We start from the raw sequence: 103,938 nt of genomic DNA on the forward strand, positions 1-103,938 counted from the left end.
TGTTATTGGGGCATCTGTGGCAGCCTGCACTGTTATTGGGGCATCTGTGGCGGCCTGTACTGTTATTGGAAGGTCTGTGTCCGGCCTGTACTGTTATTAGGACGTCTGTGGCGGCCGGTACTGTTATTGGGACGTCTGTGGCGGCCTGTACTGTTATTGGGACGTCTGTGGCAGCCTGTACTGTTATTGGGGCATCTGTGGCGGCCTGTAGTGTTATTGGGATGTCTGTGGCGGCCTGTACTGTTATTGGGGCATCTGTGGCGGCCTGTACTGTTATTGGGGCATCTGTGGCGGCCTGTACTGTTATTGGAAGGTCTGTGTCCAGCCTGTACTGTTATTGGGACGTCTGTGGCGGCCTGTACTGTTATTGGGACGTCTGTGGCGGCCTGTACTGTTATTGGGACGTCTGTGGCAGCCTGTACTGTTATTGGGGCATCTGTGGCGGCCTGTAGTGTTATTGGGATGTCTGTGGCGGCCTGTAGTGTTATTGGGATGACTGTGGCGGCCTGTATTGTTATTGGGACGACTATGGCGGCCTGTAGTGTTATTGGGATGTCTGTGGGGCCTGTAGTGTTATTGGGATGTCTGTGGCGGCCTGTAGTGTTATTGGGACATCTGTGGCGGCCTGTACTGTTATTGGGATGACTGTGGTGGCCTGTACTGTTATTAGGAATCTCGGCGGCCTGTAGTGTTATTGGGACGTCTGTGGTGGCCTGTACTGTTATTGGGGCATCTGTGGCGGCCTGTAGTGTTATTGTGATGTCTGTGGTGGCCTGTAGTGTTATTGGGATGACTGTGGTGGCCTGTATTGTTATTGGGACTATGGCAGCCTGTAGTGTTATTGGGATGTCTGTGGCGGCCTGTACTGTTATTGGGACGACTGTGGTGGCCTGTACTGTTATTGGGGCATCTGTGGCGACCTGTAGTGTTATTGGGGCATCTGTGGCGGCCTGTAGTGTTATCGGGACACAAGCGTCGCAGATGTGTTTATTCCGTATCCAACAGCATATAAAGTTTCCAAATGAAGCAACTATGAATAAGCAGACAACTTCAGGGTATCTCATTTTATTGTCAGTGTTGTTCACATTGAGCAGTAGACGCAGCGTCGCTGTGTATTTGTCAGCTCTTCAGGCGTTCGGCAGCAGTGCATACTTACGAATGAGTCTGCAGCAAGTCAACTGATGGGATCAACAAGGTGTGCAGAGACAAGTCCACTGACCGCTCGCTGGCACTCAGGGCCAAAGTCTTGCTATGGACTGCGTGTAGGTTTCCAAGTACATGTGATTTTGTATAGAAGTCATATTGAACCCTGGGGCTCCATATTCCAGAGCTCTGCATAGACTGCCACCTGCAGGTTACAGATAAGTCCCACGCCAACATGGAGGAGTCAAGGAAGGATACCCACCAATACCAGAACAGATCTGGAATCTGGAGCTGCCAGGAGAGCCACCTCACCCTTGGTATGGAGGATAAGAATCTCTGGTAATGACAGAAAATCCAGGCTCGCTACCTGTATGAATATATTGCAGATCACTTGCCGGCATGGTATGACCAGTCCTTAGTATGAGTGACCTGAGGGTGAAGGTGACCTGAGCAGCTATATCTAGGATGACATTACAAGCAGGGGGTCCGTGCCCCAGTAACAGATGCCTGAGTGCTGCACTAAACTCTGCTCCTCCAGACGGATGCTGCTTGGAATGAACCTCATGGACCTGTCACTGACAACCTAACATGAGAAACCAAATCTTCTGTGGCAAGAGACACATCTTTTTGGCACTTTTTCTTGGCCTGGGGTGGGGGATGTGACTATAGCTTTATAGTGAGGATAATTATCAACCGCACTGAACCTCCATTTTATTGGCGTGGTGTCACGTGGCCCTCAGGACCACTGGCAGGAACAGTCTGTTGGCTCCTGAATGGAATAATTGACCCAGGTAGAATTTCCGCTGCAATATAACTGCACGACTCGCCTCTGCAGCCCCAGCTCGCGGCAGCACTTACAGAACCGCGCATACGTGTTGATGTTGTAGTTGTAGATACTTGCAGATGGACACTTCCCGTCACAGGACACTATGTTCACCTGCAGCGATAGGGAGGATATTTGGTCACCGTTTTATCAATGGGTTCGGATAAATAAACAAATCTGCTCCCTATTGTCAAAAACCTCCTATTTATAGTCACCTTAAGGTGACCAGCAAATAAACTCTGCTTTGGTCTGTAAGGTTGTCAGAACTTAAAGGTGCAGACCCAACCAAAGAAGAACAGGCGGGTATTTGAGCCTTGCTGGAGCTCCGTCTTGTGCCTGTGATTGTCTGGAGCACTTGGGCTCCTTCTCTGCTGAGAGAAGACTTGTTTCCTACTGATCTCCTGGTTCTGACTCCTGGCTTATTCTTCTGCTTTACTCCCTTGGCTTCTGACTTGGATTTGGCTTTTACTCCTTGGATTCAACTTTGGCTTGGACTTTGACTCTCTGCTGATACTCATGACTCTCCTGCTACTCCCTTTGTCCTCCTATTGGTAACTGGTTTTGTTATTCTTCCTTCTAGAGCACCTGTTGTCTTATACTCCTTGGCTTCATGACCTGGATCCTGAGATGTCAAGTCTACCCTGCCTTGCAGCGGGCTCTAGTAAAACCATTGGGGGAGGGGGTCTTAGATTCCACACTACAAAATAGTGTTGGGTAATAGGTAGTTGTTTACTTGCAAAATAGTAACCTAATCTGTTTTTGGGACATTTCAGGGAATACTTCTTCCTGGGAGTTGTAAACTTGCAACTCCTAACATGTTGGATATTTCCTGTAGCAAGGGTCACACTCATATCTTGGAAATTCTGCCGAAATTTATGTAAAACCTTCACATCTAAATTGTGTAACAAACATTGTAGGAAGGCTGAAAACTGTGGCTGCTAAATGGTGGATGGTTACAGATTGTAGAGCACCACTAACATGAGTGCAACTACACAGAGCACCAATAACATGAGTGCAACTACACAGAGTAGAGCCACTTACCGGAGTGTTACTTCTGCAGTCATTCTTCCTGATTGTCATCCGCACGGTGACTCTCTTACAAAACTTTCCATCTTCCTTGCCTAGAAACAATAAAAGTAAATCTTTGGGGTTTTTTCTGGTTTTGTGCTGTGGACCGGTCATTGCAATGTCGGTACGTTATATTAGACATCATCTTGGCTCCACTATGATGAAAGCACCGCTCTCATCCTTAAGATCCTTACAGCTCTAAAGAGGTCCTGGATGCAGGACCATGGCGGCACTGTGTGTACTCGGGAGACTTATTATATTCTATACTTGTGGTCTCCTACCTTTAGCTTTCCCAGCAAGATCAGTCAGAGACCACCGCTGTATGCAAAGACGGCACAGATGAGACAATGTCTGAAGAAGGTGGTCACAACTACTGTGCCCGGATCAGACTGTAAGAGCCGTCAAATATTCTGTACTTACATGTTTTACAGCATCCGTCTAAGAACGACACAACATATCCTCCCATCTGGAAGAAATGGAGGCAAATTAGAAGAGGTGAAAAGGCCCTGAGACTAGAGACTACATCATCTACAGCAGCGGGGTGCGCCTTCTTATCTGACCAGTGACATAAATGTCAAGTTGAAGTTTGCTACATGTGTAGATGGTTAAAGCAGGAAAATGCAACACATGAGCCATACAATGAGCCGCAAGTCATTAAAAGGAAACTATCATTAATATTAGCAAGCAACTGATACTAAACTCTGGGGGGAGGGCATGTTAATAGTGGATGACCCCCCCATCCCCTTTATATTCACCGCGATGATCCTGCCACAAAGTAAATGATCATAAGACCAGAGGGAAATGATCACAGCCCACCCTCGGCACAGTGACCCAAAATGGGTGAGGAAAGGCCGCTGTACACTAAACCACATAATGAGCGAGCATGGAGAATCGATGCACGCATCTGAAATCCAGTCACTCTTCTAAGGTTCACATTACTTACGATAGTTTCCATTTAATGTGCCACTGGGGGGGCAGAGCAGAAAAACATGATCTTCTCTACTGCAGCTGTGCGGTCAGGGGAGAGCTGGCAGCTGGGCTTAATACTCCAGGACTCGGGTACAGAGCCTTGGCCTCCTTCATGGTGCAGCCCCTGGTCCTTATCCTATGGAGGTCTGGCCGAAGTTCAGTAAGTGCCTACGGTCTTATATTTGTAGTACAGATCCAGTCCAGGTTCAGTTCCGTGGTCAAAAGCCACCGCCTCTACCCTGATTTTACTTCCATGTTATTGCATGGGAATCCTTCTTACTTAAAGCAGAAATGCACCCAACCCACTCCAAGCAGAATAGCAGAGGCGAGACTGCACCACCTACTAAAGGTTCAGGCTGTCTTGTCTCCAGCAGCAGTGCTACAGGCGTTAGTATAAGAGGCCACTAGATCTACAGCAAGCAGCACATTAGGGAGCAGACACTGACCTTGATGCACTCTGTCTCATTAAATGGGGGGCAGCTGATGGCGGATGTGACTAACACTGGTCCTACGGGTGTGTCTGTACAGTCATATCTGACACACTTAGAAATCCAGGTAGAACCGGGCTATAGTGGAAAAAACAGGATGCACAAAATGTAAACAAGAAAGAAGACAACAAGAAAGACAACCACCAGTTCCTTACCAAACTCTTACAGAAGTTCTTATCTCTGAGAGCACGGCAGGGTGCGACAGAAATACTGGGCCGAGGATACAATGTGCTCAATGGTTACTAGTCATAGGTGAAAGAACAGCCATAGTTCTTCTAGGGATCCACTAGATTTAGAGCATTGAAAAAGAAAACCGAAGGAGTCGAGAGAGAAGACCAGAGAGGCATCAAGAGATGAGCTAGTGGAGTCAAGAAGCATTGAGATAGGAGACCATGGAGGCAAGAAACATCAAGAGAGAAGACCATAGAGACATCAAGAGATGAGCCTGTGCAGTCAAGAAGCATCGAGATAGGAGACCATGGAGGCAAGAAACATCAAGAGAGAATACTATACAGGCATCAAGAGATGAACTAGTGGAGTCAAGGAGCATTGAGATAGGAGACCTTGGAGGCAAGAAACATCAAGAGAGAAGACCATGGAGGCATCAAGAGATGAGCCAGTGGAGTCAAGAAGCATCGAGATAGGAGACCATGGAGGCAAGAAACATCAAGAGAGAAGACCATGGAGGCAAGAGACATCACATGAAGAGAGAAGACCATACAGGTAAAAGACATTAAGAGAGAAGACCACAGAGGCAAGAAGCAACAAGAGATTAAACACAGAAGAAAGAGAATTCAAACAAGAAGAAAACAGATGCAAGAGACATCAAAGGAGAAGAACATGGAGGCAAGAGACATCACGAGAAAAGACCACAAAGGTAAGATAAATCAAAAGAGAACACAATAGAGGCAAGAAACACCAATAGAGAAGTCCCCAGAAACAAGAGACATTAAAAGGGAAGGACACAGAGTCAAGATAAATTAAGAGGAGAGGGACATCAACAAAGAAGAAAACAGGAACACGAGATGGTGAGAATATCATATGGATCAGAAAAATCAGGAGAGGACCAGAGATGAAAAATTAATTGAAAGAAAACACCAGATGCCAGAGACATCAAGAAAGAAGAACCCAGAAAGAGGAGACATCAGGAGGAAAGAAAATAGGGAGGAGATAAATCAGGAGAGAATACAAGAGAGGAAAGACACCAAGAGACACAAGAGTGATGACCCAACCATAGCCCTAATGGATGTCCGAGGGGAAACTACAACTAGAATTCTAGATAGATAGAATAATGAATGCTAGTGGAAGAGGACACACAATGAGATGGGGCCGAGTTCTTGGAGTTCTAGAGGGAGAAGACACAGAAATAAGAATGATACAAATTTCCGACCAGACTTTGGCATATATGTGTAAAATGTAAACTCTTAAGGAGATCTTGGCTAATCTTGGTACAATGTGGAGCGTCTGTGGCACATCTTCTCCAAGATTAAATTATTCCGACTAGCTAGACATGTAGGTGTGGCCTCTCAGGGAGGTGGGCGTGGTTTAAACGCATCAAGATGTGGCAAAAAAAGAAAACAATTGTCATAATACTCTGGCTTAAAGTCAAACAACTAAAAGGTGGTGTAAACGTAGACTAGACAGTGTAATGATGCTCCAGATCTGGCAGATAAATCTGGTCTAGATTCACACTCTCTAACAATTGGTACATCTCGGCCACTGTGTTATGTGTTGTTAGTTGAGTCACAAGCAAACAAGTTCTAAAAGTAGCAGACATGTAAGAACACAAGTTGTAGAAGAAGGGGAAAATACCTCAAAACACGTTCGAGAAGCAGCAGACATACAAGAGAACAAAATCTAGAGGCAGCAGAAATACAAGAGGACACATTCTAGACGTGGCAGACATAAAAAAGAACAAATCCTACAAGCAGTAGCCATCCTAGAGGACAAGATCTACAGACAGAAGACATACAAGTTCTAGAAGCAGGGGAAAACAAGAAAACAGGTTCGAAAGGCAGAGGACATCTAAGAGAACAAATTCTAGAGGTAGAGGACATACACGATAAATTGTAGAGGAAGAGAAAATATGAGAGAGCAAGTTCCAGAGGCGTAGAAAATCCAAGAGATCAAGTTCTAGAAGTGGGGAAAACACAAGAGAACAAGTTCTAGAAGCGGGGAAAAATATATATATATGAGAACAAGTTCTAGAAGCGGAGAAAATACAAAAGAACAAGTTCTGGAAGCGGAGAAAATACAGGAGAACAAGTTCTAGAAGCAGAGAAAATACAAGAGAACAAGTTCTAGAAGCGGAGAAAATACAGGAGAACAAGTTGTAGAAGAGGAGAAAATACAAGAGAACAAGTTCTAGAAGCAGAGAAAATACAAGAGATCAAGTTCTAAAGACAACAAGGAGTTTAACTTTGTAATATCTTCAAACTTCAAGTTATATGTGGTGTTCTCTACCTCTCTCTTGCTTTAGGGTGGTTGTGAACAAGACTGTGGGGTCCACTATGGATGTTCACTCCCATTGTGGTTGTGCCTACAGTTCATTGACTTCCATGCTTAGAATATCTAACACCTTTATATAAGAGACATGTAGAGCCTGACCCAGGGGGCCGTAGGATGACCAAAGAAGACTGCAAGGGAGTCGAGTGTCTATTAAGTTTCCACACTTCCCCTTGGCCTCTGCTTATTATGCTCTGGGGTCTGAAAAGACTAAAACGTATAATTGCGATTATTGGGGTGTGAACCTCAAAAGTATCAGGTTCAGTTGAACCCAAAAACTTTTGGAAAATTCATAGTAAATCTGGCTCACTCATCTCCAAAGAAGACACATTTAGTAGCACCCACTGCTCATATCTCACTGATCTCATCTCACAGCCATGACATTCGACCTACAAATGACAAGACTACAATTCTAGAGTGTTCTGGACAGATGAGACTCCGGGTGTCATTTCTAACTCAGTACAGAATTGGATGCCTTGTAGCCTTCCTCGTCTTCTCATTGGCACTCTGGACTCTCCCTAGACTCTTCGTGGCCCTGTATTACATTGACAAATTTTATTTTTGGCTCCTGGGTTGGGTCAGATGTACTCATATGACTTATGATGTCACAAACATTTCCGTATAGTGGGATGAGTTACATAGAGACCAGACTATGGATCAAGGACGATGGGTGTTGGTATTGTAACTTTGTAGCTGATCCTGTTACATAGCGTCACCTCCTATTAGTTCTGAACCTGAAGTATAACCTATGCAGTGGTATCACCCTACCACAGGGGGGCGCTCTCTTCTGTTGTAATGATTAGTAGAAGACCAAGAAGTGCCTGGGATCTCAGAGGAGGAAGTTAGGCCGCTGTGATCTAACTAGTCAGAGCTACAAGTCACCATTGGGTCAGTAGACCAATAGGGTACCCGGCCAACGCTATGAAAGTGTTATGGTGCTGTAGAAGAAATACAGAAGACATGGACCCAGATGCAGGATGAGTAATATCAGGGTAATTGACTTTATGTATACTTGCAAGAGGATTGAAGGGTTTACACATCAGCTGAAGGACCAACTAAATGGTCTAACAAAGATCTACCTTGATCAGCCGTAACATCAAACCCCTCCTGTCCGATTTTGTGTAGCTTCCCTTATCGACCCCTCCAGGTCTGGACCCCACTAGACTTCAGCAAGCTGTGATGTCCTGTGTGTACAGACACCTTTCTATCCAATGGTATCACAGTCGCACTTCTAAGCCTTGGGGTCCATGATCGGTCACTTGTTGGAACACATTTGGTAGTTGCTGACCAGTACATACTGGGATTGGCCACTCTGGAATTGCTGTACCACATACTGCCTGATCCTCTCTGTATACTAGTGCACATATCAGGGAAGGTGCAGGGTATATCCGCTCTTCTTTCAAGGTCCCAGAAGAGAAAAGAGTAACACAGCCTAACCCCTGCACATGGGTTGGTATGGTCCACACTGTACTCACCACATGAGTGAGAACTGTACCATTCAGCAAGGTCTGGACACATGACACATTCCTACAGCGCCCGCAGCATCGTGTTACATCTTGTGGCGGCTCATACAGCTGATTCTGAGATAGAAACAGACAAGAATGATCTTCCATTACTGACTCTCAGACCCTGGCATCCCACGCCCGTCATATCCCCCAGGTTGTATTACACAACCACATAACAGCCCCCAGGCCTTGCCAACCACATAACAGCCCCCAGGCCTTGCTGACGACTAGTCAGAAAGTCATGTTCAGATTACAGCTTGGGAACCAGGAACTATGTTATAGCTTCTGTCTATATGTAGTATATACGCCATATGCTCCAGCGTATCAGCGTACAGCCTATATGCACCACTGTCTGTGTACAGTCTATGCGCTGCATGCTTCACTGTTTATATACAGTATATATACTATTTTAGTGCAGTACATACACTATATGTTCCACTGTCTGTGTACAGTGCATACTCTGTGTACTCCGCTGTCTATGTACAGTACATATTCTGTATGCTCCACTGTCTATAAACAGTCTATATGTTCCACTGTCTGTGTACAGTATATACACTATATGCTCTACTGTCTGTGTACAGTACATATTCTGTATGTTCCACTATCTGTGTACAGTACATATTCTGTAAGTTCAACTATCTGTGTACAGTACATATTCTGTATGCTCCACTGTCTGTGTACAGTATATACACTGTATGCTCCACTGTCTGTGTACAGTACATACTCTGTATGTTCCACTGTCTTGATACAGTGTATACGCTGTGTGCTCCACTGGCTATGTACAGTAAATACACTGTAGGCTCCACTGTCTATATACAGTATATACGCTGTATGCTCCACTGTCTATGTACATCATATACACTGTTTGCTCCACTTACAGCTTCACACTTGGCAGCGCAGTTGAGGGAGGAGACGTTAATCTGGTGATATTTAGTGATGGGGTCAATGGCGGACGTACAGTGTGAAGAGTGACAAATCCCCTCAGATGTGTGTTGTACCACGGTCTGCCCCGGGCGCAGGACGCCATAATCTTTACTCACACACACCATGTCTTTCACTGCAAGATGAACAGATAAGAGGTTAGGACGGCAACCCTGCTGCATCGGTTCTGGTGCTTTACCAAAGGATTGACCCCACCCGTCTGACTTCCATCCTCCTTACCGTGATCTGCCCCCCTGTAAGGTGGTGGAACCAACCTTACAATGTGCATTCCCCTTTAATTGCTAAGTCAGATGGTTTTGTGAGCAATTTGGTTGGGAAGGCTCCTACTCCCTCTGAGACATTATTACAGCGGTGTAATGTATCTGCAGTATGACCTGGCATTGGTCTTGTTACGTTGTGGAGGAGCAGCCATGAGACTACGGAGATACTATTTGTATTAGAAATAATATTTACTTAGTCTTTAGTTGAGAACATTAGAGTTAGATACAACATAGTTTAGTAGATGATCTGCTCCACAAAAAACCCTGTTGTCGGTGGTAAACCTGCAGAGAGGGAGACTCCTTCTCCTCCACCCAGTAATTTCTTGGGGTGGCCTTGACAGGTCGCACAGGAAGTGTCAACGAGAAGCAAACTCTATACATCTACACTTTAACAGTCAACAACATGTATGGCGGATTTACAGTCTCTGGTCTAGTAAAACTAATCCAACTGCTCTATTGCCACAAGGAAGAATACATTCACAAGTGCAATGTCCAGAGACGGCTCCATACTGGGGGGACCTGGCGCAGACCTCATATATAATCCCAATATGTGACATATAACGAGGCTTCCTGCTCGCCGCCTTAATCTTACCACATTTATACAGCGTGCAGTTACATGGGTTAGCTACAGGGTTCACAAATTCTTCATCAACTTCTAATTTTTCTCCCTGAGAGAAGATTAAAAAAAAAAGACAAATGTCAGAAAAAACAGCGGCTCCTATACAAGGACACCACTACTTACCAAAAACTAACAGGAGGAGAAGAAAAACAAGCAAAACTCACCACCTTACACTCCGGCTTCTGAACCTTCTCACAGGAACATTCTGCAGGGATGAAGAGGAAAGATTACAGTACTAGTTATGGCCACAAGAGGCAGTATTATAGTAGTTACAGTCATGTAGATAGGAGTAGTATTATAGTAGTTATAGTCATGTAGATAGGAGGCAGTATTATAGTAGCTATAGTTTTGTACATAGGAGTATTATTATAGTAGTTATATTCTTGTACATAGGAGGTAGTATTACAGTAGTTATATTCTTGTACATAGGAGCAGTATTATAGTAGTTATATTCTTGTACATAGGAGTAGTATTATAGTAGTTATATTCTTGTACATAGGAGCAGTATTATAGTAGTTATATTCTTCTATATATGAGTATTATAGTAGTTATATTCTTGTACATAGGAGCAGTATTATAGTAGTTACATTATTGTACATAGGAGGTTGTATTATAGTAGTTATATTCTTGTACATAGGAGCAGTATTATAGTAGTTATATTCTTGTACATAGGAGGTTGTATTATAGTAGTTATATTCTTGTACATAGGAGCAGTATTATAGTAGTTATATTCTTGTACATAGGAGTAGTATTATAGTAGTTATATTCTTGAACATAGGAGCAGTATTATAGTAGTTATATTCTTGTACATAGGAGCAGTATTATAGTAGTTATATTCTTGTATATAGGAGTATTATAGTAGTTATATTCTTGTACATAGGAGCAGTATTATAGTAGTTACATTCTTGTACATAGGAGGTTGTATTATAGTAGTTATATTCTTGTACATAGGAGCAGTATTATAGTAGTTATATTCTTGTACATAGGAGGTTGTATTATAGTAGTTATATTCTTGTACATAGGAGCAGTATTATAGTAGTTATATTCTTGTACATAGGAGTAGTATTATAGTAGTTATATTCTTGTACATAGGAGCAGTATTATAGTAGTTATATTCTTGTACATAGGAGGTAGTATTATAGTAGTTATAGTAGTTATATTCATGTACATAGGAGTAGTATTATAGTAGTTATATTCTTGTACATAGGAGTAGTATTATAGTAGTTATATTCTTGTACATAGGAGTATTATAGTAGTTATATTCTTGTACATAGGAGTAGTATTATAGTAGTTATATTCTTGTACATAGGAGTAGTATTATAGTAGTTATATTCTTGTACATAGGAGTAGTATTATAGTAGTTATATTCTTGTACATAGGAGGTTGTATTATAGTAGTTATATTCTCGTACGTAGGAGTAGTATTATAGTAGTTATATTCTTGTACATAGGAGGTTGTATTATAGTAGTTATATTCTTGTACATAGGAGCAGTATTATAGTAGTTATATTCTTGTACATAGGAGTAGTATTATAGTAGTTATATTCTTGTACATAGGAGCAGTATTATAGTAGTTATATTCTTGTATATAGGAGTATTATAGTAGTTATATTCTTGTACATAGGAGCAGTATTATAGTAGTTACATTATTGTACATAGGAGGTTGTATTATAGTAGTTATATTCTTGTACATAGGAGCAGTATTATAGTAGTTATATTCTTGTACATAGGAGTAGTATTATAGTAGTTATATTCTTGAACATAGGAGCAGTATTATAGTAGTTATATTCTTGTACATAGGAGCAGTATTATAGTAGTTATATTCTTGTACATAGGAGTAGTATTATAGTAGTTATATTCTTGTACATAGGAGCAGTATTATAGTAGTTATATTCTTGTATATAGGAGTATTATAGTAGTTATATTCTTGTACATAGGAGCAGTATTATAGTAGTTACATTCTTGTACATAGGAGGTTGTATTATAGTAGTTATATTCTTGTACATAGGAGCAGTATTATAGTAGTTATATTCTTGTACATAGGAGGTTGTATTATAGTAGTTATATTCTTGTACATAGGAGCAGTATTATAGTAGTTATATTCTTGTACATAGGAGTAGTATTATAGTAGTTATATTCTTGTACATAGGAGTAGTATTATAGTAGTTATATTCTTGTACATAGGAGTAGTATTATAGTAGTTATATTCTTGTACATAGGAGTAGTATTATAGTAGTTATATTCTTGTACATAGGAGGTTGTATTATAGTAGTTATATTCTCGTACGTAGGAGTAGTATTATAGTAGTTATATTCTTGTACATAGGAGGTTGTATTATAGTAGTTATATTCTTGTACATTGGAGTAGTATTATAGTAGTTATATTCTTGTACATAGGAGCAGTATTATAGTAGTTATATTCTTGTACATAGGAGTAGTATTATAGTAGTTATATTCTTGTACATAGGAGGTAGTATTATAGTAGTTATATTCTTGTACATAGGAGGTTGTATTATAGTAGTTATATTCTTGTACATTGGAGTAGTATTATAGTAGTTATATTCTTGTACATAGGAGCAGTATTATAGTAGTTATATTCTTGTACATAGGAGGTTGTATTATAGTAGTTATATTCTTGTACATAGGAGTAGTATTATAGTAGTTATATTCTTGTACATAGGAGCAGTATTATAGTAGTTATATTCTTGTACATAGGAGGTTGTATTATAGTAGTTATATTCTCGTACGTAGGAGTAGTATTATAGTAGTTATATTCTTGTACATAGGAGGTTGTATTATAGTAGTTATATTCTTGTACATTGGAGTAGTATTATAGTAGTTATATTCTTGTACATAGGAGCAGTATTATAGTAGTTATATTCTTGTACATAGGAGGTAGTATTATAGTAGTTATATTCTTGTACATAGGGGGCAGTATTATAGTAGTTATATCCTTGTACATAGGAGTAATATTATAGTAGTTATATTCTTGTACATAGGAGCAGTATTATAGTAGTTATATTCTTGTACATAGGAGGTAGTATTATAGTAGTTATATTCTTGTACATAGGGGGCAGTATTATAGTAGTTATATCCTTGTACATAGGAGTAATATTATAGTAGTTATATTCTTGTACATAGGAGGTAGTATTATAGTAGTTATATTCTTGTACATAGGAGGTAGTATTATAGTAATTCTATTCTTGTACATAGGAGTAGTATTATAGTAATTCTATTCTTGTACATAGGAGTAGTATTATAGTAGTTATATTCTTGTACATAGGAGGTAGTATTATAGTAGTTATAGTAGTTATATTCTTGTACATAGGAGTAGTATTATAGTAGTTATATTCTTGTACATAGGAGCAGTATTATAGTAGTTATATTCTTGTACATAGGAGCAGTAGTATAGTAGTTATATTCTTGTACATAGGAGCAGTATTATAGTAGTTATATTCTTGTACATAGGAGTAGTATTATAGTAGTTATATTCTTGTACATAGGAGCAGTATTATAGTAGTTATATTCTTGTACATAGGAGCAGTATTATAGTAGTTATAGTCTTGTACATAGGAGTAGTATTATAGTAGTTATATTCTTGTACATAGGAGTAGTATTATAGTAGTTATATCCTTGTGCATAGGAGTAGTATTATAGTAGTTATATTCTTGTACATAGGAGGTAGTATTATAGTAGTTATATTCTTGTACATAGGGGGCAGTATTATAGTAGTTATATTCTTGTACATAGGAGCAGTATTATAGTAGTTATATCCTTGTACATAGGAGTAGTATTATAGTAGTTATATTCTTGTACATAGGAGGTAGTATTATAGTAGTTATATTCTTGTACATAGGAGCAGTATTATAGTAGTTATATTCTTGTACATAGGAGGTAGTATAATAGTACATATATTCTATTATGTAGGTGAATTATTATTTATATTTATTTATAAGACAAATATCATGTCTTCACTCTGAGTTTTTACTAGCAGATTTCTACAACAATTCAGGTGTCCTTACCACACGTTCTGTATGGGCAGCAGCTATTAGGGGTCCAAATCTCGACTGCAGACATTCCCAGGTCACATGTAATATCAGGGCATCGAGTCGGATCACAGACTAAGGATAAGATCAAAATAATACCAGAATCAATTTCATGATATTACCATATGGAAGGATTGTAGAGAGTAATCCTGAAGATGTAAGGATGACATTCTTCAGAGCTTGTCTAATATGTGGATTAACAATGGATTCAATAGATTTTATTTTCAGCTGTTTATCAGGTAATTGTAAGGTAATGGTTTGGTTGGTTCGTTGACTTTTATGAAGGAGATGTGAAAGCCTCAGGGCCCTGGTGTGTATATCGGAATGACATATCCCAGAAGGCTTTGCCCAGAAAGTGTTACTCTCACACACACTGGTACTGATTTCATTGGAAGCCATGTTACCTATCACGAGTAGAACTTAAAAACTCCTTGCAAATGCGGCCCCTGGTTGGTTTTATCCCCAAGACCTTATAAAGACTGGCACAGCGTTGAGGGACGTACCACATTGGTAAGTGGGGCAGCATCTCTCAGTAATGTTGCTGCTGACCGTGAGCATTTCTCCCAGTTGACATGTCGGAACGGGTTCGGAACAAGCGTCACATCCTGCAGAGGTAAAGAGGACAGAGCTGAGCTGCAGGCAGTGCCAGATTGACCCACCAAAGTACAAGGGGAGTCCCATGGTGGGCCCATGTTCTATTACAATAAGATACTATGCTCTCTTTTTCTATGGGTTGATGTAGGTTGGGTCCCAAAAATCATGGTGGGCCCAAGGAACCTAAGTCCAGGATTTATAGACCGCATGATTGTGCGAGTTCAGAGCTTACCACAGAAATATCTGACACAGCACGAGTCATTGGTGTGAGTAGCAAACAGCATCTGGTCCTCTCGACACTGGGGTGGCCCGTCCATCTGGTCGCACTTCTCAGGGTCACAGTCTGCAAAAACACAAATAACTAAGAATAACAGCAATGCCTAGGACAAACGCCAATCCTTACACAATCGAGATCAATTCTGTACAACCAAAGACTTTCCCAACGACATAGTTAGTGGGTCACTAAAAATCTTGGTCCATCAAGTTCGCTTACCATATACCCAAGAGATGGCCAAAACCTCTTTGTTAATGGCTGGGACACAATGTAGCATAAAAAGGAAACCTATGGGGTGAATACGATTACACCTGAACCCTTCTTCAGGAGGGAGATCTTTGCTCTTCTCTGAACCCTCTCCACCTCTCTGGTGTCTTTTTATGAACCGGTGCCCCAAACTGGACGAACTACCTAAGGTCACACCAGTGTTTTATAGGGAGTCGAAATACAATTTTCTCCTCTAGAACTAAGCCTTTGCTAACGATGACGATAATGTGTTGGCTTTGGATGCAGCAGACTGGCATTGAGTGATAAAATTTAGTTTATTATCAACAGTTACTCCAAAATCCTTCTGCATTGTATTCTACAGAGTTGTAACTAATATAAGAAGAACATATCCAAGTATTGACCATTGGACGCACTAACATTAGTCCAGTTGAGTGTGACCCATTTATACCTACTCATCCTATAGTATTTTAGATATTTTTCAATCCATTTACAAATGTTATGGACCTTAACGTGTGCAGAGATTACATGCAACATACAGAGCAGCAGGGGATCTTACCACACGTGTATCGGGGGCAGCAGGAGTCATCCTGATGATATGCAGTCAGCTTCTCGTGATTGCGACACTCCGGGACCAGACCGTCACACAGCGTCTCATTGCACACTAAAAACATCAACAGTGGCAATGAAATCCTCAACATTCAATATTCTTCTGAACTAGGATGTACTGTAAAGAACTCGAAGTCATCTGGATCTATACTGATTGCCATCCATATAACGTCTCCCAAACATTCACCAATTTATTGGTTGTGTCCGGAACGGGACATGATACTAAAGGTGTGATGGCTTTATGGGCATTCTCTGCCCCGGGCCAGAGAGTAGTCCGGAACATCAGACCCATCACTCACAACCTCGGGGTAGATAGGTTTACCATAAGCAGCTTGAAGACACGAAACCACCTCTGCATAAGGACACACTCCTGATAAGTTCCCTTTAAGAATGAATGGTTCTAGTTGGAGAATGGGCAGGAGATTTCTAAGATCAAGGACCTTCTCCAATATATGTAGAACTTTCTGCACCTACCGCAGAGTTTCTGAGGACAGCAATCCTGGTCATTGGAGATGGACACGAGGACCTCTCCATGTCTCTGGCACAGAGGCTCATAGGTATTAGAACAGTTGTGCTGAACCGGGATTATAGTATCGTTGTCAGCACATTGATAGGTGCAGCATCCCTCTTCTGACGTTGACCAGACTTCTCCTATCTCACGTGGGGTCCCAGTACTGTCTGTACAAGCTGCAAACACAAACAAACAGAACTACCTTCAGAAAATACAATAGTGCACTGCATATGTCACTCACCAGAAAGCTGGGGGTCTATTCAGATAACCGACCACTGCAATATCACGGATGGGGGTCCTTACCGCATTTTCTCTCTGAAATGCACACAGTGGAGTATGGACGGTGTAAGACTTCTCCTTCCGCGCAGACGCAGCCCTCAGTCAGTGCGGTACACGACTCGCTGTCGTACAGGTCAATCTCATTGTTCTGACAGGTCGGGGGGATGTCGCAGACTGGCAGGCACGCTCGGTAGATTAATGATGGGGGGCAGGAAAATGCTGCAAGATAAGCAGAGAAGCTGGAGAATAGGACAAGACAACCACTGGATATGATACAGCCTGCAAAGTAAATGCAAAGAGTCCGGCACACATCGTGGTAGAAGCGACTGCCGTAGTAGACAAGGACCTACCCTCAACCAGTCTTAACTAATAGACCCCAATGAGAGCCAGAGTATCTACACAATCCAATTCTTCACTCATTATAGGCTCCAGAACAGTCTCCATCATCCAAATCAATCCTCCACCACTATGTGCTCCAGAACAATCACCATCAGATATACATCACCCACCGCTCACAGGATCCAGAACAGTCATCATCCAATCCAATCCTCCACCACTCACAGGTTCCAGAACAATAACCATCAGATCCACATCGTCCACCCCTCACAGATTCCAGAACAATCTCCCAGACCTTACAGACTCCAGAACAATCACCCTCATCAGATCTTTATTTCCCCACCCTTCACAAGCTCAACAATCACCATCATCAGATTTGTCTCTGTACATCATTTATCAGATTTTACCAATCATTATAGATGGAATTGTTTCCACTTACGACAGAAGTCCGATGTCCTCCATTCAATGCAAACGTTAAATTTGTGGCACATGGCGGTGTACGCCGTCACGGCCTTACACGGATCCTGAGCATATTCTGAATCCTTTACCCATAGGTCACAAAACGACTCCGGAGACACCTGCAGGACATCATAGACTATAAGAAACATGGCCTAGTCTTGTAGACACGTTCACTGCCTCTCTCCTGTGTGCACAGTGCCCTCAGACACATGGGTAATGGGTTCGGCCATATTGTGTACATACGTATGGATGACAGCTGGTGAACGTCTGGTTTACGATCAGTCTGAAGCACTCAGAGCAGTCCATGACTGTGCAGTTCAGATCCCGGTGTCTCTCCTTTCCAGTATACTTTAATGTGTAGGGAACTTGCCAGCTGTCCACAAACTCCTCAGAATCGTCGCTCTTGGACAAGACCCGGCCAGTGGGCAAAATTAGGTCGTTCGTGGCATTTCCATCACAGTACCCTAAAAAGCGGAATACAGCACAAGCATTGACCCCTCCCTGTCTATTAGGTGAAAAACTTGTGATAGGGTGGCCACAATATGCTCCACATACTTACAGCCAGCGGTGGCGGCCATGTTCACCAAGTCATCTGACAATTCTAAGGTGACATTATACCTGCGGCCAATGACTTCTCTCAATTCATGTGAAGCATAAATCATATGTGACGGCCATAATTTGTCTTTACACTGACCCAATGGAGGAGCAGGCAGTAGAACATGACTACTGAGATGGTGGAAGATCCTAACTGCTGGAAGATGCAAGAATGGAGGAGGCCAAGAGGAAAGAAGTCGCAGAAGAGAAAGCAGGAAGAAGATGTCTTCACAGCCGAGTGAAGTCAGAGATATGTGCCGGTGTATGGCTCTTCAGAAGGAAGTCCTCAGTTGAGCCCCAATCCTAACCCGGCCAGTAAGGGACGATCCCTCCTGTAAGGTCCGGTGTTGGCAGAATCCAGCTTCGGGATGGCTAGTCCCTGGAAGGGTTGTGAAGATAGAGAGTAGAGCAAAGAAGACAATAGAGGGAATTCCTGGAAGAAAACTCACTGCAGAGAACTGGGACTGAGAGAGAAGAATAAGCCCACAAAGTCAACGTCCCATGGGATCAGCAACGTGATGTGAATGTCTGCCCCAATACAGCGGATAGAGAAGGTCTGCACTGAATCCTGGCTCGTTGGGCTGAACAGTCCCAGCATTTCTTGTACATTCTCTGATCTGTTGTCATATGAAGCTGCCCGGGTAGACATGGGGAATCAATGCACTTTCTAGGCACTGCGTATTTTGGATGTACCCTGTGCTGTACTCACCACACAGTCCCATAGACGTGGGCTTACTGGTGGAGTTGGATTCTATGATCATCAGACCAGTGCTGTGAAACCATTGAATCTTGACATCCGATGGAGTATCGATGAGATACATATTTCCAGTATCAACAATCTTGTATCCATATTTCCTGACCATTGGCCAGGCGTTCCTCGAATTCACCACCACCTGTGACCAAGAAAGAAAGAAATGTCCATCAAGTTTATGCCGATGTTAAGCCCCAAACAGATTAAAGGCGGTAGACCTAGACAGATTTCACTAGGATCCATCAGCTAGCTACTGTGTACAGGGGCCCCGAATTTCCCAGAGATGAATGGCTGCCAGAAATTTCTGAAAGGAACTCTGAAAGGAATCGTCTGGAAAGGAGACAGATGTCTGGCAGCTGCTTGTCCCATCAAAATAAACATTTGCCCAACAGATATATAATGTCACGTACTTTCCGATTTAAGCGATCAATGATGATCTGGTTAGAAAGATAGGTCAGCTCCAGTATAGATAAACATAAGGTGACGTCACTCTCCGAGACCTGTGTGGAAAGAGAAGAACGTCAGTCTAAAAAATCCCTGTCCACAACCCTAAAGGGAGCCAGAGCCAGATCTGATAACATGAACATCCTCACAGTTACACCAATGTCAGGTTACACGGTGATCTGTCCTTCTCTACCATACATGAGAGGTGGTCTCTTCTTACAACCATGACTCTACTTACCCACATTAGATCATCACAGGGACCCCTATGTAATAACCCTCAATAAACCCCGCTACAATCTTAGCAAGGCTTCACACCCCACAAGGGTGACGGAAGAGCGGAGAGAGTGGTGGACATCCCCCTGGAGGATTACAATGACATCTACTCTGATGGATATAGATATGACTTCCTCGGTGATCCTGATCGATGATCGCTGATCTGCCTCCTGCTCCTTCTCACCCGCAGCTATCCCCTCTGTCCTACATGGTATATCCCGTTGTTCCTCACCTGCCCGCACCGTGAAACCTGCACTGTAATGGACTCGTCCTCGGTCAGCGTCACGATGTAGGAAGCTTCTTTATACAACGCAAGGTAACTTCCATCAAATGTCACGAAGCTCAAGTCTGAGAAGATGGAGCATCGACCTGGAAGAAGCAGAAGTAACCGGAGAAAATAACCAGAAAGGGAAGACAGAGGCCAAGTTGGGGGCCCTGTGCTCTGTGTCAGCATTCACAGTATGTATCTGATAACCTAACCACACCATATCATCATTATCATATCATTATATTGGCCTGGTAGATACCTATACTTACAGGCGCACTCCCATTTAGGGCAACATCGATCTCCGTTGATCTGGACGGCGAATCCTAGGAGTCCACAGCTGGGCTGTGTTACGTTGTAAGGACAATGCTGTGATTTATTCACCTGGATTAATTGTCCATCCACACATATATGTTTAATGCATTCGTTCTCTGTGTATGGCTGCAAGACAAGACAAGAGTATCAGTATCGGCCGGGATCCTCCTCAAGTCACCAGAATGGCTACAGAAAGGGGCCTTAAGACATCTATGTAGAGATGAGCGAACACTGTTCGGATCAGCTGATCTGAACAGTACGCTCCCATAGAAATGAATGGTAGCACCTGGCACGCAGACTTTGCCGGCGGCCGGCCGCTTAACCCCCCGCGTGCCTGCCGCTTCCATTCATTTTTATGGGAACGTGCTGTGAGCATGCTGTTCCGAGCAGTGTTCGCTCATCTCTACATCTAGGATACAGGTGGTGCTTGTAGGGGTCCAACTTCTACATACAAGTGTCTCTGACCACAGGAGAGAAGCAGCCGATCCTGGTATAATGGTATAGCCCTCCGCCCCCATTACATACCGTGCATGTCTGGCTTGTGGCAGCTTCTCTTGAGGACAACATGGATGTCACAGTGATTCCTGCAGAGACGCCTTGAGTGCTGCTCTGGAGGCTTGGGTAAGACGTCTCTGTCTCATTAAAAGTTCTGGATGATGTAATGACTGGAAGCGGAGGCGAGGTTACATCTGTTGAAGATGGCAGCTTGTATTGCAGCTGGTTGGTAACACTTGGCGTCGCTGTCTGGTTGTCTGTAACCTTCACATGTATGTCATGTGTCACGAACACGGGAGTCACGGGAACATAGGTGACATTTCCAGGGGACGGTGTAGGAGAAAGAGGCTGAAGATCTGTGTGTGAAGTTTCTGCGAATGTAGAATATTTGGGTTTTTCCTGTGAGGTTGATGGGGGTGTTGTCCCTACACTTGTACTCATTTCAACAGTGACCGCAGTCTCTTCAGTGATGGGTACGCGGGATGTGAGGCGTCCGGACGACGCTGTTAACGAGTCCGTGATAATTGATGGACGGTACGTTGTAGATGACAGAGTGGCCGTCCCTGGAGCAGCTGTTACAGCTGAGGTTTGTTTCTCCTCAGTTGTGGACCCAGGAGACGTCCAGGCCTCGGTTGATGGCCGATGAGTGGCTAATGTTTCAGATACGACCAGTGATTGAGAAGCCGTAGTGACGTGACCTGTGGTTTTATAGGCCTCTGCTGGTGACAGATCTCTCCGTTCGGTTGTGCTCGCTTCTGATGTAAACGCAGTTTCAGATTTTTCTGTAAGTGGCTTGAATTCAGTGATGCTAGATATCGAGGTGTGATGGGCGGACAGCAATGGCGTCGAGCTGGTGCTTAGTATCAGCCCAGGAGCTATGCTAGTCATGGTCACTGTCTCAGTCAAGGGCTTCTCCTCTGTGCTTGCCTGGGTGGTTACTGATGGTTCAGAGTAAGAAACAGCAGGAGACAGAGAGGTCGGGGCTTTTCCATATGTTGTTTGAGGACTAGTGGACTCTGTTGTTCTGGAGGTGTGGAACAAGGAGTGGTCAGAAGCTCGTGTAGATAGAGTCATATCGGTTTTGGCCGTGGTGGACATCTGTGTTACTGACAGATCTGGCACCATTGTGCTGGGTAACCCCGTTCCTGTGATCCCTGATTGAGACGTTGGCTGGGAAACATCTGTGGTGGGGTAAATAGGGGGCAGTTTGGTGTCATATCCAGAATGATCAGTAGGTAACACGGTTCTTCCTGTCGTTATGGTGGATTTTATTGTACCTGTTATGTTCTTTAGGATGAAGGTAGTGGACTCGGTTGTGGCCTTGGGTTCTATGCTGGTCTGTGCAGTCCCTTGAGAGGTTCCTGTGCTATGGGATGATACCTCTGGAGTTGTGTACTCCTCGGCTGCTGAAGTTGTCGAAGCTATTATTGTGGTAACAGTCATACTGGCTGTCTCTGGGGTCGACTTGACTGTGACGGCTTCTGATCGTTGTAACTTGGGTCCTTTGGTGACGGCACGACTTTCAAGGTCACCAAGAGTGGCTTGAGTCGTTCTATAATGTATAGGTAGAGATGAGGCACTCAGGGTTGGGGCTAATCTGGTTCTTTCAGTCACAGGTTTGTAAGTCAGCAGAGTCGTCTCAGATGTTAATGGTGTTTCCTTGGAGGTAAATGTTCCAACTGTTTTCACTGTAGACGATCGTGTTGATAGTGTGATCGTGCTCAATGTTGTCTCAGTGAAATAAACAGTATGTGCAGGGAAGGTGACACTGGAAGTGCTGGTAGTCCCCAGGGTCGTGGAGCTGCTCAGAGGGTAACCAGACATAGATTCGTTCCGTCTTGTAACCAGAAGACTTGTGGTAAGAGGTAGGACAGTGTAGACTTCAGATGTTTCTGTGGTGGCTTTTGTGATGTTCTCAGATATGACACCTGATGGTTGCGTTATTCCTTCCGTAGACTCAGTTGGATATTTTGCTTGAGAGGTCTTTGCGCCGAGTGTTGTAATTCTACCAGTCTCATCTGTCACCAGTTGAGTGGACGTCAGGAATGTTTGCATGGTGGACGGCCTAGTATCCATGGTTAACTTGGTGGTCTCCACAGCTTTACTTGTTGAACTTGTAGTTGCAGGTTGTAAGACTGATGTTGTTCCTTCCAGTGGCTGAGAGACCAAAGTATAGTGTGTAGTTGTAGTGGTCATCGATGGTGATGTTGGGATTGATGTTGTCAGGTCTGGTTCGGAGACCATGTGCTCAGTACTCCCGGTTGTAGATGTGTATGACTCAGTGAGCGATGGTGTGGGACTTGTGCTTGGCATATACTTTGCTGTAAGTGAAGTAAGTTGACTTCGCGTTACAGCTTCACTAGACTGAAATCTTGAGTCTGGTGACGTAAACGCTGTCGTAGTTACATTTGGCAAAGGTGGTAAAGTCGTAGGAACTTCTCCAGTGGTTGGAAGGACTGTTGATATAGAAGAAGACGTGGCCTCGGTGAAGATTGTGCCCGGAGCTGGTGCCGTGGAGGGGATGGGTACGTGTGAGAGTTGTGTAGCTGGAACTGATGTGGTCCAAGTCCTCGCACTAGTAGCAGTTATTGCAACTGTAGTCCTTAGGGTGCCGGCCTCTGTCGAGGAGCGCACACCATCAGTCTCAGGTTTAAGGCTTTTAGTAGATTCCATTGTAGCGTGCAATGTTGAGGCCGATTTGGCGCTGTATACTTCAGGACTGACTGTGGTGGAGATAGGACTGGTAACAACTTCAGTCACAGTACTGCCTACTGTCACCGGCACTGCAGACGACGTGGTCGCATTCATCATGGTGGTCAGTCTGGGGAGTTTTGTTGTATAGTATAAAGTTGTCAGATTGACTGCAGGTTCAATACCTGTCAATACAATGTGAAACATCTGAAATCATCATTGTTCATCACATGCGACTCCACGGCGCCCCCCATGTGGCCACACAGTCTATACCGCAGTCAAGCAAGGAGATTTTGAAATCTTACAGAGCCTGCCGACCAAAAGCCTCCTATACATCTTCTATATCCTCTATGCCGTATACATCCTCTGCATTCTATACATCCTCTATATCTTACAGATGCTCTATATTCTCTACTCCGCTATATCCTCTATATCCCATACATCTCCTATTCCCTCTACATCCTCTATATATTATACATCCTACACATGTTCTACATTCTCTATTTCCCATTCCTCCTTTATATCCTATACATCTTCTATATCCTCTTATTTATCCTATGCATCAGCTATATCCTATACCTGCTCTATCTCCTATTCATCCTTTACATCCTACACATGCGGTACTTACAGTCGGGGAAGTAGACACACTTTTTGGTAACTTCATCCAGGACCATGTCCGTCGGGCACAATGGGAAGCAGCCTTCAACCCTACAATAGATATGTTGGACATAAGAGTGGTCAGTCCTGGGGTCCCAACTACTGCAGCCCCGGGGCCCTGAAATGATTCTCTGCGCCTTGTTTTAATAAGTTTTCCATGTACTATGGTGGAGCCGGGTGATGATCTGTCCCATTCAGCACATAGGAGGGTCATGTGCTGTACACATATAGAATTAGTAGTGGAGCGTTACAGCGCCCTCTGTGGCTAGTTAATAAATTGCTACCAATAGCAATACCATTAATTCGTATGAGCGAATTCGTACTGGACACCACCATGACCTCACAAGGAGTTGTGTTTTTCTTGCACCGTCTCCCACCATCTAGGCAGATAAACTAATAAGAGTCTTCTGCGACATGTGGGTGGGGTTTGTTGGGAAGTAGGTGTGGTTTAATATGCTAAACTGCGAGCCAGAAATTGCATCAACATTTTGGACGTTGCGCCAAAATTTCAGCTACTGCATCAAATTTTTGCACAAAATCTCTGTCATAACCTAAGCAGACTAGTAAGTGGTGTAAAGTCAAACTAGACAGTCTAAAGGTACGCCAGATATGCAAAGAGCATTAGACACTTTAGGAAATCTGGTGCAGGTTAAAGCTGTCTAACTTTCCACTGTCTAAATGGACCCCGAGTACGACTTACCTCGGGACACTGTGACATCGTTCACCGACTGGGTCTCTGCATGTCCTGTAACAAGCACTAGTGCAAGCATCATAGCGCCACTCGCAGGTAGATCGTGGAAACTCACGTAACGTAGAATCTGCAAAATAGCATATGTTTCAGATCATTGGTTTACAGGTCCTCAAACATAAGCCCCAAGATTGAACCACACCCTTCATGTAGTACCAGGTATAGGCCTGACCTTGTGCTTTGTCCCTCATGTAGTCCCAGGTATAGGCCTGACCTTGTGCTGTGTCCCTCATGTAGTTCCAGTGTAGACCTGAGGTTGTGCTGTGTCCCTCATGTAGTCCCAGGTGTAGACCTGAGGTTGTGCTGGGCCCCTCATGTAGTCCCAGGTGTAGACCTGAGGTTGTGCTGGGCCCCTCATGTAGTCCCAGGTGTAGACCTGACCATTTGCTGTGTCCCTCATGTAGTCCCAGGTATAGACCTGACCATGTGCTGGGCCCCTCATGTAGTCCCAGGTGTAGGCCTGAGGTTGTGCTGGGCCCCTCATGTAGTCCCAGGTGTAGACCTGACCATTTGCTGTGTCCCTCATGTAGTCCCAGGTATAGACCTGACCATGTGCTGGGCCCCTCATGTAGTCCCAGGTGTAGACCTGACCATTTGCTGTGTCCCTCATGTAGTCCCAGGTGTAGACCTGACCATGTGCTGGGCCCCTCATGTAGTCCCAGGTGTAGGCCTGAGCTTGCGCTGAGCCCCTTGTGAAGACCCAGGTGTAGGCCTGAGCTTCTGCTCATGTAGCCCCCAGAGGTAGACCTGAGCTGGGCCCCTCATGTTATCCCAGGTGTAGGCCTGAGGTTGTGCTTGGCCCCTCATGTAGTCCCAGGTGTAGGTCTGAGTGTGTATTTGACCCCTCATGTAGCCCCCAGCGGTATGCCTGAGGTAGGGGTAGGCCCCTGATGTATTCCCAGCAGTAGGCCTGAGTTTGTGCTGGGTCCCTCATATTGTCCCAGGTGTAGGTCTGAGCTTCTACTGCGCCCCTCATGTAGCACCAGGTGTAGGCCTGAGTTTGTGCTGCAGCCCTCATAGATTCCCCCGTACTCTTCCATCACTATCTAGGTGTCAGGAGGGTAACAGGTTTTACACTGATCTCCAATTACACTTCTTCAGACCCCATGACCCCACATTTGCATCTGCTCCATACCACTCAGCACCAGTATGGCTCCTGTCAGCCGCTGGTTGCCTTTATTGGTCACCTGTTGCCAGGTCACCGGCCTCCCATCCCTTTCATCTCTCAGAACATTTAATATATCACCTTAAACTGCTAGAGAAGGGGGATCCTAAACAAAGCGAAAACCTTGGGAGGGGGGGGGGGGGGGTGACTAGAGGGAGGATGGCAGGGCAGAGGACATATAGATCTGGAGTTGTCGAATTTATGTATAGAGCATATACAAGGAGAGATGAAGGTGACAATCTCAGAGCTGTCCCCTGAGCCCACAGTCATGATGGAGAGACCAAAATCGCAGTTTATAGGTGTGGCGCAGAACCATTTCACAGTCTATGGAAGGCGCTGTTCCATCTACTATAGAAGAAACCTGCCATAGAGTGAAAGAGAAACAGTGCCTCCTATAGGCAAAGACAGTGAACTATATCAGCCAGGGAGCTGGGGTAGAGGTATGTGCTACTGCTGCTGCGTTCAGCTCAGAGAAGATAGTCTGCATCGGGGCTTCTGAAACTATAGTGCCCCCCTGTGGTTGACAATCAGTTCTGACACTGTATGTGGATCATGCTGCACAAGTCTGCCCACCACTGCAGAAATCTGTTTTTAGCTTTTCAGCTTCTTTTGATGTTATATTAGAAGAGATAGAAAAATAATAGGTGACTGGTGATGCCGAGAGTGATTGTGCCCTGACTGGTGAGACCAGGACTAACCGTGCCCAGACTGGTGAGGACCAGGAATAATTGTGCTCTGACTAATGGGGCCAGGACTAACCCTGACGGGCAAGGACAAGGAGTGATTGTGCTGTGACTGGTGAGGGCAGGACTGACCATGCCCTGATTGACGAAGATCAGGAGGACGGACCGTGCCCTGACTGGTGAGGTCAGGGGTTATTGTGCTCTGACTGGTGAAGCCGGGAGAAAATGCCTCAAAAACCACGGTATACACTGACACAGTGCAAAATACTGATAAATAGATAAGAAATAGAGAATTAAATAGATAATGTTTCTGCCACTGATAAATATACAAACTGTATATGAAGGTGTTACAGATGAGAAATGATCTACATAGAGCCCTGACCCCTACACTGAGCTCACACACCAGCCTATACCCTACAGAGAGTGCACACATAATCCTGTACCCTGCACAGAGCTCACAAATCACCCTGTACCCTGCACAGAGTTCATACATAATCCTGTACCCTGCACAGACTATACACATCACCCTGTACACTGCATGGACTATAAACATTACCCTGTACCCTGCACAGACTATACACATCACCCTGTACCCTGCACAGACTATACACATCACCCGGTACACTGCATGGACTATACACATCACCCTGTACTCTGCACAGACTATACACATCACCCTGTACCCTGCACGGACTATACACATCACCCTGTAACCTACATGCAGCACCCTGTACAGCAGATTCCATGTTGGCTTCCTCATGTGCGTCACAGTTGCTGACATTCAGAGGCCTCAGTGTTCTCAAGCATTTCCATAGTCAGCAGGAAACCTGATGCAAATCCCTAGCAGCCCTCCCCACCGGCCTGGGTCACTTTACCAATGCCGCGATATTTTTAGAGTCATGAACTATATGCGTCAGCTGATCGGACAAGATCTGATTCCTGAAGGCGACAGTGTCAGTGTCAGAGGCACGAGGGTTGCATTCATGGTCCTACTAATGTCAGTAAACATCCACTGCTACTCCAGTGATGACATCACATGGACAACATCATACGGATGCACAGAACAACAATCCTAAAATATGTCCTGTGCATCATGGGGTGTGCGTAGATCAGACATAACTGAGGCATGAGGTCCGATGAAGCAAGACTTTTAGGGTATTAGAAGAGGCATGTGACATATGAGTTGTTGGCGGGGTAGATGAGGCACCATTCTTGTATGAAGAGATTAGATGAGGAACAGGCCTAGTATGTGGAGATTATATGAGGCAAGAGTCTAGCACGGGGAGATTACATGAGGCATGGGTCTAGTATGTGGAGATTAGATGAGGAACAGGCTTAGTATATGGAGATTGGATGGGGCAAGAGTCTAGCAGGGGGAGATTAGATGAGGCATGGGTCTAGTATGTGGAGATTAGATGAGGAACAGGCTTAGTATATGGAGATTGGATGGGGCAAGAGTCTAGCGGAGGAGATTAGATGAGGCATGGGTCTAGTATGTGGAGATTAGATGAGGAACAGGCTTAGTATATGGAGATTGGATCGGGCAAGAGTCTCGCACGGGGAAATTAGATGAGGCATAGGTCTAGTATGTGGAGATTGGATGCACGCGGAGATTGGATGCACGCGGAGATTAGATGGGGCATGGGTCTAGTATGTGGAGATTAGATGAGGCACGGGTCTAGTATGTAGAGATTAGATGAGGCAGGGGTCTAGTATGTAGAGATTAGATGAGGCACGGGTCTAGTATGTGGAGATTAGATGAGGCAGGGGTCTAGTATGTAGAGATTAGATGAGGCACGGGTCTAGTATGTAGAGATTAGATGAGGCATGGGTTTTGTATGGAGAGATTAGATGAGGCACAGCTCTTGTACGGGAAGATTAAATGAGGCTCAGCTCTCATACAGAGAGATTAGATGGGACACAGTTATTGTACCCCCTGTACAATAACTGTGTCCCATCTAATCTCTAGATTAGATGAGGCACAGCTCTTGTACGGGAGATTAGATGAGACACAGCTCTTTTACAGGGAGATTAGATGAGACACAGCTCTTGTACGGGGTGATTAGATAAAGCAAGACTCCTGTATGTGATAGTAAGATGGGACATTTTTTGGCCTAACGTCCAACTGCATATGCTCTCATGTCTTTCAGCCTCCATGTTCACACCCTGAGGCTACCCTACAGCAGATAGTGGGGTCACACATTACTGATATTGGGATCTTGCTGACATTCTAGCCAATGAGGAATATTTTTAGGGTTGTGAATGTGTTGGATATTCCCACCTGATAACCTGAAGAGGGTGGAGAGTCTGAACGCAGCCGAGTGATGATATTTTGTCAGGTAGATGAAGGAGGATGAGATTCTCACAAAGTGTCCTGGTTTGGCAAGGCTCTCGAAGGCGTTGTACCCAGCCGTCCAGCGGTTCTTGTGGATTATGAAGGTGGCGCGCCGCTGGAACTCAACACTTCTTTGCCATTTGGTCACATGTAAGGTTCCGTTACCTCCCAAATGTAAGAAGAAGTTTGGCCTCTCGGCGAGCTCCAAGGAGACCAGATTTCTGTCTGTGGAACATAAATTGAGGTCAAGTCCAGCAACCTGATGATGTCCAACATGGGGCAACCAACACCCCCAACAAATTACACCCGCAATTTCTGAAACCATCAGGTAACTATCCACCGCCTATCACCCCATCTACTCCCTACATCCCCGTGGCAGTACATCTGTGCCCAGATGGGCATCTCACCATGTGCTCGGGGACTGAATAGTCCAGGGGTCAACATGAAGTCTGTGCTGTATCCCGGCACCTGACGCTCTTCTTTCACTGGCACCACGGTGGCATCGGTCATCCGTACCGCCAACAGCAGATCTCTGTCCACGTGACTGTGGAGCCTGTATGGACCTTTACCTAGAACTGAAGACATCAGTGCACATCATATACATATAATCATCATGTTCTTAGTATGGACTCTGCTCAACTGGTCCTGAATGCAAGTGATGGCAGCCTATACTGCTTGACCTGATCACGGCTCATCTGAATTGAGCCCAGAGCATCATGTCTGTACGAGACAGCAAATCCAGAAATCTTCCCTATATCCCAGTGAGCGCTCTATGTGCCCCGACCTCCATGAAGGGTTAATGCACTCACCTTTATTGTAGAATTCACAGTCATAAGCTGGAAGGAAAAAGACAAAGGATTAGATGAGAAGGCAAAGTCTGTAATACCCAGATATCATCCATTAATGTCATCACTCATAGGCAAGAAGATCTGCCCCGTCCGGACACCCAGCTCAATTAAAAGGGAAAATCTCACGTGTATAAGAAATATGTGACCTGTGCAAACTTCTGGGCCCCGGGGCCACTGGACACAGGGGGATAATTCCCTCTACCAGTTTCAGTTGTGCAGTTTGAACAAGAGAAATTGCAACTTACTTATTACTAATTAGAGGTGTAGACGACAAAAGGTGAGCAAAGGGCAAGTGCAGGGGGCAAGTCCTGAGAGCAGGAGCAGAGGGCAAATACAGGGGGCAAGACCTGAGAACAGGAGCAGAGGGCAAGTACAGGGGGCAAGACCTGAGAACAGGGACAGAGGGCAAATACAGAGAGCAAGACGTGAGAACAGGAGCAGAGGGCAAGTACAGGGGGCAAGACCTCAGAACAGGACAGAGGGCAAATACAGAGGGCAGAACCTGAGAACAGGGCAGAGGGCAAATACAGAGGGCAAGACCTGAGAACAGGGGCAGACAGCAAGTACAGAGGGCAGGACTCAAGCACAGAATCGGTGCTGGGGCCGAGCAGAGGGCAAGTACCAAGAACAGGAACAGATTGCAGTATCCAAGCACAGGAGGAGGGAACAAGACCTTTACAGAAGAAAGAGCTAAAGCACAGGGGCAGGATGCAGGAGTTGAGCAGAGGGGAAATATAAGGAGCAGAAACTGAGCAGATGGCAGGACCCAATCACAGAATCAGGGTGCAGGAGCTGAACAGAGAGTGGTTCCAAGAGCAGGAGCAGAGAGCAGGGTGTAGTTGGTCAGCAGAAGGCAAATACAGGAGGCAGAAGTGGAGGACGGTACCCAAGCACAAGAACAGAGGGCATGAGCTGAATAGAGGGCAAATACATGGCGCAGGAGCAGAGAGCAGCACCCGAGCACTGGAGCAGGTCGCAAGAGTTGAGCAGAGGCCACGTCCAAAGTACAGGAGCATAAAGAAGGAGCCAAGAGCAAATGAAGCGGGCAGGAGCTGAGAAGAAAGCAGAAGTCAAGCACAGGAGCAGTGGGCAGAGCAACCCTGTGAACAGTGAATAGCACATTGAGCACGGCAACCTTGGATAATATTAGGATAGCTTATTGACACCACACTTACGGCACACTCGGGGAGACCTCCAGTCCACAATGACTCCCTGCTGACAGCATTGATGGGCATATGCTGAGACGCTGGTACAGAAACACTCACAGTCTCCACCACGATTACAACCACATGTGTCTGACAGGCAATTGGAATAAAACCAGGTCACATCCACCTGATGGATAGCACAGAAGTACGCACGTGACCATCCAAACACACATGAATATTCTGTATAACTTGGTTATCACAATACACATAAATATTTGTAACACATGACTATTCTGACACACATATACATTCTGTAACATGTGACTATCCTGACACACCTGAATATATATATATATATTTTTTGTAGATCGTGAGCCCCATATAGAGATCACAATGTACATTTTTTCCTATCAGTATGTCTTTGTAGAATGGAGGAAATCCATGCAAACACGGGGAGAACATACAAACTGCTTGCACATGTTGTTCCTGGAGGGATTCGAACTCAGGACTCCAGCGCTGCAAGGCTGCAGTGCTAACCACTGAGTCACAGTGTTGCCCCATTGACACACATGAATATTTGTAAAATGTCACTACCCTGACACATGTTATTCTGTAACGTTTAATGTACGTATATATTCAGTATCATGTGACTATCCTGACCCACACTACTATCACGGCACTCAGGAATACCTCACTACAGATGAATACACTAATGATTATCACAATATAAAAGGTCCATCAACCAGAAGGATCCAGAGTCAGCTTTAGTGGTACAAACACATGTGTGTCCTGTGTGATACTGTGTGACCTATTACTTGTATTCTCCCAGAGGACACATGCAGTTCTGGCACTCACCACTGGGTGGCAGGCTTCAAACACTTCACTCAGTAAAATCCCACATTCCTTCTTGGCGAAAGGCTCCCGCAGCGGGTTCAGATGGCAGAGATTCCGGGGGTCGGAGCTGTCAAGACACTAAATAGCACAGTGACTGTATATGTAAAGCACAACTCACAACATATAGTGATATGGAGCTTAGTAATGTTCTGGCTCTTAGTTTTTGGGAGATGCTATCAACCAGACTGTGTATCATCTACAATGTAGAAGAACCATCAATAACCAATGACAATGATTTGCCCGTGTACCTCGGCCACCGTCCAGCTGGCACCAAACTCCTGAGGATTAGACAGCTCCAGCTCGTCCGGAGTCTTCATCTCATTGATGGTCTTCAAGTCAAAATTGCCGCACAGTCCGGCCAGTGCACCCTGAGAGGAGAGATGAGGACACCTGATGATGGGCTGGAGGTCATTGCTGCAGCGCTGTGTCATGGGGGCCCCGCACACATTACCTGCCACTGGGGCCCGGCCTGGATGTGAAGGGTTGTTCTCTGGTCCCACAGCAGTGTTACGTATTCCAAGGGGAAGTGGACGAAGGTGAAGAAGCCGGCCTGCCAGATGTGCACCTCCTGGCTCTTATCAATGACACTCAAAGGGCTCTGGAACGGGTCAGGGATGGGCGGTCAGTGCACCCCTCAAGACGCCCACCCCAAGATACAGGACTATATCGCATCTAGGTTACCGGGTTTCCTGTGTCATCCTCGAACAAGATTGAAGAGCGCCCCACACTGATAGAGATGACCTTCCTGCAGATGACTCCGCTGCTGTAACAATTCACATTTTCTGCTGTGACCGAGAAATTGTTTGGAGCCCGAGCCTGAGAGGAGAGACATCAGCATGTGAGGGGTTAAGGTGGAGGTGTGGGGTGTATATCCTGTTATACCCCAATCACACCCCAAAACCCACACCTGAAGTTAGAATAGGGCCCTTTGCTACGGGGCCCCTTTACATAATCTGCCAAAACTTGACTAATCGTTCTTACTCAGGAATCGAGGCTACCCGTACTCAACAAAATAGTCAAACATAGCGCCTCCTAGGGGCCAAACATCAGGAGCTGGAGGATTTGGGACCCAGACCTAAGGATTAAAGTCAACTAGAGAAGGACAGGTTAAGTATTCAGAGAGGAGGACAGAAATCACAGACCGGGGTGGCCTAAACTGTAAGGCCCCATTCCCTTGTATCCTATGGGGCTCCTGACTGATCGATAACAGGCAGCAGCAGATCTCACCTTGACAAGATGGACCTTGCACGCTCCGACAAAATCAAAGGTCAAGCCATCAAAAGTCCGGAAATGGCGATCGGCGTAGAACGTGCACATGGAAGGACACGGGTGGAAGCTGCACTGGAAGGCTCCATGTCGGCAAACACTGGAACACAAATCATCATCATCACCACGAGGGAGCTATACAAGGGAATCACACCCAGAACATACCCGAGACAATCAAAGGTTTCCCCATTATCTCCATCCCATTCTTACTACGTAACATAGTCTGTGCTGCGGGGACTGTGCTGCTACCACTATGTAATTCCCAGACTGTGACCTATCCTATAAGATCAGTACACTCTTCTCCTGAAATACTCTGTGTTCCTGGAGACCCTGTGTCTTTCACTCAGCCTTTAACCTCCTCGCGGACTTGTCTGCTGGATGTAGAGCTTGTCGCTCACCAGGTGTGACAGGACGAGTGGACGATGTCTCCTGGGAAGTATTCCTTGGCTTTCCATGAGCAGGGACAGGCGTCGGGCTCCAGACACTCAGAGCCATGCTTCACCAGCCTGTGGAGAAAGGAGTAGATGTGAGAACGGACGCCTTCAGGTGTGTGGGGAGGGGGCTGACCCATCTCTGCACACACACGGGCGTCACTATTAGCAATGGGGACCGGCTCGGCGGAGAGACTGATCAGAGAGGGAAGGTCTCTGCTCACACAGTATGCACTTCCACTTTACTTGCACTTTCAGTCACACGTATGGAGAGGAGGACTTTCAGTCACATGTAGGAAGCGGACGACCAAGTAAATGACCGCCAGTCACAAGAATGGAGTGGATAACCATCAGTCACATATGTGAAATGACCATCAGTTGCACATACTGAGGGGAGATGACTGCCAGGCCCTTGTACAGAATGACCATCCATCAGGCTAAGGGGGCCGGTCACCCATACCACCAGTCATAGGTATCGAGTGGATCGCCACCAGTCACACGTATGGAACAGACGACCATCCGTCACACGTACAAAGCGCATTGAGCCGACAACTGTCAGTCACATTTAGGAAGCGGACGACCATCATGTACATGTACAGAGCGGGTCGTATGGAGTGGACACTCTCAGCCATACAGCCTTTCTTATTGACCTGGGGCAGACCTCAGGAATATTAGAGCGCGTCCAGCAGACACAATGCAGCGACTATAAGCGAGTCTGGTGATGGCCGCAGGAATTCATTCTCTCTGCCCTCGAATTAGAAAGTGATGATTTCCCAGGAATCTGTTTAAGCTTCTTAGCAGATATGTGATCCTGCCCCTCCCGGCCGCTCGAGCTGAGTATACACGGTGCATTTTCTTTTACTAAAGAACTGCATGCAGTACAGCATACAGTAATAAGTAATACATTTATATTATGTTATTAACCAGAGGTCAACTACGTTATATATGAGTAATGTAACGTGATACTCATTTCTGCAATTAATACAGCCCAAACCTCGTCCGATACATACAGCAGCCTGAACCTCCCCAGGGACATACAGCATCCCAAACCTAACCAGATACATACAGCAGCCTGAACCTCCCCAGGGACATACAGCAGCCTGGACCTCTCCAGATACATACAGCAGCCTGGACCTCTCCAGATACATACAGCAGCCTGAACCTCCCCAGGGACATACAGCAGCCTGAACCTCCCCAGATACATACAGCAGCCTGAACCTCTCCAGATACATACAGCAGCCTGAACCTCCCCAGGGACATACAGCAGCCTGACCCTCTCCAGATACATACAGCAGCCTGAACCTCTCCAGATACATGCAGCAGCCTGAACCTCTCCAGATACATACAGCAGCCTGGACCTCCCCAGATACATACAGCAGCCCAAACCTAACCAGATACATACAGCAGCCTGGACCTCCCCAGATACATACAGCAGCCTGGACCTCCCCAGATACATACAGCAGCCTGAACCTCTCCAGATACATACAGCAGCCCAAACCTAACCAGATACATACAGCAGCCTGAACCTCTCCAGATACATACAGCAGGCCAAACCTAACCAGATACATACAGCAGCCTGGACCTCCCCAGATACATACAGCAGCCTGGACCTCCCCAGATACATACAGCAGCCTGGACCTCTCCAGATACATACAGCAGCCTGAACCTCTCCAGATACATACAGCAGCCTGAACCTCTCCAGATACATACAGCAGCCTGAACCTCTCCAGATACATACAGCAGCCCAAACCTAACCAGATACATACAGCAGCCTAGACCTCCCCAGATACATACAGCAGCCTGGACCTCTCCAGATACATACGGCAGCCTGAACCTCTCCAGATACATACGGCAGCCTGGACCTCTCCAGATACATACAGCAGCCTGAACCTCTCCAGATACATACAGCAGCCCAAACCTAACCAGGTACATACAGCAGCCTGAACCTCTCCAGGGACATACAGCAGCCTGAACCTCTCCAGATACATACAGCAGCCTGAACCTCTCCAGATACATACAGCAGCCTGAACCTCTCCAGATATATACAGCAGCCTGAACCTCTCCAGATACATACAGCAGCCTGGACCTCTCCAGATACATACAGCAGCCTGGACCTCTCCAGATACATACAGCAGCCTGGGCCTCTCCAGATACATACAGAAGCCTGAACCTCTCCAGATACATACAGCAGCCTGAACCTCTCCAGATACATACAGCAGCCTGGACCTCTCCAGATACATACAGCAGCCTGAACCTCTCCAGGGACATACAGCAGCCTGGACCTCTCCAGATACATACAGCAGCCTGAACCTCTCTAGGTGCCTACAGTATCCTAGACCTCCCCAGGTGCATACAGCAGCCCAAACTCCCCCTTCTCCAGGAGCCTACAACAACCCAAACCTCCCCAGGGGCCTAAAGCAACACAAACCTCTGTAGGTACATACAGAAGCCCAAACCTCACCAGGTCCCTACAGCAGCCTAAACCTCCCCAGGGGCTTATAGCAACCCACACCTCCCTGCGGGTTTACAGCAGCCCAAACTTCTCCAGGGGTCTACAGCATGTGAGCTTGCACAGGGGTTTACAGCAGCTCGAACTTCCACATATGCCTACAGCAACCCGAATCTCCCCAGGGATCTACAGCATCCAAATCTCTCCAAACAGCTCATGTCTAGAAATAGCAGAAGCCGCTCCTGACATGTGAGTAGTATTACTAATGGCTTATAATATGAACCTTATGACTCCAGGTTCTAGTTATGGATGAATGATGAGCGTGACGGTACATGATCCAGTTATTGGCATGCTGTGTAATCATACTTCCCATACACAATACCCACCCTTTGGGGCAGACACAGCCGGACACACAGGGCAGACTGGAGGAGGCGCTGACATTCAGCAGTAGGTTCTCACATGTCTTCTCCTGGCTCAGGTCAGGGTCCACCTCAGGGCTGCTGCAGTTGTGATAGATCTGACCGATTGGACAGCCAGGCCCTAGAAGAACCACAGAGTCAGAGGAAATTACCTTTAAGGTTAGGTTTCCAAATACAGATGAAAGGCATGGTAAAATGTGCAAAAAATACTGCAAAAGCACCAGGCCTGTGTGAATACAGCACAAGGACAAGTTTAGCTTTTCTCCAAAAACCGCATTAAAAACCTGATGGCACCCTAATGGCTGTAGAAATCCTGTGACTTCACTAGTCCAGTCTAAGACCTCAGGTAATATCAATTAACCCCTAGGGCCCAGGCAACCTCACAGGTGTTTTGTAGGCTGCAGCGCCACCAGCAGAATGTGGCCAAGCACAGCTCAACCTGCTGCAGCAATTCCGCCCCTGTGATAAGAAAATCATTACCAGATTTAGTCGGCTCGGTGACTTTTACCGGATAAATCTTCATTGTCTCACACTGGATTGTCATCACTGCTAAACTGACTGTATCAACAACACCTGAGAAATGTCTGCGCCATCTAGTGATGAGATATCAAACTACATGACATCACCAATCTCATCCAGCTACTTGTTAGGAAGCAGAGGACGAGCGCTGGTGCCTGATCGGTGGTGCGACAAGTCATGGCTATAAGGTGCAGAGTACAATACACGTCACATCTCACCTGTCTCGCTGCTTTCACACTTCATGAGTCCATCTGTACAGAGGCTGCAAACGACAAAACAAACATAAAAGAGTCAAAGTAGCTTCTATGTCAGTGTGGCGCCCTCCTCTTCTCCTTCATATATCCACATGTGGCCTCCTCCTCTCTATCATGTATTAATATGTGGCCTTCATCCTCTTCTATATTGTGTATCCATACGTTGCCCTCTACTTCTCTATTGTGTTTCCAGATGTGGCCCTCCTATTCTTTATCATGTGTCCACATGTGGCCTTCCTCTACCTCTCTATCAAGTATCCACATGTGGCCCCCTCCTCTAACTCTCTATCATATCTCCACATGTGGCCCCCTCCTCTAACTCTCTATCATATATCCACATGTGGCCCTCTCCTCTTCCTCTCTATCATGTATCCACATGTGGCCTTCCTTCTCCCCTTTATCATGTATCTACATGTGGCCTTCCTCTTCATTGTATATCCACATGTGGCCTTCTTCTTCATCATATATCCACATGTGGCCTTCCTCTACCACTCTTTCATACATCCACATGTGGTCTTCGTTCTCCCCTTTATCATTTAGCTACATGTGGCCTTTCTCTTCCTCTCTATTGTGTACCCATATGTGGCCATCTTATCATACAGTATATCCACACGTGGCCTTCCTCTTCCTCTCTACTGTATATCCACACATGGCCCTCCTCTATCTCACTATCATGTATCCACGTGGTTACTCTTACCCTCTATCGTGTAGCCACACGTGGCCCTCTTATCATACAGTATATCCACACGATTGTCCACATACACAGTTGTTCTTACCATTTACCGAGGGTGGTGATGATGTTTTCTCCAGGATGATAGTCGATTCCTTGGTAGTAACATGGACACTGATTCCTGGAAACATAATAACATGTAGATGATATCTTATCTTGCTTCCTTCCTGCCGCATCCATGACTTATAATAGACACGTTATGATCATTATACCTCTCCACACATCTGCTGAGCTCAGTGTTGTAATACATGTTCTCCGGACACGCACATCCCTCAATACACTCGGCATCACAAGCCTCCGGGGTGGACAATGACTGGCACGTCTGGGCACATGGACTTACACAAGTGCTATAAACCATCAAACCATGGCATGGGATATCTGAGGACAGAGAGCACAGGGACAGATAAAGTCATGTTATATGGCAAACACAGTGAAATGTAGGAATTAGAGTCAGGAGGCTGCTGTAAAGCTTATATACAATTTGTATGTACATTAAGGGTTAACTACACGAGGTGGTAACTATCTGATTGGTGGGTTGTCCAAACAATCAAAACCACTATTCCTATGGACCCTCCAATACCATAAAGTCTACATACCACAGCTCGGGACGCTGGCTCTAAAGTTGATGATGATTCCAAAGCGTCGACACTGGTGGGCATAGTGTGCCAGGGCCGAGCAGAGACAGGCTTGTCCACACTTACATGTGTCTCTCCTGCACTGTTCATAGTATGACACAGGACTCAGATAAGAATGACACGGAGTGAAAGGCTCCCGACTGATGATACTACAACTCTCTGTAGCGTAGGAGGCTGAGGAGAGAACCAGGGTAGACACGAGAGATGGGGATTATTGTACAACAAGGTGTCAGGTGGTGATTTACCATCTCTACGTACCTGCCTGCAGGTGAACATCGCATGGGTCCAGCGAGGAGGACAGATATTCCATCCCGCAGGCGGAGGACGTCTTCCATGAATTTCCAAACAACTGCGGAGTGCTTTCTGGAACGCCAGCTGGAGAGCTTAATGGGAGAAAAGACAGGATGAGGTCCGAGCAGCCCAAACACTGACCACGTAACACAATAAACTATACAGTACACATTGTACAGACATCCCTACACATACAGAAAGTCATCTTGTGTGTTGTCGTTGAAGGTCCCGCAGAGGCCAGTGGTGTCGTCTTTCCAGCGTCCGTCTACTTGTAGGTAAAGACGCAGCTCCTCGCGGTGATAGAACAGCTGCAGCCCCAGCGCCGTCTTCACGTGTACAAACATGGAGGGCAACTGTCTGATCTCAAACACATCTGTAACAGGAGCAAAGATAAAAGAGTGGAAAATAAGACCCTCCAATGGTGCAATACACCAGAATAGTCCAACAAGGAGGAAAACCAACATAACACACCACATGTGTATACACGCATTACACTACATACACATCCACTGCACCCTCACACAGCACAGCTACATATACACATTACAGACACACACATCACTGACCTCACCCTGTCTTATTGCCCCCTACAGGTTAGTGTTATATTACATGTGATAGGAGGAGAGTGAATGGCGGGACCCACATTCAGCACTTACCATCAGTATATGGCAGGTTGATCCTGTATTGGTCGTACACAAAGATGTCTCCTGACTGCGCCAGAATCACCTGTTTCCTCTGATCCTGATGAACGATGATGTTAACAGATTGGATACAGGATCCGTCTAGATTCTGCAAAGGCACAAAAAAAAAAACTTCTGAATTCTGCCGATATATACTTTATGGTTGGCCTGAGTGAAGGAATATTCTACAGAGAATCCTGGACAGTAAATAAGGGGTTAACACAGCGACGGGTGTAAACCAGTGATGGGAGATGCTGGCCTGACACTACACACACACAAACCACAAACCTATATACAGTGTATATATATATATATATATATATATATATATATATATATATATATATATATACACAAACACTACGCACACATATAAATACACACACACATATACAGTATATACACTACACACATATACATACACACTACACACACACAAACCACACACCTATATATATACACACTACACACACATACAAATACACACGCACATAAATATATATATACACGCTACACACATATACATACATACAAACACACATTGTCTAGACATGTATCCATCTAGAACTGAGCTTGACTTCAGCTACAGATCCCAATTTCTCACAAATCTTGCACAATATCACAACATTCTAGCAAAAGAAGGACTGCAACTCCCTTCACAACCACTGGGTGGCTGCACATAGACACATGGAAAACACAGAACATGACTTTGTGATATCATATCACTTAAATAAGATAAGATAATCCTTTTATAGTCCCACCATGGGGAAATTCAGTGTGTTACAGCAGCATAGATAATACAATAATAGTACAAGGCTGAATAATGTTAAAAGCACTGGAGAAATCAAAGAACATTATTCTCACAGTGCTCCCGGGTTTCTCCAGGTGAGAAAGAGGTCTGTGAAGAAGGCGGATGATGGCGTTACCTACCCCAATGCCCGGCCGATAGGCAAACTGGAGGGGGTCCAGAGCGGAGCTCACTAGAGGTCGGAGATGTGTCAGGACCAGTCTCTCTAGATGGACATTTAGCAACTTTTGACCATCACGGATGGTGCACGATGGACATGTGTGCCATAATGGAGATCTACTCCACGTACAAATGGTGCAGGATGGACATTTAGCAACTTTTGACCATCACTGATGGTGCAGGATGGACAATGAGCCACTACTGCCATTCTCCTACGGTCCAGAGCGGACACTTTCATCATCAATTGCTTGTGAACAGAAGAAACTTTAGATGAGAATAATCCTCTGTCCCAGTGAATCGATCCTTTCATAGTTTCCGCCCGGCTCCTCTCACATGATCTGCTCTAAACACTCCACAAAAATTCTTATATTCACATCTTTTCTCATCTCAGCAAAGTACAAAGATGTGGCTGCTGACACCGGACACCGCGCTAAGCTCTGCTCATCGCTCCTCTCATTTTCTTTCCAAAGAGCGCTTTAGCAAAATGTCCCATAATTCTGAGCCACTTACGGCGCGATGACGGCTTGTGTCACCAGCTCTGAAGAACAGGAATGACTGGGAGCTTTGTGATCTCGTCCAGGAAACTCTCCTCGGCCCCCTCCGCTTCGCCTACTTGAGGTTTTCATCCAGGCCGCTGCTGACACAGAATGTGGCCGCCCGCCCCACTCCAAACATCACCACAGTTAATGAGGCGTCATCCATAAGCTACAGAATAATTAGACCTTATCCGTGAGGGGACGACGGTCAGGTCAGGTCGGGTGACTACTGGGCCCAAGATCAAATAATACGAGCCGGCCCCACGTGGGATGCAGACGCTGCTTGTTGTGTCTCTAATGTCTGACCACCTGTGGCTAATCTCACGGCAGGTTGGACCATTGAACGGAGGAATGCCGAGGAGAAACACCAGGGCCATGGCTGGATAATATACAAAGCCTCCGATGTCTCCTACACAACAGGTGGGATCCATCTGCTCCAATGTCTGGACAAGGTATGCTGGAGGAAACGGGTAAATGCACTGGGGCTATAATAATGTTGTAGTAACTCACCGCTCCACAGGGGGCGTTCTGCAAAGACACAGTGAAGGTCCCGGACGAGAGGCTCTTCGCCAGGATGTACTGGCATGGGGCCTGGAAGGTGTATTTACGGCCATCAAACGTTATAATGTTAAAGTCTCCTGTGACTGAACATTCAGCTGTGGAAGGAGAGCAGAAGAAGAGGATGGTGTCAGAGTCTTCTCCTCCAGCTGGTGGAAAAACCACACAAGACCCTAAAGGACTGACGCTGAGAACAAACAACCTGGAACCTGCAAACACCAGGAACCTCAGCGCTCACTATCCCTTAGGACAAGTGGGATCCAGGTCTACGAGCATGCTCCTTCAACCTGAAGATCAGCCCCAAGACATAGCACTTACCTGGACAGGTCAGCTCTGTACACAACCATTTTCCTCCAGTGCAAGTGCTAGAAAGACAAAAAAAAAAGGTCAAAACTGAGGAGACAAGAAAACTCTTCAAGACTAAGGCTAATGCAATATATAGTCTCATACAGCAACACCATCAAATAAATGCAATAACTTTAAGTCTGACAAGTCCCCATGAGCAACAAGGAGACTGGTCACACACACACACGGAAGGACTCGTACAGACCGGTCACAAATACGCAAGGACTTCTACAGTCCGGTCTCATACACAAGAAAAGACTCGTACAGAGTGGTCACCCACACAACAAAAAACTAACGTACAGTCCTATGAAAAAGTTTGGGCACCCCTATTAATCTTAATCATTTTTAGTTCTAAATATTTTGGTATTTGCAACAGCCATTTCAGTTTGATATATCTAATAACTGATGGACACAGTAATATTTCAGGATTGAAATGAGGTTTATTGTACTAACAGAAAATGTGCAATATGCATTAAACCAAAATTTGACCGGTGCAAAAGTATGGGCACCTCAACAGAAAAGTGACATTAATATTTAGTAGATCCTCCTTTTGCAAAGATAACAGCCTCTAGTCGCTCCCTGTAGCTTTTAATCAGTTCCTGGATCCTGGATAAAGGTATTTTGGACAAACAATTCAAGTTCAGTTAAGTTAGATGGTCGCCGAGCATGGACAGCCCGCTTCAAATCATCCCACAGATGTTCAATGATATTCAGGTCTGGGGACTGGGATGGCCATTCCAGAACATTGTAATTGTTCCTCTGCATGAATGCCTGAGGATTTGGAGCGGTGTTTTGGATCATTGTCTTGCTGAAATATCCATCCCCGGCGTAACTTCAACTTCGTCACTGATTCTTGAACATTATTCTCAAGAATCTGCTGATACTGAGTGGAATCCATGCGACCCTCAACTTTAACAAGATTCCCGGTGCCGGCATTGGCCACACAGCCCCAAAGCATGATGGAACCTCCACCAAATTTTACAGTGGATAGCATGTGTTTTTCTTGGAATGCTGTTTCTTTTTGGACGCCATGCATAACGCCTTTTTTTATAACCAAACAACTCAATTTTTGTTTCCAAAATGAAGCTGCCTTGTCCAAATGTGCTTTTTCATACCTCAGGCAACTCTATTTGTGGCGTACGTGCAGAAACGGCTTCTTTCTCATCACTCTCCCATACAGCTTCTATTTGTGCAAAGTGCGCTGTATAGTTGACCGATGCACAGTGACACCATCTGCAGCAAGATGATGCTGCAGCTCTTTGGAGGTGGTCTGTGGATTGTCCTTGACTCTTCTCACCATTCTTCTTCTCTGCCTTTCTGATATTTTTCTTGGCCTGCCACTTCTGGGCTTAACAAGAACTGTCCCTGTGGTCTTCCATTTCCTTACTATGTTCCTCACAGTGGAAACTGACAGGTTTAATCTCTGAGACAACGTTTTGTATCCTTCCCCTGAACAACTATGTTGAACAATCTTTGTTTTCAGATCATTTGAGAGCGGGCTGTCCATGTTCGGCGACCATCAAACTTAACTGAACTTGAATTGTTTTGTAGAAAGAAATGGTCCAAAATACCTTCATCCAGGATTCAGGAACTGATTAAAAGCTACAGGAAGCGACTAGAGGCTGTTATCTTTGCAAAAGGAGGATGTACTAAATATTAATGTCACTTTTCTGTTGAGGTGCCCATATTTTTGCACCGGTCAAATTTTGGTTTAATGCATATTGCGCATTTTCTGTTAGTACAATAAACCTCATTTCAATCCTGAAATATTACTGTGTCCATCAGTTATTAAATATATCAAACTGAAATGGCTGTTGCAAACACCAAAATATTTAGAACTAAAAATGATTAAGATTAATAGGGGTGCCCAAACTTTTTCATAGGACTGTATGTGCTTTACACCAACCCCCCCGCCCAGCAGGCCATATAGAAGAGTCAGACACCCACCAGTTGTTACACTGATCCTGCACCACACTTCCTGCTTGGCGAGGGACACCATGGAAATCACAGGGACATTCAGTGGGATGAACACACGTTTCATTCTCTAGAACCATCCCTGTAAAGAGAAATAAATTGTAAATGCATGATCTTTAGAAAATGAGAAATGTTGTGGATGTGGATCTAGTGGGAAAGGATGGAGGATGGATCCATTGGGAGAGGCTGGAGGATGCATCTAGTGGGAAAAAATGGAGGATGGATCCATTGGGAGAGCATGAAGATGGATCTAGCGAGAGAAGATGGAGGATGGATGGATCCATTGGGAGAGGAAGGATCTAGTGGGAGAAGATGGAGGATGGATCCATTGGGAGAGGATGAAGGATGGATCCAGTGGGAGAGTATGGAGGATGGATGCATTGGTAGAGGATGAAGGATGGATCCAGTGGGAGGGGATGGATCCAGTGGGAGAGGATGGATCCATTGGAAGAGGATGGATCTAGTGGGAGAAGATGGAGGATGGATCCATTGGGAGAAGATGGAGGATGCATCTAGTGGGAGAAGAGGGAGACTCGATCCATTGGGAGAGGAAGGATCCATTGGGAGAGGATGGATCTAGTGGGAGAAGATGGGGATGGATCCATTGGGAGAGGATGAAGGATGGATCCATTGGGAGAAGATGGGGATGGATCCATTGGGAGAGGATGAAGGATGGATCCATTGGGAGAGGATGAAGGATGGATCCATTGGGAGAGGATGGAGGATGCATCTAGTGGGAAAGGATGGAAGATGGATGGATCCATTGGGAGAGGAAGGATCTAGTGGGAGAAGATGGAGGATAGATCCATTGGGAGAGGATGAATGATGGATCCAGTGGGAGAGTATGGAGGATGGATGCATTGGTAGAGGATGAAGGATGGATCCAGTGGGAGAGGATGGATCCATTGGAAGAGGATGGATCTAGTGGGAGAAGATGGAGGATGAATCCATTGGGAGAGGATGGAGGATGCATCTAGTGGGAGAAGAGGGAGACTCGATCCATTGGGAGAGGATGGAAGATGGATCTAGTGGGAGAGGATGGAAGATGGATCTGGTCAGGGGGGATGAATCCAGTGGGAGAGAATGGAGGATAGATCCAGTGGGAGATCCACTACATCGTAACCAGTAACCTGTATGCCAGGTACATTCAATGGGTAATTCCAGAATGATCCTGTAGCACACCACATACATAGGCAGTTCCATGAATCCCACAGCCATAGCAATATGTAATAAGTGATCTCAGATCAGAGAGTCCTGAACCAGCAGCAGACCCTATAGAAATAGAAGAGACAAGAAAGATGGCCTGCCCCATATACAACACATCAGGATACATTACCCTCAGGACAGTAGCAGCCATCTACACATGAGATCTCGCTGTCCATACATGGCTTCTTCTGCTGGCACGAGGTGGGACAACATTCGATGCATTCACGGTATATCAGGCCAGTGTCACATATAACCTCTGTGCAGGCAGAATACAGAATACAGTCCTTATAGCATATACAATGTAAGGTAAAACCTCCGCAGGCAACAAGCATTCAGAAAATGTCAGAATGTTATATTATAATATAGAGGGGTATATAATAGTATACAATAGTCATGAATGGTAGATGACATTATAGAATAGTATATAATAGTGTAGAATATATTATCCGGTCTCCAACATTGATGGTCTATCCTAAGGATAGTCCATCAATATTAAACCTGTGGGGGTCCCGGATGTCAGTACCGAGACAGCGTGGAACGAACTGTAGCGGCGAGTATAGGTACTGCAGCGCCGCCCCATAGATTTCATGTTAGCACAGAGAAGGGCGGGTGCATTATCTATTTCGTAACTTAGTACATACTGTATGATAGCATATATGATAAGGTTAGGTACAAGGGTTTAGCAAACAGCATCAGTCATGGCCAGCTTAGATACAGCAACTTAGAAAACAGTATCACACATTAAGGGTCCATTCACATGGAGTAATGTGCCGCGTGACCTGGCACGTATATGGCGTGTGAGATTTTGAGCGCCGTAAAAGCTCCCATTGATTTCAATGGGAGCCTGGATCGTATACGTGGTGTTATTTTACGGCCGCAAAATAACGCGCCGTATACGATCCAGGCTCCCACTGAAATCAAGGGGAGCTTTTACGGTGCTCAAAGTCTCACACGCCGTCTACGTGCCACATCACGCGGCACGTTACTCCGTGTGAATGCACCCTAAAGGATTGGATACACAGCTCAGCACACTATCATTCACGACAGGATAAGATACAATGGTTCAGCAGATATTACCATATATGATAGGCTTAGATACAGCAGATACATTATTAGAGGATCACATACCACACTTTTTGAACATCTCCCTCCATCCGTGAAGTGGGTGTCCAGCATGGGCACATGCACGGGCATACTCCGTCAGAGCTCTGCACCAGGTGCCAATATCACTGTCTGACCTGCAAAAGAAACCAAACACAAATGCTATATAGTCCCAGCACAGCCGGGGTATATCTGGATCAGCTGCCAGTGTACAAAAGTAATATAGATCTTCCAGTGGCCAAGACTCTCCAGGGGTCCTAATATAAAGGGCTCCATGGGTCCACCAGATGAGGAGAACCAGGTCAGGGCCACATCCACATAGATCTATATACAGACATAATGTGCAAGGACAACTATGCTGTACATATGAACAGGGTCAATAGTGATAATGGGGAGCCCAGGCCAGTCTACTTACATGCACAGGTCATCCGCGCAGCTTGCCATGAAGGGCAGCGGACTCACCAACTCGTGACAACTCTGAAACGGAGACTGGAGTAACACGGCACAGAGAGAGTGCACCATCTAAGAGGGGAACACATGGTGACGTTTATACATCGTGATGCCCCATAAATATCTCACATCAATAACCTTATCTAGATCTGTAATAACCCAGACAATGAGCAATAACCCAGGTTCACAAAATAATAGCCCGAACCAGTAATAAATTCAGATTTATAGATGATAATCCAGACCAATATTCTGTAGACAATCCCAGGCCTCAGCTGTGACCTCTTTATAAATAGCATGTGACTGCTGTGACCTGTGAAGAGGTCACTGCGGAGGCCTGGGATTAGCTACAGCACACCCATAGCACCAAACCGTAGGAGACCTGTATACAATGAACGGAGCTGGCGGCAATGGAACTGGAGGTGCAGGGAGAGGCGAGTACTCGTGTCTTATGTTTATAGTCCCTGTAGCAGAATGAAATAATGAAACTAGGAACTGGACAACCCCTTTAATCTATCGGTGTCATGTATTATATCTGTAGTCTCTTTAACCTATCATTGTCATGTATTATATGAGCATCAATCTGGATTATTGACTATTGGTCACCAATAATCCAGACTATTGATTAGTCTCCTGCCCCCCCAGGATCCCTGCACTTCTGATGTTGGAACAATAATAAAAGATGGGGGTCCCAGAGGTGGATGGACTGTGTACCCCAAAACTGCTGCACAATACCTCTCTTTCCTGCTGCTTTAGCACAGCACATGGTGGCTCATACGCTGTAGGGGGAGGAGGGTTCACCCACAATTTTTGGGGCAAATCCTCTCTCCAGCTGTTCACAAACTCCTCAATGTTTTCCGTCACTTTTCCTGCAATGAGACAAATATCATAAAGATAAAATTACCAGAAAAATGAGGAAATCATTAGACATTAGATAGATAGATAGATAGATAGATAGATAGATAGATAGATAGATATGGGATAGATAGATAGATAGATAGATAGATAGATAGATAGATAGATAGATAGATAGATAGATAGGATGATAGATAGATAGATAGATAGATAGATAGATAGATAGATAGATAGATATGGGATAGATAGATAGATAGATAGATAGATAGATAGATAGATAGGAGATAGATAGATAGATAGATAGATAGATAGATAGATAGATAAGATGATAGATAGATAGATAGATAGATAGATAGATAGATAGATAGATAGATAGGCGATAGATAGATAAGATGATAGATAGGAGATAGATAGATAGATAGATAGATAGATAGATAGATAGATAGGAGATAGATAGATAGATAGATAGATAAGATGATAGATAGATAGATGATAGATAGATAGATAGATAGATAGATAGGAGATAGATAGGAGATAGATAGATAGATAGATAGATAGATAGATAGATAGATAGATAGATAGATAAGATGATAGATAGATAGATAGATAGATAGATAGATAGATAGATAGATAGATAAGATGATAGATAGGAGATAGATAGATAGATAGATAGATAGATAGATAGATAAGATGATAGATAGATAGATAGATAGATAGATAGATAAGATGATAGATAGGAGATAGATAGATAGATAGATAGATAGATATGACACTGCAGAGTTATGTTCTTCCTGCCAGCCATTACACAGGTATCTGCTCACAGAATATCTTATTCCGCACCATAGCTTGTCACCAGATCATCATGGGGGATCCAGTTATTATTTCCGCACAGTCCGCGGGTTCTACCGACATATTCCGGACTCATTTTCAGATAAATAGCGGAGTTTCCATCCCAGACCAAGGAGAAGACGTACTGCTGGGTAACAATGATGTATCTGGAGAGGTTCTGTATCCTCAGGGCCCCATTGTTGTATGGCAGCTGAACCCTGGGGGAGGGCACAGCACAGTGAACATTGGAGATGAATCCGCCCCTGAACTAGGAGGAGCCAATCAGATCGCCAGGCTCCGTACTGCAGTCTGATCACTCACCTGAGGTTATTGAGGAGAACAATCCGGTTCTGTAATGTCACTTCTCCGGCACCAGCAAAGTACAGTGTGACAGAGCGGGCGCAGGTGTAAGGGCGGGAGCCGCAGGTGGGGTCATTGTGCACCTGGTCAGGTAAGAAGGAAATCTCAGTCACATTCATGTGATGGCTACAACCTACGATCTGCCGGGGGCTTGACCTCAACCTAAATGCTGCAATTGAACTTTATTCCCCCAGTGGTAATGTCGCCTCCTGTCCATCAACCTGTCACATGCTATCCAACTAGTAATGCTGACCTATCAGATAAAACCAGTAGGGGGCATCACCACAATGACACATCACTGGGACGCACTGGTCTGTGAATCTCAAGGCATTTCGTATCAATTTATGATTTTCCTTCCCTGTTTTTTTGGCCCCCTCCTTACAGGGAAAGAGGTTGGGACTTAAGTTTTGGGATTTTTCTATGATTCATTGGGGTAGTTTATTGATAGGGTCACATTGGACCTTTTGTGCCCCTTTAATTTTTAGATTGGAACTCATATCTGATACACAACGACATGGTAGCGCTGACGGTAATCATCACCTTTGAGAAGACGAAATAACATTCATCATGTGACCACCCATGACCAGTGGTCACCCAGCACGATACACAACTCATTGGACACAGGAGGTCTAAGGAAATGGGGGAGGTATAGCAAAAATGAAGAGAAAGTATGCTGTAGCCTGACCTGTATAGCAAAGCTTTGCTCATCGGCTTCTACTTGGCGCAGGAGGTCATAGGTGAATTTTCCAGGGTAAAAAAAATAAAGTCCATCAAATGTTTCATAATGATACTGCCCCCACGTCCGGCAGATGTTCTCCCTCTCCGGACCTGTGTTATAGACTGAAGCCGAAACAATAGATCAGTACACATATATATGTATATACACCTACACATGGCATGTATAGCACATGTATAAAACACATAGTACATTATACAGCGCCAACATATTCCAAGGGTTCATGAGCATACAATATCAGATATTAATAATAAGGTCATATACATGAAGCTATATGGGCCGTCAGCAGCCAGTATCTGTGAGAGTACAGATACTAAGTACATGGGGTACAGGGTAACTTATAGGGGTCAGGTTGTGAGGAATAGAGTAGAAGGATAGCTTAGGATAAGAAATGTAGAAAAGTGCGATCAAGTTGTGTGATAAGATGTACTTATAGGGTATGTTTGGGATTGTGAATGTTGGGGAATAATAAGACTGTCCAGGGTAACGCATTCCAGAGAATCAGTGCAGCACACAAACTATAACTTATCCCAAGCAATGCTATAGGAGGCCACCTCTGATACAGGTCAACCCTGACACTGCTATAGGTCACCTCTGCTACAGATCATCACTGGCACTGCTATAGGAGGTCACCTCTGCTACAGATAATCACTGGCACTGCTATAGGAGGTCACCTCCACTACAGATCATACCTGGCACTACTACAGGAGTCCACCTATGATATAGATCACCCTTCACACTACTATAGGAGGCCACCTCTGATACAGGTCAACCCTGACACTGCTATAGGTCACCTCCGCTACAGATCATCACTGGCACTACTATAGGAGTCCACCTATGATATAGATCACCCTTCACACTACTATAGGAGGCCACCTCTGCACCAGATCACTCATGGCACTGCTATAAGAGGCCACTTCTACTACACATGATCCCTGGCACAACTCTAGAAGGTTCCCTTTGCTTCTGCAATGGAAATTTAGTATGAAGGAATGGGAGGGACAAGTACATTATAAATGACATTCACCTATCTGACACCTGGACCCAGATGCGTTGTATCGGCTGCAGTCACAGAACTTCTTCTGCCAGCATTCTCCTCCATTGAAGCAGGGCAGAACATCTGAGAAGTGACAAGACGTGTTATAATGACAGTGAACACCACAATTGACTGAATACAAGGGCTCTGTTCATATCTACAGTCAGAGATTCTGATTGCCCCATTATAGACAATAAGGAAATCCATCAGGAGATATAAGGAAAGTGTAAACAGAGCCTAAGAGATAACAACAAAACATTAGTAGTACTCAATGCCAGGCAGCTGCTGGAAAGCAAATGGATTTCTAGCGTGGATCACAATATTAAACTCAGGACTTAAATATGATGCGGCCCATACAAATGGCTGCAAATAGAGAATATAGAGGAAACTGGAGAGGAGGTCTGAAGACAAGAACTGCTTGCAGAGGTCGTATCTACAAAGAGACACAAGGTCAAGGCAAAGAAACATAAAAGAACAGACGAGGCAACGGCCTGAAGAAACAGCCGCTCTGTCCTGAGTACAGGGAAGGCTTCTCTACGGTAAGTGTATTCTATACTGAGTATCACACCAGGCAGGGGCTGGAGGTCACGGTACGCGTCAGAGGACACGGGCCATTGATCTGACAGCACTCATGCTGACAGCTCCGGTTACTGCAGACACCTGGATAGCAGGTGCGAGGCTGCGACGTTCTGCAGAGACGCAGGGTGGATGCACCGCTGAACTTCCATCCGCAGCCTCTGAAGATTCATCTCCTCTTATTTCCAGGTCACTGGTTTGACCCTTAGAAAATGAAAATCTTTACTGGTCGCGGATTACTTTACTAGGAAATTGTCTGCATAATAAATGTCAATATGAAATATTGTGCTCGAGCAGCGATGAGGAATCTCTCTCGACACCCTGACATTTCCAGCTGCGTGTTATATACGACTTATTAAAGGGCAAGCACCAGGGACTTGGGGCTGTGCTGCAGAAGGGGACCGCCACATGACCGCCATATCTCTGCAGATCTTATAGGGTTATCATCAGTACAAGTGTAGGGGACATGGGGCAATCCACGAGAACCTTCACCCCCAAATCCCAGTGCAAGCAATGTGCGGTGCAGTATATAGTACACCTATAGCTGCCGTCTCTGTAACCTGGCGGTTATATTGCGTCTGACATACCCTACTTACCGCACTTTACTTTGGGAAGTCTCCTCTCCACCGGTGATATTGGTCCTGGCTGCCTCCTGCTGCTTGCCGTGCTTTCCTGAAAAAGAAGAAAATGGAAGTTCAGGCCATCAGACCGTGTTACAGACATGTATGTGTAACGTGTGGTTCATCCACCAGCATCCATATTGGAAGCCCCTTCCCCTTAAGTCACATTCACATTTCTCTACGTATAGTCAGTGGGATTGAAGGTAAAAACTAATGTGAATGTGACCTAAGCCTACAGCTGTAGATATTACTGGGGGTCCTGTGTTTCTCACTGTTATTGGGGGTCCTACAGCTGTCAATATTACAGGTGGTGCCATAGTTGTGGATATTACTGGGGTCCTGTGTCTATTATTGGGGGCCCTGTAGGTGTTCATATTACGGAAGGTCCTGTTCCTGATCTAGTTTCTGGGGGTCCTGTGCATCTCACTGTCACTGGTGGCCATATTGCTGTCAATATTACAGAAGGTCTTACAACTGTTGATATTACTGGAGGTTTTGTGCATCTCACTGTTACAGGGGGTCTTACACTTGTTAATATTACTGGGGGTCTTGGGCTTTTCACTGTTAATGAGGATCCTACAACTGTTAATATTGCTTGAGGTCTTGTGCTTTTCCAATATTACTGGGGGTCTTGTGTCTGCCACTGTTACTGGGGGCCCTACAGCTGTCAATATTACTGGGGGTCTTGGGCTTTTCACTATTAATGAGGATCCTACAACTGTTAATATTGCTTGGGGTCTTGTGTCTGCCACTGTTACTGGGGGCCCAACAACTGTTCATATTGCTTGAGGTCTTGTGCTTCTCAATATTACTGGGGGTCTTGTGTCTGCCACTGTCACTGGGGGCCCTACAGCTGTCAATATTACTGAGGGTCTTGTGTTTGCCACTGTTACTTGGGGTCCTACAACTGTTAATATTGCTTGGGGTCTTGTGCTTCTCAATATTACTGGGGGCCTACAGCTGTCAATATTACTGGAGGTCTTGTGTTTTCCACTGTTACCGGGGGCCCTACAGCAGTCGACTGAGGGTCCAGTGGCAGACAGAGGATACTGATCACGTATACTGATGTGACTGTGGTATCGTGGGGTCTGGTAACATGGGGAGGAACAGGTTTGGCAAACAGGGAGGGGGGGGTCATCTAACTTTTTAATTTGATGCTAGAAGTCAACCTTTTCTGCTCCCGTCATGGATCTCCAGGGACTCACTGCTCCCAGTTATTGGATTTTCTCTTCCCAGGGTGAAATCAGAGTAGGGCTCCAGGAAGGGTTTCCCGGCATCATTCCTGTGTAATGTTTGGATCAGCGACAAATCAGTTCTGGATCTCTTCCAATATTGTAAACCTGTGCAGCCATTTGCAGATCAAAGGAAACATTGCGGCCTGACATTTCGCCCCATGTGTGTGACTCCAGACTGCACGGAAATATTAATGTGACTGTGGATAAGAACACATACACTGTACCAGAACTGCAGCTCTGAGACACAGACAAGCAGACCTTCTGCAGGGAAAAGCAAGGTGGTCACTGAGAGGCGCAAAGACAGCAGGTCTATAAAGTAAAAATAATGCAACTATATGTTGGCATAGTCCATAAAGTCCACCATTGCTAAAGCAGAGAGCACTGCCCGGGAGCTTGCTGTATCAGAATTTGGGTGAGATTTCTATTCTGGGATCTCTGTTGTGTCTGAATATTCTCTGGGGGGTTATGGTGTCCAATACAGACCCTAGACTGGACCCAAAATGAATATAGACCCCACCCCAGACCATTGAGCTACTCCTATTACCCTATTCAATGATAAGAGAGGTACTGCAGCCCTGTCCGCTCCCACATCAGAGGTCACATGCTGCTGCAACATTTTGTTTGCTGGTTGCACTGCTCACAGGGAGGGGTAGTGAGCCTGTAAACTAAACGTCACAGCTGAGGTCAATGACCTAAAAATAAATCAGATATGCCGATTTTAAACAGGATATATATTAGGAAGTGTTATTTGGCCCATATTTTTTAATAACCCCTTTAAGTCCTGAGGGTGTCTGAGTACCCGGAGACACTTGTAGTGTCCAGAAAAGGTGACTGCTGTAGGAGAAGTCTGACGTCTAGTGTCCAGCCGGCGTTTTTACATCCTCGGACATGATGAATGTCGTTGTGTTATTCCTGGGAAGGTGGTCAGGAGGAGGAGGCTAAGAATCCTAAGACAGCAGAGGGCAGCGAGTTGGCATCAGGCCGGACTCTACTTGAAACAGGAGCTTCTTCTTTGTGACAATGAAAACAGATCCAGAAGAAGAGAAGATGAGGACAATCTAGAGCAGGGTCCCGGGGGAGCAGCTCCTTCAAAACTCACAGCCGCAGGCAAAATACAGATTAGTCACTATGAAAACACAGCAGTCATGGGACAATCGTCAGCCGCTTCTCCGCCACATACACATCACAGATAACCTGACGTAGAGAGGTGTGTGGGCACCTGAGAAGTGTCCTGGGGGAAGAACCAGGCAATGGGGTACCTGAGAATCAGAATGGAGGCAAATGAAAGCTTGGCATGGGGCCTGAAAATCAAGTTAAGAGCTGGGGAAGGGAACACGGAGACTCAGGTAGTGGAATGAAAGGCAGGGGTGCAACCGAAGGCTAAGAGGAGGCGGGTAAGAGGTGGGAGATAGCCTCGACTGAGGATCACTGGCCTCTGCACGGTGGCTCAGTGGTTAGCACTGAGGCCTTGCAGCGCTGGAGTCCTGGGTTCGAATCCCGCCAGGAACAACAACTGCAAGGAGTTTGAATGTTCTCCCCGTGTTTGTGTGGATCTCCTCCCATTCTACAAAGACATACTGATAGTAAAATAAATGTACATTGTGATCCCTATATGGGGGATCACAATCTACAGAAAAAAATAACTAAATAAAGACGTGGCTGGACAATCTCTACAGACATGGCTGGATGATGATCTTTATAGATGTGGATGGACAATCTCTATACATGTAGCTGGGTGATGACCTCTATAGACGTGGCTGGACAATCTCTATAGACGTGGCTGGATGATGATCTTTATAGACGTGGCTGGACAATCTCTATACAAGTAGCTGGGTGATGACCTCTATAGACGTGGCTGGACAATCTCTATAGACGTGGCTGGATGATGATCTTTATAGACGTGGCTGGACAATCTCTATACATGTAGCTGGGTGATGACCTCTATAGACGTGGCTGGATGATGATCTTTATAGACATGGCTGGACAATCTCACTGGGTGATGACCTCTATAGATGCAGCTGTATGATCTCTTATGGGGGGTTGCCTTCTTCTGGATCAATGTTGTAGGATTACAAGTTGTACTTGATGGACACGTGTCTTTATCCACCCTTATTGTCTATGCAGCTGTGTAACAATTATCCATATGTTGGCTTGAATGAAATGGAAGATCATATTGATAATATCTGGGAAACCTGGTAGCGCCATACATGGCTCGGTGGGGATGCCGAGGACGCTGTCACATGACCGCGTTTGGGGAGCCTGGTGAGATTTTTCCTTTTGTTTCCTGGCTTTTACACGGTCAGACGGTGTAATGGCGGGCTCTCAGACCTGCTCCTGTGCCATGTAACCATGCTCTTTGATCACACAGAGCGGACGGGTCATTTGTGCTCCTGTAACACAATCCATAGGAATTCCACTCAGCCCTGCACATGAATGCAGAATACTGGGAACGTCGCCTACACACAGGGTCTGTCACCAAAAACACCCAATACTATGCCCTAACCCTACACCAAACTGGACCTTAATAACATAGCACCCTCTAAAACAAGGTGTACACCGCAATACAGCTAACACTCCATAAACCATTAGCAGATAAAGGATATGGCCCCACAATAGCAGACACCCCAAGAAAAATGCTCCAATTCCTCTAAGAGTTCAGGACGTAAGAGTATTCCCACCGTATCACTCATGTTATCTACATTTTACATCTACAGTATATTACACCCATATCACCTCATGTTATCTGCCCATCACATATACGGTATATTACATTCCTAGTACCACATACTGTATGTCACATGTACTGTATATTAAACTTGTGTCACCAGATATTATCCACCCATCACATGTACTATATATTACAGCCCTAGTACCAAATACGTCCCTTATACGGTATATTACACCTGTATCACCACATACAAAAATGTATTTTAAATCCCACATTCTAATACCCATAACTTTTTTATTTTTCAGTGTACGGAGCTGTGTCATGTGTCTTTTTTATGGCACAAGAGGTCGTTTTTATTTATATCATCTCTGGGAATGTCCGATATTTTTATTGCTTTCTATTCAATTTTGTTTGGAAAGGTAACACGCTGCTTTGATTTTCTTTACCGCTGTGGTGTTGACTGGACGACCATTTCTATACATAGGGATGCCTAATCTATTTATATTGTTTATCTGTTTTTATGTATGATCTAAGGAAATTAGAATTTTCAATAACTTTTTTTATTACCCTCGGGGGCTTGAACCTGCAACTCTCAGATCGATTCTACCATTGCCTGCAATACTGCTGTATTTTCTCTTAAAACTTAACTCACAGTTATTTCCTGATTACTTTGTCACTTTGTGATGTTAATGCTGGTCATGTGACACACGCTATATATCCGATGTATTTTATTACATCTATGTCTAAGAGGTCTAAGTCTTTTCAGATGAAACAAGTGAGACAATTCACAAGCATGGACAATCCATAATATGTTACATATCATTCACATCACGTGTATATTACACCTATATCGTCATGTATAATGTACCTGTCACACATCATATTACACCTGACTCATCGTATATACAGTAGTGTACCCACCACATCACCAGTATATTACACCTATTTCACCATGTATAATGTACCTGTCACACACCATATTACACCTGACTCATCGTATATACAGTAGTGTACCTACCACATCACCAGTATATTACACCTATATCACCATGTATAATGTACCTGTAACATATCATATTACACCTGACTCATCGTATATGCCATACACATCACCTGTATAATCCAACTATCAAACTGACATGACTAGTACATGACACCTATATCCTCCACTTGTCACACCCATATCACCTTTATAATCCACTGGTATCATCCTATATAATGTACCTGTATAATGCTACCTCCTGTGCCACCCCCTATACCTCATAGATTGTAAGCTCTTGCGGCCCATTATGTGAATCGATTTATTACTCTGTAATGTCTCCTTTTGTCTATACGTGAACCCTACCATATGTAAAGTGCCGCAGAATATGGGGGCGATATATAAATAACATTTGTATTATGACCTGTCACATCACTTGTATTTCTTTTATTACTAAAACTACAAAACATTACAATAATAACATAACAATATTAATAAATGAAGAACATACAAATACAAAGTAACACAACCAGTGACTAATGTACACACTATATACTATATATACACATCAATAGACAGTTACTTAGTCCAGTCCCCACGCCAAACACTCCTCAGCGTAATAGAATCACAATTACTATATCAGACAGCGCACTAATACCATGAGAACAATACATTACAGATTAAATACACCTGTATCATCCTGTGTAATGTACCTGCCACATCACTTATACACTACATCTGTATACCTGTATACTACAGCTGTATCATCCGTCTGTCACAATCAGATTATCTGTATACTATACCTGTATCATCCGTCTGTCACAATCAGATTACCTGTATATTACACCTGTACCATCCGTCTGTCACAATCAGATTATCTGTATACTATACCTGTATCATCCGTCTGTCACAATCAGATTACCTGTATACTATACCTCTATCAAACATCTGTCTCAACCAGATTACCTATATATTACACCTGTATCATCCGTCTGTCACAATCAGATTACTTGTATACTATACCTGTATCATCCGTCTTTCACAATCATATAAACTGTATACTACACCTGTATCATCGGTCTGTCACAATCAGATTACCTGTATACTTCACCTGTATTATCCCTCTGTCATAATCATGTCATCTGTATATAACACACATTACATTACCTGCATATTACACATCATATATACTACAGCTGACACATTGCCTGTAAATTACACCTGTATCATCATATATAATATAGCTGACACATTGCCTTTATATTACACCTATATCACCATATGTAATACACCTGTTACATCACCTGCATATTACACCTGTATCACCATATATAATATAGCTGACACATTGCCTGTATAGTACACCTGTATAATTATATGTAAGGATCCATTCACACGGAGTAACGTGCCACGTGATGTGGCACGTATACGGCGTGTGAGAATTTGCACGCCGTAAAAGCTCCCATTGATTTCAATGGGAGCTGGGATCGTATATACCGCGTTATTTTGCGGCGTTACTCCGTGTGAATGGACCCAATATAGCTGACACATTGCTTGCATTTCACACCTGTCTCACGATATAAAATAAATCTTACACATCACCTTTAAATTACATATGTATCATCTATAATGTATCTGATAAATCATCTATATATGACAACTATATCACTATAATGCAGCTGTATCACCATATATAATGCGTCTGATACATCACTTGTATATTACAACTGTATCACCATATATAATATACCTGACACATCACCTGTATATTTGTATATTACATTTGTATAACTATATATAATGTACTAGATACTTCGCATGTATATTACACCTGTATTACCATATATAATATAGCTGACACATTGTATGTATATTACACCTGTATCACCATATACTGTATATCACCTGTATATTACACCTGTATCACCATATATAATATAACTGACACATTGTATGTATATTACACCTCTATCACCATATACTGTATATCACCTGTATATTACACCTGTATCACCATATATAATATAGCTGACACATTGTATGTATATTACACCTGTATCACCATATATAATATAGCTGACACATTGTATGTATATTACACCTGTATCACCATATATAATATAGCTGACACATTGTATGTATATTACACCTCTATCACCATATATAATATAACTGACACATTGTATGTATATTACACCTCTATCACCATATACTGTATATCACCTGTATATTACACCTGTATCACCATATATAATATAACTGACACATTGTAGGTATATTACACCTGTATCACCATATATAATATAGCTGACACATTGTATGTATATTACACCTGTATCACCATATATAATATAACTGACACATTGTATGTATATTACACCTGTATCACCATATATAATATAGCTGACACATTGTATGTATATTACACCTGTATCACCATATATAATATAGCTGACACATTGTATGTATATTACACCTCTATCACATATATAATATAACTGACACATTGTATGTATATTACACCTCTATCACCATATACTGTATATCACCTGTATATTACACCTGTATCACCATATATAATATAGCTGACACATTGTATGTATATTACACCTGTATCACCATATATAATATAGCTGACACATTGTATGTATATTACACCTCTATCACATATATAATATAACTGACACATTGTATGTATATTACACCTCTATCACCATATACTGTATATCACCTGTATATTACACCTGTATCACCATATATAATATAACTGACACATTGTAGGTATATTACACCTGTATCACCATATATAATATAGCTGACACATTGTATGTATATTACACCTCTATCACCATATATAATATTGCTGACACATTGTATGTATATTACACCTGTATCACCATATATAATATAGCTGACACATTGTATGTATATTACACCTCTATCACCATATATAATATAACTGACACATTGTATGTATATTACACCTCTATCACCATATACTGTATATCACCTGTATATTACACCTGTATTACCATATATAATATAGCTGACACATTGTAGGTATATTACACCTGTATCACCATATACTGTATATCACCTGTATAATGTACCCTTGTCCCTACATATAGCCCATTGTTATACAGTTATACAATGGCAGGGGACGGGTCATTAAATCACTGTACAGAATTCTAGGAAAGCTGGGTGAAAGCTCCAGTCAGAGCCATTTGTGTGTCATATTCACTGGGGATTTTTCCAGGTATAAGCTCGGCTGACACCGGAGGCCACATGTAATGAGAGAATTCATCCACACATCCCAATGGCACATACAATGGAAGCCAAAACCAGTGGGGCCTGTATACCATAAGGGGCCCAGAGGTCGGGCTGTGTGCAATGCACAAGTACTATACTGGGGTGTGTGACTCTCTTGTATTAGAGCATGCAGAAGTGCACACTAAAGCCTGGGCCGCACTAGTGTCATGTATGCAGGAAATGTATATATGTATATGCGGCTTCTTACCGTGTTTCCCTGGGATGTGGGATCCGCTTTCTGGAGAATCACATGGCTGTTGTTCCTGGGAAGGAGAGAACAAGGCTGACTCTGTTCTATCTCTGCTCATGCAGAACATTCTATGCTGCACACAGAAATGGCCCCCATCACCCCATGTCGCCTGGTGAGTAGGGGGCTCCGTGCGACCAGCCCATAGCCTCAAGGGTTTCATGCAGCTCCTCTGACAATACAAATTCTCATCTACTTCTCGCCATTCCTATACAGTATAAGCTTTAGTGTTCTGGGGACAATATTTGGAGTACTCCACAAAATGGGGGTTACTTTTTAAAAAAAATTATTGCATTGCACCCATTATGGGATGAAAGAAATTTTTCTAATAGGTTTCTACTGCAGATTTTCAATAGTTTTTACTTTGTAGCCTGTGTGCTTTCTCATACAGTGCAGGCTGCTGTGCGCCATTCAGAGAAGACATTCTTATCAGCCTAAAGATGAGCGTGTATGAGCTCTCAGGAGAACACAGGTAAGGTGCAGAGAGTGATCTGTCACAAAGAGTCTATGATATTACTGAGGCTGAGACTGGGCAGCCTGCACTGTATGAGAAAGACTACAAGCTGCACAGATGGTCTTTGATATTACTGAGAATGAGACTGGGCAGCCTGCACTGTATGAGAAAGACTACAAACCCCAGAGATCAGGGCTAGAGAATAAACCATCACAGGGCATCTACAATATTACTGAGGATGACACTGAGCAGCCTGCACTGTATGAGAAACAATACAGACCCCAGAGATCAGGGCTAGAGATTGAGCCGTCACAGAGCGTCTACAATATTACTGAGGAGGGGACAGAGCAGCCTGCACTGTATGAGAAACATTACAGACCCCAGAGATCAGGGCTAGAGAATAAACCATCACAGAGCGTCTACAATATTACTGAGGAGGGGGCAGAGTAGCCTGCACTGTATGAGAAAGACTACAGGCTGCACAGATGATATTACTGAGAATGAGACTGAGCAGCCTGCAATGTATGAGAAAGACAACAGGGTATAGGAACAGGGGCTAGATAAATGAGCTGTTACACATCATCTACAATATTACTGAGTTGTTTTTTTTAGATCACAACCTTTATCTTGTAATAGATGTGATGCAATAATAAAATACCCCTGAAGCTGTCCAAAGATGGTAATAGTCTTTCATCTATTCCCGCCCACATAACCCCCAATGTAATACATATATCCACTATACACCAGGACACATATACCCAATACACACAAGAGCAATACATTATATATACATGTACTCACACTACACACAGAGAGCATAAATCATATACACATTACACACCATGAGAGTACATTATATACTCAAATACACACTACACAACTGGACAGTACATTATAGACACATATACACACTACACAACTGGACAGTACATTATAGACACATATACACACTACACAACTGGACAGTACATTATAGACACATATACACACTACACACCATGATAGTACATTATAAACGTATATATACATTACGCACCAGGATAATACATTATATACACATATACATACTACACACCAGGACAGTACATTATATACACATATACACACAAGGACAATACGTTATATACATATATACAAACTGCACACCTGGACAGTACATTATATTCCCATACAGTATACATGCTACACACCAGGACAGTACATTATATACATATATACTCACTACACACAAGGTCATTATACACACTCACCTCTCTATGGGGTCAATGACTGTAGAATGAGGTTCTGGGGTCGGCGCAGAGGTAAATCCTACAACAGACACAGAAAGGGGAAAAGATCTGAAATATAAGCACGTGGTCTAGGGGAGGGTGAGAGTGCTAAAGATGATGACTATAACGCTGATAAAGATTATGAGGAAATGTATGAGGATGATGAGGGTAATACTGATGAAGAGTAATACATGGGGGTAATAATGATGAGGGTTATACTGATGAGGATGATGGGGTAATAGTGATGTTGAGGATAATACTGATAAGGAATACGGGGTAATATCAATGATGGCCATACTGATGAGGATGATGGGGGTAATAATGATGAGTATGATAAGGATAACGCTCATGAGGATGATGAGGATAAAGATTATGAGGTTCGTGGAGGTAAAAATGATAAAGATCATGGGGGTAGTACTGATGAGGATGATGGGGGTACTACTGAAGAGGATAAGAATAGTAATTTTTCTATGATGCCACCGTATTCCGCCCTCGCACATGGTCAGACCCTTCCCTCGGACGACGCTGCCCCCACTCACCTGTAGTGACCCAGCTAGATGTCAGCAGGCAGATCAGCAGGAGAACTGGGTCCATCACTCCTGAGTGCCGGAGATTGTGGAAATGTGCGGAGCATGAGGGGACGAGGCGGCTCTTACAGGAGACAGGTCCTCATCTCTGAGCAGGTGGGACACTGGCTGCTCGGGCGCTCAGCTCACATTACAAGACGCTTCTTGAGTTACTGATCCAGCCCTAACAAGGGGGGTTTTCTCTGCAGCAAAGACCATTCTCCCAGCAGATCACAATCGCCGTCTGTATGATCACTAATCCGGAGTGTAGAGTCACAATCCCAGCACATCACAATCACTCTGTACGATCACTAATCCTGAGTGTGTAGTCACAATCCCAGCACATCACAATCACTCTGTACGATCACTAATCCTGAGTGTGTAGTCACAATCCCAGCACATCACAATCACTGTACGATCACTAATCCTGAGTGTGTAGTCACAATCCCAGGACATCACAATCACTCTGTAGGATCACTAATCCTGAGTGTGTAGTCACAATCCCAGCACATCACAATCATCCTGTAGGATCACTAATCCTGAGTGTGTAGTCACAATCCCAGCACATCACAATCACTCTGTACGATCACTAATCCCGAGTGCGTAGTCACAATCCCAGCACATCACAATCACTCTGCAGGATCACTAATCCCAAGTGTGTAGTCACAATCCCAGGACATCACAATCACTGTACGATCACTAATCCTGAGTGTGTAGTCACAATCCCAGCACATCACAATCACTCTGCAGGATCACTAATCCTAAGTGTGTAGTCACAATCCCAGGACATCACAATCACTCTGTACGATCACTAATCCTGAGTGTGTAGTCACAATCCCAGCACAACACAATCATCCTGTTCGATCACTAATCCTGAGTGTGTAGTCACAATCCCAGCAGATCACAATCACTCTGTACGATCACTAATCCTGAGTGTGTAGTCACAATCCCAGCACAACACAATCATCCTGTTCGATCACTAATCCTGAGTGTGTAGTCACAATCCCAGCAGATCACAATCATCCTTTTCGATCACTAATCCTGAGTGTGTAGTCACAATCCCAGCACATCACAATCACTGTACGATCACTAATCCTGAGTGTGTAGTCACAATCCCAGGACATCACAATCACTGTACGATCACTAATCCTGAGTGTGTAGTCACAATCCCAGCAGATCACAATCACTCTGTACGATCACTAATCCTGAGTGTGTAGTCACAATCCCAGAACATCACAATCACTCTGTTCGATCACTAATCCTGAGTGTGTAGTCACAATCCCAGCACAACACAATCATCCTGTTCGATCACTAATCCCGAGTGTGTAGTCACAATCCCAGCACATCACAATCATCCTGTACGATCACTAATCCTGAGTGTGTAGTCACAATCCCAGCAGATCACAATCACTCTGTATGATCACTAATCCTGAGTGTGTAGTCACAATCCCAGCACATCACAATCATCCTGTAGGATCACTAATCCTGAGTGTGTAGTCACAATCCCAGGACATCACAATCATCCTGTTCGATCACTAATCCCGAGTGTGTAGTCACAATCCCAGCACATCACAATCATCCTGTACGATCACTAATCCTGAGTGTGTAGTCACAATCCCAGGACATCACAATCACTCTGTATGATCACTAATCCTGAGTGTGTAGTCACAATCCCAGAACATCACAATCATCCTGTAGGATCACTAATCCTGAGTGTGTAGTCACAATCCCAGGACATCACAATCACTGTGTACGATCACTAATCCTGAGTGTGTAGTCACAATCCCAGCACATCACAATTATCCTGTAGGATCACTAATCCTGAGTGTGTAGTCACAATCCCAGGACATCACAATCACTCTGTACGATCACTAATCCTGAGTGTGTAGTCACAATCCCAGCACATCACAATCACTCTGTACGATCACTAATCCTGAGTGTGTAGTCACAATCCCAGGACATCACAATCACTGTGTACGATCACTAATCCTGAGTGTGTAGTCACAATCCCAGCACATCACAATTATCCTGTAGGATCACTAATCCTGAGTGTGTAGTCACAATCCCAGCACATCACAATTATCCTGTAGGATCACTAATCCTGAGTGTGTAGTCACAATCCCAGCACATCACAATCACTCTGTATGATCACTAATCCTGAGTGTGTAGTCACAATCCCAGGACATCACAATCACTGTGTACGATCACTAATCCTGAGTGTGTAGTCACAATCCCAGCACATCACAATTATCCTGTAGGATCACTAATCCTGAGTGTGTAGTCACAATCCCAGCACATCACAATCACTCTGTATGATCACTAATCCTGAGTGTGTAGTCACAATCCCAGCACATCACAATCACTCTGTACGATCACTAATCCGGAGTGCAGAGTCACAAACCCAGCACATCACAATCACTCTGTAGGATCACTAATCCGGAGTGTGTAGTCACAATCCCAGCACATCACAATCACTCTGTATGATCACTAATCCTGAGTGTGTAGTCACAATTCCAGCACAACACAATCATCCTGTTCGATCACTAATCCCGAGTGTGTAGTCACAATCCCAGCACATCACAATCACTGTACGATCACTAATCCTGAGTGTAGAGTCACAAACCCAGCACATCACAATCACTCTGTACGATCACTAATCCGGAGTGTAGAGTCACAAACCCAGCACATCACAATCACTGTGTACGATCACTAATCCTGAGTGTGTAGTCACAATCCCAGCACATTACAATCTCTGAGTGTGTATTGTCTTGTTACGTAACAAGTGTCCGGGTGTTTTGGGGTCTTGGGTTGTCTGCGGTGCCATTGGTTATAAATTAAGTGTGACAAGTCTTCAGGTAACTATACCCGTGTGTAAATTGTCTTGTTCTTCTAAAGTCTAGGTCCATGAGCAGAAATCACAGACCAATCCACTGCCTGTCTCTGCCTCAGGTCCAGCACCAGGGGCCCTAGATAACAAGCTTTGTAGGGCCCCACTCACTATTATGCAGATCAGCGCAGGCGCTCGCACAGTTGTCTGTGTAGTCGGGTACACGACTACTCATGGTTATATACCCGCTCTTAGCTTGGTCCTGGAGCCCTCAGCTTTGGGGCCTTGTCTCTGATAATGGCAAGTGATAAGTCAAGGCCCTCACCTGTCATTGTCTACACAGAAGGGGCACAAGCTGGACCCCAACATACAGAATAAGCCACGCCCCTGTGGCATCTAACTCCACCCATCTAGAAAGTGTCTGTAATGGTACAATGGTGGTAAATTGGCACCACCATATTGTCATTATACTGAAAGTTCTGGCATTGGAAAATCTAAGGGTCTGTTCACATGGGAGATACAGCATGAGTTTGAGGCCAAAAAATCCTCAGAAGGGTCTGAGAAGGGTCAGAGGTCACATCTGTAGGGGAGCCTCTCCAATTAATGATCTTCCCCCCATAATGTACCCCATATCCCCTGCAATAAGCAGATAACATGAACCATAAGATTAGGGGGGTACACCATATGTAATTAGGGGTACACGCCATATAATTAAGGAATACTCTACATATATTGGGAGGTACATTCTATGTAATTAGGGGGTACACTCCATATAATGAGGGGTGCTCTACATGAAATTAGGGGCTACAGACCTTATAACGAAAAGGCACAATCCACATACATAGGGGGCGCTCTCTATGTAATTAGGTATAGTGGTGCAGATACTCTATATCATTAGAGGTACACACAATATAATTAGAGAGGTAAACGCCTCATCCTGTAATTAGAGGGGACATACCACAGAATCATGTCATGTAATTAGGGGGTGCACACCATACTTTAGAGGTTACACTCCATGTAATTATGAGGTACATATCTCACATTTAAGGGTACAATCCATGTAATTGTGGAGGTACCGTACATATAATTAGGGGGTACACGCCATATAATAAGGGGGTACTCACCACATAATTAAAGTTTACACGCCATATAATTAGGGGGTAAACACCAAGTAACTGGAGAGAACAGAACGTATAACTAGGGGGTACACTCCTTATAACTAGGGGGTACACTCCATATAACTAGGGGGTACACAGCATAGAATTAGGGGGTACACTCCATATAACTAGGGGGTACACAGCATAGAATTAGGGGGTACACTCCATATAACTAGGGGGTACACTCCATATAACTAGGGGGTACACAGCATAGAATTAGGGGGTACACTCCATATAACTAGGGGGTACACTCCATATAACTAGGGGGTACACAGCATAGAATTAGGGGTACACTCCATATAACTAGGGGGTACACAGCATAGAATTAGGGGGTACACTCCATATAACTAGGGGGTACACTCCATATAACTAGGGGGTACACAGCATAGAATTAGGGGGTACACTCCATATAACTAGGGGGTACACTCCATATAACTAGGGGGTACACAGCATAGAATTAGGGGGTACACTCCATATAACTAGGGGGTACACAGCATAGAATTAGGGGGTACACTCCATATAACTAGGGGGTACACTCCATATAACTAGGGGGTACACAGCATAGAATTAGGGGGTACACTCCATATAACTAGGGGGTACACTCCATATAACTAGGGGGTACACAGCATAGAATTAGGGGGTACACTCCATATAATTAGGGGGTACACTCCATACACTTAGCCGGTGCTCCCCTTACTTTCGGGCTTTCCCGCCATGCACCTGTCGTCGTTCTGAGGTGATTAATATGTATAAGCTTGGGTGTGGGCGTGGCCAGTGCTGTTAGGCTGCCGCCGACCAATCAGCGCCGGGTCTGGCTCCTCCCTCTGCTCTCTGCCCGGTGAACTCTCTGTCCCGCTGTCCCTGACAACCTCGCGCCATGGAGCGGAAGATCGCCCGGGAGTTCCGGCACAAGGTGAGCTGTGACGTGTAGTGTGGGGGGTAAACACCGGGGGTGACGTCACGCCTGCACTTTAATAATAATAAGCATCATCATTTTCCAGCGTAGGCCCCGCCCCCTCGAGCATGACGTCATCACACCTGTATCAGTAGAGCAGAGTTATGGTGACCCGAGTCCTGGTCGTTATGTGGTGTCTAAGAGGGCAGGTGTCTGGTATATGGGGGAGGACACCTGCCCAGGACCCCTGTGTCCCCTGCACCCCCTCCCCATCTAGGACCCCTGTGTCCCCTGCACCCCCTCCTCATCTAGGACCCCTGTGTCCCCTGCACCCCCTCCCCATCTGGGACCCCTGTGTCCCCTGCACCCTCCCATCCATCTGATAGCGCCCAAAAGAAGGTTTACTTTTCCCCTGTTATGACTCCTAAACGTGGTACCGGTATACACCGGGGGGGTATATACTGTAGTAGGGCTGCTATATGGCGCATATTGAGAGCTGGTATACACCGCCTGGTATACATCGGGGAAGCTGTACATGAATACTTTGGTCAGGTGTATATACCAGACTGCTGTATGTCGGGGGCAGCTATATTTGGAGTCAGTATATGCCGGGGTAGTATATTTCTAGAGCAGATATACTTCACTTGGTATATATGGGCAGGTTATATATGTCTGTAAGCTAGTATACATTGACCGGGCAGCGATATGTGAAGACAATATACATCAGCTATATATTGGTATATAAGCATCTATATGTGGAGCCAATATCCTAGTATATAGGGGGCAATTATATGTGGAGGCGGTATACATCATACTAGTATATAGTGGGGACAGCTATATGTGGAGGAGGTATACATCATCCTAGTATATATACGGGGCAATTATATGTGGAGGCGGTATACATCATCCTAGTATATATTGAAGACAATGGCTCTCCCCTCTTGTAGGGGCAGATTTGCTATTTAGGAAGCTGGGAAAGCTGAGTAGGAGATCTCGTGGCTGGTGCAGTGGTTATCATCACCCAACTTTCCCAGAGACGGATACACCTCTTCCCGCTCCGCCACACCCGCTCTGTCTCCCGGGGTCACGGGTCAGGTTTAATGAGTTTATTAGGGATCAAGGTCCAATGGGTGAAGGCGAATGGTGACCCCGCCCACAATTAACTCCTTGCAGCCCAGGGCTGAGACAGCCGTGCTCTTCTAAGGCCTTGATTGGCTGCTTTGAGAAGAAGTGACGGAATCAATCAGGACGCAGCTTTCATTTTACCACAGAGGCTGAGAAGTGAAAGCTGTGCTCTGATTGGTCACTTCGGTTGAGGCTTCTTAGGGTGAATTCACACACGACAGATTTAGTTGTGTGAATTTCACCTGCAGAAATCCATAAATGACACCGACACATCCAGACGTATGGAAAATCTACTGCATGTGAACGCAACCTTATGCAGACAGCAACTACAACGTTTAAAAAAAAAACAAAAAAAAAACTCGTTTTATTGAGATATAACAAAACAAACAATGCAATCAGGAAAGTACGTGTACAGAAGAAACAACAACTTTATTAAGATTGTAACAATGTCCCCTAACAACATGGACGACCCCCAGGCCTCGCCTTAGAGCTTATTCACACAACTCATCGGTGAGAGTATCGGGATTACCTCACCCACCTGGTCTCGATTCGGCCATTGAGGTGATCGAGACGGTGAAAAATAATGAATCCCGCACCGATCCATGAAACAGAAGGCCGAGAATTGTCTCATCATGTGAATAGAGCCTTAGGGGTTGTTCCAGCAGTGGGTGGGCCTGTATATACCCCACTGAGGGGTAAAGGGGCAACATACTGTGTGGATTGCTGGGATTTGGGGTAGTACGGGCATTAGGTTGCTCTGTGTATGGGGGTGGGGGCAGTTAGATCTGTATATTGGGGGTCAGGTTGATCTGTATATGGGGGGTTGGGTTGGTCTGTATGGGGGGGTCAGGTTGATCTGTATATTGGGGGTCAGGTTGGTCTGTATGGGGGCTCAGGTTGATCTGTATATTGGGGGGGGTTGGGTTGGTCTGTATGGGGCTCAGGTTGATCTGTATATTGGGGGGGTTGGGTTGGTCTGTATAGGGGCTCAGGTTGATCTGTATATGGGGGGGTTGGGTTGGTCTGTATGGGGGCTCAGGTTGGTCTGTATGGGGGCTCAGGTTGATCTGTATATTGGGGGGTTGGGTTGGTCTGTATGGGGGCTCAGGTTGGTCTGTATATTGGGGGGTCAGGTTGGTCTGTATGGGGGCTCAGGTTGGTCTGTATGAGGGCTCAGGTTGGTCTGTATGGGGGCTCAGGTTGATCTGTATGGGGGCTCAGGTTGATCTGCATATGGGGGGGTTGGGTTGGTCTGTATGGGGGCTCAGGTTGGTCTGTATATTGGGGGGTCAGGTTGGTCTGTATGGGGGCTCAGGTTGGTCTGTATGGGGGCTCAGGTTGATCTGTATATGGGGGGTTGGGTTGGGTTGGTCTGTATGGGGGCTCAGGTTGGTCTGTATGGGGGCTCAGGTTGATCTGTATATTGGGGGGTTGGGTTGGTCTGTATGAGGGCTCTGGTTGGTCTGTATGGGGGCTCAGGTTGATCTGTATATTGGGGGGGTTGGGTTGGTCTGTATGGGGGGGTCAGGTTGGTCTGTATGGGGGCTCAGGTTGGTCTGTATGTGGGGCTGTTGCACCTCAGCAGTGGGTAGCTTACAAGCAATGGGTGATATGACAGCGAGACACTTCATTCTGCTCCATCTGTTTCTGTGTTTCAGGTGGAGAAATACATCGAAAATGAGGCGGAGAAGGATTACCTGTACGATGTGCTGCGCATGTACTACCAGTGAGTGCCCCCATCAGTCATGGCGATATATTGGGGTCTGTACCCCTTCCAGTACCTCACAGAGACAGTGCTGACAGCCTTCTCCAGTATGACGTAGTGCGTTATTATAGCAGGGCAGTAGTTATGAACAAACGGGGGTTGTAGTCCACTTGTGTCCCCACCCCCATTTCCCAGGGGACAGGGGGTGACTGACAATTCGGTGCAGGCAGGGTCCAGCGGCTCTTTGTTTCTGGTCACATGTGACCGCTCTTCTGGCCGGGTCATTGTTCTGTCTATAGCCATGTGAATGGCTCATCTCAGCTCTTCTCATGGAGTGAGGACAGACGAGTGTTCGGCCACCGCAAGTCCCACCACCATGTTATGTTGTAAAAATCTGACCACCCCCGTCATACCAAAGGAAGACCTTTACAATAGTAAATATCTATTTTTCTAGGCCTGGACTGGTCGGCTGTTAGTTTTGTTTTGTCCCTTCACAGGTCCATGAACATTGTAGTGTTTGTGGGAGATCTGAAGCTCGTCATAAGTGACCCGTCCCGCCTGCCCCTCTTTGATGCCATTCGCCCTCTCATCCCACTGAAGCACCAGGTGGAGTATGATCAGCTGACGCCGAAACGTTCCAGGTAAGATGTGCTCAATGATAAGGGATTCAGTGACTGCTGATGATCTCTCCTTACATGGGAGGTCATAGGGCATCTGAAGAGGGTGACCTGTCTTGGTGGTCCTGACATCTCCTATGTCATCTCCAGGAAGCTGAGGGAGGTGAAGCTGGATCGTTTGCACCCTGATGGTCTCGGCCTCAGCGTCAGGGGGGGCCTTGAGTTTAATTGTGGCCTCTACATCTCCCACATCATGAAAGAAGGGCAAGCGGACAACGCCGGTCTGCAGGTGAGGTCACCCTGGACAAGTCTTTTGCTGCAGAAATTGATTGTGGTCCCTAACCCATCCCAGAGGTAGCAGCTGCTTATCCCTGCCATTATATAAATTAATGTGACTGGTCGGTGTGAGGATTTGGTGAATGTTGCCACAGGGGGCGCTCATCTATCTCTTGGGGTGATTGCTGAATAACAGTGCAGCCTGATATAGGGTGGACGACGAAAACTGGAACCCTATGAGGTATGGATGGGAAACATGGACGAGCTGTCACCCACTGAAGTGGTTAGAGTCAGTCAGAACTCCGCGCACACTGACATGAACACAGAAAATTATAATAAGGTCACCCTGCGTCCACACCAGACGTCATCTGGTTTGCCTCTTTGAGGGACGCATAGATTGTGGGTCAAGTATATTCTGATGACATTGTAAACAGAAACAAATACATGGACATTGCCAACAATCTATTAACTGGTAACCATTCGAGACTTTTATGTTCCGGGTCAAGTTAAGGGTAAATAGATTGAACCGCCGGACATGGCCAAAATTAAAAACGTAAAATACGTCTGGAGTAAAGAACTTCTGCAAAGGTGAATGTAAGACGCTGGTGTAGACAACTCCCATCAGACCACACAATGCTGACCTTGTACAATATTAATAGGAGGGGTCCTGGGGTTAGGGGATAAGATGACTGTTCAGTAGTGTCTCCTGCAGCACAGAGGATTGGTAGTCTCACCCTTTGTGTACTGTCCTGTCCCTATACCCTTCGTCTGCATGTTATCCATGGCATGTGCTGAAGGGATTGACTTGGGATCCTCACATGGTCTCATTCCTATCCACTGAAGATCATGTGCAGCTTGTATTGTGCTGCACTATAGTCTCCTGAAGACTTCTTCCCTCTGTGCAGGTTGTATTGTGCTGCACCATAGTCCCCTGCACCTGCAGACTCTCTGCCATGTCTGTGCGGGTTGTATTGTGCTGCACCATAGTCCCCTGCACCTGCAGACTTCTTTCCCCTCTATGCAGGTTATATTGTGCCGCACCATAGTCCCCTGCACCTGCAGACTCTCTGCCATGTCTGTGCAGGTTGTATTGTGCCGCACCATAGTCCCCTGCTCCTGCAGACTCTCTGCCATGTCTGTGCAGGTTGTATTGTGCCGCACCATAGTCCCCTGCTCCTGCAGACTCTCTGCCATGTCTGTGCAGGTTGTATTGTGCTGCACTATAGTCCCCTGCTCCTGCAGACTCTCTGCCATGTCTGTGCAGGTTGTATTGTGCTGCACTATAGTCCCCTGCTCCTGCAGACTCTCTGCCGTGTCTGTGCAGGTTGTATTGTGCTGCACTATAGTCCCCTGCACCTGCAGTCTTCTTTCCCCTCTGTGCAGGTTGTATTGTGCTGCACCATAGTCCCCTGCACCTGCAGACTTCTTTCCCCTCTGTGCAGGTTGTATTGTGCTGCACCATAGTCCCCTGCACCTGCAGACTTCTTTCCCCTCTGTGCAGGTTGTATTGTGCTGCACTATAGTCCCCTGCTCCTGCAGACGTCTTTCCCCTCTGTGCAGGTTGTATTGTGCTGCACCATAGTCCCCTGCACCTGCAGATTTCTTTCTCCTCTGTGCAGGTTGTATTGTGCTGCATCATAGTACCCTGCTCCTGTAGACTCTCTGCCATGTCTGTGCAGGTTGTATTGTGCTGCACTATAGTCCCCTGCACCTGCAGACTCTCTGCCATGTCTGTGCAGGTTGTATTGTGCTGCACTATAGTCCCCTGCACCTGCAGACTCTCTGCCATGTCTCTGCAGATTGTATTGTGCTGCACCATAGTCCCCTGCACCTGCAGACTTCTTTCCCCTCTGTGCAGGTTGTATTGTCCCTATGATGTGTGCATGTGGAGTGCTATGTGGTGTTAGTTACATGGTGCAGACTGGGGCTCTGACCCCACCTGCTGGTTGAGGGGCTTAGTACAAGATACAGTCACTTAGCAGTCAGTGTCTAGGTGTACACTCTCGTATACGCTTTATTTAACCCCTGTGTGATGGTGAAGCAGCGGACGTATAGCGACATACAGTTAGTACATGATTTGGATATAATGGGGTCTAGCTCTGCTCCTTGTTGACCCGTTCAGGCTCACTCTTGGAGTTGGCATAAGTATGATTCATGTCTGCATGGTAATGGGACATTGTCCCTGGATGTAGGGTAATTGTCGCTGTCGGGGGCTTTGTGTCCATACACTGAATGGTTTGTGTTATCACGGTGGCAGAATCTTGTACCGCAGCCGCCCCTCCCCCGCACATCCCCGATACCATCAGCACCATTGTCAATCCTCCTCGCTTTACAGCATACAAAAAAATGGATCAAACTTCTGTCTATTGTGTCTGTCCAGACTCCTGGTGTCAGATTCTAAGGGGCATTGTCTGGGGAGAGACGACATTGAGGAGAAGGGGGCACAAATATACAGGGGGTATACAGGGCTTCAGATCATGCCAACTGCAGTCCTATGTAACAGCACGTATAACACACAGAAATTGTGTAGTAGCTCTCACTTGCAGTCCTATGTAACGATCAGTGTCTGTGTAGTAGATGTCACCGGCAGTCCTATGTAACACCACAGTGATACAGATATAAGTAGTATATAATGCTCTGCTCTGCTACATCTGGGTAGTGTGGTTATGGCGTTAACCCTTTTTCTTCCAGATTGGAGACGAGGTGGTTCGGATTAATGGTTACTCGATCGGTTCGTGCACTCACGAGGAGGTGATCAGTCTCATCCGCACAAAGAAGATAGTGTCCATAAAAGTGAGACGTAAGTTTTGTATAACAGAGATGGCGGTGGGGGCGGCCGGTCTCTCTGCGATGCTGATGTTGTCTCTCTTCTCTTTGCAGATGTCGGGATGATTCCAGTCAAAAGGTGAGGACATGCAGCAAAATGAACACAAACCTGCCACAATCCCACTATGCCCGCACTAGCGCTCTGCCATGCCCCTGCTATGCCTGTACTAATGCTCTGCCATGCACCCACTATGCCCACACTAATGCTCTGCCACGCCACTGCTATGCCTGTACTAATGCTCTGCTATGCACCCACTATGCCCACACTAATGCTCTGCCACACACCCACTATGCCCACACTAATGCTTTGCCACACACCCACTATGCCCACAATAATGCTCTGCCAGGCTCCCACTATGCCCACACTAATGCTCTGCTGTACACCCACTATGCTTGCACTCATGCCCTGCCACGCCCCCATTATTCCCACACTAATGCTCTGCCACGCCCCTGTTATTCCCACACCAATGTTCTGCCACACACCCACTATGCCCGCACTAATGCTCTGCTACTCCATTACAATATGCCACTCTTATGCTCTGCCAATTCCTTACAATATGCCCGCTCTCACACACTACCACTCCCTTACAATATGCCCGCTCTCACACTCTGCCACTCCCCCACTGCTTTCACATTGTGTCACATGAACACAATGCGCGCCTTCATTCTTTCACCCCATCTCTGTACCTGCTGTCGCCCTCTACCACACCCTCACTGTGCCACGCTTACTAGTATTGTATATTGTGTGTTACAGCTCGGCCGAGGATCCTCTGAAATGGCAGTATGCCGACCAGATTGTGTCCGAAACTGAGGTAACTGTGAGAGAGCAGCTCTTAGTAACATGCACCGCCACCGGCCTCCTTCCTATCTCCCATCCTCAGCGACCTTGCGATCGGTCTGACTGGCATCTTCCCTACTGTCCCCTGCCCTCTGTGACTGGCATCCCCGCCCTCTTATGACTGGTGTCTGTCCTATCACCCCACAGGACCCGAGTCCGCCCTGCCTGTAGTGAGAGGCCTGTGGATCCCCTCCATCATTCCAGGGACGGTAATCCGTTTGGGATTAGAGTGGGGCCCCCTCCCATGTTGCAGTGTTGGGTTCCCGGCGCTATCAAACAGGATTTATCGCAGCGCTGGAATGTTCCACAATTATGTTGCCGTCTTCAGCTGTGGGTTTTATTGCCTGAATTCTGAGGACTTGGGGCGTCGGGGCCGATCCTTCACTGCTGCTCTGAAACCCCAGATGGTTAATCCCCCCAGAGCTCGTGCTCGGTAATTGTCGCCTTTGTCTTGTGCCGGCGCCACGAGCCGCAGACGTTATTAATATCAGGTTGTGTGATCCCCTCGGACTCTGCTTAGAGGATCTTGCCAAAAGGGGAGGCTTTGGGGGGTGGGGGGGTTTGATTAGACCTCGAGGGCACAGGCTGAACGTTCTCCCTAAAGAGTGGGGTCCACATTACAGGAGAGAAGAGGTAGGCACCTGGCACTATTAATTACAGCAGGTGGATGCCATAGCCAGAGAACTCACTTATAAAGGGCGCAGTGTGTGTATAATATACCGCCACGTGCCAAGAAAAAGTATTCACCCCCGTCATTCTGTATTGTGTATCCCAGATACTAAAGGATCGACCGTCATTAAACACAAAACCCTTAAAGGGGTATTATGATTATTTTAAAGGGGTTTAGTGTCTCTAAAAGATTGATGAACTATTAATTGGCCCAATCAAAGAACAGCGGGGGTCCAACGCCTGGGACCCCACAGATCAGCTGTTTGGAAGCAACATTGACCCTCCACGAGCGCTGCTTCTGTTTCACAGGCTGTATGATATCAGGTTCATAGTTCACATGGCATGTCTGCAGCTCAGTCAGTCTGTTCACAGTTTTCATAAACCGGCAGAATTTTCTCAGTCTGCAAGATGACGGGAGGATCCAACAAGACCCAACAACATCAAAGCTCCACCATCCCTTCATCCTTCCACCAACCCTTTCCCCTCTCCGGCTGGCTTCCCCTTCCTGCATTTGCTGTATTTTTTCATATAACTGGAGATCTCTAGGCTGGAGATGACTGATCACAATTGATATTGGGTCTGCAGGATGGGAAGAGCAGCGTTGCTGGACTGGCATCCATGGGAGGAAGAGACATTAAGGAGAAGAAGGTGTTCATCAGCCTGGTGGGAACAACAGGCATGGGCTGCAGGTGGGTGTAGCTCCTCGGTGGTAGCCGATTTATCATGTGTCTAGGGGGGCAGGTTCTAGAGATTGAGGAAGAATAATAAGTCGTGTACAAGTGATTTGTAGATGGGGGGCTGGATTAGTACAGCTGATCTGAGAGTTGGAATTGATGACTAGGAGGTTTGGTTTAGTAGATGGTGGAGGTGTTCTGCTTATTACCAACCTTGCGCCTTCTCCTGTTTCGGCAGCATTTCCAGTGGACCCTCCCAGAAACCCGGCATATTTATCAGTAATGTGAAGTCGGGCTCGCTGTCTGCAGAGGTCGGCCTGGAGGTGAGCGTCCACGTCCACGCACTGACTGTATATAGAGCTTCTTGGGTTGGGTAGAGGTCATACACTTTTACAGTTAAAGCATTCCTCAATCATTAAACGCTTTAAAGAACTCAATGGAGTCGGTGATAATAGTAAACTTTGGAAGAATATGCAAATATGTTTCCCAAGATGTAAATAGGGAAACAGAGCCTCTGTATGCTGCCCTCTATGGGAAGCAACCTTGAACATCATGCCCGACTTTCCCACAAGCCTTTGCTGCATTGATGCGGGATTTTGCAAAGTCAGTATCCCAGCTGTGGACGGCGCCGTTTCGATCTGATTGGATCTCATCAGCACAGCCTAGGGAGGACCCTTGGGAACGATTCTGGGCATGGAGAGCTTATAGCAGGGGTAGGGAACGTACGACTCTCCAGCTGTTGCAAAACTACAACTCCCAGCATGCATACTGGCTCTGCTGTTCTTGGAACTCCCATGGAAGTGAATGGAGCATGATGGGAGTTGTAGTTTCACAGCAGCTGGAGAGCCAAAGGTTCCCTACCCCTGGCTTATAGGATGGAGACATCGTTCACACATTATAAAAACAGCGTTGGAGAAGAGACGCCCTGTCAGGTAGTGATGATGGATTTAGTGGCTCATCGTGCTGACAGGTTCCCTTTAATTCACAATTTTTTTTCCCTACAAGTGAATGGGGCTTAAAAATCTAGATTCTGGCAAATCACATCCTATTGGAAACCATGACACAATGAACACCCTGCCCAAGTGTTCCTAGAAAAAAATCCTTCAAATGTTGGTGACTGAGGCACCCAAAAAAGCCCCCTCCCCGATGTCTCCTCCTCTGTAGACCAAACCTGGGGGTTCTGACACGTAATCCAAGTGGTTATAAGTGCTGTCCCCCCTTCCCTTGGTCTCTTCTCCTCATTGACATTGGTTTTCTTCTTCCCATCAGGTCGGTGATCAGATCGTGGAGGTGAATGGCGTGGACTTCAGCAACATCGACCATAAGGAGGTGACTATTATTTGTCTAGCTCACGTCCCTGCCTGCCATGGGGGTAATGTGTCGACATATAGCGGGTGCGTTATGTTAGGGGATATCTTCATGACTCCTGTCATCGTGATTGGTGGTTGTCCCAACTGGAGCACTCCCACCGATCGGCAACACATTCACATTCTGTGGATAAAAGGACGGAATTGAAATAATCTGAATACCCCTTTAAATGTCCTATGTCTCGTCTCTTGTTAATAAGGTTTCATCATTATAGAATCAAAGTGCTTCACTTTCCAGTAGATGCTTCCCTTCATCGCCATAGATCTCTGCTTGCTGTAATATATCCTGCCAGAGTTTTGGCCAGCGATCCGCCCAGAGTTCAGGGCAGGAGAGGGATTTTCTAGGTTCATGCATTGTGTCTAGTCATTGACAGTAAGCAGAGATCTTCACTTTTATTTGAAGTGTTGATGATGCTGAAATGTTAATGGACTGACACGGGGGGGGGGGGGGGAGTGTACCATGGGCATGGAAGGATCTGGGGTGCAGGTCCTCCAAAAGCTAGCCATGATATTCAGAGAATCTGTAAATCCACAGTATTCTGTCTCTGCAGGCCGTGAGAGAGTTGAAGAGCAGCCGGACACTGACGCTGACCATTCTGACCGGGGCGGTGAGTTATTGGGCGTTGTCTATGAGCGGTCGGGTCCTTGTCTTCTGGACATTGACCGTACTGACCAGTGTGGTGAGGTATTGTATGCGGTGTATGGTCAGTAAGGTCCTTGATGTCTTCTGAACACTGACCAGGGTGATGAGACATTAGGTGACATTGTGTATGGCGGGGGCAGTTCATTCCTCTTCCCTTGATAATCACGCATGTCGTCTACAGGGTCGGGAGCTCTTTATGACGGAAGATGAGAAGCTGATAGAGCAGCGGCGCCGGGAGCTGGACCGCCAGGAACTCCTACGCCAGAAGAAACTGGCCATGGAAACGAACAAAATCCTAAAAGAGCAGCAGGAGAAAGAAAAACAGTGAGTGACCTGATAGCAATGACCATGGGCCAGAGGTCGGACCTCACTGATCTTAAAATGAGGGCATGTCTTGATGCTGGGGGGGAGGGGGAGTCCTGCTTTTCCCAGGTAACTGCTTTTCTATGTGTATAGGTTTCTGTTCGAGGGGGTCCCCAAGCAGACTCCCTGAATAATGCAGATGTGAATAAATCCTAACAATATGGCGACTGCAGAGTGACATCTGTGATTGTTCCCCCCACAGGAGGAAGATGGAGATCTCTCAGAAGGTGGCTGAGGAGGAGGAGCGATACCGCAAGGAGATGGAGCTGTACGTGCGCTGCTCACACTTTCCTTGTCTCTTGTTTCATGTGTCCAAATTAGGCGAGGTCATCTCCTGCCCCCAATTATTACTGAGCATCATCTTCAGGGATTCTGCCCCTTCCTCCTCTGTCCTGTCTGTTGTTTGTCCTACTAGCCATCTGACCATTAAAGAGTGTGGGGATGGCCAATTGGCCTCAAATGTTCCCTCCTGATCCCATGTGGCAGTCGGGTCCCTTTTCTCATTGGTTGTGTCTCATCATGACTGGTAGGGGTTAATACATGTCCAGTCTCATCGGTCGGTGTCTCATCTCGGCTGGTAGGGGTTAATGCATGTCCAGTCTCATTGGTCAGTGGGATACCTCTCAGACGGCGCCATTGACTGTAATTTGTTGTCTAGGATCGCATCACAAGAGGAAAAAATTAAGAAAGATTGGGAAGAAGACTGGGAGCAAAAGGAGCCTCCCAAGAGTCCAAAACCTGCACCCCCGAAACAGCGCGCCAGCCCCTCAGCAAAGCACAAAGGTAAGTATATGAAGGATCCCCTGCTGGAGCATTAGTAGGTCTGTGGTTGCAGCTTTGGACTTGACTGGAGTATAAGACACGAACAGAGATTAGTTCTGGGAATTGTTACTACTGCTCTCCGCATCAGTGAGGGTTGTTGGGAGGGATTAGAGGACGCTGTATATGTGGCATGTGGTGCGTCCTGAGCTTTGTGGACGTCCCCTTTAAATCCAGTGATCGTCCTCTTCTGCCAGCTTCTTGTAACCTTCACGGCTGCTTTTTAGGGTGATTCTAGTGCCCATGGTGCCGCATTACAATCTCAGTCAGTGGGGGAGGGGGGGCTCTACGTTCTGCTATTTTTCTTCATTATTTGCCTCTCTCTGTTCTATCACCACCATTTTCTTCCTCCTTTCTTTCTTCAGTTGATGGAAAATCCACGCAAGATGGTGCCAAGACGCAGCACAAGCAGGTTGTTCCCTTCTCATCTCTCCTCCATCTTCTCCCTGTTTCCCGCACACTCTCCTCCATCTTCTCCCTGTTTCCCGCACACTCTCCTCCATCTTCTCCCTGTTTCCCGCACACTCTCCTCCATCTTCTCCCTGTTTCCCGCACACTCTCCTCCTTCCTCTTCCTTTTTCCGGGCGCTCTCCTCCTTCCTTTACCGGATTTTTTCTTCCTTTCTCTCCTCCTTCCCCTCTTCCCCATAGTCTTTCTCTCCTCCTTCCCCTCTTCTCCATCGTCTTTCTCTCCTCTCTTTCCAGTCCTCTCTCCTCCTTCCTTTCCTTGTCTTTCTTTCCCAGATTCTTTCTTCCTTTCTCCTATACGTGTCTCATCCTGACAGCCGCAGTCACATATACACCACTATATTGCCTGTTTTCCCCAGTAGGTCACAGTCTGCTGTTACCTGTAGGTTTCCTCTAAGGGGGTAGAAGTCTGCAGGTGGAGCAGCCTGTGTTGTCTCTATTTCTCTACATGCAGTTTTTTTCTATTGGTGTAACCCTTGTGGTGGTCTACAATGGAGAAGGGCAGTATATATACGGATCATGATCCCCATTATTATGTGGGGGGGGGTGTCCCTGTCAGAAGCCCCCAGTGACAGCCAATCTGGGTCTATAATAGATCTTTCCAGTGCAGTCTGAGTTCTGATTGGCTACTAAGGTCATCCATGCCCCTGGGGCAGTTATATTTGCACCTATGGCTGTTTATTCTCCAATGTGGCATTTGCTGACGATAATGGCGGCCATGATTTTTGGACCTAATAAGGAAAGCAGAGCTACCCTTCCCATGTTCCATTGCTGCCACATCACATCGATCGTCTGCAACATTGAGGATTAACTAGAATCCGAGTGTCACCTTCTTCCATTTTTGCAAACTTTAGCATTTGGATGGTTTTATCGCTATGAAGGGAAGTTTCCAACTCTGCGGAAGGTAAGACGTGTGTCGCGTGTCGTGTCTGCATGTGACGGTCATGTCTCCCATCTCACGCTCTGCGTGCAGCAGCGACAACCTGCCGATTCCAGAATACAGCGCTGTAAGTGATGTCTCCAAATTTTGCTGCCAATTGTCAGACCATTCCTGCAGCTCAGTGCAAACAAGGTCTAGTGATCAAAAGATGCCCAGGCCATGAGAAAGCAAAGCTGTCCCTATCCATGACACATCCAGACCCTGAGCCCCCTCCACCAGTCTTCAGAGTTGGTAGGAGGTGTCAGATCGGTCTTCTTGTTCCCCTTTTCTTGTGAAACATCTTGGTGGTCTCATGTAAAATTGTGATGATCACCAGTGTCTTTGTAATCGTGGGTACATGGACAGAGGTCTTGTGGCTTGTAGAGTCTTCTATGAGTTTTTTCAATTGGAGATCTTTCTCACCTCTTTCAGGGTTCCTCATTGTGCTCTTAGGATGATCTTCACAGATCCTATGCAGAGCAGCTCAGTCCTGAGTATCGTCCGTTTGATAACCATGGATTGCTGTGCACCCAGGTCTTTTGCCTTTGTAGCTTTGTCCAGTCAGCAAGTCTTCTGAAATCTTTTGATAGTTGTCTTTTGGCCAGTCTTTCTTAAGCAGAACAGATTTGTCAGTAACCAAGCTTTATGTGTCTTAAATTAATGGGTAAAGTCACTGTCACCATGCGCTTCACCTCGCTCCTCCTTCACTGACATCTTCTGCCCATTAGTGCTTAGACTAGTCATTACAACAGGGGTCACATATCATATGATCTGCAGCGTGCGCCTTCTTGCAGTGTCGTGTGATCCACTGCGTGTTCCTTCTGTGTTCCATAATTTGCGACGTGGGCCTCTGCGGTGTGATCTGTGGCACGTGGCTCATCTGTGTGATTTATGGCACTGACCTCCTCTGTGTGACCTGTGGCATGAGTCTCCTCTGTGTCTATTGTGTGATCTGTGGCACGCGCCGCCTCTGTGTGATCTGTGGCACGCGCCTCCTCTGTGCGTGTTGTCTGATCTTTGGCACGTGCCTCCTATGTGTGATCTGTGGCACGTGGCTAATCTGTGTGATCTGTGGCATGTGCCTACGCTATGTGATCTGTGGCACGCGCCTCCTCTGTGCGTGTTGTCTGATCTGTGGCACGTGCCTCCTATGTGTGATCTGTGGCACGTGGCTAATCTGTGTGATCTGTGGCACGTGGCTAATCTGTGTGATCTGTGGTACGCGCCTCCTATGTGTGATCTGTGGCACTCGCCTACGCTGTGTGAACTGTGGCACATGGCTACTCTGTGTGCTGTGTGATCTGTGGCACGTGCCTCTACTGTGTGACCTGGGGCATGAGACTCCTCTGTGTGTTGTGTGATCTGTGGCATGAGCGTCCTCTGTGTGTTGTGTGATATGTGTCCACGTTCTGTCTCGTTTATCCCCTTCCACCAGAAAGGAAAAGATCGTAAGAAATCCAAAATGGAGAGTCTGTATGAGCAGAAGAAGAGTAAGAAGGAGGTGGAGTTTGAGCAGAAATTGGCCAAAGAGAAGGAGGAGATGCTGGAGAAGGAGAAGCAGCTGAAGATCAGTCGTCTGGTGCAGGAGGTAATGGAACCATGATGGAGTCCATGGTCACTGTATCCTCTATATACTGAGGAGCGAGTACCTGGTCAGTGTGTCCTCTATATACTGAGGAGTCAGTATGTGGTCAGTGTGTCCGCTATATACTGAGGAGCGAGTACGTGGTCAGTGTGTCCTCTATATACTAAGAGGCGAGTACGTGGTCAGTGTGTCCTCTATATACTAAGAGGCGAGTACGTGGTCAGTGTGTCATCTATATACTAAGGAGCGAGTACGTGGTCAGTGTGTCATCTATATACTAAGGAGCGAGTACCTGGTCAGTGTGTCCTCTATATACTGAGGAGTCAATATGTGGTCAGTGTGTCCTCTGTATACAGAGGAGCGAGTACGTGGTCAGTGTGTCATCTATATACTAAGTAGCGAGTACGTGGTCAGTGTGTCCTCTATATACTAAGGAGCGAGTACATGGTCAGTGTATCCTCTATATACTGAGGAGTGACTACGTGGTCAGTGTGGGGCTGGCGAATCACCAGGTTCTCATTTCCTTACTTTCTGTACCAGGTCTCTGAGACAGAGCGGGAAGATCTGGAAGAGTCTGAGAAGGTTCAGCACTGGGTGGAGAGACTCTGCCAGACCCGACTGGAGCAAATCTCCAACGCTGAGGGCGATGCCCATGAGGTATGTGATGTGTATGTGTATAAGGAAAAATACCACATTTCTAGCCAGTGGATATGACTAGGCCTGACGAAGAGGCCTAAGCAGCCACGAAAGCTTGAAATCTGTCATCATTTTAGTTAGCCATTAAAAAAGGAATCAACTACTGAAGACTCTGAATTTTTTATGTGTGTAATATTAGTATATAATAATAGTATATATGTTTGTATCATGTCTGTATATAGATATATATTATATGTATTGTGTATATATGTGTAGGTACACTGTGTGTATAGGATTTGTATTGTTTATGTGTATAGGGTATATATTATGTTGAGTGTATATAACTTTGCCGCCGCACTCATATACTGTTTGTTGCTTTGACCAGGGTGCGGGGGCAGGAGGACGTCCGCCTGTTACTGCTTCTCCTCCTCCTCCTCCTGCCGTTCCAGCTGCCGGCACCGTGCGCAGATTTGTTGGCGGCCTTCAGCTTCACACCACAGATCTGGATGACGTTCATTTAGGGGACACCGGCCGCCCTGTTAAACGCCCAGCTCCTCCTCCTCCATTACCGCCTTCATTCCTGATGTCTACCGCTACCCCCCACAAGGCTCCATCTCCCAACATCACCATGATGAGGAGGAGCGCTCCCCCAGTGCCAACGCTCTCCTCCAGGACTTCTCCAATCCAGCCAACATGGATGCACCTGCCCTCTCCTGCAGCTCCACCTCCAGTGCCACCGCCATCACCGCGGCCGCCACCGCCCTTCACTGAGGAGCTAAAAACCTACCGAGGAAGGAGAGCCCTCAGGTCTTCTAACCCTGAACCAGTCTACCCCCCCAGCCCCAAGGTCAGTATTGCCTATCAGTGCTGTGGGTGAGCTATGTGCTGGCCGTACGAGAAGACGAAGGAGGAAGATCAATCATTACGAAGGGTGAATGAGAGGATCATGTGGACTCAAGTGGAAGAAATGGCGCAGAAAGTCCCGTGTGTGACATAGGAGTGTGTGGTAGTGTGCCGCATGGTGTCATACAAGTAGTGTGAGGAGTGTGCGAGTACGTTGTGTGTAAGTAAGTAGTCTATGATGTAAGTACTGCTTCGGTTTTCTTATGTCTGACTCTGCAGGTCGTCAGAAACACTTCAAATGTCAGTAAAATCTCCTCAACGTCGTCCAACAATCCTCTGGTATGTGTGGGCTGGCGGCCATGTTGTAGGGTGCAGTGGTGTGCAGTGTCTTTGGGGTGGGATTTCTCACATTTCTTCCCTTTGTTGCTGCTTGCACTGCAGCAGTTGGCTCCGAGTCCTCCCACCCAGCGCCGGCCGGTTGTGCCCATCCCCTCTAAACCCGTCATGTTACCCCCAGATGCCAACTTCATTCTCCGATTAGCGGTGAAGCCAGATCCCCTGGTGAGTTCCTTCGCCACATGGGGGCAGTCAGGCTGTGTTTATTGTCATCGGGTGGGTGATAAACAGATTGGCGCACACGAGGCGGGGCCACGATACTGAAAGCAGGCGGCGGGCGGTCAGTGGTGCTGGTAAGGGGGTGGGTGGTGATGTCCTCTCCATAGACATAGAGGAAACAAAACGGAGACTGTGACCCTAATAAGTCTCTCTCTGCAGCAACCGGAGATGTTGAAGCGAATGGTCGTCTACAACTCGTCCTTCAGATCTAATAAGAGACAAGTAACACCTCTGGGTGCTGTGACCTTTCACTTCTGTCCTCTGCGTGCCGTGACCCCTCACCTCTGGATGCTCTGATCCCTCCTCTATGTCCTCTCGGTGCCCTGTCTGTCATTTGGGTGCCGTGCCCCTTGTCCTGTCTGTCACTTGGGTGCCGTGCCCCTTGTCCTGTCTGCCACTTGGGTGCTGTGACCCTTGCCCTGTCTATCACTTGGGTGCCATGACCCTTGCCCTGTCTGTCACTTGGGTGCCATGACCCTTGTCCTGTCTGCCACTTGGGTTCTGTGACCCTTGCCTTGTCTGTCACTTGAGTGCTGTGCCCCTTGTCCTGTCTGTCACTTGGTTGCTGTGACCCTTGCCCTGTCTGTCACTTGGGTGCTGTGACTCTTATCCTTTGTCTATCATGTGATTGCTTTGACTTGCGCCACCTGTTGGACTCCTCTAGTAAATCCCTTAATGGAAATAAATGCTGAAAATTGCCGCAGGGGTAAGTGGTGGAGCCCACAGCGCCCAATCAGAGATCAGCTTTCATTTCTAAACTGCACTGGCAAGATGAACCGTGGACTCTCATTGGCTGTTTTGGGTGTTGCGGCCACATCACTAAGATTTGGGGTGCTGAGTATACTCCATGCCCCTCCCCCCATTATCATGCTGTGACGTGGCTGTCAGGCGTTTGGTGTTCTCCTTTCCCCATCTCCAGATATCCCAAACTAACTATGGCTTGTCTATTTATTGAGGGATTTCAGAAATACGTGGATGACTTTGACCCCTACACCATGGTAAGTGCCAGAGACCCCTCTAATATGGTATATTCCTTGGGCTGTGGTCACATGGCTCAGCCTGACCCATCATACACACGTCCCCGGTCTGTCTCGGGCCCCTCACTTGCTAGCGTATTATTTATCCGTCTCTCTTCGGTCTCTCTCAGTTCACCGCGGATCAGATCGCAGGGAAGGACGTCCGACAACTAAGGATAAAAAAGGTGAACTGACAAATCTCTGCTAATCCAAAACTACTTTGTACTTTGATATATATAAAATATACACACCTGCACTGTATGGCCACTTTATTAGAGACCCCTACCCTTATATATAATCTCTCTACAAGACTTTCTAAGAATCGGGGATCACCCAGAAGAGCATGTGTTTGGTCAGACACTGATGCTGGGCATAGAGAGGACTGGCTCACTATTTCCATTCTAGTTCATCCCTTGGGCATTAGATGGGGTTGAGGTCAGGACTCTGCGCGGACAGTCAGGTTCTTTCACACCAAACCCCCCCAACCATACTGAACAGAAACCTTTATTAGGAAGTGTCATTATAACATCATTACATTATAGTGATTGATTTTCATCTCGCACAGGAGGGGGCGCTGGACATGGCAGTGGAAGGCGGCATTGAGTCTCCAATTGGGAAAATCGTAGTGTCAGCGATATACGATGGGGGCGCCGCTGACAATCACGGTGCGTCACATGATGTCTCCGTATATGAGGGAATGTGTGGTTATCCTTTTACCCTGGAGCCTCTTGTTTGTAGAGTTTAGGGGCTTTGCAGCCGGGAAGGGCCATTGTCTCCATATATATCTGCAGCGGGGAGGGGTCGGTGTCTCCATATATATCTGCAGCGGGGAAGGGTCGGTGTCTCCATATATATCTGCAGCGGGGAGGGGCCCAGTGTCTCCATATATATCTGCAGCGGGGAGGGGCCGGTGTCTCCATATATATATCTGCAGCGGGGAGGGGTCGGTGTCTCCATATATATCTGCAGCGGGGAGGGGCCGGTGTCTCCATATATATCTGCAGCGGGGAGGGGCCGGTGTCTCCATATATATCTGCAGCGGGGAGGGGTCGGTGTCTCCATATATATCTGCAGCGGGGAGGGGCCGGTGTCTCCATATATATCTGCAGCGGGGAGGGGCCGGTGTCTCCATATATATCTGCAGCGGGGAGGGGTCGGTGTCTCCATATATATCTGCAGCGGGGAGGGGCCGGTGTCTCCATATATATCTGCACCCGGGAGGGGTCAGTGCCTCCATATATATCTGCAGAGGGGAGGGGCCGGTGTCTCCATATATATCTGCAGAGGGGAGGGGCCAATGTCTCCATATATATCTGCAGCGGGGAGGGGCCGGTGTCTCCATATATATCTGCAGAGGGGAGGGGCCGGTGTCTCCATATATATCTGCAGCGGGGAGGGGTCGGTGCCTCCATATATCTCTGTAGTGGGGAGGGGTCATTGTCTCCATCTATATCTGCAGCGGGGAGGGGCCGGTGTCTCCATATATATCTGCAGCGGGGAGGGGTCGGTGTCTCCATATATATCTGTAGCGGGGAGGGGTCAGTGTCTCCATCTATATGGGATCATGTTGGGTTTATTCTGTCTGACGCGTCTGTTTCTCCCATAGGGGGTATTGTGCGAGGGGACGAGATCCTGGCCGTGAACGGGAAGATTCTGACTGATGTGACTTTAGCAGAAGCGCAGAGCACGCTATCCAGAGCCTGGAGCGCCGGGGGGGTGAGTGCAGCTCTGGGGTGGGGTAAAACCAGTTCTGCAGGGCGCGTTCTCATAGACGTCCGCCACCGGTCACTCATCATCATCATCTCTTCACAGGACTGGATTGACCTGGTTATAGCCGTTTCTCCACCAAAGGAATACGATGATGACGTGTAAGTTGCTGCTGTCCCTTAATCATGACAAAGATGGCTGCCACCGCCAGGATCCATCTTCCCAAGAGTGTGGCGCCATCTCAAGACAGGGAACACTTGATGGATCTATATAGAGGTGTTATCTGCCATTGTAATCCTGCCCTCGTTACGTTTACATGGCACAATTTGTACACGCTGAATAATTCAGCTTCAGGAATCTTTCAGTAATTTCCACCTTTACACGAGTTTTTTATCCCACCTTGTCATAAAGCTTCATATAATGTAATATAATGAGGTGTCCCCTCCTATGATGGGCCCCCCATATGTGGCTCCAGAATCCACCATCTACTCTGCAGATGACATTACATAGGGCCAGTTGTATGACCTGCCTGTAGTCTCCCCAAATCTTCCCAAGACCCACTTCCCAGTATCCCCAGGTTTAGGCTGTTATTTCCAATGGAGTGCGCCCCCTGGTGACCTCGCCGTATTCTCTTGTCCAGTGAATCCGACACCATCGAGCAGTTTGGGAACAATTACTCTGCCTATAGACGAGGCTTCTTGATGCAGCTGCCATGACAGTCAGGTGACCTTGTGCTCGTGTGACGCTGCGGACGGTTCTCTGGACGGCTGCCCCCCTTATCAATAGTAATAAATCTGCACAATCCGATGTCCTTGGAAGGGTTAAAGTTAGAAAATGAGTTGATCAGATGGATCTGCCCCTATTATGCCCCCTAGTGTTATAATACTGTATTGTTATCACACAGAATGCACCCCAGGACCGGACTATAGGTCACGCTGTACCCTCTGACTCAGGGGTAGGGAACCTTCGGCTCTCCAGCTGCTGTGAAACTACAACTCCCATCATGCTCCATTCACTTCCATGGGAGTTCTAAGAACAGCAGAACAGGTATGCATGCTGGGAGTTGTAGTTTTGCAACAGCTGGAGAGCCGTACGTTCCCTACCCCTGCTCTGACTGTTTGGTGGAAGTCGCTGCACAGGTGTCTATAGAGAGCGCTGTATGAAAGTGCTTCGGTCATGTATAGAAACACTATACGCAATGACTGCGCAGTCACATTGTTAGGTGCTATATTCACACCCAGCACTGGAGATTGCAGTGACGTGTATGCAGTCCAATGGAGAAGAACCTGCACAGCACAGTGTGAACAAGGCCTGAGAGGGTCGGAGGATCTATCACCCTTGATTGCATTGGCAGGACAAGTAGTGGTGTTAGACAAAATAACACAAACCTCCCTGTTTTCCCATAGTCAGGTCTCCGTCTTCCTGACATCATCAGCAACACCCTGTAAACATAGGGGTGTCTGTATTATTATTATGTCAAACCTCTGTATATAACCCATGGACACCTCACTGCGTCGTATGACATAGCTGCAGTACCTATACTAAGCCACCAGAGGGCACCACACTGCCAATACCATTCTAAAAAGTGGCCTATTACACAGAGAAGAGCAGAGGGGTATACCAATCCTTTATATACAGAGCGGAGGGGTACACTGCCCCGTATATACACAGGGGAAGGGTACACTGCCCCATATATACACAGGGGAAGGGCACACTGACCCCATATATACACAGTGGAAGGGCACACTGACCCCATATATACACAGTGGAAGGGTACACAGACCTCTCATATACAGAGCAGTACGTTAGGGGCAGTGCAGTACACTGACCCTACTATACAGAGCGGAGCAATAACCTGACCCCTTATATGCAGAGCAGGGGACTACATTGACCTGTTATACACTGTGGTGGTTTTTGTATGGGTTATAGAGGATCTGATCCCGGTATCTACACCCGGCTACTCCTACTTGATCCCCTCCTTTCCCCCCTGATCTATTTGCAGTGTAACCTTCAGACGCGCTATACATAGAATATACGTCTCACGCGACAGCAGCGTATAGCCATGTCAGCTGACCAGAGGGGGGAGCACAAAACTGTGACAGGTAGAGACTCTATAACCTGATCACCAGAGAGTATCCCATCCAAGAGCCCCAACTGGAGGCATTGACCCCTGGATATCACTGCTAGATATTGGACAAAATAGAGGAGTTGAGAGGCGTCAAAGCCGCGCCACGTATGTACCAGAGTCAATTCGTAATCACAGTAATAAATCTGGGCCGCCGTCCATATGAAAACCCCTATACTGTGACTCTACGTATGACGGCAGACAGACCCCGGATTATCCTGACCTGTACTATTCTAAATCGAGTGAGGCCTGCACTATGGGTTGGTGGTCCTAAGGAGTTGGCCCCTTCTGAACTACCATAGAATAAGAGGAAGATGCCGGAGAGCCTGTGGCTATAGGGGAGCAGATACAAGTTAGGATTACGTCACTGGTACCCTATAGTCAACCTGAAAAGGGTCCATGTGACGGAGAACTTCAGAATCCCCTTCAGGGGAGCTTAGATATACATTGTATACAGTGGCTGACTGGTGGTGTTTGGGGGGCAGTAGTGAGTCATAGAAGACATGACCTATTCCTAATCCCTCTCTTCTCACCTAGACCACCATCCCTCCAATTTGTGGGGGTACAAAACTGTAGGACTGATATTCCTCATCTTCCCGCTCCAATCCCATCTCGATCTGTTGGAATTTAAGGCGTAGTAGTTGGCACTGCCAGTGTAGGATTGAGGCACCAGGCAGAGGGACATCAGGGATTGGGCTCAGCATGAAGCATAGATACAATGACCATATGTGGAGGAAAAACATCAGGGATTGATACCTGCATAAAGGAGAGAAACAATGACAGTATGTAGAGCAAGGACATCAGGGATTGTCCGGCAAGGATCGCCCCAATGGCCACGTATGGATCAAAGACATTGGGGATTGTGGTCCGCTTCAAGGATAGTCACAATAACCATATATGATGGAAGGATATCAAGGATTGCGCTCAGCATGAAGCATGGCTACAATGACCTATGTCCAACATACTTGAGCAATCTTTGAGGTTCCGGGAGGACAGAACAGACTACATGTCGCTTCTTCTGACCACAGATATTACGACCACATTGTGCTTTTCAACCTTCATTGCACCATAAGAATCTTACTAACCTGGAATAGATGGCACTGCCAGTGTAGGATTGAGGCGTTGCAGAGAGCTCCGCATGGAGGATAGCCGCAATGATCGTATGAGGAAGAAGGACATCAGGGATTGTGCTCAGAATGATGCGCGGCCACAGGAAAGATATCAGGGATTGTTCTGAAGATGAAGGAAAGTCACAATGACGGTATATGGAGGAAGGACATCAGAGATTGAGCTGAGCATGAACCATGTCCACAATGACTGTATTTGTAGGAAGGACGTCGGGGATCATGCTCGGGAGGAAGGATAAGCCCCAATGACTGTACTTGACCAATCTTTGAGGTTCAGTGAGAACAGACTAGATGGCTCTTTCGTATGGTCACTTGTCACTTCTGACCTCAAAAGTGATGATCCCGATGAGGTTTTTAAGCCCTGGAATAGATGGCAACTACCTTGATGTGAAAAGTGACGCAACAACCATACTAATGGCCGATTAGGCACAGCGTGGACGCCATCATGTTCTCCAGTCACCATGGAAACAATTCTAACAAGAAAATTAACAAGTAAATGTGCAACAAAATGACAATTAATGACTAAAAATAAACCTCTTACAGGTAGAGGCCACCAGTCTTATTGTAATAGGTAGAGGACACTAGTCTTATTGTAATAGGTAGAGGCCACCAGTCTTATTGGAATAGGTAGAGGCCACTAGTCTTATTGTAATAGGTAGAGGACACTAGTCTTATTGGAATAGGTAGAGGCCACCAGTCTTATTGGAATAGGTAGAGGCCACCAGTCTTATTGGAATAGGTAGAGGACACTAGTCTTATTGGTATAGGTAGAGGACACTAGTCTTATTGGTATAGGTAGAGGACACTAGTCTTATTGGTATAGGTAGAGGACACTAGTCTTATTGGAATAGGTAGAGGCCGCCAGTCTTATCGGAATAGGTAGAGGCCGCCAGTCTTATCGGAATAGGTAGAGGCCACCAGTCTTATCGGTATAGGTAGAGGCCACCAGTCTTATTGGAATAGGTAGAGGCCACCAGTCTTATTGGTATAGGTAGAGGCCACCAGTCTTATTGGAATAGGTAGAGGCCACCAGTCTTATTGGTATAGGTAGAGGCCACCAGTCTTATTGGTATAGGTAGAGGCCACCAGTCTTATCGGTATAGGTAGAGGCCACCAGTCTTATTGGAATAGGTAGAGGCCACCAGTCTTATTGGTATAGGTAGAGGCCACCAGTCTTATTGGTATAGGTAGAGGCCACCAGTCTTATTGGAATAGGTAGAGGCCACCAGTCTTATTGGTATAGGTAGAGGCCACCAGTCTTATTGGTATAGGTAGAGGCCACCAGTCTTATTGGTATAGGTAGAGGCCACCAGTCTTATCGGTATAGGTAGAGGCCACCAGTCTTATCGGTATAGGTAGAGGCCACCAGTCTTATCGGTATAGGTAGAGGCCACCAGTCTTATCGGTATAGGTAGAGGCCACCAGTCTTATCGGTATAGGTAGAGGACACCAGTCTTATCGGAATAGGTAGAGGCCACCAGTCTTATCGGTATAGGTAGAGGCCACCAGTCTTATCGGTATAGGTAGAGGCCACCAGTCTTATCGGAATAGGTAGAGGCCACCAGTCTTATCGGAATAGGTAGAGGCCACCAGTCTTATCGGTATAGGTAGAGGCCACCAGTCTTATCGGTATAGCTAGAGGCCACCAGTCTTATCGGTATAGCTAGAGGCCACCAGTCTTATCGGTATAGGTAGAGGCCACCAGTCTTATCGGTATAGGTAGAGGCCACCAGTCTTATTGGTATAGCTAGAGGCCACCAGTCTTATTGGTATAGGTAGAGGCCACCAGTCTTATTGGTATAGGTAGAGGCCACCAGTCTTATTGGTATAGGTAGAGGCCACCAGTCTTATTGGTATAGGTAGAGGCCACCAGTCTTATTGGTATAGCTAGAGGCCACCAGTCTTATTGGTATAGCTAGAGGCCACCAGTCTTATTGGTATAGGTAGAGGCCACCAGTCTTATTGGAATAGGTAGAGGCCACCAGTCTTCTTGGCATAGACAGATGGCCTCTTAGGTATAAGTAGAGGCCATCAGTCTTATTGCTCTGTTTTTGATGCATTAGAATGGATTATCCATTTTGCCTCCTTCTAGAAATTGGTTCAGACTGAACTGGAATCAACCCAAATTTTTCAAAGGTTTTTGGGCTTGACCTGGGGAAGGGGGCGGAAATATAATCAACACTTGTAATCAGCTGTGGGCTCGCTCGGGGTCCTTTTTGGATGGTAATCTGAACTGGGGGACAACTGAGGCCTGACATTGGGCCTGAGGAGGCTAGAAGACCACTGAAGAGGACCCCCCTGAGGGACCCCAGGAGAGCAGATGCAGGGTTGGGTTTATCATGTTTCCCCATCTTTCCTTATTATACTATGATTTCTGAAGGCAAACCCAGAAATAGTTGGCAGAACAAATCTCTTCCTTCTTCTTTGGGATTACTTTACTTCTTCATCCTTCATTCCTGGGGTTTATTACCCGTTATATACCTACAAACCTTAATACCTTGAGTTCGCCATGACATCTGTGTCTGGTGGTGTATCAGGCATGGAAACGCTTTGTTCTAAACATCTGGATGTAGAAGCTCCAAATGGGCAAAAGACGATGTGTACCACGACTTGTCTTCAGCTGATACATAGATTTACTTTATAGGATCAGCCACCGAGGTTTCATATCTTTGCCTGTAGGTTCCAGTTGCAGAAATCTCAATGGCAGCTGACCATGTCATTGTGTGATCACATGGCTGCTCGGTGATGTTCTTGTCACATAGGACTCCCCTTATTGGTCACCACAATGGTTTATGATGTGGCCTTGATGGTGTACAAGTGGTTGTGACGTGGGTGCTCAACCCCTTCATTGACCTGGTGGGCTACAGGTGCTTATGACGTGGGCACTCAACTCCTAAATTACCCTGGTGTTCTACAGATGATGGCGACATGTTTGCTCCAACCCTATATTGTCCTGGTGTTCTGCAAGTGCCCTGGTTGTGAGCGCTGGGTGGGGCATTATCCATTCATGTGAGTAGGAGTGGCTTATCTTCAGTATGTGGTCAGTGTCGTGGCCATATCCAGGACAAGCAACATGGGAAAATTCAAGGATTTGTCATGTTTCCAATCCGCCATTTACCCCATATAATCATTTCCAGAACTGGAAAATATATAATTTTACCCAAAGATTATTGCAGTTTCCATGAACTATATTTCTATTCTTAATCTTCTATGTTCTCAGGCAGTAACTGGGAACCATTAACCCTTTCCCACCGCCATTATTCAATAATGATCCGCAGGCAAATCTGTACAAGTCGTCCAAAGAACTGACTGCCCCTTGCATGGTTTACCCTTCTTGTGTATGGACATGAATTGCGCTGTACTATATATACATGATCACGGTGTATTGCTCCGCTATATTGACGTATATGGACATGCACTGACCTGTATATACATGATCTCAATGATCGTGCTGCCTGTTTTCTGTGTGCTGCTTAGACGCATGGAAGAAACGCGTTGCGCTGCCTGTTCGGTGCCCTGCTCAGATACATTGACAAAACATACTGCACTGCCTTTTTTCCTTAAAGATAAATTACATTGCAATTTCTGTTCTCTGTGTGCTGCTCTAACACTTGGGTAAAACGTGTTGTTTTGCCCCTTTCTGTGTACTGGTGACATATAGTGCTTTGGATACCTGTTAGGTATGTAATGTGGTTGATTTGTAACCTGTCAAAGTGTTCTTAACGAAGCCTACTGGAACTAAATCCATTCTGTGTCTTATGTTGGTTTTTTTTTCTAGGACATTATTTTAAAGGAAGAAATTACCTGAAAAACAGGGATCTTTGCCCCAGACATTACCAGAAGAACCCAGAGATCTCTGCCCCAGACATTACCAGAAGCACAGAGTAAACTCTTCTCTAGACATTACCAGAAGAACACAGAGATCTCTGCTCAAGACATCACCAGAAGAACAGAGTAAACTGTACTCTAGACATTACCAGAAGAACGCAGAGATCTCTGCCCAAGACATCACCTGAAGATCAGAGTAAACTTGTCTCCCAACATCCCAGAAGACAACAGATCTCTGCTCCAGACATTGGAAGAACATCACAGAGATCTCTGCTCCAGACTTCACCAGAAGAACAGAGTAAACTCTTCTCCAGACATTACCAGGAGAACACAGATATATGGTCCAGACATTACCAGAAGAACGCTGGACTATTCTAATACTGGGACTGGGGCTGTGCCGCTCCTTCTTTTTATTGGCTTTTGAGTAATAAAAAAATATCTCATTGTGATCGAGTCGTCTCTTATCTCAGATTCAATATATCTTTAAAATGAAATTTTCAGAGTAATTGAGCGTAGTAGTACCTATCTCCCATATATAAGGAACATGTCCAGGAATAGGACCAACCCCTGAGGAGACCGAGGGAGGTGTACAAAGAAGCATACTCACCTGTCTCCGGTGCTCTGTTATCCGCCACTGGTGTCTATTTGGTCAGTGCGGGATGTTCTCAACCTCGTCACCGCTGAGGCCAATGAGCAGATACTGGCAAGGAACTAGTGATGTATGTGAGTGACGTCACCGTTCCCTCCCCAGTGACACCTGAAGCAGCTGATTGCTCTCAGTGGTCACATGAGGCTGATGACCCCGGCTGTTTTGTTAGGGGTTGTAGGCTCAGGCTTGTATGGGGAGCAGCAATCTGACTTCACAAAGCTACAAGGAAAGTTCTAGAACCGCCTAGGTCGTGGCAGTGTTGAATGGCCGCTCGCCCACAGTTGCTGAGAAATCTCCCGGCTCCTCTGCTGCAGCAGAAGTCGTTCATTTTCCCACACAAGGCGCAGAATGACCCTGAGCCGTGGACTCAATCCCTAAACAACGCTGGACAAGGCAGATGTCTGCAGATGTTCTGCGGAGACCAAATAATAAACACTGAGCGCGCTCCACCGGGAGCTGGAATAAAACAAGAGGTTAAAGGGGAAGAGAACATTAGGCTCCTACTACTCCCAGCGGACACAACTCCCATAATAATGTCAAATCATCCTCAACATCTTATTTATCACTGGACCATTAGAAAATGCTTATGTTATACCAGCTTTGCTTATACGCTGTAATGATGTAGCAGATGATACCCAGGTTATACCAGCACGGTCCATATGACTATATACAGGAGATACCCAGGTTATACCAGCATGGTCCAAAGGACTATATACAGTATATACCCAGGTTGTACCAGCCTGGTCCATATGACTATATACAGTATATTCCCAGGTTATACCAGCATGGTCCATATGACTATATACAGTATATACCCAGGTTGTACCAGCCTGGTCCATATGACTATATACAGTATATTCCCAGGTTATACCAGCATGGTCCATATGACTATGTACAGGAGATACCCAGGTTATACCAGCATGGTCCATATGACTATATACAGGAGATACCCAGGTTATACCAGCAAGGTCCATATGACTATATACAGTATATACCCAGGTTATACCAGCATGGTCCATATGACTATATACAGTATATACCCAGGTTATACCAGCATGGTCCATATGACTATATACAGGAGATACCCAGGTTATACCAGCATGGTCCATATCACTATATACAAGAATATGTATAACTTATACCAGATGTACATACATAATTATATACAGTATATACCCAGGTTATACCGGCATGGTTTATGATATACAGATACCACTTTCCAGCATGGCGCGTTCTATTGCAGACTCGGTGTCAGGGATGTCTAATAAGAACGATGATCTCCGGAGATCTCCAAGCTTGAAGCCAACAGAGTAACAACTGCAGCTCTGGATGTGACTGATATGTCTGTGATGTTACAGGAAAGACTTGTGACTGCAGCTCTGGATGTGACTGGAGTATTTATTAAGACTGATACACTGGAATAATACATTTCTTGCCCGCGGCAGAAGCATCTGAATTATTAAGTGACTCCGATTCTAGACACCACAAATTAGATCTGTGTCAGGGACTGTCATAAATGTCAGGTATAACTCTCGTCAGTTTTCTGGACACTAGGGAGACGTAGGGTATGACATATCCTGGTGGTGCCCGGAGGTGAAGTCGCCTGGGACCCTCGCACATTTTCTAAGTGGTTTATTTTACTGAACTCTTCGCAGCCCCCTGCTCCGTTCTCAGGATACTTCATTATCTGCGGCTCCTTTGGGGAATTGTGAGGATTATTCAGGATTTGACTCATTTCCTCTATCAGCAGGACAGGTCACATCACACTGGAGACCGCACTGACACCGGAAGATATGGCAGGAACCAGCGCCCGCGGAGTGGAAACCAGTAACCTAGACCAATATCATAGACCATAAACCAGTCATATAAACCAGTAACCTAGACCATAATCCAGTGATATAGACCAGTAACCTAGAACATAATCCAGTGATATAGACCAGTAACCAAGAACATAATCCAGTGATATAGACCAGTAACCTAGAACAGAATCCAGTGATATAGACCAGTAACCTAGAACATAATCCAGTGATATAGACCAGTAACCTAGAACAGAATCCAGCGATATAGACCAGTAACCTAGAACATAATCCAGTGATATAGACCAGTAACCTAGAACAGAATCCAGTGATATAGACCAGTAACCTAGACCATAATCCAGTGATATAGACCAGAAACCTAGACCATAATCCAGTGATATAGACCAGTAACCTAGAACATAATCCAGCGATATAGACCAGTAACCTAGAACAGAATCCAGTGATATAGACCAGTAACCTAGAACAGAATCCAGTGATATAGACCAGTAACCTAGAACATAATCCAGTGATATAGACCAGTAACCTAGAACAGAATCCAGCGATATAGACCAGTAACCTAGAACATAAACCAGTGATATAGACCAGTAACCTAGAACAGAATCCAGTGATATAGACCAGAAACATAGACCATAATCCAGTGATATAGACCAGTAACCTAGACCATAATCCAGTGATATAGACCAGTAACCTAGACCATAATCCAGTGATATAGACCAGAAACCTAGACCATAATCCAGTGATATAGACCAGTAACCTAGAACATAATCCAGTGATATAGACCAGTAACCTAGAACATAATCCAGTGATATAGACCAGTAACCTAGAACATAATCCAGTGATATAGTCCAGTAACCTAGACCATAATCCAGTGATATAGACCAGTAACCTAGACCATAATCCAGTGATATAGACCAGTAACCTAGAACATAATCCAGTGATATAGACCAGTAACCTAGACCATAATCCAGTGATATAGACCAGTAACCTAGACCATAATCCAGTGATATAGTCCAGTAACCTAGACCATAATCCAGTGATATAGACCAGTAACCTAGAACAGAATCCAGTGATATAGACCAGTAACCTAGAACAGAATCCAGTGATATAGACCAGTAACCTAGAACAGAATCCAGTGATATAGACCAGTAACCTAGAACAGAATCCAGTGATATAGACCAGTAACCTAGACCATAATCCAGTGATATAGACCAGTAACCTAGACCATAATCCAGTGATATAGTCCAGTAACCTAGACCATAATCCAGTGATATAGACCAGTAACCTAGAACAGAATCCAGTGATATAGACCAGTAACCTAGAACAGAATCCAGTGATATAGACCAGTAACCTAGAACAGAATCCAGTGATATAGACCAGTAACCTAGAACAGAATCCAGTGATATAGACCAGTAACCTAGAACAGAATCCAGTGATATAGACCAGAAACATAGACCATAATCCAGTGATATAGACCAGTAACCTAGACCATAATCCAGTGATATAGACCAGTAACCTAGACCATAATCCAGTGATATAGACCAGAAACCTAGACCATAATCCAGTGATATAGACCAGTAACCTAGAACATAATCCAGTGATATAGACCAGTAACCTAGAACATAATCCAGTGATATAGACCAGTAACCTAGAACATAATCCAGTGATATAGTCCAGTAACCTAGACCATAATCCAGTGATATAGACCAGTAACCTAGACCATAATCCAGTGATATAGACCAGTAACCTAGAACATAATCCAGTGATATAGACCAGTAACCTAGACCATAATCCAGTGATATAGACCAGTAACCTAGACCATAATCCAGTGATATAGACCAGTAACCTAGACCATAATCCAGTGATATAGTCCAGTAACCTAGACCATAATCCAGTGATATAGACCAGTAACCTAGAACATAATCCAGTGATATAGACCAGTAACCTAGAACAGAATCCAGTGATATAGACCAGTAACCTAGAACATAATCCAATGATATAGACCAGTAACCTAGAACAGAATCCAGTGATATAGACCAGTAACCTAGACCATAATCCAGTGAAATAGACCAGTATCATAGACCATAAACCAGTGATATAGTCCAGTATCATATGCAGAGGTCAAACTGGGTAGAGGTTACACGAGTAGACATTACACAGGTAGAGGTAACAAGTAAACTTCCTTATTCCTGGTCTTCTCCTCTATCACCATTACTAAGTTTTTGGTTAACCAAATCAGCTAAGTTTTTATGTTGGTTTCAACTTGGAATCACATGCGAAGCGTGACCTCTACTCTGCTCTTACCTATGCCCTGTGCTACTCTGGGGGTCTCTGCTGGGCCTGCAAATGCCAATGCATAGAGTAGGGGGTCTTGATTCAGAGGGTGTTTGTCAGGATATGAGGGCACGCTGAGACTGGTGCAAGGAGCGGCCAGATGGCACTGTAGACAACGTTATGGTGGTGAGAACCTTCAGGGTCTTTGTCCTGCTGGGGGTATACCAGTCAGCCATTTATAGAACCAGTGTCTGATCTGCTGACACTCCATGTGCTCAAGGGTGGAGAGATCAGAACATGAAGAAATTATAGCCAACATATGGTGTGCAGACTGATCTATAATAACCTCTGATCACAGGACAGGGGGCAGTTAGATTAATGGGTCCTGGACATACTGGCGGTCGATATACTGACATCGTAGTCCAAGGTGTTCTCCCTTGCCAAGAGAACTTTTTGTATCGGAGACAGAACCTCAGCATCATACTGGCATTAGAGGAATGGAGATATCTGCTGGAAGGTGCTTGTCCGCCTGTGTTATCTATACTGACCACCAAAACCTAATCTACCTATAGACTAGCCCAAGTCAGTTCTCTCTCTTCTTTGCTCTCCTCAAGGTGGACGACTTCTCCTGCTCCTCTGACCAAGTCACCAAGCCTCAGTATCTCATTGATCTTGCTCACCCTGAACCTGATTTCCCGACACTTTTGGTAGCCCATGTGTTTGAATACATTGCCTCTTGTACCACTTGCAGGCTGCACAAGTCTTCATGGCGCAGACCCGCAGACCATCCTGACATATATATTTATAGCAAGTGCTGAGTATATTCTGCTTGTCTACACACATAATGGTCGGTGTTACATAGATCGATGTCGTGTTTAGATGTGCTGCAGATTCAGGTCCCTGGAGAGATGCAGAGACCGTTTAGAGGATGTTGGGCAGGTCGTACGGTTCAACCTTATGTTCCATCCATTACAATGGGGAATGTGAAGTCACTCGGGAATAAGAGCCATGAGCAGCTTGTAGTAACTAGGAGTTGTGTGAATGTGGTCACATGTTAGTGTCCCAATTCCAGGGTTTCCAATTCTGGCTTCCAGTTAGATGTCCAGTGATCAGAGGAAGGGCGGTGGCCTGGAGCTGCTTGTCCATAACAGATGGTGCCCTCAGGGTCATGTCCTTGTGAGAGCGCCACTGCTGGCCACACCTGGGCACTGCCAGACGTCTTACCAAATGCCCAAACCCTTCTATTGTAATATCTGAGGACTGTAATCTTGTATCAATTACTTTAGTTTAGAATTCCAGATGACTGGCGGAGGCAAAGTCTTATCTTATTTATCAATTTATCAATTACAACTTTAGACAGTTGTTGCAATCTCCTGCTAGTAAAAGAAGAGTCACATAAGGACAGAATTATTAGACTTCGAGATGCACCAAATGTATCATGTCATATTTTCTAAATCTGGTGCAAATTACAAGAGCAGAATCCAGAAAAACTGACTTTAAAAATCCCCTTAGGATAAATTTCCACCAATGACTTCAGTAATTCCCTGCAGACAACATGGCAAATAAATGGGATCGCTTACTGCAGGTCTAGCACTACCCAAATACCAGCCGCGAAGTTCGGTGATGAAGCCCAATGAGATGTAGCTCCAAGGTCTTTTAGATATCAGAGGTGGCTGTAACTTACAATATGGCAGTAAACTGATAGTTTAATAAGGAGACAAACATTATAGACCATGACACAAGCTTTAGTATCGTGTAAATGTGATGGCCACCATTACGTACAAGAGATTAATCCACAAGGACAAGGTGACCTGCCAGAACTGAATCCTCTACTTAATGGCAGTCTGGGTTTTCTGTCTCGGGGCGTTCTGTAGTTCCACTGATGAGATTGAAAAGTTAGAAAGTGAATTGTGTTATGTGACTGGTGATAGGATTAGTCTGGTGGACTCTAGTATAAGGAACGACTGCTGAGTGTGACCTAAGGGCAAGAAGGAATATAGATAGATGTTCACTTATAGTTCCCTACAATGAGCAATCTGTCCAAAATGATAGAATCTGCCATACACAGAGCCAGAAGTAAACTCAGAGGGTCTGCGTCCAACCAAGACAGAAAGAAGATATAGATAACAAAATAACCAATAACCAACCTATTGTCCCTCATCCCCCTCTTCCAAGTAGTGGCTCATTCTACAGAATGATCATCTGGAAAAGATCCAAAAACCACTCAAGAGAGATAAAGCCCTTAAAAAGTTCTTACGGAAATCTGCAGCATGCTAAAGATGCAACAGCGCACAGTGTAAATGCTGCCAGGGCCTTAGATGTAACTCCAGGACCTTCTATAATAATATTACAGAAAGTGCTTTATCCATGTGCTCTGCAATACATGGGAAAGGGAATCTGCAGACACCTACATGGATCCATAGTGGAACAGATTTCAGTGGATGGCACCTGAGCAGTTTACACACCCATTGATGCTGATGGGTGTTCAAAGAGGACCTGTGACCACCTCCACCAACTCCGACTCTTTGCATCCATCAATAGGAACCGGGGTAACGGAGACTGATATGTAACAGACAAAAATTATTACAATGTTCTTCTAAACAAAGAAAAATCCTTCCGCTAGTAAAATGAGAAATATTGTTTCACATTAATTTTCTGAGAACTCATCAGCAAACTCAAATGTTCAGGTAAATCTGTTAAACTTGGCTGCACAGTACAGGCATGAGGAAAAATACTCGAAGCATGAAGAAAGGCTCAAGGAACGAAACTCAAGGCACAAGAACTCACAATCAAGGCACAATGAATGACACAGAAGGCACAAGGAATGACACTTGAGACACAAAGAATGACACTTTGGGGCAAAAGGCTCACACACACACAGAAGGCTCAAAAAATTACAGTCGGGACACAAGAAATGAATGAAAGGTATGAAACTCAAGATATAGTGAATGAGACTAAAGGCATGATGCACAACATTCAATGCATAAAGCACAAGGAATGACATTCAAGGCACAAGGAATAACACTCAAGGCACAAGGAATGACACTCAAAGCACAAGGAATGACCTCAAGGCACAAGGAATAACACTCAAGGCACAAGGAATGACACTCAAGGCACAAGGAATGACACTCAAAGCACAAGGAATTACCTCAAGGCACAAGGAATAACACTCAAGGCACAAGGAATGACCTCAAGGCACAAGGAATGACACTCAAGGAACGAGGAATAACACTCAAAGCACAAGGAATGACACTCAAGGAACGAGGAATGAAACTCAAGGAAAGAGGAATGAAACTCAAAGCACAAGGAATGACATTCAAGAGTAAGGAATAACACTCAAGGCACAAGGAATAACACTCAAGGCACAAGGAATGACACTCAAGGAACGAGGAATGACACTTAAGGAATGAGGAATGACACTCAAAGCACAAGGAATGACATTCAATAATGAGAAGTAACACTCAAGGCACAAGGAATGACACAAAAGGCAGAAGGAATGACACTCAAAGTATAAAGAAGGTCACTAAAGTCACAAATAATGATGACTGACATTGGGGCATGAGGAAGACTCTAGGCATAAAAAAATCCTGTTCAAGGTACAAGGAACAACCTCAAGGCACAAGGAATGGCACTTGAAGCTGAAGGAATGGCACTCAGTTCCATTTAATAATATCTGCTGATCACCAGTCGCTTACAAGGATATGCTGATGCAGCGAAGTCATCCTGAGCAGAACAGCCTGAGGAAACATGATAAAGATCCATAACGCATGGAGCCCTGCAAAACTAGTTCATCTATCCCGGGAGACAGAGACGAATCATCCGCTGCAGGAACCTTAATAGGTTTAGGTAATCTGAGCAAGACAAAGCGTTAGCATCAATTAACTATAAAGGCCCCGGAGGAAGAACTAGTAAAAGGATCAAAGAGAAATACCTGCGCACCGGGGTGAGGTTTCCCAGGTTTCCAAACATCGGATGTTACTTTGGGCAAGACTTGAACAACTCACTGGACTTCCTGCATTAGCAACATGGTCCAAATTCGCTTGGTATTGGAGACACTGAATTATGAGCATGAGCTCCTCATGATCCTCAACAAGCTCGTATTCCCACAGGAACTTGTCCAGTCTGATGGCTAGTGTCATGGAAGACACCAAAGTATCTGGAGGGGATTGATGTAACATCGTTGCCTTCATGGCATCGGACAATCCCAAAAGAAACTAACAGTGAAGGACTGGATCGTTCCCTGGTCTGTGTTCCATGGAGTACTCCGAAGTACATCTTCCCTGATGTAAGGACAAGATGTTATTCTGCACCACAACAATTAGTTTCCTGTAATACAGCACCCTTGTTGGTGTTGGGGATGAGCGCCTGCACGGCGGTCACTGACTTCCCTACTCCATAACGCTCCCTGTGCTTTGAGTCCCTTGATGAGAAAAACGCATTGCCAATTATTTAATTTGTCAAATACATCAAATTTCTGCAAAGACTCAATATTTTGGGATTAACATCTAGTGAATTTCCTGGCCATGGACCCAAAACGTTGCCTTGTTCTCCAAGCAACATGGTGTCGATCAAGCTGGGAAAAGCTTTGGTCATCACCAACTTGCTCCTGAACTTGGAGAAGTTTCCCCTGGAGGATGTTTAGATCTTATTCTTAGGTAAGAGCGAGCCCATTCCATGGATGAAAAGCCACCCCAAACATGAATGGTCTCAGGATTGGCATGACCCAGGACACATGGTAACCCTCACCTTGTCTTCTCCGAGTCAATCATTCTTCCAGAGGCCATGTCTCTCTCCAAGAAAAATATCAAAGACAGATTGACATTCTGCAGGAAGTTCAGGGACTGGGCTGCAGAGCATTGGGGTCAAGTTATTTCCTCTGATGAAGCCCCTTCAGAATATTCGGGACATCTGGAAGAGGTTATAAATATGAAATTTACAGAAAATGTAGAAAAAAAATAGGAATTTTGCAAAATTTTAACCCCTTCAGGATGCAGCCTATGACAACAACTTTTTTTTTTATGTCAAAAGCCG

The 103,938-nt window shown here is 45.5% G+C and overlaps 2 protein-coding genes across 5 annotated transcripts; one reads left to right on the forward strand and one right to left on the reverse strand.

The window, feature by feature from the left end:
* Positions 1 to 1,059: 1,059 nt before the first annotated feature.
* OTOG (otogelin) lies at positions 1,060 to 52,555 on the reverse strand. The gene is made up of 55 exons (XM_075283351.1): positions 52,438 to 52,555; positions 52,155 to 52,222; positions 51,752 to 51,827; positions 50,571 to 50,663; positions 49,493 to 49,647; positions 48,789 to 48,890; positions 48,460 to 48,715; positions 47,500 to 47,633; positions 46,733 to 46,839; positions 46,345 to 46,454; positions 45,347 to 45,472; positions 43,984 to 44,092; positions 42,010 to 42,056; positions 41,644 to 41,789; positions 39,607 to 39,739; positions 39,146 to 39,323; positions 38,918 to 39,042; positions 38,621 to 38,833; positions 38,237 to 38,402; positions 38,071 to 38,145; positions 37,259 to 37,302; positions 36,489 to 36,642; positions 33,621 to 33,728; positions 33,184 to 33,322; positions 32,638 to 32,772; positions 32,408 to 32,554; positions 32,205 to 32,324; positions 31,918 to 32,034; positions 31,093 to 31,249; positions 29,879 to 29,905; positions 29,477 to 29,644; positions 29,016 to 29,294; positions 24,839 to 24,956; positions 24,110 to 24,189; positions 20,821 to 23,666; positions 20,253 to 20,421; positions 19,948 to 20,084; positions 19,409 to 19,498; positions 18,957 to 19,140; positions 17,897 to 18,117; positions 17,634 to 17,772; positions 16,883 to 17,077; positions 16,543 to 16,755; positions 16,019 to 16,123; positions 15,193 to 15,303; positions 14,870 to 14,971; positions 14,343 to 14,441; positions 10,487 to 10,527; positions 10,296 to 10,371; positions 9,380 to 9,558; positions 8,472 to 8,576; positions 4,450 to 4,569; positions 3,455 to 3,500; positions 3,008 to 3,087; positions 1,060 to 2,080 (listed from the first exon to the last, which is right to left on the reverse strand). Exons 1-55 carry the CDS (start codon positions 52,553 to 52,555, stop codon positions 1,880 to 1,882), a joined length of 9,789 nt encoding a protein of 3,262 aa, XP_075139452.1. The 3' UTR covers positions 1,060 to 1,879.
* A 14,738-nt stretch (positions 52,556 to 67,293) lies between these two features.
* USH1C (USH1 protein network component harmonin) lies at positions 67,294 to 94,581 on the forward strand. Of its 4 annotated transcripts, XM_075280922.1 has the most exons (27): positions 67,294 to 67,398; positions 70,164 to 70,231; positions 70,708 to 70,851; positions 70,978 to 71,116; positions 73,795 to 73,903; positions 73,984 to 74,008; positions 74,684 to 74,741; positions 76,022 to 76,125; positions 76,349 to 76,433; positions 77,380 to 77,439; positions 78,029 to 78,085; positions 78,302 to 78,444; positions 78,686 to 78,751; positions 79,142 to 79,266; positions 80,624 to 80,673; positions 82,124 to 82,276; positions 82,814 to 82,930; positions 83,295 to 83,756; positions 84,032 to 84,091; positions 84,194 to 84,313; positions 84,527 to 84,589; positions 85,324 to 85,365; positions 85,515 to 85,568; positions 85,949 to 86,048; positions 86,990 to 87,099; positions 87,196 to 87,251; positions 87,731 to 87,808. In XM_075280922.1, exons 1-27 carry the CDS (start codon positions 67,363 to 67,365, stop codon positions 87,804 to 87,806), a joined length of 2,682 nt encoding a protein of 893 aa, XP_075137023.1. In that variant the 5' UTR covers positions 67,294 to 67,362; the 3' UTR covers positions 87,807 to 87,808. The 4 variants fall into 4 exon arrangements, with proteins under 4 accessions (XP_075137023.1, XP_075137020.1, XP_075137021.1 ...); XM_075280919.1 differs by lacking the exons at positions 80,624 to 80,673; positions 82,124 to 82,276; positions 82,814 to 82,930; ... (2 more) ...; positions 84,194 to 84,313; positions 84,527 to 84,589 and adding exons at positions 79,668 to 79,714; positions 94,121 to 94,581 and having other exon boundaries at positions 87,731 to 87,813; XM_075280920.1 differs by lacking the exons at positions 80,624 to 80,673; positions 82,124 to 82,276; positions 82,814 to 82,930; ... (2 more) ...; positions 84,194 to 84,313; positions 84,527 to 84,589 and adding exons at positions 79,668 to 79,714; positions 94,121 to 94,581 and having other exon boundaries at positions 85,333 to 85,365; positions 87,731 to 87,813.
* Positions 94,582 to 103,938: the final 9,357 nt, after the last annotated feature.

Source organism: Leptodactylus fuscus, chromosome 7 (assembly GCF_031893055.1).
Source record: "Leptodactylus fuscus isolate aLepFus1 chromosome 7, aLepFus1.hap2, whole genome shotgun sequence".
Taxonomy (NCBI): Eukaryota; Metazoa; Chordata; class Amphibia; order Anura; family Leptodactylidae; genus Leptodactylus; species Leptodactylus fuscus.

Coding starts and splice junctions, on each gene's coding strand:
- OTOG (XM_075283351.1), bottom strand. CDS start 52,555: ATGAACAGTTGTTGGGCCCCCAGTAACAGTGGCAGACACAAGACCCCA. Junction 39,324..39,606: donor CAACCTGCCATATACTGATG/GTAAGTGCTGAA, acceptor CTCCTGTTACAG/ATGTGTTTGAGATCAGACAG. Junction 38,403..38,620: donor AGCCAGCGTCCCGAGCTGTG/GTATGTAGACTT, acceptor CTCTGTCCTCAG/ATATCCCATGCCATGGTTTG.
- USH1C (XM_075280922.1), top strand. CDS start 67,363: ATGGAGCGGAAGATCGCCCGGGAGTTCCGGCACAAG. Junction 71,117..73,794: donor CGGACAACGCCGGTCTGCAG/GTGAGGTCACCC, acceptor TTTTTCTTCCAG/ATTGGAGACGAGGTGGTTCG. Junction 84,590..85,323: donor TCAGATCTAATAAGAGACAA/GTAACACCTCTG, acceptor CTATTTATTGAG/GGATTTCAGAAATACGTGGA.